Genomic DNA, 128,026 nt, shown 5'->3' on the forward strand with positions numbered 1-128,026 from the left:
GAGGGTGCAACCGGCCTCGAGGGGCCTTTTTTTCCCCTTCTTCACCATTTCTGGTGGCTTTTGTGATGGGCAGCCCTGTGGGTGGTCTGGGCCCCTGCTGCACAGCCCGCGGAGGGATTTCACGCTGCAAGACATGCCCGCTGAAAATGGCAAGCGGAGCCCAAACAGGAACAGTGGGTGCTTCAAAGGAACAGCGGGTGCTTCAGAATCCCCTTCTCCCAGACGGCAGGTTTCCGTCCGCCGCCGAGAACGCCATCGGCCCCGTGGCGACGACGGGGACACAGGGGTGTGGAGGGGGGGTCCCGGGAGGGATGGCTCGGCCGCCCTGCGGTGGCTTGGCCCTTCCCGGCTGCCCCTTCCCCGTTTGAGGGGATTTCTGCGCTTCCCATCGCAGGGGCAGCTCCGCAGCGACCGGCCGGCGCGCCGTGCCCAGCAGATGGAGCAGGGACCCCGCGCAGCGCCCCGCCGCCTCCCGCCCCGCCTGCGGGGGGCCGGGCTGGGGAGGGGAGGGGGTGCCGGGGCTGGGGAGGGGGTGCCGGGCTGGGGAAGGGGTGCAGGGGCTGGAGAAGGGGTGCAGGGGCTGGAGAAGGGGGTGCCGGGCTGGGAAAGGGATGCCGGGCTGGGAAAGGGGGTGCAGGGGCTGGGGAAGGGGGTGCAGGACTGCGAAAAGGGGTGCGGGGGCTGGGGAAGGGGTGCTGGGGCTGGGGAAGGGGGTGCCGGGCTGGGAAAGGGGTGCCGGGCTGGGAAAGGGGGTGCAAGGGCTGGGAAAGGGGGTGCGGGGGCTGGGAAAGGGGTGCAGGGGCTGGGAAAGGGGTGCCGGGCTGGAGAAGGGGTGCCGGGGCTGGGGAAGGGGTGCAGGGCCTGGGGAAGGGGGTGCCGGGGCTGGGAAAGGGGGTGCAGGGACTGGAGAAGGGGTGCCGGGCTGGAGAAGGGGTGCCGGGGCTGGAGAAGGGGTGCAGGGGCTGGGGAAGGGGGTGCAGGACTGGAGAAGGGGTGCAGGGGCTGGGGAAGGGGGTGCCGGGGCTGGGGAAGGGGGTGCAGGACTGGGGAAGGGGATGCAGGGACTGGAGAAGGGGTGCAGGGACTGGAGAAGGGGTGCAGGACTGGGGAAGGGGGTGCAGGACTGGAGAAGGGGTGCAGGGGCTGGGGAAGGGGGTGCCGGGGCTGGGGAAGGGGGTGCAGGACTGGAGAAGGGGTGCAGGGGCTGGGGAAGGGGTGCAGGGACTGGGGAAGGGGGTGCCGGGGCTGGGGAAGGGGGTGCAGGACTGGAGAAGGGGTGCAGGGGCTGGAGAAGGGGTGCAGGGACTGGGGAAGGGGGTGCAGGACTGGGGAAGGGGGTGCCGGGGCTGGGGAAGGGGGTGCAGGACTGAAGAAGGGGTGCAGGGACTGGAGAAGGAGTGCAGGACTGGAGAAGGGGTGCGGGGGCTGGAGAAGGGGTGCCCCGGCCGGGGGCGCGCCGGGGGGTGCTGGCGGCGGGTCGGAGCGCTGGGGGGGTCCCCAGGGGATGCGGCAGCCGGGACGCCCGCAGCACCCCCCTGGAAAAGGCCGGCGCCGGGGCGGGGGTCCCGCAGCCTGGGGCGGGGAGCGGGGGGGGGCCGGGGCGGGGGGGGCCCGGCTCCCCGGGGCGGGGAAGCGCCGGGGGCGGGGGGGGGGGGGCGAGCGGCGCGTCCCGCTCCACGGGGGAGCGTGGCCGCGCGTGGGGCGGGGGCGGCGCGGGGGGAGCGCTCGCCCGCGGCCGGGGCGGGGAGAGGCGGCTGCCGGCGCCCGGGAGAGCCCTTCCTCGGCGGACGAGAGCCGCGCCGCCGCCGGACCATGCCGGGGGCGCGGTGCCGCCTCCCGCTGCTGCTGCTGCCGCCGCTGCTGCTGCTGCTGCTCCCGGCGGCGCCGGCGCCCCAGGTGAGCGGGGCCGGGGGGGCCCCCCGGGAAGGGCTTTCGGGGGAGCGCTCCCCTGTCCTCCCCTCCCCTCCCCTGCCCTGCCCTGTCCTCCCCTCCCCTCCCCTCCCCTCCCCTCCCTGCCCCGCGCCCGCCGCTGCAGCCCGCGTCCCGCCCCGGCCCCCCCGCAGGTGGGAGCGCGGAGGGGGCTGAAGGCGGGCCCGGTCCCTTCGGGGCTCCCGTCTCCCTCCCCACCCCGCACCCGAAGTCACCCCCGGGGCGAAGAACGCTCCCGCTTTCAGGGAGAGCGGGGGTTCGCCCCGGCTCAGCATCCCGCGGGGAGCGCAGGCTGGCTCCCGGAGCAAAGCCAGCCCTAACAAAGAGCTGTTTATTCCAGCCCGCTACGGGCCGGGCACCTCTCTGCCTTTGCCTCCCTCCCTCTCGGCGCGGGGCACCCCCGAGCCGCAGGCACAGAGCGGCTCACCCCACCGGCAGCCCACGGCCCCCCAAAACTGCGCCAAGGGACGCGGAGGACAGCGTGCCACTTGGGCTGGCTCCTGTTCCTTCTTCGGATCCCCCCGGTAGCTGTTTGGAAAGGAGAGTAGCTTCACCCCTGCACAGGCTGGCTGGGGGGGAGAAATCCCCTGGGCCGGGTGGGCCGGTGCCCAGCGGCTCCGCTCGCCTTCCCGGAGCTCCTTTGCCCCCAGCCCCAGGCCACCCAGCCCAGCCCCTGCGTGCTCTCTGCCCCCCGCGCTCTGCGGACCTCGCAGCTCTAAAACCACCTTGGCTTTGCTCGGCTCTTGCCCTCTTTCTTCAGTTTCAAGTCGATTCCGCAGGAAACCTATAATAAGGATGCCCGTCTCCTGCGTGAGTCAGTCCCGCGGTAGCGATGGGTTCGCGGGCAGGAGTCCCACCAGAGCTCCTGGCCGCGGCAGAACTCACAAGACAGCTGTTTTCCTCTTATTTTGTAACGTGGAAGTGGGACAGGGCTCGAGCTCCAGCAGGATGAAACATGAGTTATGGCATCTCTCCCCGGGCTAACAAAGTGATTACAGCCCTGCCTGTAGCGTTACCCATCCAGAGGTAGGAGAGCGTGCCTGAGCTAAGGACTTCTTGCACACGCTAAAAAAGCTCCTGCACCTGAGTAAATGGGGGGAAAAAACAGAAAATCGGGTACCTCAGGGGACCTTGGATGCTGCGGAGCCCCTGTCCGAGCATCCCCCCGCAGCCGGGGCAGGCTGCCTGCAGCAGGTTGGGTCCCGGCCGGGGCAGCAGCAGGGGGGCCGGAGCGATGTCCCCCAGCTGAGCGGCCGCCCCGTCCCCGCAGAGCTGCCTCAGCAGGCAGCAGCTCCTGGCCGCCATCCGGCAGATGCAGCAGCTGCTGAAGGGGCAGGAGACGCGCTTCGCCGAGGGCCTCCGGGTGATGAGGAGCCGGCTGAGCACCCTGCACGCCTCCCTGGCCAAAGCCGCCCCCGAGCCGCCGGCCGGTGAGTCCTCCCTGGGTCCCACCGGTTGCTTTTATGGCCTCGGAGGATACTGGGGTGGGCAGGTCAGGATGCTCAGGGCTGTGATGGGCGGAGGTTTGGGCATCTCCACGGATGGAGATGCCTGTTACCGTGTTGGTAACCCATGCTTGTGAATTTGAGCGCTTCTCCAGCCTGGTAAGACGTGGGGAGGCTCAAAAGCCCTTAGCTGCAAAGCAGAGAGCTGCTGGCAAAGCGCTGGAGGCGAGCGGGCTGGAAAAACCGCCTCTCCGGCAAAAGAGACGCAGTCCTGTGTTGGGAGCACGAGAGGGGTGGCAAGAACACCACCAAACCCCTTGCCGGCGATGCTCAGCCCCAGCACCCCTGCTGAGCTTTCACTGTGGGGCTGGGTGTTCCTGGTTAACCTCAGCAGGCCAGTACTTGAGGAAAATAGCAGTTAGAGAGGAGATCTTGGAGGAACTGGGAGAACCGTGGCCCAGGTGGAGTTGGGGACAGGAAAAATAAGTCAATGCTCCCCCAAAGCACCCGCCTGAACGCTGACCCCCTCCCTGCGGCGCTCTTGCAGCCTCCTGCCCTGCCCTGCAAGCCCCCGTGGATGGGAGGAAGTTTGGCACCAAGTATTTGGTGGAGCACGAGGTTCACTTCGCCTGCGACCCGGGCTTCCAGCTCCTGGGCTCCAGCACGCGGACGTGCCAGGCCAACGGCAGCTGGACCGGGCAGGAGCCCCGCTGCGCAGGTACTGCTCCGGGCTGCCTACGGCAGGGCTGCCGGGCAGGCGGCTGCGCTCGTAGGGCGGCTTCGTGCCCCTGTCTGCCCATGGACCTCATTCGCTAGAGCGGGATGCAGTTTGGGTCTGTTTGAACACGGAGGGTTACTGGGGTCCACCGAAGAGGGAGGTATCACAGCTGCCCCCGAGTCCCAGCTAGCCAACATCCCACGGATGCTGCAGCTCCCGCGGCCGGCGAGCTGGGGCTTCTCATCCTCAAGGAAAGCTGGAAATTACAGCTGGAGCCTCACCTGGAGCTCAGCCGCAGAGATGAGGGGAAGAGGCACCAGTGCTACGATGGCTCCCTGCGTTGCAGCAAACCCTTGCACCGGGGCAGCGCGGCAGCATCGGAAACAGCCGGTGTCCGAGTTCGGCAAAACACGTGGTTGTGATGCGCGTGGGGTACCAAAGCGGCCCGACGCGTGTGGCGCTCCCGTGGCTTGCTTCCCAAAGTGAAATAAAATGAAATGCGGCTGCTTTCTTTGCAGAGATCAGCGAGTGCTCGAGCAGCCCCTGCCAGAACGGCGGGACGTGCCTGGAGGGGCTGAACCAGTACAAGTGCCTCTGCCCCCAGCAGTGGACCGGGGCCGCCTGCCAGTACCAGGCGCAGATGGGTGGGTGACCCCCCGCCGGGGTGGGTGACCGCCACCCTCCAGGCATATTTCGGCACCCCACCTCATTTCAAACCCCATCCCGGGGTCTCCCCCCAGCTCCCCCCGCCTGGAGCGTCACGGACGACCCGGCATTCAGCCGCCAGCCCCGCTGCGCCCAGATCGACCGGACCCAGCACTGCAGCTGCGAGCCCGGCTTCCACATGAGCGGCACGGCCGCCAACGGCCTCTGCCAGGGTGAGCCGTGCCCGGGGGGACGGCGGCGGCGGGGTGGGCTGCGGGGTCTCGGCCGTGCACCCGCTCCCCTCATCTCTCCGCAGACCTCAACGAGTGCGAGGTGTACAAGCGGGAGGGGGGTCCCCGGCTCTGCGCCCACGCCTGCGTCAACCTCCCCGGCTCCTACCGCTGCGCCTGCCCCGGCGGGTACGTCCTCCTGGGCGACGGCAAGAGCTGCGAAGGTGAGGGGGGGCTGGAAACCTGCGGGTTTACCACTTTCCCCAGCTTGCGTGACTGCTTTTTTATTTTCTTCCCTTTTTTCTCCTTGTTCGCGCGCGTCTCTGCGCGCAGACACCTCGGCGGGTTTGCGTAGAGGGCTGGTTCCCATGGTGGGTGCAGAGGGGAGGAAAACGATGGAGGTTCAGGCGCTGGCAAACACGTGCGATGCTTTGGGGCTCCGGGAGCCCCGTTGCGGTGGTGGAGCTGTCCCCTGTGAACGGGATGTCCGCGAGAAGAAACACAAAGAGCGTTAAAAAGCAAGAATTAGACGGCGAGGGGTCGGCTCGGAGGCCGGCAGCTCTTCCTAAAACAGGGGACTTGAGGTGCAGGTTGAGAGCAAAGCAAAGCGGCAGCGGGTGGGGATGGTGGGTGGCCAGAACTGCTCGTACGACAGTCTCCTCCTGAACAACGGGGATTTTTTTGCGCTATAAAGTGTTGATTATCGCAGTTCATGGTGACAAAACTCATACTTTCTCCTTTTCTCCCTGATTTCTGCATGTTTCATAGCATCTTGCTAAGGCTCCCAGCAAATGTCTGTGTTCAAAGCTCCTGATTTTATTGCCAGGTGTCTTAGTGGTTACATAGGTGTTTAGTAAATAAAAAGAGATGGTGTTTTCAAACTTAGCAGAAAGTTAGGAAAATAAGCTGCTCTCCTGCTGTGAGAGTGCTGCCGTTAACCCTTGCTAGCCCAGGGCAGAGCTCGGGGAGAGGAGAGCAGGCGCAGAATGGGATTTTAGGCGATTTAGGTGTTTTCAGCCATGCTGTCATCCTTGTTTCATCACCATTTCGAGGTGCTTTTGCCTATTGTCCGCCAAAAGGAACCCCTCGCGGGGGTCGGTTTGAGGTCTCCGGAGAGCTTGACCCGCTGCCCGCCCCTGTTTCACAGACATCGACGAGTGCGCCCTGTCCCAGGACAACTGCACGAGGGGGACCACCTGCATCAACACGGGGGGCGGCTTCCAGTGCGTCAGCCCCCAGTGCCCCGAGCCCGCTGGCAACGTCACCTACGTCAAAACATCACCCTTGTAAGTGCGGCGGGGTGCAAAACCTGTCCCTGCTTCGGCTTTTTGGGTGCTGGGTCCCAAAACCACATGCACAGCATCCACGTGGATCCGATGCCACCGAGGCCGGGGACACGGACCCCCCATCCCTGGGGTTCCCTAAAAACCTCCCCCGGCTTTTGCCTTTGCAGCCAGTGCGAGCGCAACCCCTGCCCGATGGAGAGCCGGTCGTGCCACCAAGCACCCAAAACCATCTCCTTCCACTACCTTCCCCTGCCCTCCAACCTGCTGACGCCCACCCCGCTCTTCCGCATGGCCACGGCAGCAGCGCCCGGCCGGCCGGGACCCGACAGCCTGCGCTTCGGCATCGTGGGGGGCAACAACCGCGGCCACTTCGTGATGCAGCGCTCGGACCGGCAGACCGGGGAGCTCATCCTGGTGCAGAGCCTCAAGGGTCCCCAGACCATCCAGGTGGACGTGGACATGTCCGAGTACCTGGACCGTGTCTTCCAAGCCAAGCACGTGTCCAAAATCACCATCTTCGTCTCTGCATATGAGTTTTAGGGGAGGCGGCAGCTGGGGCGGCTTCCCTGACGGCGACGGTCCCCGCTCAGCATCCTCCACCCGAAAGCCCCCGGAGGCAGGCGTGTAATGGGCGCTCCGGGTGACGTCCCACGCCGAAGCCTCTCTGCAGCCAACCATCCTCCCTCTGCGTTAAGGTTATTCTGCCCAGGCGGCTTTTACACCCACCTATGTGGGGGAAAAAAAAGCAAACGAGGTGCAAAGAAATGGGGTGCAGGGGTTACCTGCTCGCCGGGGCACAGGAGCAGAGCATCCTCCTCACCCAAGGCTCCAGGAGGACGATGTCCGGCAGCCTCGGCGCCTACACAGCGCAGAAAACAGCGGATGGAAACCACGGCCCTTATTTCCTTTTTAATTCCTTTTTTTTTCTTTAGGAAAGAAGTTAAGCTGGTGCATGCAGGAGGAGGGAGGCTTATAGCGGCTACCGCTCTCCTGCCCGCTGGCCCGGGCTTGCTTGCACTGATCCCATCCCTGCACAAGCGTGCCTCCGCTCCCTGCGGGATGCCGAGAAAACCCACGGCAGCCCACGGGGAGGGGGCTGGTCCAGCCTCTCAATCCCCCAGGATTGACTGGGACCGGAAAAAATCCCCGAACGTCCATCGCCGCAAGACCTAGCTGGCTGCCGGGGCCCTCCTGGGCAAGCGGGACGTGGCTGCTGGGTGACGGAGACCCAGGCTCCGCAGATGAGCAGTGGCCATGGGCCGGGGCCGTCCCGTGCTTCAGCCCGCGGGCAGCAGCTCCTTCAACCTCCCGAACTCGGTCGCGCGTGTGCATCCCCCTCGCCTCGCCGTGACCTCGGGGGGGGGCTTTGGCTGCGCTTGGTGCTCACGTCGAGGGAGCTCGAGGTGTGAATATTTCATTTTTCAGTCAGCCGCAGCTTCCACCCCGCTGAGTGTAAGCAGCTCCGGGAATAGCTGGGGTTCAGCTGTAACACGTGCCGGGGGGACACACCTCCCCGGTCTCGCACCCTTCCCCTCAGTGCCTGTTCCTCGGTGCAGCGCTTGTACATGTTAACCACAAAACCTCGACGTTATGCATGTTTCTTCATTATGCTGGTTTTAGTACCATTAAACGACGATATAGCCTCTGAGCAGGTACAGAGCAAAGTACCCGATGCGTGTGCAGCTGGGGGGGTGATGCTCACCCGGAGCCGTCCGGGGGGGTGTCAGGGTCTGTGGGGCGAGAACCCGCCTCCCTTATTTTTATTTTTCTGCCTTACGTTGCTTGGAAGCGGCTGGCTGCTGGCAGGGTGGTGCATCCCCAAGCATCCTTCTCCCCGAGCATCCTCCGGAGGCCGCAAGGAAGAGGAGCCTGCTGCTGTCCCCCCAAAAAAGGCAGGGGGGCAGAGTCCCCTTGGGGGGCACGGTGTGTGCGCTGAGCTGCACCCATTCTAATCCTTCCCACTCCTTGCCCCATGGGAAGAGACTTCCCGATGAGACCGATCTGTGCTGCATCCTTTGGGGGATGGAGCTCACGGATTTTTGGGGGGCTACGGCTTTTCCGTGGGAGCTCGGAAGGGGGGCAGGACCTCTCCCCACCGAACAAGGAGGGACATTCAGTGCCTGCTCCTCCCCGCTGTCGGCACGGGGCTGCCGGAGCCCGGGCATGCGGATGGAGGATGTTTGGGTTGGCGGGAGCTCCGGCTGGACGGTGGAGCCAGGCAGGGAAATGCATCCCAGGGTTGTGCTGGGGGAGGGAAATTAAAGCCCAACAGGCTCACTTCTCCACCCCAGTGCTTAAAAAAAAAAGAGCTTTTCTGGAAGTGTAGCTGCTTGCAAAAGCGGGTGGTGGTGGAGAGGGGTGGCCCGGCTCCAGCGGGAGCGCAGGTGCCCGCAGAGCAGCAGACAGAGCTGGGGGTGCCCACCTTTAGATGGGGGTGGTGGATATCCGCAGGGAAAGACCCCCAGCTGCAGGAGGACAAAGCCCAGGAGGACCGTCGGGAGAGGCGAAAGGAGCGGCTGGTGGGGCGGCTCTGTGCTGGCTCCCTCAAAGGCGGCTGAGATGTCCTCTCCCACGGCAGGAGGACCTCCCCGTCCCGCTGAGGACACCCCGTTAATCCTGGGGGGGCATGGGAGGGTGTCACCGTGCAGCTGGCCTCAGCACGGGGAAGGAGAAGGCTTTTTGGACATGGCTGGGGAAGGTCCCACGGGAGGTCATGCTGCAGGAGAAATCGGGTTGCGATACGGATGGCAGGGGACATGCCCGGTTTTATTTCCTCGGCGTGCGCGGGGACGGATGAAGCCTGCCAGAGGGAAACTTCCTCTAAAGCCCCGTGGTGTAAGAGCGGTGGTAGAGGCAGGTGCACCCGCAGGCGTACGGGACTCGGCCAAAGGCCACCCAAAGGGTCCCAGGGTATGGGGAGGTGGGGGAAAAAACACACGGAGAAAATACGGTCCGTAGGGGTACGTCTGGGGAAAACCACCCTTACATTCCCCTACTGGGATGCTGGGGGTGAAATCCTGCACGGCCAGCTCAGTGCGCGGCCAGGGCTGCGATGGGAGGATGATGCCCGGCATTGTCAGAGGAGGGACAAGGAACGGGCAGGACATGCCGCTGGACCGCTCCGCTGTGCACCCATATCCCGGGATGCCCCTGAGCAGCAGGCGACGAGGTTTTCCTCGGAGCTACCCGGACCCCAGCCAAGTCGCCTTTAGTCCAGGAAAGGGAGCAGTTATCCCCGTGCACCCAGCCCGGCGCGTGTTTTAAATTAGTGCCTTAGATAAGAGAGCAGCGCTGTGGAAGCGGCCGGCTGTGTCCTCGTACGCCACCGAAAATCGCTGCTGGAAGACAAAAGCCGTAACAGGAACGGAGCTGAGCTGAAATGAGAAGGAATATTTTATTTTATTTATTTTTTTTAGGAAAAGCTGGAGATGGACAGACAGCTTTGGGGAAAGAAAACAAAGTTTTGAGGAAGAAGACTACAGAGCAGGCAGCCCAGAGCCTGTGGTTTGCCGGAGCAGGGTCCAGCCTGGTTGGACATGCTTCTGCAACGGGCCATTACAGCGTTTTAGGGATGATAAAGAAATCCCTGCGTGTGGGGATGTGCTCCTCCACGAGATGCAGAAGAGGAGGCCGGGGACGTGCCAGGAGCAGCTCTGCCTTACCTCTGCCGTCACCATCACCCGTTCCTCACTGCGGTACCTCTGACGGGGTGAATGATGTTTCACCACCCTGGCACCACCCTGGCACTGCCTGCACTTCCCACCCCCCCAAGCCTTGCTGGCCTCTGGGAGCCAAAAAACAGGAGTCCGTAAGAAGATAAGTTCCTGACGGGGCAGAATGGTTTCCGTTTGATGCTTTAACTGGCTAACGAGGCTGGAGACGGGTGTTTGGAGCTTTGCACTGGAGGCTTTTCCTTGCAGCACAACCCCGAACTGACAACATTTTCCTAATTCCCGAGGCCAGGGTGAACTGGTTTCCCCTCTCCGGGTTGGGCTGGCACGCCGCCGGGGCTTGCGAAGCCGTGCCCGTCCTCCCAGCTGCTTCTCGCTCGCCTCGAGGGCCAGGACTGGAGCCGGGAAGCTCAGCTGTCTCTCCCAACGTTAGCTGGCTGCAGATCTCCCTTCCAGTCCCAGAAACGTTTAAGGTCGGCTCTCCAGTGTCTGGACTGGGCTGCAAACCTCTGGCCAGCATTTGAGCTGACTAAAGGAGATTTTATTTCCCCTCCCAGAGCAGCCGCTCCGGCATCTTGCAGACTTCCCGAGCCTGGAATGTGCAGAGAGAGGCTCTTCTGGCCCTGGTAAATACAACTTCTCTTTGGGATAATAACATTTTGGAGCCCAAGAAATAGCCAGTTTGCCTCTGCGCCCCTTCCACGGGCTGAAGGCAGGTGGTCCCCGGCACAGCTGACTCCAGATGCGCTCCGTGTGCCCCGCGAGGGGTTGGCCACCCTGCCCGAGCCCCAAAGCTGCAGCTGCTCACCCCAGATGGCTGGGGGGTGAGGATGCGAAGGCGGAAGACCCCGCGCGGAGGCGGCCTTGGAGGGAGGCTACGCAGCACCCACCAAGGTGCCAGGAGAGAAATACGGCGCCTTTGAACTTCTGGGATCTGTGTGGGAAAGTGCTCCCTCTCCTCTTCACCCGGTGCGGGGAGACAAGCCCCAGCCTCAGGGCAAGGGCGAGAGGAGGTGACCACAGCTTCTTGCCCCATTTTCTCCTTCTACTCATCATCCTCCTTCCAAAATGCATTTCTGATGGGCCCTTCCCTGCCGAGCATCTGCAGTCCAGAGCATCCCTGCGCTCCTCCTCGCCTTCAGTCTAAGATTCATCCCTGCAAACAGAAGAATGATAATTACCTCTTTAACATACAAGAGAACATCAGGTTATTTTCAAACACAGGTTAAAATCTGAACTTTATTACCTAGCTAGCGCCCCTGAGAAGTCCACGCCCGGTGCACATCCATCAGTGCTGCCGTGTCTCCTCCCACCCCACGGATTCGTATTGCGGTTCGAATCCTTGCTGAAGCGAAAGCACGAGCACACACGCCAAAACACTTATTAATCCTGTTACGGGCTTTAATGAAGAGCTGAACCATGACATTTTTATTTGTTATGGTTGCTAGGTATGTTGCTACACTCTCTACACCATGCCCCAGATCCCAGTATATTTGTGATACCCGAGAGCGCCTACTGGGGAGTTTGTTTAGCCGCTATTGCCAAATCTAGTTATACTTTAAAAAAAAAGAGCCATTCAGGAGCTTCTCAGAAGCGTACCTGTTTCCCTGACAACGCAAACACACGTGGGGATATTTAAACAGGCAGCTGTACACTGCTCCTGCCGACACAATTTTGTTGAAAAGGGATTTCTGCACCTGCGCACGGGTGCTACAAGAAAAGCAGGAGCCCAGCTTTTATTCTGGATTTGAAATTCCTTTTTTATTTTTTCGCCCATTGCCTGGGGAGACGGTGCTGAGCTCTGTGGACACTGGCCCCTGGGCTGCACACCAGACTGAGGTGACTAATTAGCCTTAATTAGCCCTAATGGCCCTCACCAGCCCCACCTGAGGCCACCACCCACACCCCTCCCATGCTCCCTGGAACCCTATTTCAGTCCCGGAGCTGCAAGAATGCTGGTCTCCAGTTCAGGTTGGTTTCCTGGCTTGACTTTGGATTTGTGTGATCATCTGGACCTTGGTTGAGCTTGGCCGTGATCTCCTGCCCTGCTCGTCTTGCTCAGGTACTAGCCTGGTGTGTGAGACTGTGGAGAGGTGGCTCTTCCTTTGTGGATGTGAAGCTGTGCTTTGCCTCTGCATAAGGAGAAAATGTCCCTCCCAAATGGGAACTGATGTGGGTGGGTTTTTTTTTTAATTTTATATTTTGCTAGGATTGCTGGTACTGGAAAAAGAGAGTCATATGTCCTGAAAAGCCCTGAAAGCCAGGGAGACTAGCCTGTAAAGGAAAATAAGTTGATGTAACTGACTTGGGATTTTTCCAGAAAGTTTTGACAAAGTCCCTCAAAAGACAATGTTAAAAAAAAACCCCATTAAAATGGTCAGAGAACAACAAACAAGCTTCTCCTGGGGACTGTGAACTGCTGAGAGTCAGCAGAACTGGGGTAGGGAAGAAAGGCCAGCTCTCAGCGTGCGGAGGTCTAGCAGGTGGGATATCTCCATCCTGGTGGCAGCGTTGCTGTAAACAGACCCATAAAGTTTATGGAAGCAACGATGAGCAATGAGGTGACATTTGCAGCTGATGCTATTTATTTGAGTTGGACAAGACCGTCCTGAGGTGAAGGTACTGAACGTGGAGGCGCGCGGAGGAGGATGAAATTCACCGAAAGCGCGGAAGAAGGTGCGCGCCGAGAGCTGCCGCCCGGGATACTGTGTTACGGAGCAGCGAGACCGCGGGGAGCCCGCGTCGGGCTGTGATCCTGCAAGAGCTGCCGCAGGCGCAGGTCAGGCCTGCCCCAGCCACGGCACCAAGTTGAAATTCCTGTAATGTCATTATTAACACAAACATTACAAGTTTGGTGGGTTTTTTCCACTGTTGGCTTCAATAATGCTCTTGGGCGCTCTGTTGTGTAGCTCTATTAAGGTGTTCTTAATGAGATTTTCAGTTCCTCCTTTTTAATATAATTATTGAAGTGATGCTAACGCTGTATCTTCCTGTGATCTCTTAGACTTTTGTATAGGTGAGGTTACTGTCTCTCAGCCTCTTTAGTACTGGTTTTTATTGGGCAATAACCCCTTCTCCAGGCAACCAGTTTACTACCCGTGCAGGCTAACGTGCGGATTTCTCTGGGCCCCTCGTTCAACCCCTTCACGGGGGGGGAGGACGTGTCTGAGGGCCGCCCTGGGGAGGGAAACACTCGTTGTAATGAGGAATGTCCCGCTCGGCCTAATGAACCGCCGGGGGCCCGGCCCGGCGCTGGGCGGGGGGTGGCCCGGCCCCCGCCGGGGGGGCGCTCAGGGAAGGGGGGGCCGCGGGTTACCGCTGAGGCGGGGGTCGGGCTCTCGCGAGGCGGCGCGGGGCGGAAGCCGCCCCTGAGGAGCGCGGGGGAGGGAGCGGCCCGGAAGCGCCATAACGGGCGAGGTCCGCCATTAGCGGCCGCCATAACGGCCGGCGGGGCGCGCACGTGACGCCAGCCCGCACGCGGCGAGGCGGAGCCCCGCCCCCTCCCCGCCTTTCGTTCCCCCCGCCCCAGTCGCTGGCGCGCGCGCGCACACGTCGCCGGCGCGGGGCGGCGGGGGAGGGCGTGGCCCGCCGCGCTCGCGCGACGTCACGGCGGCGTGACGGGCGGCGCGCCGCTGCCAATGGGCGGCCTGGCCGGCGCCGTGACGCGGGACGCCGCCAGCCAACGGCGGCGCGCGGGGGGCGGGGCGGCGGCGGCGGCGGAGGAGGAGCGTGTTCGCGGGCGGCGGCGGCGGCGGCCAGCGCGAGGCGACGCCATCGCGGCCCCGACGGGCGCGGAAGACGCAGTGGTGGCGGCGGCGCGTGCGGGCCGCGGCCGCTGAGCGAGCTGGGGGCAAGCGCCGGGGGTCGCTGCCGCCGCTGCCGCCGTTCTCCTCCGCCGCCGCTGCCGCCGCCGCCGCCGCTGCCGCCATTTTGTGAGAGTGCCTCGAGCGGGCGCCATGTTTGTAAGGAAGAATTAGGGCAGCCATCTCCGGCCACCAGCACCTCCCTTCCCCCGTGTGTGTGTCCTCTCGTTCTCCTGTGCCCCGGGCCTGCTCCTCCGAGCCGCCGCCGCTGCTGCCTCCTCCTCCTCCTGCCCGCGCGGGGCGGCCGGGCTCAGCCTGTGCAGCCTCGCCCTGCACTGAGTGCCCGTTAGTGTCTCACTAAGTAACCGTGAGTGAAACCTTCATCATCTCTCCTCACTGAGGGACCCGACCCTCCTCCTCACCGAGCCGCCCCCAGAGCGGCTGTGCGCGCCGCCGCCGCCGCCACCTCCTCCTCCTCCCTCCGCACCACGGGCAGCGGCAGTGTCCTGCCTTCCTCCACCTCCCTCCTCCTCACCACACCACAGCCAGCACAATGGCCTTTGAAAGCCTGTTCTCCAAACCCCCAAACCCAGTTCTTGACCCAAACATGCCCGACTCTGACAGGCAACATGCAGGGGACGAAAGGTCGAGTAACATTCTTCTCTCTCTCCGCTTCTCATAATGGTGATACTAGTGGGGTGATGATGATGCTGATAATGATGATGATGATGATGCTGTCTGTTAATGTGCCTAGGGGGTTAACGATGTTTTTGTGGGGGCAGGTCACCTTCAGGCTGGAAGACCGGGGCGAGGACTGGGGTGGTGGGGGGGAAATGCAGGGAGGGGAGGGGGGGTGTCACTGAATTAGAAGTGCATTATTAGCAGGGGTTTATTTTCTGGAATGCATGCGTTTTACATCTTCATTTATTTATTCTGGCTGGGAAGGGGGACTGTTTTCCATTTCTTTCCATAAATTGCACTTTCCAGCGGGTGTCTGTTGAATGTCACCATTGTTCTTTTTCTCCCTTGCCCTGGCGCTGCTAGTCAGGTAGGAAAGGGTGCTTTGAGGCTTTTTTTTGGTTTTGGTTTTGTTCATACAAGAATCTCTCACTAGGTCCATATTTAACGTCATTTTCTTGCCAGATTACACCTTACACATTTAACTGGATCTTTTTTTATGCAGATTAAGGTCTGACTGACGTTATCTTTGCCACCTCTCAGTCCCCATGCGCAGAAAACCAGAGTCCTGTTCCTGGTGAAAGGACCTCTGTTCCTCCCTCCCTTTCTCTCCTGCAGCTGCTGGAAATTCAAATCCTTTCTCCAGGCAGCCCTGGCCTTGCTAACTAGTTCCAAAAATACTGTGCCGGGGTGACAGCTACCAGTCCTTCAGTCTACATCTACTCAGAGCATTCGTGACACAACTGCAGGAGTTAAAAATGCTGGTTTTCGACAGCTGGGCTTCAGTCTGTCCTCCCCACACAGCTCCGCAACCGTGCTTGGTACTTGCTTCAGAGGACTGAAAAACACTGGAGGGGGGGGGGAAAAAAAAAAAAAAGGACTTGTGAGCGAACGTAACCGTTCCCTCACTGGAGAAAGAGTCACTAATTCTGTGTTACAAATTGGGAAGTGGAGGGCCGCAGGAGCTGACTGACTGGTCCAGAAATCGTACTATTGACTTAGTAACAGGTTCAGGGCAGACCCCCAGAGCTGCTGATTCTTGTTTTCGCCTTCCTGCTTTAATTGTGAAATACTGTAAGTTGTGTCATGCTGTATGTTCCAAAAAGAGTGCTGTGTAAAAAGCGAACTGGTAATCCACTGGGATTGCTGAGGATAGGGTGTAACTACTTACTAAAACTGTGCAGCAGTAGCAGGCGAAGTGTTACAGAGTTCCTGGAGTTAGTAAGTCTGTGACTTTTTACTGTTTCAGGGGTTGAAAATACTTTTGTGTTTTAAAGTCCTCCTTGAGGACAAGCCCAAGTTACTCACTGTTCTGCTGGAAGCATAGTTTTTCTAACTTGGAGTTACTCATGCGATGTTGACAAGTAGAGTTCCTCTAACCAGCTGTTCTCACCACTACGTCTGTTGTTACGCTGGTAAATTATGAAATAGAGTAAATAAGTACTACCTAATAGTCTAATGTACCTTTAATACAAGTTAAATGTAAACATTGCTTTATAACGTTTTAATTTCAGAAGAGCAGAAGACTTAACAATAAACACATTTACCTGTTAAATAATACTTTTCGTAAACAAGATTTTTATAAAACTTATGCTCCCCTCTGATCCGAGACGTGTATAGTAAAGTGTATTCTTAATACACCTAGAGCATTGTTAAAAGAAAAAAAAAGCGCCCCAAATATAAGTCTTTATTAGGTGTGCAAATGTAATTCTGTCAAAATGTAATATTTTAACTTTCTGAAGTTTATAAAGATTTCCCTACCAGCTGGTGACTGGGAAGGCCTAAAGAGAGACAGGGTCCTTCCTGTCCACAGAAAACATGGTTGACTCGCCAAGGGGAGGGGCAGCACAGCTTTAACGATGAATGATTTTTAGTACTGAATTGGTTTTGTCCAGTCTCCATTGTGGTCTGTTGAAAAGCCAGTTGTAAGTTCTATAGGAAAAAGGCAAGTACCTGATACACTCGTGTGCTGAGTTACCTTGAATTGGAGTCTCACTGGAGTACTAGTTTGGTATTTTAACATTAACACGTCTAGTTTCAATACGTTTTATCTTGCAATCAGTTTTTTACTAGGACTAGTTTACCATAGGTACAGCCCATAATAGGAAGCTGCTGAAATAATTTAACAGATTAGATCAATTCATGCAGCATAAATTAATAGCGTTTCTGTTAACACTTAGTTAGCTTGGTTTTGAAAGGATCCGTAGAATTATACGGAAGTTGGTTAGTGTTTCTGAGCAGTAGAAAATAGTAAAAAACATCTGTCCACACTTTGAATATTCTAGGTTGGAACATTGTTTTAATCCAAAGTCTTTGTTTTCTTGGTTTATAGATAGGGCACCTGATTAACTGAGGAAGGTTTCTCATTCTTTAAATATTTTTAGTTAACTCATTGTGGAGACGTTCTCTTTGAAGTATTTGAGACTTTCTGTAGACACAGATAACAGGTGTCTTTTTAAAGTTTTTCCTGTAAGGTTAGGTTTTATTAAGGATTGCTTGTTACGTAGGTAATCTTTGATAGGCTAAGAAAGGAAGTCCAAGGCAGGGTGCAGGCAAGCTCAGTTACAGCAATTAAATACGCAATTGTGTGTAAATGTGCAAATTATTGCTCTTTTTCGGAGGTCAGCAAGGTCTGATTACTTGCGACAGTTTGTGGTTGCTGTTATAATCATCTGCAGGACTGGGTGCTTCATGTTTCTCTTAAACTCCATTCTGTAGTCATTGTCCCACCTAGACATCGTGCTGTAGATGAATCTACGTGCCTAAGAGAAGAACTAAACACCTGTCACAAATACAAAAGAATTCAGTCCTCATGCAGACTTCCATAGACTTTGATTTTCTGACTAATAGTGAGCTTGTGCAGGCAAGAGAAGGACTTGTTTGCTACAGTTGGTTCTGCATTTGGAATCGGTGCCAGATTGACAATTGCCAGGAACTTTAGAAAATAACTTGGAGTTCATTTGTTTTTAAAATCCAAAAGATTAGGTTGGTACTGATACTTTCCGTTGGCTATCTCTGCTTTACTGTCCTTTAATCTCCAGACTTGGAGATTTCTTATACCATTATCTGCTGTAAAAATAGCAGTGACCTAATGATAGGTCTGAACATTGAGATGCTAACTCACAGATCACAGAGGTGCAAGTAATGCTTCTGTAGCCAGCATGGTCTTAGGAGTTGCGTTGCAAGTGTAAGTATCAGGCCCCTTCTTACGTGCTCATGGTGCAATAAAGGAAATTCTGCACTAGAGACAGCTCTCTGAGAGACTCCTGAGTGGCCTGTGCAAAGTTTATGTAGAAAATTGTCCGGATTTTTGCAGAGGATGTTTGGAAATGCCACTTCAAAGCTGGGCTTGTCTGTTGCATTTCAGGTTCCTTTTCCCAAGAACCATGCTAACCCTCATTGTACAGTTTTTCATTATGTATTTGATGCAATTTTTACAGTTTAAAAGGAAGTTGGTACAGTCACTTTCTTATTCAAGATAAACTGATTTGAGTTTTACGAAGCATAGCTGAAGTGTTTGATTATGTGAGTCTGCCCACGTCTAGCTGTGGTGCTGCTCTTCCAAAGGCTCTCTGTCGCCAGCCGTGTGTGCCGGGTGTATGTCCAGATGAGCCAGGCGAATAGCGACTCCACCCCGCCACCCCTTTGTTTTAATTTTATTTTCCCAGTTTCCTCTTCCAGCTGTCTTGGGAATTGCCTGCTCCCTTTCAGTGTACCAGTTTTGCACTCCTGTCCTCGGCGAGCGTGATTTACACTCTGCTGCTCTAACAGGTCTGTCTGGTTCACCGTAATGGAGACCTGCTCTGCTGAATTACAGCCGGTGGCAAGTAAAGGGAAAAATGCAAGTGGGGGGTTGTAACCAAGACGAGTAACAGCAAATTGGAATCTGTATTATATACCTTAGTTGTACGTTTTCTCTGTCACTGCTTAGCCAACATTATATTGCAAGCGGCTTTGCTTGCATCTTGTCTCGATCCTCATGGCTCCTCAGCTCCGTGACGCACCATGGCATTACAGATCAGGGAAGCATTTGTGGAGCAGAAGGACTGAAGGACTCTTCTAATCCGCAGCTGCTATTGTCCAGCCTGACAGCTCTCCCAGTCTCCCTTGCCATAAGGCTTCCATCTATCTTTGGTTAAACTTGACGACTTAAATGTGTCTCTTTTATTCTGCCTGGTGCTTTAATGCCCTCTGTCCACATGTGCATAGTTTGGTTTGAAAATGTTTACTGATAGCTTGTTTTAGAGATTTTTTTTTTTTTTTCAGTAATAGTTAACGACCGGAGAGTGTGTTCATGTTAAGTTGAAGTTGTTTGTGATCACTGAATGCAGCTCTGTAGTGATTTATTGTTTTCGATCATGATTTCAAAACTTGCTTTGACATTAGGAAACTAGGAAGTGAAGAGATAATCCCTCCCAAATATGCCCTGTGGGCAAACAAGGCCTGCTTGCCATCCAGCAAACATTGCAGGAGTGGCAAAACCGCAGCTGGCTGACGTAGCTGTTACTCCTCATCCTCCTGGGGAGGAGGAGCTGGCCTGTGTGAATTTCTGTAATTTCTTCTACAGTAATAAACCTTAGAGACTGGAGATGGTTAGGCGGCAGGGTGAGAAGGTGGGCTTTCCAAAAGTTGCTCGTTGGCCTCCAGTACCACCACGGGAAGCTATTTTTTGGGGTGCCTCACTGCTGTCTTTCTCACTTCCTTCCCCTGTTATATAGGAACACAGTATCTGTTAAAGCCAGCCCTTGGGATGAAAGCAAAATAGAGGTTAAAAACCCCCAAACAATCTGGTCTAACTTTTCATGATGCAATTTCACTGCCTGGCTGTAGACGAACTTCACGTTTGCAGAGTGGTCAAAACTATTGGGCAGATGAAAAATGCTGTTAAGAGACCTGCATAATGTCGAAGAAGCCGGTGCTGATTCTCGGTGGACATTGGCTTGTTGTGCTAACTGCAACAGCACCTTCTAGTTTTGTACTTCTTTTCCCTATGCATTAATAAATTCTGTAGTGTAGAACCGTGCTAGGACAAATTCATTTTGTGAATTTTAGCCCTCTAAGATCTTACTTTCGACATGTCATTTTCATGTCATCGAGTTGCATCAGAGTTATTGTGCTCTTCATAACTTCATAAAACCAAAATCTTCCCTGTTGCGAGTATTGCGGTTTCATTGGATGCTGGTGAACGGGACAGAAAGTAAGTGTGTAATGATGAGAAGCGATAGCTGTGTGCGTCTGTGCAGTCACGAGTGCTGCATAGCACTGTGTTTTTCTACATGCATTAGGCGTGGAAAATATGTGCAAGGAGGGTTATTTGAAGCAGGAGGAGTGTATGAGGAGCTAGAATAGAGGGGCCGAAGGAGAAATCTAGTTTGGGATACTAAGGAAAACATGCCCAAAGGAAATGAAGGAGAAGAAATACCTGGGAGGGGTGTAAGGCTTTTTTACTAAAGGAGTCTTGACCCGTGTCAAAACCACTCAGGTAGTTTCCCATCAGTTTAAGCTCTCTCCCCTGCATTATATGTCCTTATCACAGGTATTGAGCTCAGCAGAACAGCTGTATGGTGCTGTTACCAGCCCCTGTAAATTAAGGGCTGTTAACATACTGTTTCTACGTGAGAAGATGAGTTTTTGGACATCCTGCATATTTTCTGATAACTTACCTCTTCTAGAACTAATCACAGAACAAAGAGGTTAAGGTTTAACAATGCACTCACTTTAGGACGAAATAGATTTGATTTTATTTTTGGACAGTAATATTCAGTTATCAGAAATTAGTAGCTTCTTAAAAGTAATTATTTGATGGGTTAGAGTGCTGCTCAAGTATAAAGTTTGCATCCTTGTTACTGTGTCCCTTCTCTACAGCAAATCTCTGTGCACAAGAAGTAAAAGGGAGACGTTTACAGCCTTTAATTTTTATCTACTATACACTTTTTCTAGTCTTGGTAATGCTTTCAGAAGCTCTTGGCCATTTATATTCTCTTTAAGGCTTATTCTAATACATAAAGTCAAAACCATCATATTGTAAAGCCAAATGTAATTATTTTTACAGGAGACCTTTCCTCAGCTGTGAATAAAACTTACCAAAATGAACTTAACAGAAAATAATGTTTGATGATAGAGATTCACATTTTGGTTGTATGATTTCGTTCATGTAAGTTCTTAGAACATACAGAAGTATGATTCTCATGTAGCACCTGCTGTATCTGCAAGTATGCTAAGTACTTCTGTTGGGAAGATTGGAAAAACAGTCCCACAGGGAAAAGCCTGTTAGTTTTCTTAAAATATTTCAGAGCTACAATCTTCAGTGTACTGAGAAAAATGCATCTCGGTTTTGTATCTTGGAGTTAAGAAGGGTAAGTTAAAGCTGAGTTTGAATGTTAGAAATTAAACTGTAAATGCTGGAGTAATGGTGAGTTACTTTATGTGTGAATTTCTATTTTCCCTAACCAAATACTTCCATAACTGCTCTTTCAGTGATTCTCCCTGAAAAATAATTTGGCTTCTGTGCCTTTCTAATCCATTTTGGAGAGACACTTGGGACAGTGGAAACGCTTTACGGCTTTGTTTTCGCGTATCCATCAAGCTCTGAGTATCTGGAGATTGTGGACAAGGGGGCGATCCATCTGCGATTTTAGTTCTTTCTCTCGGATTTGGAGATGAACCAAATTTTTTGTGTGTACCTAGTCCTTGTTCAGGGGCTGATAGGCGAGATCATGGCCAGTTACGCTGCCTTTTGTTTAGTTAGGATTTGTTTATGTCATGGAGTCTAGGTGATGTTACTTAATTTTGCATCTCCTGTGTTCTGGACTGCAAGATGGCATTTGCTGTACCATGGGTTTTGAGGAAATAGTACCGTATGGCAACTTGTTTTAATCATTCGAGTCATCCAGTAGGTCAGGCAGCGGTCGCCAAACACCTCTAAGCAACCTAAAGTGGGGATTTAGTGAAGACGCTTTTGTTTCTCTTCCAAAAGGACTTTAAATGTGCTAGGATGGGAAGGGCTTGGTAATACTAGCTGAGATCTCTGGTTAGAGGTGAGGAACCTCTTCTGCTGTTTTCTGTGCCAGAATTCTATACTGCAGGTCTGCGCTGTAATAGGTCAGGGATTAACTTCTGTTAATCTGAAGGCGCATCACATTTAGTTCAGCCTTTGCAAATACAAGTATAGAATCCAGGAAGATAACACATGGCAGAAGTTAAAAATTGCCAGTGCTTGTTCCCTCAGCCGCAGAGGCTGTCTTTTTGACTCCTGAGGTATGCGTTGTGTAGGCATCGTAAACTGTTCCCCCCACAGCTTGTTGGCGTTATTTCAGTGGAGGTTGTTTTTGTGGAGTATTGTTTCATGCGGTAGGGTAGTTGAAAGTGAATTGAATCTTGAAAAACAACACAATTATACTTCCTTGCTTTTCTAGATCAAGAAAATGTTGATTTTTGTGTGTCAGGCATTTCCAGCAATAATAGAAGCATACTAAGATGTTCTGTAAGCAAGAAGCTGTACTTTGCAAAACAGAAGTTCATACTGTCTCTTGTTGGATCAGTGTTGTGATTTGTTTGTTGTAGATATCTGCCAAAGGGAAAGCAACCTAAGACTCGGACCCATTTCCTAGAAAATCATCTGCTAACTGTGTTTTTTCCAGACCACATCTGTTTGTTGACTTCTATTACTCATAGTGGAAAAGGAGGTAGTCTTGGTTCACATTGCCGAAAGCCCTTCCCAAAGCTGCTTGCTATAGCCAAGTCTGTGGAATAAATTTAGGAAGTGAACTTCTAAAAGGGGGTAGGTTCTCCACTCACTTTCTAGTGTACAGCTCCAGTTTGGATTTTAAATGGGGAAAAAAAGCCTACAAAACAGAAGGTAATTTCTGCCCTATCACTTCCTTTAAACTTGCTTTGAAGTATAATTAAATTATTTCCAAGAAATTATACATTTTTGACCACTATATTTTGAAATCATATTTATCGCAGCTTTTTTTTTTTTCCCTTACATTCTTGAAGCTCGATGCTTGGAAAATTCTAGGATGTTGTGGAAAGAATTTAGGCATTTGGGGATTAAGAGGACTTTTGTAATCTTACCCTTGAAATGCAATCCAGAGGATAGTATTACTGAGATTCTGCCTGCTTGTTTTACCTAGAAAGTTATTTGAGTCCTGGGTGCATTGCAGAGTGTAAATATATGACAGCAGTTCTCAAAGGAACTGGTAACTGGTAAATACCTTATTTCCCAAAGAGCATTTTCAGCAGCTATTTTACTTAAGAGGATATTTTAATTGAGTAGACATCCTTGAGAGAGTGAGTTTAGCTCACGTTGTCAAAATATGAAAGATTGTTTTTTCTAATAGCTGCAGGTGTTTCATAAATATTTGTGTTCCTGTTTCACTAGGCACACTTTATTAATCAAGTATCTCCTGGAAGGACGTGACAAATGCTTTCTTGGGATATTATGTGATGTACTTCAGAATTTGTCAGGGAATGCTGGAGATAATGGGCACTGTGGTGTCTGAAGGCAGGATTTATTTTATGCTTGGGATACATATTCTGAAGATCCCTTATCTCTTCTTGCATCTGGGAGTATCTTGGTGTTAACGTTCTCCTTGGCGAGGCAGCGTAAGGATTGCGTATGAGCAGATCTCCGTGAGCGCCTTATAAGAATCACATAAAAATGGGTTCTGAAGTAGCCTCTCTACTTCACGTTTGGTGCCCGCTTAGTAGTGGGCATACCTTTATTATTATTAATTTCCATTACTTGTTCAAAAGCTAACTTTGACTTCATAGCTTCCTATTGTTTTATATTTGCACTAAAAAATAATGTCCTTTTCAAAACGTGTCCAAGTAAATGTTTAAGGTCGCAAGCAAAGCCAGTGACTGCTGCATTTGCAGCGTAGCTAAACTTAAGACATAGCAGTTGAGTAGTTTTTCTTACCTTCTTTCTAAGTTCCCTTTTGTTTTCCTAGCATCCACGGTTGTATTCAGTGTGTTGGAGGGAAGAGCCATGCCTTTAACGGGCTTGTTTTCCGTGAATTTATCCAGTCCCTTTCTGTGACTGCTGCTGGCTGCTTCAGCACTAAGTCCTAAAAGTTCACTCACTGCCTGCTGTGAACTTTCTTTTACTGCCCATCAATATGAATGATGGTCTTTAAATGACACCTTCCAGAGCAGAATCTTTTATTCAGCTTAAATCTATCTTCCCATGCCCACTTTTTAATATTTCAACATTTGAAAGCTTCTAAACTCTCCTTCTTTCCAGTCCTCTTACTTCATGCTACTTAGCAAAAGAAAACTGTCTTCAGTACTTGTCTAGACGACTATTTTCTCCCATACTCGAGGAGTATTTTTTTCAATCTCTAGATAGGCTAGCTGCCCTTATGCATTGCTTAGACATGTTCTTCGAGTCCCCTTTTCCATCATGTAACACGGCGAAGCATCTTCATGAGGCTTGGACGCATATAACTTGTCTTTACGTGATTGCAGTGGGCTGCCAGGAGGTGATAGGAAAATGTCGCAGTTGCTGTAGATACGCTGTAGGATCCCACCAATAGTTGAGAATTAAAGGTGAAGAGGTGGTACCTTGAAATTGATGGATTGCCTTCGTTTTTGTCTAAAGCCTTTATGTGAGTCAGTAATTTGAATGTGGGCATTTTTTTCCTCCCATTTTTTGGCTGGTTAGTTGACCCATAATCATATCTTGGTGTTGGGCTTTTTGTCTGGGTTTTTGTTGCTGTTGGTTTTGTTGGGATTTTTTGTGTGTGGTTTGGGGTTTTTTTTGTTTTGGTGGTGGGGGTTTTTTGGCACTGTGGTTGCTGAGAGCATTTAGTTCGAAGGAGTTGCAGGACATATGAGGTGACAATACAACAGTCATGTCTTTTCCTCCTTCTCCCTGGCATATCCATTTACTCCTCTTACAAAAAGTCAGAGCTTTGGGTTGCTTCGAACTTCTTAACCACTGTTTTTTTACTGTGGAGACTCGTGTCTTTTGCTTCTGGGCGAGTTCTTCCCCCTTCCTGCTATCTGCAGTTCCTTGAAGTAGGCGGAGTTGATCATCAGGTTAGTTGTGAATACAGGACTGAGGTGGGCAAATTGAAAGGCAATTTAATATAGCCTAATTACTACTTCTGTCCTAACACCTTCTACCACCCCCAGCACTAGTTTGGTCTTGGTTTAGGTGTTGGTTTTTTTTTTTTAATACAGTTTTCTATTATCTACAGGCTTCTCCCTTTGCTGCCCCCAGCATCTGCTCAATCTGGTGACATTCACAGGGTGAGGGTTTCAGACACCGTAGGACTGATGGCATTTTCAAGCCATCTCCATGTAGAAATTCAGGACTGAGTTTCTGTAAGGTTCCACAATGCCTGCAAAGGCTGATTCCTGAAGCAGTGGCAGTAACGTAGAAATAATTATATAGAGCCAATTATAAACGTTTACAAGCAGTAAATTCTTCCACAACCAAACCCCAGCAAATACCAAACAGTAGAAGGGGAGTTGAGATTGCTTCAGCAGTACATCTGAAATAGGGATGAGCAATAGGTTAGCTGGTGTTTTGTTGAAATGTGTCTATCGTGGCAAAATATTTTCAGGGTTGTTATTGTTTGGGTCAGTAGACAAAACTTTAAATAAAGTCTTACCTAATCATAGAAACATTTTTCCCCCTACTGATGGAGATAAGCACAAGCCTTTGTGTTGTTTAGTCTACAAGCACTTAAAGTGTTACATTTTGTGTTACTATTTTTTATTAATGATCCTTTGGCGTTATTCCGGTTTGAAGACTTTTGAGATATTTGTGTTCATATGCAGAAGTTATGTTTACATGCGTATTGTTCCATTTACAGTATTTATTGATGTATGAAACAACCCCCTACAAATGTCAATGTTACAAATTTTAAAAAGAAAAAAACTACCCTGGGTGGCTTAGAGAAATAGGATCATCAGATGTCTGTTTTCTGTCAGTTTTTACATTCTAGCAAATTAAATTAAAACGTTAACTACTCCTTGTCAACTACTACTACTGATCTCTTTTGAAGAATCCACTTAACTGCTAAATTAATTCCTCTTTTTCGAATTGTTCATGACTCTGGCCATTACACCGTAGATACTACAGACCCATCTTTTGTTCCAGGAGCTGGTGTGTTGAAGGAAATGTGTTTGTATTACTATGCATTGTTTTTCCTGGAGTGCCCAACTACTTGTTTTCATTATTGCTACTCTTTAACTATATGGTTTTCAGACAGTTTTAATTGCCTTTAATTTTGATCACATCCGTTCTGCATATACAGCACCATAAAGGCATGTAATAGCATTGTAGTAAAAGTATTTCTAGAAATGGTTAAACTACCTCTTCAGTTTGAAATGTGTTTAAGGGCAACAGAGTGCTATATCTTGAAGCAGGTAAAACTATGTAAGAAGAGAAGACCTTTGTTCTGAGAAGGGAAAAAAAAAATGCATAGTTTTTAAACTTTTTAATTTTGCAGTACAATGCAAGGCCATTAAATGGTTTGCTTTCCATTTTTCTTTAAAAGAAAATTCTAAAATCCTAGTAGTTCTTGGGGTGTTACGTGTATTAAAAAGTATATGCACATGTATAAAAATGTAACTGGTGGAAAGAAATACTGGGTGTCTTTGCTTTTACTGTGCTGTTGGATGATGAGATGGATGATAACATTTAATTTTATTCATATTTTTGCTCCTACAGAGAAGACGGAGAGCTAGAAGATGGTGAAATAGATGATGCAGCATATGAAGATGTGAAAGAACATGGTACAAAAGGTGATGATAAACAGAAAAATGAAAAAGGACATAGAAAATCACGGAAGAAACGCAAAAAAGAAAAAGAAAAGAAAAAATCAAAAAGGAGAAGACGGGATAAGCATAAGGTTAGGAAATGCAAACCAAAGTACTGGAGGTGCTTATTTTAATTCCAGGCTTAGACAAGAATCCAGGGAATTAGTGAAGAAAACTAAAATGGTTTTATTGCTATTTAGGCAATCTTCGGTCTCTGAGGGCAACTTTTGGGATTCCTATAATACCAATGCGCTTCAATATTAAAAAAAATGTTTAAATAGACTTTCAACACATGGAAGTGCGTATTCACACATTTCAGTGACAGTTCATGTGGGGTAAGAGACAACATATCATTAAATAATCCAGCCATAGCACATTTCAAAAATAGTTTGGAAGCTTGCTTGTTAGCATTGCCTAAATGCGTTTTCATAAACTTGGTTTTCACCTGTTTATATTTAAAAGAAATACAAAATCAGACTGTGGGTGTAACTGTGTTATTTGTGATATACATCTTAATTGGATGAGGATTTATTTCAATATTTCTTTTTAATAGCAGTTAACAAAATACTGACATTTATGAGCGTTTTACTTTCTGCTGTTGTCAGTGGTTGTGGTAGTTCTGACATGAAAGGCCAAAGTGTTAAACCACTTCTTAAATTGTTTAAATCTTAAGCAGCGGTGTAAGTTAAGCACTGGCCACTGACAATGATAACAGTAGCTGAACCGTAGCACGTGAGAGTTTTTTAGGATAATAGGCAAAATCTGTATTTATCAATTTCAGTTTTTGTCCTAAGTGTCATATTTATGGAAAGAAAATATTTCAGGCTAGTTAAGTGAATTCTTCAGCAAGGTTCATTAAGATAATGTTTCTAATATATATTTTAGTCAGCTTAAATAAATGCAAGCCATTCACGAAATTTTAACCTAGAAAATTAAACTTGATGGTCCTTTTCTAAAAATCACAGAAATATAGTATTCTTGTATGGTTTCCCCTCTGAATTTTCTGCAAAACAATACATCTAAATAAAACACTTGTAATATAGTAACGCTGAGTTTTCTCCCTGCAGAAAATGGCAGGATGCTAATAATTTCTATGGCCATATACAAGTTTCTAGCCTTCTCCCAGATTTGTTAGCTTTCCAGTAGCATCCCTGCTATGTCGCAAAGAAGCAAGGCTCAGAGAGACCTGTAGGAAGCTGATATAACCCAGAGAAACCACATAGCCCTCAATGTTTACGTTCGGAAGCCTCATCGGATCAGATCTCTTTCTCTGATAAGGAGGGTGGGTCATCAAAGTGTGCGCTTTCTTTAGCTTCCCCCAGAAGCAGAGGTTTGTGAGAGTTAAGAAAATATTTTCATTTATTAGGCTAATGCTTCTTTTAATTCATACACAGCAGACCAGTAACACAGAGAATTACATAACAATGTTTGAGAGAGCTATTGTCGTCTTTTTTTTCAGCATAACTCCCCTTCCAGTGATGACAGTTCAGACTACAGCCATGACTCTGATATTGAGCGTACAGAAAGACCACATAAAAAGAGTAGCAGCTCTTCATACAGAGATTATGATTCTTCATTCAGTCAGGTAGTATTTTTTTAAACTGATTACTCATGTCTTTATTTAGGTGTAATGTAAAAAATGCGAATGTAAATGATGCGGTTTTTGAAGGCTGACTTGATCACAGGGCCCATTCTCACAGATTTCAGGAAATGCATCTAGTTCTCATCTCCTTGGGTAGATTTCCAAATTTAAAGCATTATCTGTGGCATGAATGTAGGTGGTGTAAACAAGCCTGGTACTATTTTTTTCCTCCATCAGGCAACAATTAAGATAACTTTATTATTGCCTACATAGGATTTAGATGGTACTAAGAGGAAACAGCTCTTGAAAAGCCACCTTTAAATATCTAGAGTTGATACAGCTTTCTTTTCAATTTGTCCTGGCTTTTCTCAGTCTGTGCAGCTCGATAGCCCTCCTGAGACCACTGGGTGAAATAGAATGCCATTCTCTAAAGCTGAGATAGAGCGGGAGAGGCTCGATGAAACTCTGGTACTTCAGAGGAGAGGAGATTTTCCTTTCAGCCTGAAACCATTCCAGAAACCTTGAAGCCAGCCTAATTTACTAACAAACTGAAGATCTGGTCTGCAGAAACTGGAAAAGGGACAGTGCTGGCTTAGGAGTGGCCATAAGCAGTATTTCATCCTGACTGACAGAGACAGGACAGATTGCATCATCTGTGTCTGAGATCATCAGGATTGGAGATCATGAAGGGAAAATAATTATTTTAATCATAGTTCATCTAAGTAGCACTTAGAACTGCATACGTTAAAATGCGTTGTCAACCTCACTGAAAACTTTTCTGGACTATAGATGCTGATGCTGTTCTTTTTTATCTTTTTCCCAATTTTGATGCATTCAGAATCAAAAGTAGTGGTTTTTACTGAATAACTGATTTTCACTGTGTATTACTGATGCTTGTTCATGCAAATCTGGTAGGCAGCATGACAGTAAAACAGTGTAAAAACAGTTGGCTTTGTAGAGCAGTTTGGAGGGGTGTGTTTTTAAATATTGAGTTGCTTCTGAACAATGCAATCCCTTTCATACAGCATGGACACGTGTCAGGAAATTACATGAGTTCACAGAAAATGCAACATAAAAAAAATGTAAAAAGTAAGGAGTATGACGACTATAGTCATTACAGTGATGAAAACTTTGGTAATTATAACGAGGAAGAAAAGGATGAAGATTTTGCTGATCAGCTTAAACAATACAGGCAAGCTAAAGAGACCTCCAGTGCTGATTTAGGACCTCCATTCCCGAAAGAACCAGTGAAAAAACAGGGGATGAAAGGGATCCAGAAAGGTAAGATAATTTGAATCGTTAGCTGTAGTAATGGATGGTGGCAGCAGTTGTATCATGCGTCATTTCAGGATTTGTTTGTCTTGAGAGCTGAATGAAGAAAGCTGCCAGTGGTGCCTTTCCTATGAGCTTGCAGTCTCCTGTCAGTAAGTGATAACACAGTTCATTGTGAAGGAATAATATAATATGGTCGCACTGATGCATATATTGAAGAAAAAAATCAAGTGTTGGGTAATGTGTACGTAGTAAATAAAGAAATAAAACCCTATTAAAAAGCCAAGATCTTTGTTGTGTAACTGATTGATTAAGAAATCATAGGGCTGTAAAGTGACTTCCTGGTGGTAGTTGATGGAAGTCTGAAATGGGACTTGGTTGGTGGGAGGAATGTAAATATGTCAATTCCAAAATCTAACTTAGCCCCCCTCCCCGCCCCAAAAATCAAGTACCTAGAAATTTTGATAGGTGCCTGAATCCTTTTATTAGTATGCCTCACAAGTATGCTAGCATCCTTTTGTTTTTCTTTTCACAACTTTTCTTGCATTCAGAGCTGGGCCGATACAAATGCTGGTGAAAAAGTATTCCTCTTAAGCAACGTATTCCTGAAAGAGTCCTGCTGCCCTTATTTCATGCCTTACTTATGTAAGCCTAGTTATGCAAGCATTCTTGTTTGCACCTTCGTTTGGTGTCTCATCATTTCCTTACCATTGTAATGCAGTTCATTGAGCCAGCTTACATCTCTGGCCTCCGTATTATGAAGGAACTTCTGACTCCCCAGTCGTCTTGTATTACTGCATTGCTGCTGTGGGGTGTGGAAGGTTAGACAACGGAGACGGCATATACCATTGACAGAGAGACCCTGATCTACCATCTAGAAATGTTTAACTTGTTCTCAGCCCTTTTTCTCTGAGATCGAGTTCTCATTTCAGAAACTATCGATTCAGTTTGCAAAATTTTCTCCCTTTAATCATGGCTAAAGGTTTGTCTCCCAGGCAAAATTTGAGCAGGGTTTTGTATGACAGTATGAATACCTTACTAGTTCTTGGGAGTATACTGTGTGTTATACAACGGTAGTAAGCCGTCTTCCATTTACTACAGTGAAGGTTTATTGTATTCTGTTTCGGTTCACAATAAAATAAATTGGCAGAAGATTGGTAGAATCGTTTTAGCTGAGACAAAAATGGCTTTTCATGTGCTGCTTGGCAATACTGCTTCAAAATCTCTGTCTGCAAGTCATCTGAGATGAAGTCAAGGCATTTTCACTGGAATCAGCCTTGCTCTCGGGGGGTGGCTGCTACCTGAAGTGGGTGTGATGTCTGCAGAACTTTCTAACTGGTTTTCTTTGGTTTTAAATTGATGAGAAAGCAGATACTCTGTCTCGGTGGTTTTAGTTGAGACCATGACTCCTGGCATGCTGCTGGCTGGATAATTACCCTCTTGAGTCTTCCAAACAGTTACCATTAAACATTTTTATATTCAAAGCTGCTCTGTCGTATTTCTTAGGTTCCGATCTCAGGTTTCTTGCATGTTGTGACAATGAAACATAGACACACACCTGGGTGCCAGTTGTACTGGTTAATTCTGTGTTCAGAAAGTGACCAAACGGCACGAAATATTTCAAGTGTTTGGGCTGGTTAGAAATAACATGTCTGCACTTCTAATTGTGAGAAGCTGCTTTGAACGAGATTAATTTTATATTCAGTTTGTCAGTCTGCTGTTGATTTGAAGAGCTTTTCAAAGAGCAGGCAGTTGCACAGAATTACAATTGGCTGGTATAGTTATACTTGCCAACTCGTGGTTCAAGATAGTATTTAGGAATTCAGACTGCAAAAAGGTAGATATTTAGTTTGTTAGATTTGTCTGTATTCGATGTCACTAGATAACCATTTTTCTTTACTTTCTGAGGTCAATTAAAGAGGTCATTGCTGTTTTTCAGGTATTTCTCAAAGAGGTAATAATTACAATGTTGGTCGAGGGCGTGGAATGCAAAAGAAATTGAAGCGTAAAGATCGTGGAAGGGGAAGAGGGGGCAGTAAGGGATCTGATGGCTTTCATGAGGTACGTGGAATTAAAGTTTAATTCCTAATGTAGTTGTTTCAGGTGACTGGATGCTTTGCTTTAACGGGGGAGTATTTAACAATACATATCTTTAAACTTTTTTCTCTTCTCTAGAAAATTACTAGAATTTTCCAACACTTGATGTACAAAGTGTAATTGATAACTTAAGCTAATATATAATTTTTTTGTTTTTCTTGGAAATACGAAAAACTAGCAGAAGGTGGTTTATGAGCTTTGGTTTCGAATGGTATATGAACTTCCATGTTAACTGTATCTGAAATAAGATGTTTTGCTGCTACCAGTTCACCTCAGATTTTTGAGCAAAGAAAATGGATGCCTTCACAGCTTTTTCCAGTTTCCATCTGAATCATGAAGAATTCTTTCTTTTTCCATAGCTGTGACTGTGAAAACGGAAATACACGTGACCTTGGTTTTCATTTAGTAATGTGCACGGGAATTAGAGAAAACATAGTGTTCAGTATTGCCATGCTATTTGTAAATTTCTCACTCCAATCTTCATTTAAATGAAAACCAATACAAAATTGAGGATTAATGGATCAAATCCATCCATGGCTGAAAAACATTATTTAAGCCAAATCATATTTAAGTCTGCATACTGCAACTAAAATGTTTGTGGTTCTCCTCCCTCCTGCACTCAAGAATGCACATGGCTGGCTTCTCGCTAATGCAGTGATGTGTAATTCAGCCATGTTAATTTTTCCCCGTGTTCTCCAGCTGGCCTAACTCTCTGGGGCTCCTGGGTGGTCCCGATCAGATTTTCCTTTCCCTGCCCTGCATGTGGTAGGGAAAAGGGCAGCCGTTTGATCTGTTAGGACGATGCCTCGTTTATAGGACTCCTCCTTCGTGTTGCTGTAGAGCGTGCCCTGTCCTCCAGCGCCGTCTCCCAAGCCGTGGGGAAGGGTGGAGACGAGGAGGCAGCTGTAGGCAGGTCCCAGCAGGGCTGGGAGGCAGAAAACAAAAAAGCTGGGCTCCTGGCTACAGTGAAATAACGAATCCTGTGACGCAGATGCTGGGCTGTGCGGTATGGTAGGGTAGCTGCCGGGACTTCTGAGCCACACAGCATCGTCCCTGGATTCTCAGGGACGTGGTGGGAGTGTTTCAACCTTCCTTGGGCTGTTGTTTCAAGTGCTTTGCAGTGTGGGACGGTTGCTTGTTTGCAGTGCTCCCAGAGAGACTTCGAGTATCATGTTTATGTGATATTTGCATTGACCTTGAAGAGGATCAAGTATTAGATTCAAAGCTGCTTTGTCTGAAGCAGCCGAGATTTCTCTGGATTTAATGTATTCAGAGTAGAAAATGGATCTTGACTGATCCAGGAGTGGCATTTCTAGCTCGAAGATTTCTGCTTCTCATTGTCAACAAAATTTGCTAATCTTTCTTAGTGTTTAATGTTTTGTGACATTGCTTAATTTGCCAAGCGAAATGAGACCAGGCACTTGATGTGCTGATGATCCTGTGCGCTTATGATTCAGTGTGGTGACTGCGGAGAACTGCATGTGTTCTGTTTCAGAAGTTCCTACTCAGCAGTCAGATCCCTGCTCATTTTTGTGAAAATGGGAAATCAGAAAAGCCTATTTCCCTCTATCATCAGATCAGCAGGCAACCACCTAGCACTGCAAAGACGACATTTTCTGCTACTCTCTGTTGCAGTGTCATAGGCAGCAGTTCGTTAAAGGCCATCTACTTCCATGACTTCACTAGCTCTGCCAGGCCCCCTCAGCATCTGTCCCAGACTCTCTAGTTAGATGAGTTTACCATGATTTCTTTAGTTTGTCTCAAGTGCAGATGCCACATGGAAATCAAATCATAAGAGGGAACAATTATTTGCCTCACCAGGTCCATAATAATTCTTACATGTTAGGTCATGATTGAATTGTGCTTCCTCTCTGCTTTGCCTCATGGTATAAGCAAACAGGTTATTTTTCTTCTAATCGGAGAAAAAAGGGAGAAGAAAGAAGTTAGATAATCCAGAGATAACAATCGCCTGAGAAGCACGTAGAGGGGAAGGATTGGCAAAGTATAGCCTTGCGGCCAAGATGGTGGTCTGGAAGCCTGGATGATTACTCAACTCCTGGCTGTCTGCAGAGGTGCCCTTAATCAGGGTGTGGTTGGCACTGACTTAGTGGGTACCCAGGAGCCAGCCCTGCTTTCCAGCATTGTCAAATGAAGTGTGAGATACTCTGTCCATTCAGTGAAATTACTTGTGTCTCTTGTATTGTAGGAAGTTTCTGATTTGGTTGCATTTATAAAAAACTCTCTGTATTAAAGCAGCTAAGAAAAAGTATGCATATTTACCTTTACTTTGAGCTGTGGGTATAATAATTTTAAAAACTTAAATCATGGTGTAGTTAATCACATTTTGGGGTAACTAGTGCACCAAGTATGCTCTAACGTTTTTGCAACTGTGCTTAATAAGTAAGCATCAGTAGGATGTTAATTTTTCTTACAGGACGGCAAACCAGTGAAGAAGTGGGTTAATATGAGTCAGGAGTTCATAAATCAGCATACGGTGGAACACAAAGGCAAACAAATTTGTAAATATTTCCTCGAAGGGAGATGTATTAAGGTAATCATGCACTCTGTCTGTTGGTTGTCATCTTTGGTGTGAGGAAGGGGAGAAGATGCTTGGTTCTTCTTTACTTCAGCTGATGCAAAGGAAACTTGTATGTTGAAACTCAGTGTTTTGATTTCTTATGTTTTGTGTATTTATAGATAAATGCCGGCAGAAGTACTTGTGGAAAAATATCCCCTTCTGTTACGCATTTTTAATTATAACAACTTCTAGTAAAATGATCATGTTTGCTTATTAGTATATACAGTAAAAACATCTGTGATAGTATCATAACTTACACTGACAATGTATGATATGTAAATATACAAATCTTACAAGTATGGAATCTGTAAAAAGGCAATGATTTCTGAATGTATTAGATTATTGCTCTTCTGTGTGCTACTGCTAATTTTGAAACATTGAAGGAATTGCTTAATTATGATAAATTATTTCTCTCTCTAAAGTAAAAAGTGGGGTTGTAGTAATAGTTCCCCTACCAAAGAATCATCTTCCTTCAGCCAGCAAGTGGAAGGCAGCAGAAAGAAGAGAATGCTATTCAGAGCAGTCAGCTGTCAAGCAAAAGCCCTAGCAAGACAGTCTCTTATTACATAAAAAAAATGTCTTTGCTTCATTTTGAAGCTTATGCTGCTGTGGAGTTGAATCCTCTGATGTGAGACTAGTTCAGTCAGTTATAAAACACACTTAAGAAAAACTGCATGCTTCTCGAATAAGTGAGTGCGTCATTTATGTTTGGTTCCTCTGTGTATTTAGAGATAGAACATTTTCTGTTTCTTTTTGAAATGGTCAAAGTAAAGGTGAAAATTAGTATGCTTTTTCCCCAAACCAGCCAGGAATTGAAAGCAATGTATTTGTTGCTGCCTTTATGTATTTAAGATGCGTATTTGCTGCCACCTTCAGTTTTAAAACAAGTGGCGGAAAGAGCACTTAAGTGTATTTTTCATGAAAATAAATACAAAAAATATGCAAAAAAAACTTGTCCAGCAAAGTAATGCTAATGTATAACATGATATGGTTGATAGAAACTTGATATTATTTGGACTCAATTTTTCCGACATGGAAGAGTCTTAATACTTTGCTTGTTGGACTTTTTTAAGTTCTCCCCCACACCCGTAAAACAGAATCAGGTTTTCTGATCAAGTGCATAATTGTTTATATGGAAAAGAATTTCAGTAAAGTATTTGTTTAAATGCCTTTTTAATGCAAATTGCTAGGGGGAGACAGAGAAGAGAACTGGTACTGTAAGACCAGCTTATTTTCTGTGACCACTGCATATATTCCCGATTGAACCCTGATTCAAGAATTGTTTCTCTATGCCAGGCCCCCCTATTCACAGTTTTTAGGGACATGCTTATAATGCAGTTCTGTGTTAGTAAAGATAAAAAGTTTAAATTCAGCTGGGGGGGGGGGGGGGCGGGGGGATGTTTTTCTTTAAGTATGAAATGGAATTCCTCAACATTTCAGATTGATGATGTTTTTTGTTGGTTTTTATTTATAGGGAGAGCAGTGTAAATTTGATCATGATGCAGAGATTGAAAAGAAAAAGGAAATCTGCAAGTTTTACATACAGGGTTACTGCACCAAAGGAGAGAACTGCATTTATTTGCACAATATCCTTTTAAAAATAATATTTGTATTCAACTGAAAGTTTATATTTACTCTTAATTGATGTAAGTGATTTTTAAGGGTAGCTATTTGTTTTCCTAAGAGACTATACCAAAGACTATGTAGATTTACTACAAGAAGATTATTTTTCTGCTCCAATACTTGGAGGAGGACATATCTATATAATTACTGGTTTGTTTTTGGTTTTAAGGAATTTAATGTTTTAAAAGATAAAACCCCTTGAAGTTAGATGCATTTGTCCACGTACTTTTAAAACCCTGATCTGTTCTTGTTTGTTGTAGAGGACTTGTGTTTTATTCTGGAATTGAGACCTTCATCTTTTCAATCACAATTTCAGAATCAAGTCAAAAATAATGTTAAGGCCACAGTAATGTAATTAGTAGTAGAATGTTAAATGGAACTAGGAGGTAAGTTGGTTATTAGCTTTGAAAATTCTTAACGTATTGCTTTGGAAAGATTAAGTACTGGTGAAGAATTGAAGGATAGTTGACAGCTGAATTTCATAAACTTGCCGAACAGTGCAAACTAGAAATCAGCCTTTGTTAGGAATCCTTAATACATTGCTTACATGAATTCCCTTGCAAGTTCTACCATACAGGAGCAAAATGCTATCAAGGAGATAAGTGCAAGTTTTCTCATGCTCCCCTGACTGCAGAAACAAAAGAGCTGTTGGATAAGGTGAGCAGTTTGTAGTCTGTAAACACAAGGTTTGTTGCTAGAAAGATTAGGGGAGACATTGCTAGAAATTTCCGTGGGATTCTCGGGGAGTGTGGTGCTAAACAGTAATGATGTTAAGCTTCCCTGTTGCTCTTTAGCACACGAAGTCTGTGACCAGGTTCAATACCAAGAATTCCCCTTGCCATCAGTTATTCAGTTATTTTTCAGCCATATCAGACTCGGTTTATTTTCACAACTCAAGTTTCTGCCCGTGAACTTCCTTTTGCGTCCTTTTCTGTGGAAATCTTCATGTACTCTCTAACAAGAAGTGTGGCTTTTATGTTGTCTACCTTTAGCTGCCTAGAAGTTAGATACCATCTGACTTACTTCTGCAGTCAGGGTGGAGAAAGGAATGAGGTGCCTCCTCTGAATGATTCATGCAATCTTGACCTTTATATTAAGTAGGATATTTGTGTCTCTCTCCAGTTCCTATATAACAGGTCTTAAAAGAAAAGTGGCCTGAATTTAACACTAGAAACATTATGAATCTTAGAATAAGTCCTTCAAATTCTGTCACTTAAAATTACTGTTTGAAGGAAATGGACTTGTGTGAAATTGTCCTTCCCTGACTACAGAAATAGTTTTCTTCCTGGCTGTGAATCGGTGTCCTGCGGAACAAGTAATAATAGATTTATAATTTGTCTGAGTTTGATGTCAGTATAGTATTGTAGCAGGTACTTATGTTTAAATGGAAAGTGCAAAACTAAACTGAATGGCATATACTGCAAAACTAATGAAGTGTTTGCTATATTGCTTTGTTCCAGGTTTTGAATACTGAGGAGGAACCACAAAATGAAGATGAGAAAGAGCTGGAGGAACTCAGAAAGCGTGGCATAGTTCCTCTCCCTAAGCCACCACCAGGTGTTGGACTTCTGCCAACCCCGCCAGAGCAATATCCGTTTTCTGAGTCTGACATAGAAAATTATCAAGATCCTTCAGGAGACTATAAGAAAATCCCATCTCTTTTTGAAATAGTTGTGAAGCCTACTGTGGATTTAGCACACAAAATTGGAAAAAAGTAGGTTTTAGAATTTTGTGTAGAACTCTCCTTAAAACATGGCTGCATAAATACTTAAACAATTCTCTTTGTTGCTGTCTGAAGTACATACTTCTGAGTATATTGCTAAGTTAATGATCCGTCAAATATTGGCTATTGTAATTATTTACTTATTTAATGCTTTCTATAGAAGGGAACTTACTGAGCCTTGACCTTCCAGAAAGTCACTCCATTGGCTCTTGTTTTGGCTCTGTGCCTGCCTTGCCTGTATCCATTTGCAGGTTGAGCAAAGTTCATTCTCTTCTTAACTCTTTTTATAGGTAGTTTTTTTCTTGACTGAAGCCCATCGACGCTTCTGATGGAGACTGTTGGCCTTGGGATGTTTAAAACTCTTAGTTGCAGCAAATGTCTAGTTCTGCATGTGCTAATACTGAAAAAATGTTCTACTTCCAGACAAGCGCGGTCATGTGTAATGTATATAGTTACTCTTTCTGAAAATTATTTTGCTTCTTTCAGATTTTCATCCAACTTCAGATCAAATAAGTATGAACAGACATCTGTAAGAGTGAGGAGGGGGAGGAGATCGCTAATAGGTTGTTGATCTTTGTAGGTGCAAAATCTGATTTGCTAATCTTCTTTTGCCTACAGGCCACCGACCTTCTATAACAGCGCATCACCACCAAGACCACCGTTTCAGGGAAATGACCCACATTCTCAGCATATGTATAATCCAGGTTCAAGTCCAGGGCCGGGACCTGGCATGTCACAGGGACATAATGGGCCACCAATGCACCCAGGTTCTCCTGGACATCATCCGTGCGCAGGGCCTCAAGGCCCGGGAATGCCACAGAGTCCTCCTATGCAGGGTGTTCCACCAGGCTTTCTCGGTCCGCAGAACCAGACTGGTATGCCTATGCAAGGACAGCAAGGTGGTCCACCTCTCACACCACCGGGTCTCGGTGGATCTTACAATGCCCCAGGAGTTCAAGGACATATGGTGAATATGCCGAGAGAGAATCACTGTCCTCCGGGGCCACAATACCAGCAGATTCCTGGTGAACGGCAGCCAAATATGAATTACGAGCCTATCCAGAACCCAGCTGATTTCTATGACAATTACTATTCTCATCAAGCCGTACATAACTTCCAGCCAGCTAATAACTCTGGTGGTAAGGACATTTAAAAATTGTTGTTCCTTGATACGGCGCTTTGCAGTTGTGCAGTGTTAAAACATGATGGCTCCAAAGCTGAGCAGCTGAAAGAATTTTGGATAGAAAGCCAAACCTCCTGGAATGTCTTTGGTGTATAGGCTTTTTCAGCTGATGCTTTCTAGTCATGTAATATAAGTCACATTAGTTTTGCTTGATTGTGTTTTATGTTTTATCTCCTCTGCTGTAAAAGCCTGTATAGGTTAGCTGCTAACTGGGTTTTTTGTACTGCAGATGGAACGTGGCATGGAGAATATACAGATCATCAGGCTCACCTCATGGCTCAAGAGTCGCATCAAGGTGCAAGCGAGTCAGACTGCATGAGTAGCCATATGGGCCATAAACCAGCCATTAATGTACCAGATTTTCTTCCAGCAATGCAGAAGGCCCTGTATGTAAGACTTAGTCAAAAGCATCAAAGAGATGGAGACTCTGTCAGCAGCCAGGGTCAGAGGGCAATGAGCAAAGACGAAGGTAAAGATAATTTTGTTAGAGTTCTAAACATGCTTATTGACCGTGTATTAGCCTGGAACAAATCTGTTGACTTGGATTTTCATCACGTTACCATTCACAATTACTGTGAATGTGCAAGTACCAACTCAAATAATACTTCCAGCTGAATATACTTGCTTTCCTTCCCAGCTTGTTCCAGGATTTTAGTATACGCTTAGTTGGTGCATTCCAGTTCCAAGTAGAAAGATCTGTGGATAATTTTTTGGATATAGTTTGTTCTGTTGTTGATAACTCAGTTACTTCTTAAAATCCCTGATTGAAACAGAAAGGTTATTATGTCTAACTGCCAGTACTGCAAGCGCATCTTAGATCCTGTTTATTCAGTTGTGCCTCTTGATCTTTTCTGCATATTTCATTTCTCTAGAGGAGTATTTTTTCCTCTGTGATATCTGAAATTTGCAGTGTTTAATCTGAGTGCCTCTTCTGTAACCTGGACAATGGAGAGCAGTAAGCCTGCGGGTCAGATTCAGTCGCACAGAGTACGTTTGTCCCTTGGCCTGCTCCCTGCTGCACCCTCTTCTGAGGCTGCTAGGTTATGTGACCAGAAATGCATCTTCTGTCTGACCAAAAGGCAGTTGCTGTCACAAATGATTTCGAGGATATTGCCAATATAATTTTGATCAATGAGAGAGATCTGGAAATGCAGCCCTTCAGGCTACGCACAAAACCAGGGCGACCTAGAGTAATGTACTGAAGACTTCTCGCTAGTGCTTTAGAGTGACTGGTCGTCCCGTCTAGAGGGCTTTCAGAAAGCAGCGTAATGGAAAAACGTTCCTATTAGCTGCCTCCAACAGCATGTTACTCCCTGTTGTTGAATACTTGTGTGGTACAAGAAGTGCTGAGGAAACATGCGTTACTGTGCATTAGATAGTGGTGATGGTGGTGGGTTTTGCCTTTATTCCTCATTTTATTGAGCCAGAACAGACCACTGGTTGCCTTCAGTGAGAAGGCAAGTTCAGGATGCGGACCTGGGCACACGGCTGTGTTGATAAGGCTTTCCAGTAAATTGCAGAAGGTAGTTGAGAATTTATCCTTTAAAATTAAATATTCTTACTTCTTCCCTTCCTGAATCTTGACCTCTCCCCAAAACCTTGTGATTTGGATTGTAATAAGGCAGCAAATTCCACATTTGTAATTTATCTGGTTTTAAGACTACTGTAAGGTCCCATTTTACTTTTCATTCTACCATCCCATGGTGAAGGTAATTTTCATCAAGACTCAGATTTTAATTTTTTTTTTACTAGTACTGGTAGAAATAATTGTTTGAAAGCAGGTTATTTTCCCAGATTAATATTGACACAGAGATATGTAGACAGAATGCAGCAGAGTTTGGGAGTATCTCAGCTAGCTACAGTTTTTTTGTTACATCAGTTCTTGATTGACGTTGATTTTTGTCATTTTAGATTACGGTTGTTATAATACATGGAGTGATGACTTAATATCCGGTCTTTATAGTTCGATTTTACTGAAAAGTTACCCTTTATATGAGTGAGTGTGTTGTATTCCCTGGTAATCATTTGCTTGAATGATCTTTTTTTTTTTTTTTAAGATGACAACGTCAACTGGTATTCCAGTAGTGAAGAGGAAGAGGGAAGCAGTGTTAAATCAATACTAAAAACCTTAAAGAAACAAAGCGAAAATTTTAGGAATCGGCAGCAACATTCCACAGAGCAGCACATGCTTGGTATTCCTACTGATCCGAGGCTGGCAAAAGAAAAAGGCGCAGGGCCTCAGGCTGCTGACCCGAGACTTCGGGCCTCTCCAAGGTCCAACCCCAGAAAGCCTTCAGAATCCGCATCCTTGGACCCACGGCTTGTACGAGATCCCAGGATGCACAAGGTCAGCGAGGGTGGTCACGCCAGCTCGTCCCTTGGGGGAGCAAAGCTAGATTTACACCACGCGCATGCCGGAGTTAAAGTCAAGCAAAAAGGGATGGATGATGATGAAGAGGACTCAGAAAGAGAACTGAGAGAACGAGCTTTTCTGATACCGTTGGAACCTTTGCCTGGTGTCACATTAAGGGATCCCCGATCTCAGCTTAGGCAGTTCAGCCACATTAAAATGGACGTTACCCTGATGAAACCAAACTTTGCTAAGCATATTGTATGGGCACCCGAAGACTTGCTCCCAATACCTTTGCCTAAGCCTGACCCCGTCTCTTCAATCAATTTACCTCTTCCTCCACTCATTGCTGACCAGAGACTTAATAAACTGCGGAATTTGAAAAACGATCCCCATCCAAATGCAATGCCAGCCGACCCGCGACTAGCTGCGAAGGCAAAAAACAACTTAACGGGCAGGAGCGGCTATTTGGATCCATCTGCAGATTCGCATGCCAGTAGCTCAAGCAAATTAGGAGATCCTCGCTTACAAAAAAACGTCGATCCCAGACTCCACAGACTGTCGAGTGCAGATACACATCATGGAGTTGTAAAGGATTCACACCCTCCGAAGTTTGACCCCCGCCTCGCCAGGTCTACTGCTGGCTCATCGCAGCCCTCGGAAGCTGCGACAGCTAAACCGGACCCAGATGCTCTGCCTCCGTATGCGCCCAAATTATCATCGAGTGGTGTTAGGCTGGGAACTCCAGGCTCGATACTGAGCGGTATTAGTTTGTATGATCCGAGAGATCACAGCTCATCATTGGACACAGCTCCAGCTAGTTCAGGAGAGAACGGAGAGAACCAGAAGAAAAGTATTTTGAAAAATTCTGGTAAAAATGAACCCAGTCTCTCAGAAGATACATCGCTGCAGAAGGCTGCCTCGAACGTGGAAAAAAATACAGAAGGATCAGCAGAAGCTACTTCAGATAAAGCAAATAGCACCAGTAAATCTCAGGCTAAACACTCCAGCGCTGCACCTGCGGTACATAATCTTCCTATCCAAGCTTTATCGGGATTAATCAGACCGCAGTACAGCGACCCAAGGCAGGTTAGACAGCCTGGACAGGTCACTCAAACACAGGATAGTGATCCGAATGGGGAATCAGATGATAAGTCATTAAAAGATGTTTTCAAGACTTTCGATCCAACTGCTTCACCGTTTTGTTAGCAATTGATTTTAAGTCTTTTTACTGTTGTGAATATTGCAGTTTTCTGCTGTTTTGTAACTGGTTTACCTCTTTGCTTTATTTATTTTTAAATTATAATTATCAACACTTTTCAGCTGCTAATCTCAGAACCACATGCAGTTATACAGTATGCTATAGTGTTTGCAAAGCTGTGGTATTTTCTATATAATACTTTTCCAATTTCAGGGAGACTAATAATTGACATGTAGAAAAAACCCCATGTATTGTGTTAGAGCTGATAAAAGCACTTTCATTGTAAATAAGTCATTAAGGAAGTCCGACGACCTGTATATGTGTGAGCTGTCTCTTTCATAAACAACATTTAGATATGATTGCCACATTTGTATGATTGTATAGATACAAGCAATATTATGTACATTACTGTGAGAGACGCTGTTTGACAAGGATTGTCTGACGCATCAAGCCAAACCTACTAACTGATTTAAAACCTACACGAATGATTTAAAAGGAAAATGTTGATCCTCCTTTTCAGATCAGTTGATGTAAGACATTGACAGTTTTTATTCATGCAGTCAATATTCTTAGTGTAAAAGAGACCTATATCGCATATTGAGGATTAAAAATGTCATATCTTTTAAAAGTATTTTATTCTATGCTGTATATAGAAGAAATTGTGAAGTACATAACTAGAAGAAAGTTACTGTTAAAAGTGGAGAATACCTAAGTTGTCTAATACAAAAAAGGTTTTTATTTAATTTTTTCACGCATACACAATTCTGATTAGTGCTATAAGTTACATTGTGGTGTTCATGTATTTCAATGTATTTTTGTATTCAGCTGCTTAATTTGTATTGCTTTTTTGTATTGATGTAACTGCAGTACTTGTATTCATGGTGTCTTTATGACATTTTTAACAAAAAAATTAAAAAGGGTACAGATAAAGTCTGGTAACGACTGTGATGTTGACATGCTGGCAGCTAGTTCAGCGTTGGGGAAAGAGCAGTGGGGGTGTCTGCAGGATGAAGGTGACTAAAACTGGTTTTAGTACGGTTGCTACGCCACGTTACAGTCAGATGGTAGTGGGTTTTTAAACTAACCTTGCGCTGAATCCAAATGGAGTTAGCTTGCTGCGTGGTTCCAAGATCAGACTGCTGATTTGGAGAGAGTCGTCATTCTTCTCTTACTACAGTTATCAGCATCGCTATGAGAAATGTCACGCATGTTCTTTAATTTCTGAAGATGTTGCATGCCAAGAGCACAACTGTCCTCAAAGCCTCTCTTGTTTTGCCTTTTGGGTTGCTCTTTATATAGAGGAAATGTAGTCATACCTAGCTAGCTACGTTTACAATAAAAACTTGCCGTCTGCTCAACTGCCATCTGGTTCCCGCCCACTTGGAATGTTTCTTTGCATTAAGTCTCTTCCTTGGTGAACCTTTTCCTCTTTGTTTCTGTTTCTTGGCCCAAGTAATGCTTGTGAGTGGGATGGTATAGCACTTATCACAAATTCTGTGGTTTTGGTTTCCTGTGCCTGTGAGACAAACAGTAATCCAGGCAAGAATTGCAAGGGTCTTGCATTGATGAGCAGAGCTTGGATGAACGGAGGGAAGCTGCTGATTTCTACGTGTGCAAAACGTGGCGGGGGAGACGTTGCTGAAGGCAGTAATGGTTTCAATTTGCCTTCCTGATTGCCCAGAGTATAAATTGTATTAATTTTATAATATTTTGAATCGCGTTCACTCAAAATAATTGAAAACTAGAAAACGGACATGAAACTTGGGTGTTATTTTGGAGTAATCTACTGGTCCCATGTATTTACTTCTTCTTCATCGGGTGACAAGTTTGGCTGTTCCAGAATTTCGTCAAAAAAACAAGCCAGCAGAATGGGACAGCAGGGAAAAATAGAAATAGTTTGGAAATAGCATGTGGATTGATAAGGGAACAAAGAGAAAAAGTGACAGTATTGAAGCCGGATGCGTGGTTTCACATTTAGTTATGGGAAGTATTTGTAGGATGTGCAACTCTTAACCTGAAGTTGTGACTTCTTGTAGGGTGGTGATGGTGTCATCACTGAATTGGATTCTCTGTGGTTTTTTGAAAGCACTGGAAAAATAAGAGTCAAAGGAAAAGCTTTGATACCAAAAGCAAAATAACATGCTTTACAGTTGAGGTAATCGAAGGATCTCGGGTGGTTTGCCATCGGTCTGGTTATGGACCCATTTTGGAGTTGCAGATCAAAATTGGGTGTGTTGTGGTAGGGGGACGTGGAGTGCTGGCTTCTGACCCTGGAGATCCACTGCCATCTCAGTATCTTTAATACCACACAGGTCTTTTATTTTGGAGAAGAAGGGGTACAAAGTAAGGAGGAAACGTAACTTGGAAGGGGCCAGCTAGTCCTTGCAGCCTGTTGTCTATGCATGTAACCGCCTCCTTCCTTCCTTCTTCCCAGGTCCAGAGGTGCCCACCCAGCAGGTCCCCGTGAGCCTCCCCAGCTGCGGCAGGAGGGTCTGCGGGCTGCTGCTCGCCTCCTCCCTCCGCCTGTGCTCGCTGCTTTATTCGTTGCAGATTTCTTCCCCGAGTCTACGCTTTTTCTGGTGTGCCCGCTGCTGCTGTGCTCTCTCGAAATGTGGAGGAGATTCATTGCTACAGTGCAAGTACTAAACTACCTGATACGGGGAAGGCGCTGGGGGTGTCGGAGGGGGCAGGTGGGGACAGTCCTGTCACGCTGAGGTGGGCTGGAATGGGCTGCAGTCACCAAGCAAGTCAAGTCTGATCTGCTGTGCGGATTGATTGTCTTTTACAGGGGAGGCTTGTTTCCATCTCTTCCACACCTGCAGTAAGCTGGCACGGAGCAGCGGTTCCCTTGGACGCTTGCAACTCATGCCCCTGAGACGGTGAAGCACGATGTGGAGAGCTGTAACAGGAGCAGCTGGTATTGTTGGTCCTGGATGCTCTGGAAGCCTGTAGCTACAAGGTGGGTGATTGCCAGCATGGAATGTTTTGCTGTGGGTAAAAGAAAGTCCTGGAGCTGAGAGGGATTTTGGGAGAAAAGTCTCATTTCTCTTCAGCTTCTGCTGAGTCAGGGGCAGCAGGTGAGACAAAATGCTTCGCGCTCCTGCCAGCCCTGGAGATGTGAAATAGTAAAACGTTTTTCTCTGATCTTTTCTGCCTTCTGCGCTTCAAGAAGAGAGCATTGATAGATCATCACCTGGTGTTTGCTGCCCCATGATAAAAATACTTGTAGGGAGATTTCTACTCTCCCTAAGTAGCCTATTAATATTTTTCTACTGCGATGAAAAGACTAAGATGAATTGTTCATATTGCAAAGTAAATCAATTTATTCTTGCAAAGTAGAGAATACTTAATTGCACTCCTGGTTTGCATTTCAAAAGTCAGTGATCCTATCCCTTAGTCTTCTTTCTCATTCAGTTCTTCTTTCCTCTAGCTTTTGTAGTGCCTTTTTCGTGTTACCCTCTGAGTTCATATTTTGCCTATGAACTCCACCCTGTGCACTGGCTCTTCCGCAGGGTTATGTATCTCTGGCTGCCCTTCCTGTGCAGCATTTACGATTGCTACCCCTAGAAGAAAAGGGGATGGTTGCTAAAAAGGGGATGGTTGCAAAAATTTTGATTGTGTGCTAAAGATCAGGGCCTGAGAAAGACCTCCCAGCTTTGAGGCTTTCTTGTGATGAGCAACACACGTCATTTACAGAACCCCCTGATCCTTCCCCCCAGCCAGATTTGCTGGTGCTGCTACAAGTGCGTTCCTACATCCCTCTGTTTGCATCTTGGGCGCTGAATAACACAGAAGAACTGGCAGTTATTGAAAGTAATATAATGAAGGTACCTCATCAAATGCTGTCTTCCCTGTATCAATGTGTGCTAAAGAAAAAAAAAAAGCCTGCCTGACTACGTAAGAGCTAGAGCTGGCTCACAGCTGGAAGGGGGCATGTGTTATAGGAATATAAAGGGTTGTAGCCCCACTTGGTGGCCATTGATTCAAGAGTAATGGTTTCAGAGTGACTCCTGTGCCAGGTAACAAAGATCACTGAATGATGTTTTACTGAACAGGAAACATTCTGTTTTCCCTTTGACTGAGTCTTAAAGCTCTTTCCCAACGCCTGTGTCCTCTGTGGCTCGGTATAGCATCTTACTACTCAACTTCAAACGCCATCTGGATGAGAGGCCTCTTAGGAAATACACTAGCGCATGGCATCGTTTTATTCTTCTCTTTGTTCAGTGGCCAAAAGGAAGCAGTGCCTCTGCAGGGTGGAATTTGCCACAGGAGGAGCGGCCAGCACACAAAAGCCTTTCCAGGCCTTGCACTCTCAGTCCTCCTGCAAGAGCAGCTCTAGCAGAAGAGATGTGAGCCAGGAGGAGTGCAGCATGGGTCGCGTTCTTTCTGCTGAGGCCAGTTAGCCGTGCAGTTCCCCTCCAGCAGAAGTCCCTTCCTGTTTTTACAGGTGGCTGTCCATAATTTTGTGTCCTTTAATAGGTTTTGGATGCCTGGGGGTATTCCTGGTCTGAGGTGATTGTTCTTGCACCATAGCCATCAGGCTGGGTTCAGCCCTTGCCTGAGTCTTGCGGAGCCCTAATTCATCCCTGTCTGAGTTTAAAGACTCCTTGGCTCTATGCTGCAACAAGTTTTTTCTCCACTGCATGCAAAGAGCAGCTACTTCTTCTTCTTCTTCAGAGTCAGGCGGGGGCTGTCGCAAACCCTATTAGGAGGAGACAAAACATTTGCATGCTTTAATATATTGTTGTACATGAACTAGTTTTAAATATCTTAAATGATATGAAAGTCTGAATATATCAATGTCTGTGTGACCAATATGGCATCTCTACCAGTTAGTGCTTAAAAAATGTTTAAAATGCTTAATGCTTGAAAGTGCTTAAAAACCTCCTTACAGAGAGACAAAAGGAATACAGTATAGTTCTTTTAATGATAAGCAGGGAAATTTCGAAAGGGAGAAAGCCAGGTCATAAAGGACTTTAATCTAGGCCATCAGGATAAAAGAATGGCTAGTTACTTCAGGCTGACATCAGCAAAGTGAAAAGTGGACATATATAGTATGTATGGGCAATTAACTGCAGGAGGAGCTTTTCCTCCCTTGCGGCTGATTCTCCATCAAATAAAATTCTAATCAAAACTGTGACTCTTTCAAAAAGATGTGCTGGAGCTCAGCAAAAGTTGTAGGATTATGTAGGAGACTAAGGCACAGAATGAACAACTGCATCAGTGGAGAATCTGGCTGTATTTGTACTTGTTTTCTGAGTGCTTTCAGATAAAGTCTGCTCTCACAAACTCTTTACAGTTGGATCAATCAGCTGTCATTGGCAGCTGTAAGGGAAGGTCTTGGGAGTTTTGATCAAAGCTCATCTTGAGACCAACATAAAAGCTAAGACTGACATGGACTATTTCCAAATAAAGGCCTCCAACGAGATGCTGCTGCTCTCCTATCCAAAAATGAAATGGGAAACGGATCAGCTAAAGATGACTTCAGAATTGGTAGCAGTGACAGAGCAGATTCAATGCCTGGAAAGATGCGTAGTGGGCTTTAGAAACAAGACAGGCATAAAATAAAAACATCACCGTAAGAATCTTTACTCCCAGCTGGAGTTGACAGAGGTCCCACAGCAGCAGCCTGCTGTAACCAGACTTGGCTGTAGGAGCTCCCCACAACGTGGACTTGCCTTGCAAAGCCTATTTGATGTCATCAGCGTTAACTTACTTTGATACAGGCTGCCTCAGCTGCCTTCAGAACATGCCAAACTGCTTGAATTAGGTTCTGCGCGTTGCTCACGAGCAGCTCAGAAGAGGACTTGCTCTCTGCAGTGACTGCTTTTACCCTTAAAAGACATTTTAAAGATTTTACTGGAAGAGCATCAGACAGCCTGCTTCCCCTGTGTGGCCAGAGCTCTGGCCAGACACTCTTCAAAACCAGAAGAGTGTCCCTGCACTATGAGAGCAGGTTTCCACAGAGGCAGGCAAACCAGGGGAGAAAAGGGCTGTTTACAGTGACAGGAAGAGGAGACGGAGCCCCCTGAATGGTAGCTGAACTCCCTGATCCAACAAGGACCTCTGGAGACCACCATGTATATCTCTTTGTGAAGGGGGCCACCGACCTTCGGAGAGATGGTCCTTGACCCCAGCGACTCACCTGGCCACAATGCTGAGCTGGCTGCTGATGGTGTGGGTCTGCTCTGCGGCGCACAGCAGCTCTGCGGAGCATCTCCTGTCGAGGCAGTGCTTCGCAACGATGCGGCCAAATTTAACGAACGCCTGCCCGTCAGAAGCAATTTGCCTTGCGCAGGCGACAAGCTGGTCCTTGCTCTAAAAAAAATAGAAATAAATGTGTTTGGGGAGAGAAGGAGAAAAAAGAGGACTTCTCCTGCAAGACAGGGGAGCGTCCCGGAAGCCCAGATGTATTCTGAAACAAGGAAAGGACTGGATGCCAGGTTCACATCTAATCAGGAGGAAGTAATCTCTAGTGCTTTGCATAAATGCAGCCGGTACCACTCTTACAAGAGCGGGGTAATTGCAGGGGTTTCAGCGGCCCTGTCACTGGCTTTGACTGCGCTCTTGAGGAAAAAATACTTCCTTTATCCCTATTAAAGTGCTGGGGTGGAGGGGATGAAACACTCCATACCGCAATAGGGCCCTTCTTCCTCAGGAACTGAGTCATGTGTAGCATCCTTGTTGCCATGTCCTTGGTGACCTGGGACATCTTGCTGGGGCCGCCCTGCCATGTGTCACTTTTTTCTCTCTCATGCTTCGCAGGGCTGCTGGCAAGGGAGATGCTGCGAGGACCATTCTGGTGCTGTTGAGACAATAACTGAACAGATTTGAAGTCTGGAGCGTGCAGAGGCATCGATGATGAGAAGTCTCCGCCTGTGTGTTTCTGAAGGAGTTTTTGGTGAGTAAAGGAGACAGGAGAGCTGCCCGTGACCTCACTGGGTCTGCTCTGCCTTCCCAACCAGCCCTTCTTTCCCCTGCATTCACCCACACTGGGACTATCAAATCCCAGTGCCCCGTGCCATCGTCTCCTGAAGCTATCTCCAAATGGGTGGTAGCTGTCAAGTGAGCTGACAGCGCCCGTGGTTGAGAAGTACGATTAAGTGCTGTTAAATCACTCTGCTGAGCGATCTGAATCGTGTACTGAAGCCTTTGCCAGCTCCTGACAACCAACAGTAGTTGTTGTGGGAGTGGAGTTGCTGGTACTCTCCAAGGGTGCTTGTGGGGAGGTGAGCTGAGCAGAGACAGGTAGTGTTTCAGGGGAGGGAGAGCGGTACAGCCCTCTGCTCCTCAGAAACAGCGTTTTGGAGATGGCTTTATTTATGTAAGAGTGTCTGTCAGATCAGATATCCAGAACTCAGCTGAACAGGGCAGCCAGCAACCTGATCTAACTTTGAAGGTGGCCAGGGGGTTGGACGACTGACCTCCAGAGGTCCCTGCCAACATTGCTTACCTTAATGCTCTGAGGTGTGACTAACAGGACTGACTGACAGCCCTGACCATCACCCTGCAGTATGAGTTGACGGGGCAAAAAGCTACTGTACCATTTCACGTGCCTCTCCGGCAGCTCCACTTCCTCGTCTGCTGCTGCTCGGGCAAGTTTCTGCTGACATGGTGTGGCTCAGAGCATCAAGCTCTTGGGCTGGGAAGAGCTTGGCTGTGCTGTTGCGTTGTCTTGGAGAGCACTGGTCCCCCGTGTTCCGCAAGCGTTGTCTGATGAGCTGCAGAACATGTCCACTGATGCCCTGGACAGCCCGCAGCTGTGTGACGAGGTAGTGTGCCTTTGCTGACCAGTACCAGACAATACTGTCCAGGTGGAGATGCCCTTTGTCCTGGTGGCTCTGGAAGAGCTGGCTGGCACTGCCCACTGCGTCAGACGTGAGGACCAGGAGGTGGTCTGCGACGGAGAGCAGGTTCGCCTGTGACTGCAGTTGAGCGCTGGCCTCCACAATGTCTTGGAGCGTGGTTTTGACCCACTGAACATTGGCCATCAGCCGACTTGCCTTCTCTTCAAAGACCTGTTTGCTTCTCTCCTTCTCCTCCTGAGAGAGGGGGGACAGGGCTGGTCCAATGACATCTCGGATGACCCGCAGGTGTTCGGTATTGACCTTCTCCAGGTGAAGCAATAATGCCTTGGCCCTAAGGGCCAAGTCTCTCTGCAGGAGCTCAAAGCGAATGTACAAGCTGGCAGTAGACAGTGGGGAGACCAAGAGGGTATTTGAGGCATCCAGCAGTGCTTCCATTAGCACCTTTATCTCCTCCCTGAGCGCTAGGATTTCACTGCGACCATGGTCTTCAGGGCAGGACAAGTAAGACAGCCGGGCGGCCTCCTGCAGCCTCAGGGAGTTCTCGGACACAGCAGCTAAGAGGCTTTGCGAGCAAAGCTTGTTCTTCACGGCGCTCCTCAGCTCCCTCAGGAACAGGACGTCCCTGCCTATGAACCGATCCACAGCGCTCAGCAGGACGTGCATGCTGACAGCCCACTGGACACAGTGCAGCTCCAGGCTGGCCTTTCCCACCCTGCAGGAGCCCTCGAAGGACGCTGCTTTCTCAAGTAACACTTTGGTGTTCATCTGAGCACGTGAAAACTTGGCTTGGACCTGTAGAAAGCTCTCCCAGACATCGGGGGAAATGGGATTTGCCTTACTACAGGCTACGCTTGCAATCTCTCCTGCTAACTGAACTGCTCCTGCTAAACCCATCATGGTCTCATCCAAAGCCTGTTTGCCTCTCAGAAAGTCATCCGACAAGATAAAGCCAAATACTTGCTGAGACAGGCTATACCAAGAGCCTGCCACAGCTGCCAGGCACTCTTCGGTCTCACAGATCCTTTCTGAGAGTGTGAGTGCCATTTGGAGAAGTCTGCCTGGATGACAAAGCTGCCTTGGGGCTGTTTCCCTGGCCAGGCAAATAACACGTGGTGTCAGTAACACAATCTTCTGGTAGTGCCCCAGCGTCTCCATCTGGGGAGACTCAGCAATGGGCAGCGCTTCCTTTGCCGCATCGATACAGCCGTTGGAGAGTTCAAGCAAGGCGGAGCAAGCAGCGTTGACAGCTGCTGTATCATGGGCTCTTGTTGCTGCTAGGAGAGCCGTAATGACAGGGTGCGTATCTCCTTTCCCTGGAACAACATCCGCCTGTAAGTTTCCTGGTCGTGGAGGTGGGCGAATTAAGATGTCTTCTTGCAATGCAGCCTCATCCGTAATGGTTTTTAGCCCAGTGTGCGACAGGCTGAGTTCAAGCGCCTTTGCAACATCAGTGCTTCGCACTTGTTCTCGGAGAGGGCTGAGGATATCTGGGTGATTGGACCCGTCCAGCCCGTCTTGGACACGGCGAGCGGTATCCATCAGGCAGCTCGCTGCCTTTGAAAAGACATCCCTAGTTTGGAGGCAGGAGAGTCTCTCTGGACAAAGGGCTGTGACCGCTTTCAGGTCAAGGATGGCGTTGGCCAGTTGCTTAACCCAAACCAGCAAGCCGTTCCTGAAAATGGGGTCTGTGGCTCTGTCCACATACCTGGTGGTAGCTTCAACCACCCACCGAGCCCAGCTGGTGAGGTGAGTTACATGCCAAGAGAGCCTCTCAGGGTCCTGATTTTCCAGGGCCTTTTCACACCATTCCCTGTGCTTGGCCATGTCCTGGACGGACAGCTTAAGGAATTCACGCATGCTGACCGTCTCCTCAAAACACCGCAAGAGGCTTTCTGTTGTCCCAGCCCACGTGTGGTACAAGGACTGCAGTCGCTCAGCAGCACTCATCTGGGCTGTATTTCTGCTCATTTCTGTGAGCAGTGGAGGGAGACTGGCAAGGAGTCTCTTCAAATACTCTACCCACTCTCCGATTTCTCTAGCAGTTTGGGTTTTGGTGCACCTGGCCAGAACAAAGTCCACCGCTCTGAGCATCTGCTGGGCCTGTGTGAAGAAGGTGGCAGTGAGGGGCTGAAGCTTCTTTAAAAATCCTCCTTGTCCTGCTGGAAAACACCCTGTACCAGCAAGGCTAAGGGCATCTTCAACTAACTGCCTCAGGGGCTCCTTACCCTCAAAGACGGTGTCAAGGATTTGGCACAGAGTAGCTGTGAGCACTGCCTGGTCGAGAGTCTCCACCTCCTCTCTCATGGTGTGACATTCCTCCTCCAGGCTGCTTTCTCCCCAGCTTTGCCCTGGCCATCCCTCCTGCTGGCTCACATGGCTGCAGATGCTTTTCCTCAGCCTTAGCAGAAGCCAGCAATGTTTTACCAGGTCCAGCTTCAGATCTGGCCTGGACGAGTCTGCTAGAAGCATGCAGTAGAAAATGACTGCTTCCACGTGAGCACTGAACTCGCTGTTGGAGAGGCGCACGGGGTCTGGGCGAGAGAGGAGAGCCAGCAGCCTGCTCACGTGCTGGGAGAAGGTCCCATTTCTGTTCCGTCGCTCCTTGCTGCCCGTATTGTCGATGAGCAGGGAAGTGAGCTCTTTGATGGTCTTCTCCGTCAGCTGGAAAGCGTAGTCTTTGGAGAGGCTGACTTGCTGATCCCAGGAGTGTTTAAGATCGCTGTGCTTGGCTGCATGGAGCAAAGGAATGCACTTCTGAAGGAGCTGCAAAGTTTGGGCCAAACTCTTCTGTCGAGGACAATCTCCGAGTTCCTCGAGGCGCTTTGCTGTCAGATTGCTCAGCAGAAGCAAGGCCTCAGAAAAGGCCCGGAAAGCAGCCAGCAGTCCTGGCATGTCCCCTGCATCCCGCAGCACGCTCAGGCACTCCAAAAGCCAGCTGGCAGCCTGAATTATCCTCCTCTCCCCGGCAGCATCTTCGATCTGAAGGATCTAACCAGAAAAAAACAGCAGAAAAACTGGTCAGAGTGGCTAAGGCTCAAGAATCCCTGTTCACTATTTCATCCCTTGTGCAGCCAAGATGACAGCTCAGCCCTTGCAGGGAAGAGAAGAGGTGCGTTTTGCTCAGCAGGCCTGCCCTAGAGAGCACACGGGGAAGAAACAACCATTGCTCCAGCTAGAGCCTCCCCCAAGCCCCAGCCCCTGTCCTGGCGGAGGACAGCTCTTGTCCCTCCTGCAGCTGCACCCTTACCCACCGCTGCGTCCCAGCCCGACCTCCTCCCCTGCTTGCGCCGGCACTGTCCCCCTCTGCCGTTACCTTCACTGTCTCTGTTAAGACCCTCTTTGCCGATGCAGCCAGCTCCTCCCTGTGGCTAGGGCTCTCCGGCTGTACCTGGAGCTTGTGGGCTGCCAGCAGCACGCACCTCCCTGCCAGGACGAGGGACTCGGCCGCAGGACGCGTCTCCTCCTTGAACACCTCGTCGCTGGACTCCTCAGCCAACCTGGAACAGAAGCAGCTGAGCTCAGCTCTTCGCCATCTCGTGAGTACCAGCCTTGGTGGGTAGTAGCAGCGAGGATGCTGCACCGGTCTTGGGCTTTATCACAACAATTAGCCGCGCCAGACCTTAACTGGGCTCGGATTGATTTTACCTGTATTTGCAAACTGTTTCAGAACCTTTTGCAGTGGGTGCAATTCACTTTAAGATAGGGTGTCTGCCGTCTACCAGGCCCTAGCTGTAACAGCAGAATAACCCAGTGGCCAGTGCCTGATCTGTTGTTTTGGGCTCCAGTTTTCGGAAGCATTCAGTAAATTCACTGAAGCATTCGGTCAATTGCCCAGTTATCATTTTAAGATGTGTTTAGTTTAAACATTGCTTGTTGAGGTTTTGCTTACTTTGCCACATCCCTTCCAAGCACATATCCCTGCTTTGTCCCATCTCTCCTTTTCCCTTCCTAATCCTATTCCCCCGCTTCACGTTCCCCATCCCTCCCTCCCTCCCGTTCCCACCTCTCCAGCGGGGTGCAGGCAGGGAGCACCAGGCAGGAGAGGCGGGCTCCCTGCCAGTTTCTTTGCCATTCCTTCCTCCTCTTTCCCAGCCCCCAATTCTGCCCAGGAGACACCCAGCAAACTTACCTTCCTGCAACAGAAGCGAGTTCTTCTGTGGCTTTGGCTAATATTTCTGCATTCTCCCCTAAATTGGGAAAGGCCTGACAAATCCCATCTTCCCATTCCAGGGCGAGGATTAGATGGCAGAGCTGCGCAGCCATGGGGCAGAGAATCCTTTGAATAGCTTTGTTTTCTGTTAGGAGCCCAAGGTCATAGAGATAAAAAGGCTCCATTGCATCCAGCCTGGAAAAGGGAAACAAAACCTGGGATTATTTGGGATGCTTTGCAATCTGTAACCTTACCAGTTTTACTAGTGACCTTGGATTTGGAGGGCAGCTTCTGGCTTTGGAAATGCTACTGGGTTTAGTTTCTCCCAGCCCTGTGACGAGGTCAGCGACCTGCTTTTGCCGCAGCTTTCCCGGTGTGGACCCCCGGCTCTGCCGTCTGGCTTTGCTCAGCGCCGAGACACGGCCGTGCCTCAGGGATGCCCAGACCCATCCCACAGACCCATCCCGAGTTTACATGCACGCGGCTCCCTCCCTTACGTGAGCCCAGGTATTTCCTTACCGGGGCGCGGGCGGTGCTGGGGACGGGGTAGCGGGCTGTTCCCACCAGCGGGACCCCGTGACGGTGACGTTACCTCCTAGCACCCGGCTGTCGGCGGGGGGACACGGGGGTGCCCATGCCACCACGGGCCTGTGCACACGCAAACGGCTCCTGGGCAGGGGTATGAGCCCATGGCGAGCCGAGGCGGGGGATTAATTACACCTCCATTACCATAACTCGTTTCCTGTTGTGGACAGGGTGAAAGGCAAAGGGGGAAGGCAAGCGGCTGCCGCCGGCGTGCGTGGGGCGGAGGGGCTCGGGGGTGCTTGGGGGGCATAGTGGGGGGCTGGCGGCTGGCACCCCCGCGGGCCTCTCTCCTGCTCCCCCCCGCTCTTTCGAGGCCAGGGAGGGTTCCGGCGCCGGGGGGTGCCTCCCCGCTGGGGGTGCTCCCCCCGGGGATTGCTGGAGGGCCCTGGACGGGGGGGATGTCTGTGTGAGGGGCCGCGGGGGGCCCCGCCGCCGGGATGCGCCAGCGTCGCCATGGAGACGTGCCCGCCGGTCGCAGGGCGGTGACGACATGGCGGCGCGCCCGGCCGCGGGGCACGCCGGGAGTTGTAGTCCGGCGGTGGGTGCGGGAGGGCCGGGGGGTGCAGGCCGCTGCCTCCGCCCGCCCTCAGCGGCAGCCTCAGGCCTGAACGCCCCGGCCCTGGGCCGCTAATCTGCCTAATCCAGGGGCCAGCCGTCTGCACGGCTTTGTGCTGCGCCTTCCAGCCCCTTAATCCTCACGCTGTGCGAGCGGATGTGCTCCCTGCCTCCTGCTGCCATCCTGCCTGGGTTGATAGGGGCTGAGGGGGGTGTGGGGGCACACGCCACTATTGCCTTAAAAACCTGAGGAAATAAGCGGCTGTGTGAGGAGCGAAGGCCCCCAGAGGGGTCCCTCCTCACGCCAGGCCTGCCCGAGACCCAGGCTCCCGCTTCGGCCCGTGCTAGCGAGCATCCCTCAGCCGCCCGGCCTTTGGGTAGGGAGTGGGGCTGGTGCAGCTTTGCCCCGTAAAAAAGGAGTGACTTCTGCCTTCTCCTGTCCTCCTGCGAACTCGGTCTGTGTGACGTTTGTAAGGCCTCTGCTGAACTGCTCTGCCAAATGAGGGACTCATCTGCGCACTCGGGTAATTGGGGGGGTAGGACACAAATGCAAGCGAGAGAGAAAACAGGCACGTTTTCTGCCTATTCTGACTTTTTCTGTGTCCTTTCACTTAATGCAGAATATCCACAGGAAACAACGACCCTTCTCCCGGGAGCGTAAGCTTCAGCGCTATCTCCTGTGTTGAAGTAATTCCGTAGGAACTCAGAGAGTAACGTAAGTAAAAGCAGAATCAGAGCTGCAAAAAAAAAAAAAAAAAAAAACCTTCAGGTTGGGATAAATTCATTTTTCCTTCTTTCTGGCATAGTCTTATGTGCAGCTAGTGTGGCTGCGGAGTGGTAAGGATTGATCCTGACTGAGATCTGACCCTTCGCAATGTGCGCTGCTCGCAGACATCTGTCTCATACAGTGCTGGAGCTGGATCCTGCTCCGATTTCCTCCTATTTTAAGCACCCCCGTCCCAGGGGCGGCTGATTTCCTGAGGGGTACGGACATTTTCAGGAAGGTCCTGAACAAATCTACCTTTAGAAATTACTTTTGTAATTCTGAGGGTTACGGGTGCCTCTGGGGCAGTGCAGCTGTACAAGTTTCACCCTCTTGCAGGGTCCCCCTTGTCGCGGAGGTGCAAAAGCCGACAGACTCCAGCTGTACGCGCGGGTGTCGGGGCGCTTTTATTCCGAAGAAGCCGCAAAAGGGTCGTTGGAGCTTCTAGACCGTCGCTCGTGAATCGGGGATCCCGCGTCGCCGCTTCCGAAGGGCCGGTGAGCTGAGGGGGGGCCCGGCCAGGCGCCCCTGCCTTCCTCCGCGCTGGGGTGGGCGTCGTGTGCGGCTGGGGATGCTGCGGGGGGGCGTGCAGGGTGCATCCCGCATCGTGCATCCCGCAGCGCCCACCGCGCCCCACGCCTGACGCACGCGCCCCGCCCTCCGTGCGCGCGCCCGCCGGTGCAGCGCCGGAGGAGGAGGAGGAGGAGGAGGAGGAGGAGGAGGAGGAAGGAGAGCCGCCGCGATGGACAGCACGGGCAAGGAGCGGGAGGCCGTGCAGCTGATGGCGGAGGCCGAGAAGCGGGTGAAGGGCTCCCACTCCTTCCTGCGGGGGCTCTTCGGGTGAGCGGGGCGGAATGAATGGCAAAGGGGGGCGTGCCCGGATTGTAAAGGGGGGGCGACTTGCAAGAGGGGGGTGCGCGAAGGGAGGGGTTGCAAAAGGGGGGAGCACGGTGCGCAAAATGGGGGACTTGCAAGGTGTGCGAGGGGAGGGGCTGCAAAAGGGGGGGTGCGGGTGTGCGAGGAGAGGGGCTGCAAAAAGGGGGGTGCGGGTGTGCGAGGAGAGGGGCTGCAAAAGGGGGGGTGCGGGTGTGGGAAGGGAGGGGCTGCAAAAGGGGGGGTGCAGGTGTTCGAAGGGAGCTGGGCCCTGTGCGTGGGTTTCTGCAGGGGGGTGGCCCCAGCTCCTGCCCCTCCACCTGGGTGCTGTGCCCCCCCCCCCCCCCCCCCCCAGCGTGGGTGAGGGTCTCCCTTAGCCTCTGCAGTGGGTGGGCTGTGTTAGGGTGGGGAGGGAAACACGGGCCCCCCACCTTAGCATAGCAGGGGTAAGCCCGGCCAGCGGTGCTCCAGCAGCCCCCCTTCCAGTGTTGTGCCCCCCCCCCCCCCCCCCCCCCCCCCGGGTGCTGCCTCTCCTGCGGCTGTCCATGGGCACAGCAGTGTGACGAGCCTGCTCGGCCTCTGCAGCTTAGGGTGCCTCTGCCTGTGCCCCCCCCACCGTGTTCAGCCCGCCGTGGGGGGTGTCCCCGGGTCCACAGCAGCTGCACTCGCTCATCCCAGCTTTATCCCGGTAGGGAGTCGCCGCTGGTAATCCTCTCGCGGCTGCGGCGTCACCGGGGTTCGCCCTGGCAAGGGCTGGCCTCTCCCCTTATCCTGGGGCGCATCCTCACCCCGCAGGGCAGCAGCACCCCAAGGGCTCTGCTCGGGCTGCTGCGAGCGGTGCCAGGGCGAGGCTCGAAGCCCCCCATCCTCCTGGAGGCCTCCTGCAGCTCCGGGGGGGGTTCGGACCAGGCTCGGGCTTTTGCAGATGATTTCTGCCCAGCGGAGCCGTGGTCCCCTCACAGCTCCGAGCCCTTGGCTCGCGGCACAGAGACCCTCCGAAGGGACGGGGTTGCCAGGGGGAGCGATACCCCCAGAAAATGGTAAAGCTTCCTGTTTACTGGGTCTTTTTGTGCAAACGTAGATGTTCCTGGGGGTGCTACGGCTGTGCCCAGCGGGGTTCTGAAAAACCAGCAGTTTTGGCCACCTCAATTTTGGCTTTTTTTTTTTTATTATTTTTATTTTTAAGAAAAGAGCATTTATGGAGTGATGCTCCCATGGAGGCCTTGGTGTTTCTAAACAACAGCCTGGAAAAATCTAGTGCCCGCAGCCCTAAAAGCAGAAGTTTTATAAATAAATTCCTCTCCGTCCTCTGGCAGATTAATCGGGCAGGGCGTGCTCCAGGGGCGTAATCCGGGCAGCAAATTGCTGAAAATCCTGGGAGTGAACCGGCAGAGATTTTGAGAGGCAAATTTCTCATTTTCTTGGGCTAAAAATAGATGCAAGAAAAATTGCTTTTAAAATGGAAGAAAAGGTGGTGGGTAACTTTGCTCTCGGCATCCTCCTGGTGAAAGGGGGTGCCCAGGCCACTGACTGCCCGCCAAAAGCATTATTGACGGCTGTGTTTTTCCTGAAGAGCTCCATTAGCTTGCACAAGCACTTTTCTTTTTTATTTTTTTGAGACTAAAAGGCTGAAAACGGCCCTGGTTTGGATGCTTTGCAGGGTGTAGCATTACCTCGTGCCGCCTCCTTTGGCTTTAGTTCACGCAAAAGGCGGCTTTCAAGAGCAAGAGAGAGCAGTCCAGAAAAACCGCCTGTACTTAGAAATGAAATGTGGTCGGCTGCCAGAAGAAGTAAGGGGAAAAAATAAAAGGCAATAATAAATGTTGTCACCTCCTGCGCTCCAGTCCTTTCTGGGCTCAGCAGGCCCGTGTGCTACAGAGGGCAGTAACGAGCTTGCAGGAGCAAGTCCATGAAGAAATCTGCATTTAATTAACAAAAATATTTAACTTCTCTCTCAGGATAAAGTAATCATTAATCATCCGGTTTGGGGAGCCGAGTTATGCTGCCAAACCCCATCGGTTAGATTTGTGTTGATTTGTTTTCTCGCTCGCTTTCCCTACCAGAAGATGGAGAGGTGAAAACCCAGCGGCGTGTCGGGGCTTGGGCTGATGAGGTTTATTTGTTGGGACCCGGAGAGCGTGCGCCTGTGTTTGTTATGCAAGCAGCAAGTTGTCTAGCATCTCTTAATTTTTGATTTGCTTTATGTTCTCTGAATGATGTGGTGGTTTGTTGCGTACCGGAGCTTGCTTTTTGCAGGTGTTTTTGCTGAGTGTCTTGTGAGACTCTTACGAGAGCCAGCTGCTCCTGCCCAAAAAAGGAGGGACCCAAATCAGGGAGCAGATGGGGGCTTGCTCCAGACTCCAAACTCTTTAGGCATGTGCCAAAACCCTAAGTTGCCATTTCAGGAGTGAGTTTGCCTCAGTTTTCCTGTCCCTGCTTTATGCAATGAAAAACTCCACTTCCCCGTTCTAGCAAGGGCTTAGTTATTCGGTGCCTGCCAACTCCGCCTGCTCCCTGTTCACAGCGGCGCTTGGGGGACCCCCTTAGACGCTAACCGAATTTCTCCCTATCTCCACTGTGTCTTGGTAGTGAGCTGGCACCCCCTGGGAGAGGGTCCGGTGAGGGCGGGGGTCTGCTGGTCCCCTAAATCCAGCTTTCCCCTCTCCAAGCAGCGTGATGCTCACCCAGCATTTTAAAATCAGGGTGATCAGCCTTGTCAAGCCCGAGGGGCCATGTCACCCGAGCACGCGGGGCTGCAACATCCCAAACCCTATTTCAGCTCTCGGCTCCGGTTTCGGGGGCGGTGTTCCATTCCGGCACGGCATCAGGGGCTCTCTCGCTGTGTTTCAGGGGCAACACCAGGGTGGAGGAAGCCTGCGAAATGTACACCAGGGCTGCCAACATGTTCAAGATCGCCAAAAACTGGAGCGGTGAGTACAGCCCCCGCAACTGCGGGGCCTGTGTTAGAGGGTGGCTGATGCCGGGGTGACCCGCGAGCGCCCGAGCATCTTCCTGCGAATTACGGGAGCGGAGTTTTGCATCCCAGGCTGTTTCCATGGGGATGGTCCCTGTAGCAATGTAGTTCCTTTGCTCTGCCCAGCCCTGTGATGATTTAAATATTGGGAGGGTGGGCCAAGGCGGGGTGACCTGAATGTTCCTGATGTTAAATAGCTGGGGTGCGGTGTACCATTTTAAAATGAAAGCTCCTAAGTCTGCAGGGAAGCCTGCGAAAGGGGTGCTGCCCTGGGTTTGCTCTTCAGCAAGAAAATACCTTGGGGTGGGATGTCAAATCCAATGAGTTTTGAGATCCAGGGGATCCCCCTTGCTGATCCATGGGCGCAGCCAGTAGCGAGGGTGAACACACACTGCCAAGGATGAGCGTGCGTGTGGGGTGCCCCCACTGCGCCCCATGGGGATGGGCTCAACCCCTGGCAGATGAGCAGCTCCTGGCCACAAACAATTTGGGGTTGTTGCATGTCTCAGCCTCTCTGGGTCCTGGGAAGTGACGTGTGCTTTGCCTTTTTTCGGCGATCCTGCTCGTTGCCGGGTTGGAGGGGTACATGGGGTCGGTGTGCGCTTCTCTCCCAGCCGCAGGAAATGCGTTTTGTCAGGCGGCCAAGCTGCACATGCAGCTGCAGAGCAAACACGACTCGGCCACCAGCTTCGTGGACGCCGGGAACGCCTACAAAAAAGCAGACCCGCAAGGTGAGGGGAGCGATATCCGGGATTGTTTCTTGCAGGGCTGTGTAGTGGCAGAGGAGGTGGTGCGCCGAGGCTTTCGGTAGTGGCCGGGACTGCGGATCCTCACTGCAGGCTACTCGAAAGCCATAATACCTCCTGCACTTCTGCTTCTCCAAAGCAGTTTTTCAGATGATGCGAGCTAGTCAGCATCGTCTTGGTCTGCCGCGTGGACCGGCACGCGTGGGGGTGTCATCTCGAGGTGATCTCTGGCGCTTTGGCTGTACCAAAGCCTTTGCTGAGCTTTGGTACGCTGCAGCGTGTTGGTTGTGAAGCGCTGCCGTCGGTAGCTTCCCTCCTGGTTTAGCTTGACTTTGGAGACGTGCTCACTTCTTTAAGGAATACTTCAGGCAGGTCTCAGGTCTGGATCCCAGGGGGGTCCCTGCCCTTAGCCCCAGCCCCGTTCCCAGGGGAGGAAGATGGATCGACCTTTGATGGGATGAGGATTCTTGAAATCTGGTCATAAAGAGCAGGGTTGTGGTTTTCTGGAAGACCTCCGATTCCCTTACCCTGGCTGAGTGTTTGGAAACAAACCAACCAATCCACCAGTATTACCCATGGTTTCCTGTGCCAGGGGGCTGAAGAAACTAACTCAGGGCTGGTATTCCTGTTTTACGATTGTAAAAGCCCCGAATTTCCTAGAAAATGGCAGCCCCTGCCTGTTTATGAGATTGGCATTTTGAATTCTGCTCTGTTTGAGGAAGCAGCCTGATGTTTGTATTTTGCCCATCCTAGTTTTTGACTGTTACCTTTCAGCGTCAGGGTTTTTGCCCAGGCGAACAGGCAGGCCATCGGTGGGATGGGGGTGTTCGGGCTGGGTGAATCGGGATTAGATCTGCAGGTGCAAAAATATGAGGGACGTTACATCTGTAGGTCTTAGGGGTTGAAAATGCTATGTCTGTCCTTCCAGACATACGTACATACATGTGTGAGTAGATACTTATTGAAGAAGCTGGTGCGTGGTCTGATGAAGAGAAACGTTACCGAGATCTGATTTTTGGAGGGGGGGGAGGTCTTGGGCTGGAAGTCTGACGTGCTGGCTGACTTTGTTGTTTTTCCTGAACACTCATGCTGCAGAGGCCATCAACTGCTTAAATGCAGCTATCGATATCTACACCGACATGGTAAGAAGCTGCACTGGCAGCTCGTGGACCGATGTGCGTGTAAGAGAAGCAGCTTGGTAAATGCTGTGTGTGCTGGGCAGAGGGGGAGCCCCCGTCTCACGTGCAACCTCTGCCTTCTCTAGGGGCGATTCACTATCGCTGCCAAGCACCACATCACCATTGCGGAGATCTACGAGGCCGAGCTGGTAGACATCGAAAAGGTAAAGGATGCCGGGCGCTGCTGGCACTGCTCTGCAGGTGCTGCGGCAGCAGCTGCATTTCCTTCCCTGGCCAGAGCAGCGCCGAGCTCAGCGCGGCTGATAAAACCCCTCTCCCATCCAGCACCGGGCTTCTTCATGTAGGTGCAAGTCACCCGTAACTTGAAGTTAGCGTTAACAGCATGAGTGATGGATTTTCCCAGCCCCGGTATCTCGCAGGGCAATCCTGACTCTTTCGTGTGCCCCTCTGCTGAGCAACAGCACAGCAGGGCTGGCAGAAATGCCCAGGCGAGAAACCTCCTTGACTGAAGTGGTGTTTCACGTCTGAAAAGCACTTTGGGAAAGTTGTGGGGCACTTTTATAGCTGTTTTCTGATGCGCCCAAAGGAAGCTGCTGTTACTTTTAGTTCACAGTTCAGCACCAACCCTCTCTCCTTCCCGTAACCGAGGTCCCTGAGCAGGAATCCTGCTGCAAATCTTCTGCTTGAGGTTTGCAGAACAAAAATTCACGGTTTCTAGATACTACTTTCTAGACAATCATTTGCTTCCTCAGCTCCACTTCATTGGATCCCGTCTCTCTCCATTAATGGCTTCAGTGTTGCCTCTCTGCGTGCAGCCCCACTTAAATCAAGCCCTGCTATGTCAGGGCTGTTCTGTTAAGCGGTTTATTATACCGCAGCAAACCTGGCAGAAGCCTTGTCGCCCTGTGATCGTAAGCGTTTGTAGTCATTACCTCAAGCGTAGTGTCACCTGTATTAAACCTGCACCGGAGCTCAGGACTCTTAACAAGGTCACGGTCAAATTTCCAAGGGCAGCCTCGTGTTTTGAGCGTGCAGGGGATGCGTGGCAGCGCCTCGCTCCACCAGAAAGCCCGCAGTGTGCCGTGCCGCTGCTCCCTTTGCACGCGGAATGGAAAAGCTTTTGTGAACGTGGTCGTTGTACACTGGTCTGACCAAAAACGGTACGTCAGGAGTGGCGTTCAAGCGCGATGTTTCTGTCCCCAGGCGATTGCACACTACGAGCAGGCTGCAGACTACTACAAAGGAGAGGAGTCTAACAGGCAAGTGGTCTTTGTAGAAGAGTCACAACAGGGAAGGGCTGGAGATGGGGATCTGTCCCGGACGGCCCACGCGCTCGCACGCCTGGCCTGCCGGCCTCTTCCAAAATGTCCTTTGGTGGGATGCCCGAGTCCTACTTAGATTTCTGTTTAAGGTTTTCATCCTGCATGCAGCCTTGCCTGGTTTGGGGTGCCTGTTTTGGGCACAGAGGGATTGAGCAGTGTCTGACACCAGCTCTGTGCTGAGCTGAAGGTCCTCGTGCCTTTCCCTGTGTTTTAATTTTGGCTGTTAAAAAGAAAATTCCTAACTTGCTAGCTTTTGGGTCCTGCTTTTATATACACTAAGTAGTACAGGTAGTGCTTGGAGGTATCAGGGTATGGATTTTTCTTTCCCCCAGGACACAATTACTTACTTTAATGCTATAACTGATTGTAGCTCAGCCAACAAGTGTCTGCTGAAGGTGGCTGCCTATGCCGCGCAGCTGGAGCAGTACCAGAAGGCGATAGAAATCTATGAGCAGGTGAGGTTGTGCGCTTCGTCCAACGGGGCAAAAATTTCTCGAAAATGAAAAGTGGGTCAGTGTGTCGGTGTCACAAAATTGCCGTCGCCCAGAAGCTCCTAATCTTGCTTTTTTTGGGGCTTAATGACACCTTTACGAGATGTGGTTTGCTCCTTTGCTTCTAAGAGTCGCTTTAACTTACCAAAGGCATTTTCTTTCCCTGAATTCTGTTGTTTCTAGAGAAACTGGGGGAAGCAGGGAGAAGGAAATCTATAATTACACTTTTGGTCGTATTTACAAATACGTTTGGCAGAAGATTTCCCCCCAGATTTGTAAACTTGATTGCTCTGCCTTTGTACCAGGTATTTACCTGGGAGTACTTGCCGTGCTGTTTTTGTGCTTCTGGAGTGTTAATATTGGAGCAGGCTTTCACCGAGCGACTCGCTTTCCCCTTTCTGCGTCAGACGGGACATGCTGAGGTACCGGCGTGGTACCCCTGGCCTGGTGCAGTGGCTCCCTGGGAGGACGGGCTGTGGGGGTGCGCTCTCTCAGCTGCCTGCGGGTTTCTGACCTCGCTTGGGATTAGTTACAAATCTGTCTGGCTTCCCAATAGCTTTTTGTACGGACACTGGCATTTTTTCTGTGGTCTTTATTTGCATTCTGGCAGTGTGTAATTATAATCAGCTGTCCTGTTTTTAATTCAGTCCTTAATGATGTGGGTTCCTTTCCCAACTCTAATGATACCTTTTTGTGCCTAGGTCGGAACAAACACGATGGATAATCCTTTGCTCAAGTACAGCGCGAAAGAGTATTTCTTCAAAGCCGCTCTGTGCCACTTCATCGTGGATGAGCTGAACGCCAAGGTTGGTGGGCTCAGGGCGGTTATCCCAAACTTTCTGCATCCCTCTTAATCGACCTTTGCCGGGTGAGATGCGTTCTTGCATGCCCGGGGAATTGCATGGACTGAAGCGTGAAGTGCCGTAGTGTCGAGCTGGATTTACCGCAAATGCTTTCCCAAGCTCTCTATGCGGTTTTAGGACTGGAAGGCAAAAATGGAAATAAAAAGCAAGTAGTTTTGTGTGAAACGAGCCTAAGCATTGTCTTCTCTCTTTCAGCTTGCACTTGAGAAATACGAAGAAATGTTCCCTGCGTTCACAGATTCACGGGAGTGCAAGCTATTGAAAGTGAGTAAAGCCGGTTTTAAAATAGTCACGCTTGAAAACGCGTACTGCCCTTTACTTTGTGCTTTTTCACCTTGCCATCAATTGGGTCACTTATTGGAACATTTTGGAGGACATCAGACTCACTTGGCACTGGGTTTATCCCAGACTTGTGGAAGTAGCTGCAGCAGAAGGATGATTATTCTAGCTAACTTAAAAAAAACCCCAAAACCTTTTTTGTGTTCGCGGCGGGTGGTTTGAATGGGTTGCCCAGCTGCCGCTGCTGGACACGTGGGTGCCTCGCAGCGCGGGGGCAGAGGTCCCCTCGCTCCTGGGGACGCGATGCCCGCACACCGCCCCTGCGGGAACACGCAGTAACAGCCTATTTCCTGATTTTCAACGGTGTTCTCCTAGAAACTGCTGGAAGCCCACGAGGAGCAAAACTGCGAGGCATACACCGAGGCGGTAAGTAGTCACGAATTCACTGAGGTGCGCTCATGGATGGCGGGTTGTTCCCTTTTTATCTTTTTTTGGGGCATCTGTCCCGTTAAATGTTGGGTAACTGGTTGCCTGAGCTCCGAGTGCTGTGACCGAGTCTGGTGGGGCAAAACACTGGGCATGTCACTGCTGAGCCACCCCGCCCCAAAACAGCCCGCAGGAGAGATCGACGTTAGCGGAGCCGCTTCCAGCCTGCGCTCTAGCGAGTCCCAGATGTCATGCTTTAAAATTGCTGGTTTATCACTGACAGTTCAGTAAAGATCCTGCCTGCTTTTGCTCCAGCTCCTTTCGTTGTTTTACTGTGGCTTAAAGTGCTCTGTGTGTTTTTGGATAGATCGGTAGATACCCTTTTTTAATTTAATTTTATTTTTTTCCCTGAGAAGAGTAAAAGTTTCACAAGACCATACTTCAAGAGCTGCAGAATGCTTCTTTTGCAGCAGTCTTGTTTGCTTTCTAATATCTTAATTTAAACCTTTTTTTTTTTCTAATAGGTTAAAGAATTCGATTCAATATCACGGTTGGATCAGTGGCTCACAACCATGTTGCTTCGCATCAAAAAGTCAATCCAAGGAGAAGGGGATGGGGACCTGAAGTGAATCGTGCGTGGTATCTGTGGCATGCAGCCTAAGTAATCTGTTCTTGTGTTACAGCCAAGGACCACGATGGGATACGTGGTAAAATACCTAGCTTTATTTTGTTGCTTACAAATCCAATGACTTGTGTGTTTCCTTAGTATCCTGCTCTTTGTCGTGACAACATGGGTAGAGGGGAAGCGATGCTCTGGGTGTCACTGGCAGACCTTTCTGAGGTGAAAGCAGCAGTGCTGGCAGAAAGCCTTTCCTCGTTTTGCTGAACCCAAAGTCTGCACTTGCAACTACTATTTTGTCCCGCTGTTCTGTCTTAAGGCTCAGTACCATTGATTCCGGCATGTAAATAGTTCTTTGCCCGTGCCCGAACAGTACAAATAATTGCTTCTGGTCTGTTGCTGTGGTGTTACTGTTTTCTGTTCCGGGATGGACCTCTGCCAGAGACACTTGGACCTTTGGGTTTGGTCTTTTTTTTTTTTTTTTAATGATTGAGGTTTTTTAAATGGTGCTAGTGAAAGGCTTTGTGACTCATACGTACAGTATGCATGTGTGTGTATATATCCTATACAGATACATGTGTGCACGTATAAATACAGCATACTAATGACCCAGTGTGGGCAGCATTACACGCTGGGGGACAGGACTGCTTAGAGTGGTGTCAGCCCTCCGCACAGGCGTCGCCGAGTAGACCTAGTTAATGGTGTATTTTGTATTTCAGATCTAAATATAAAATGTAAGGGTCTTCTATATTTTCTTGGATCTATTTTTCCACTTACTTTATTTTGTGCTGCATCCCATCCCTCCTACCCCGAGTAATAATCTATTTTTCTAACTTTTCGTTTACGTGAACTCCTGCTGCCGTCTCTGCGACAGGTCTGTGCGCGCCGGGCAGGACCCGTTAGGGTCTGAGCTCTCTGCGGCTGGCGAAGCTGCCTGCTTCTTGTGCGCACAAAGGTGTTGACCGAGACTCAATGCGATGCAGAAACCTTGTCTTAGTTGTGCCAGATGAATTGAGCTTGCTTTGGAAAGGTGTAGCCGTGTTTAAAAATTCCTGCAGTAATTTTAGAAATGTGTTTTAAAGTGTCTGCAGCCAAGGCTCTTTGTGCAATGCTGTTTAACTAGAGATGATTCAGCTACCCCTTATTTCGTGTGTGTACGTTAAGGAGGAGTCGGGAGCCTGTGCAGTTCATCAGCGGGAGCTGTCACTCAGTATTTCTCTGTAATGAAGTGATTTTCTCAGCTGCACTACTGGCATGTAAAGAATGAAAAAGTAATGAATTAATTGCTTTATTTGGCACAAGTGCTGTTTAAGTGGGCCCTCTTCTACAGCCGGAGCGGGAATAGCATAGTGACCCCCAGCAGGCAGCTTCGGCGGGCGCTGTTGCCCGGTGTGGACTTGGCCCCTTGGTTCTCCTGATGAAGCGATCATCTCTGGCAGCCCGAATGCCGGCTTCCCGCTTCCCTTCGGTTTGTCTGTAATCTAGGCGTTTATCTGAGCCGAACACGGCTTGGCTTGTTGGTCTAAGAGGTTCAGTTCTATTCAAGGGGTACTTTGTCTCTACCACTGGCTTACAAAAAAGAAAACCAAAAAATGCTCCTGGAACATGCCAAATTATTATTTTTTTTGTTTTCCTGACTCACCTCGCTGGTCGCTTATTTTCTGTAGACTGTTCTGTGTACCTGAACTTGATAGAAAAGACCCCTGAGCCGTGCAGAACTGGCAAGGTGAGTGCATTGAAAATGCCTGGAGGGACGATGCTCGTTCTTCCAGGCAACTTCAGTTCTTTCACTCCTCAGATGTGTTTTTAAGGCTCACAATCAACCTCTGTCCACCACAAAACCATCACTTTAACTTAGACCACCACACGTCACGTATGTCTGTCCACAAACTCGGCCAAGAAGTACTTTAAATTTTGTTCAGCGTGTGGTCCTGCTCCACCCGAGATGCTCGCACACCTCAGCGCATCAGAACCGAGGATTGACTGACATGTTCCGTGGGCGTCCCGCTCCTGTGCCAGAGACCTCCGCGTGCTTGTGCCACCTCCGCCGGGCAGAGAGAACGCGGGCCTTGGGAGGCAGCTAGCATGGGAGGTGGGTGATCTAATCGCGAAAGCTGCATTAGCTGCAGATTTGCTCTTTTTGGACAAGAGGGCCCAAAGACATAACCGCTGCTGGACTTACCCATGGTAAAAGGGTGGGCTTGGAACCATTTTTGTTTAATAATGGACCTGTTTCCTTAGCGAGCAAAGAAAGACCCATCGTATTGACAGGTTTGTCTTGTGTCCAGCACCTTGGTGAGGGGAAGCACGGGCTGAGGTTTACTTTTCCTAGCGTCACAGAGAACCGAGGCACGTATTTCACGCCTTTTTTTGTTCACTTTTCCAGGTGTCAGTGCTATGCACAGTTGGGGTAAGATGCACCTGGGGGTGTGTGGGCTGTTACTGTGCTCTGGAGTAATACCCTTAAAATACAAATGTTAGTTCTGTGTACGTAGGCTACAGCGTGTCCTCCAGTGTGTCAGTGGTAAATTGTGACAGTTTGAAAATGACAATCTGCCACTCTGCTGTATTCCCCCCCAGTACACAACTCTGTACTATGAACACTTACTCATGAAACGGCCTTAGTAAGAATATCATGTTTTGTGTGAATCTGTACATGAATAAAGTGAAAATCATGAATGTAAGTAGTGACAAACGTTCCTTCCTGGAAAAGGCAGAAGGCAGGCTGAAGCTAGAGCCCGATGGAAAGCCGGGGGGGTGTGATGGTAGAAGCCAGTGGGCACAGTGCTTCCTTTCGGCTGCTTTGGTGACCTGTTAAGGTACATCCCATGGGTGCACACTCGTCTAGGAAAGCACCAGCTGGGCATTTTACAGTGACTGTCACACCACTTAATTGCTTGTTGTACAGCATGTCATCTGCAGGAAACCGGAATGCCCCAGAGTATCACGTGCCCCATTTTTTCCGGAGCGTTTCTCAAGGCCTAGCTGAAGGTAAGCTCCCAGAAACCGATCCCGACTTGTGGAAGGGGTAAGGTCTGGCCCAGGCCTCCAGCGGGAGGTATTGCCGCTCCCTGGCAGGGCCTGGGGAGGAAGAAGAGCAGCGCCCGACAGCAGAGCCGAGTCAGGGCTTAGCCCAGTCAGTGCATTCGCAGCGGCGGGGGGCTATGCGTTATGGGGAGGGTATAGAAACAGTCGAGACAGTCATCGAGTCACTGGAAGGGTCAGGCTTAAGATTTCAAATATTTTAATAAGAACAGTTCATAGGAGGAACTCACTTCCATACATTCATGGAGTACAAAAGATTCCCTGGCTACAGGTACTAATGCTCAGACTTTAAATATATCTACAAACTCTTTACAATGGTCACTGGGAATACTGAGCTTCAACAGGAACGTCATGCTTGAATAAATATTTCAAATATAACCTCTTGGAAATGTTCTCTTTTAAAAAAACGCCCTTTCTATAGATTAAGTTATGATTCCATGGTAACAATCAGACATCCCTTTAAGGTTCAAAAATAGCTCTGTGCCACCAGTTTGGGTATCTCTATTGCTTTGCCAACCCCTAAGCCATAGAACAGGCCCTTGCAAGGCTTGATTGTGCTTACCTTTAGACTAATGCCATCTTTCAGAAAGTGGGGTTTTTTTCTCCTCTGGAGACCCGTGCACTGGTGGAATTAGCTGTGGGAACTCGACAGCAAAACAGTAATTAGCTTTTCCCACAGGAGTATTACTGAATTTAAAAGTAAGTCTGCAGTTCAGAGCAACAGCAAGGTTTAAGCGACACTGAAGAGAAGAGCATTGCTGGCAGATCTGGACCAGCAGAAAACAGCTTAGGTACAAGCTAACAGGAACATGGCAGGAAGCTGCTTTTCCAGCACAGCTGAAGTGCTGCTGTTCACAGACATTTGTACGAGCGACGTTTCCATCTCTTAATTGCCAAGTTGTACGTAAGCTGGAGCAGCTAGAAGATGAAGGCTGAACACAACTGTCAAACTGCACCAGGTTTCACTGAAAGGTACAAAACAAGCCCACCGCCTGCACGGACTCAGCACGTGGCTCCCACTGGCCCATTTTGCAACTAGAGAATCAAAACTCCCGGAGTGAAACTCTACACCTTTCTGAAGCTCGCTCCCATTCGCGGTCCCAAGGAGCGAGCTGCCTCACTGCTTGGATCTTTGGCAAAAGCAGAGATAAACCAACATTTCCTGAAAAGTAATTTAATAAAATTTATTTTCTGCATGAATTTCCACTAGGGAAAACACAATTAATTTCGCTAAGCTACTAGGCTGAGAAACACAACATCGTTTCTCTTGATTGTACATGTGTCATCAAATCAACCGCAAATCAAGCTCCCACCTGCTTTATAACCTCTCTGAACATAGGTCCTTACTTTCACTGCAGGCCAGCTAGAACGAACAAGCTGAAACCACACCCTTTTATTGGTAGGGAATAAACTTCCTGGGACTTCTGGCTGCCTCTACCAGCACCCTGGTGCGGTGTGACCCTGCCCTACCTTCAGGAGATGGAGCTGTACACTTTGGAGGTGGGTAATGACTTTTTTTGAGGAAATTCTGGAAATCCAGTGCATGTCTTTCACATCTAGCCCTGCTTCCTTGCAATAGCTTCCCCTGGTTCCCTCCGAAGGTTATTGGCAAAGTCAAAGGACTATACAAAGGGTGCAGCTTCAACTGGGTTTGCAAATGCCTCATCATTCCATATTCACCAGAGCATGAAGCTGCGGCTGAATAGCGTCTGTCTGCGCGTGCAGCACTGTCAGCTCACTTAACGTGGTAGCCATAAGGGCTTCCTGGGGTCCCGGGGTCCCATCCGACTTACAGTCTGTTCCCGCGGCAGAACCGTTGTCGTGCAGCGCAGTGACACCCCCCGGGACAGCAGCCAAGTTTTGATAGTGGCCGTTTTCAGAGAAAGACAGCAGCTTCTCTGGTATTTTAGGTGACACATCGTATTCTTCGTCGGGAAGCTCTGTTTTGTGACCTTCGTCATTCTTAGATGCTCCTTCAACAATGACAAGGAAGGACTTCCAGGGTGTGTTTTTATCGTGTATCTGAAAAAAAATAACCAAAAAAACAGAAGGTTGAACACATGATGACTGTCCAGGACGCAAAAGCTTGGATCCAGCTCATACCTGACACTGGTAGAAAAGGTCTCTCTTTTCATTCCACATAACCGCCCCAAAACTAGGTCAGTATACGTCCAGGCACTAATCTGTCTCCCTGGTGAGCTTCACATTTGCATGAAGCACTTAAGCGGTCCAGCAGAGAGCCTGGCCCAGAAAGGGAATTCTCTCACTTGCCTGTTGCACGGGGAACACGCTCGGAGGTCACAGAACAAACCTGTAACTGCACAGTCCTCAGGCGTGACCTACACAGGCTATGCCTCAACAGATTAAGAATGGCTTCACTGCAGGCTCGGGACTGAACACAAACCATTTGAGTATTGCAACGCTACGTCGGAGAGAGGACCATGCGCTAAACCCAACAAAAACTGGACAGAAGTCCCCTCCAGGCCTGACAAAGTTGACAGGTCGGTATGTGGCCACAGAAGAAGGCTCTAGGGCTACAAGGCAGGGGGGTGACAGGTTCTTACCGAAGTGTGCCGGCGGAGGGTGGACTTGTCGGTGAAAGTGCGCCCACAGGCATTGCACATGAATGGCTTCTCTCCAGTGTGTATTCGATGGTGCCGCTGCAGCGCGTTCAGTTGTGTGAACTGCTTACCACACTGGTCACAGCAGTAGGGTCGTTCGCCTGAAAGCGGAACACGACATGAAAGCGATGATGTTGGGGTAGTGCGAGGGCTGCTCACTGGGGAACCTCACATAACTCTGGTACTTCATGAAACAATTAAGGCACACACAAGCGTCTTCAGAAAAAAACCAAGATGTTTTCAGAATTCCCACAGTTGGGCAAATTTTGACACATCTGAAGTAAGCAGATCCTTGACAGAATTAAGGACTAGACCAACATCCTGCATAAACCTGTGCAACCACTGAAGCCTCCACATTTTTTACATGTATTTTCCATTAGCAACTAAAGCCCTGCCCAGAATACAAGTTACTCCTTCCTTGGCTGAGGTAGAAAAAGGGATACCAAAAAACTTTCTAACAAATGCAAGCAGTGTCACAGAAAGAGATGACATTCCAGACCAGGAAAGAAACATTATCAGCACTGCTGCGCCGATGTCCCCTGCTCCCCCCACAGTAATGCTGCACTAGACACAAAAACGTAGGAAGCCAAACAAGAATTTCATTAACACAGAGAACATTGGCAAGGACACTTCCTACAGGGTGGCGCTGGATAAGCAAGCGTGGTATTTATTACGCAATGAAAGTGACACGAGTATTTGCAACCTGCTGTATTGCTGAATAACATGGACTTCGAGAGAGCTGAAAAGAAAACTGAAGAGAGAAAGCGTGTCTAAGATTCCATAGGAGGGATGAAATCTAGAGCTAGCACTGGGAAGAAACCAGAGAGTGCTGTCCCCCTGAAGAGGCAGGGTAAGAGGACGTAAAATGGAGAGAAAGGTTGCAAAGAGTGAAAGTGACTGTTCCTGTGTCCTTCCACACTGACACAAAACCTAGGTGACACAGACAGCACCATTTGAAAGTCAGTGTTATTGCACCTATGGTCACTGCTTTCTACTCAAAAAAACAGAGGAGCAGGTGGGAATAAAACAGACACTGAAGAGAAAATCCACGCAGGAGAGAATGCCAACATGAAAGGTGGTCAAGCGGACAAGAACGCGATCAGTGCTCTGCAGTGCTTTGCTCAGAGCTAAACCAGACACAGTTCTTTGGACACTAATAATCCAGGCACATCGTTAACAGTACCTGCATAGCTCTTGGAAGTATTTTGGAGAATCTCTGTAACAGTAAGAAGCAGAGGGAGTGCTAGGAGAAGGGAAGTGGATGAAAGAACACACTGCATCAACCATTAAAATGTGCATGCAAGGTAGGAATTAAAGTAATGGGAAATCCTAGTTGAGAAATTCCTTCTCTGCCTGAATTACACAACTGTGAGGTTTACAGCTTTAAATGGTGGTGGTTCGTTTCAAACAAAAAGAGCACCTCCTACCTGTGTGAACTTTTATATGCTGGTAGAGTGAGTTCCTCTGTGCAAATGTTCTGAAGCAAACTTCACATTTGAATGGTTTGGATCCAGTATGGATTCTGTTATGGTGTTTCAAGTACTCCTTAGAGGCAAAGCTCTTCCCGCACGTTTCACACATAAAAGGCCTTTCCCCTACAGCAAGGGTGAAAAGGAGAATTAAACCAATGTAGCATTTGAGAACGCTAGTAAACACCGCACGCAAAAACTGAAAGGCACGTGCCAGCCTCACAAAAGGATCCAAACGAGTGACAGCAGTGATCTCTGCGTAAGGCACAGAGCTTTCCTGCGAGAAATCTGCACAAACCCCTCCAAGTGCAAGGGCAACCACACCGATCCAACAGTACACCAACAGCTCTACACAGCGTACGGAAAGCCCAGGGAGATCTGCAGCTAGCAGTCTTCTCCCCATCTCTGGGGCATTCTGGCTTCTCTCATCATAAACACAACGCTGCAGGCCTCTGACGAAAGGCCTCCACCTGTACGCACCCAATTTTACCTACATGCGTCTTGAAAAGCGTTCTTAGAATTATACTATATTTCATTGTAATTTAATGTTTTCTGCCACCACACGTAATTACAAATTACTGACAGAAGGCAGACCCTGTTTTAAGGCAGGTCAATTAAGAGATGCACACAACTACCGCACACAACTTGTGGGCAGTACAAAGGGTCAATTCAAAACACCAATTTACACCATGAAGGATACTTGGGAGAAAGATACGTGCTTTTTAAAAGATCAGGATAAGCCAAGACAGCTCTCTTATATTCCTTGAGCTAACCGTTCCAGACTTGTAGAGAAATCATTTTCCTCTTAAGAATTAAACTTTCAACATTTATTGATGGCAGATCTTTGGATATTGAAGACAATCCAAAGCAGCCTCAGTCCACACTTCAGACGTTGGACCCCAGCCAGACGGGAACTCCTCTTCTCTTTAATCAGCTCCTTTTACTCTCTCCACTGTCTGCCTACCCACCTATAGGAACCTTTCTCAGTAAAATCGTGTCTAGGGATGAGAATATCTGATTTTGTACAGAAAACAACAACAAAAAAGCATTTTTTGAATGAAAATAAGATCTCCTGGTTTCACAGCAGGCCTCCTCTTATATGTAGTAAACTGCAAAAGAAAGCCTTACCTGTGTGACATCGTTTGTGATATATAAGCATGTGATTCTGAGTGAACCTGGCACCACATTCATCACAGACAAAAGGTTTTTCACCAGTATGGATTCTGAAATGAGAAAGCAACGTTAAAGCACCGAGGTACATCTCTTTCCTTTGCAGCACAACGCAAGCTGTCTTTGCTTTGTGGCTGCTCTCTGAAGAGCGACTGTATGCTCACGCAAGATTTTCCTGTCTTTTAGAAACCCCTTCAGCTGGGCCAAATTCTGCATTGTGGCTTCTCCAGTGCTACTTTTATTGCTCGATCATGCATGTGCTGCATGAACAAGGCCCAGATCCAGAAATTTCTTTAGGGTAGAAACAAATTTGTAAAGGTAAAAATTGAGTAAAGTTTAGAAAACTTGTATCCAGATAGCCAGACTGAAAGAAAAAATCTAACCACCTTTTGGGATCTGAAGTAAAGCAGGTATCCTTACATGGCTGACACTATTAATAAAATATTCCACACAGAACGTGAGTGACGTGTTCCCTGGCACGCTGCTCTCGCAGGGCCATCAAGTAGAGTCACTGGCTACTCTGGAACAAGTGGCACCCAAGGAGCGGAATAAAAAGATGCCACTTTTATACAGTCAGTTTTCTTGCTGTCACCCCAAGCTTGTGGTATCATCTCCCGAGGAAGGCTGTGTGTACAGGAAGGGCAGTTTACAGAATTGCTGCCTATGCCAGTTTACTCTAGCTTAAATTTGTGAGCCCTTGCATGCTTCAGGACTCTCCTGAACAATGCTGCAGGAGCACAGCCAACAGAGGCCAGTTTTCATGGTGATATACATCAACAGGAAGAGCACAGATGTAAAAATACATACAAAAAGATGAGAAATTCTCACCACAGACTGTCACGATACACAAGTTAGGACAGCGTTGAGTTTCCAGCATTCAACAAGCTTACTGAATAGTCATGGTGGGACGCAATGGAGGAGAAACTCCACTTATGCCCAAACCTGATTTTTTTATGCAGCACAAAGCAGTCAGTTGCAGTTAGGAAAGGACACATGATGAAAGAGAGATGCCACACAGCTGCATCAGCAATAACATCGTAGGAGCACTCTAGCAACAGTTACGCTTCTGGATGTGCTTTCTACCACAGGGAGTAAACCCACTGACTTCAAAAGTGACAGTGAAACAAAGCCGTGGTTAATGAACCCTTCTACCTTGCAGGAAATGCCACCCTGGAATATGCTGACACTACTGCATTCTCTTTTTGGATCCGAGTAGTAGTACTTCGGGATATTTCATCTATACCTCCCTCTCCATGCTTACTCCCTGGCTATAATCTGAACTTTGGTTGCAGATGACGGCTTTGGTAGACTGATAAGAGCAGGCTAAAGCCCTTAATAGCTAGAATTATTGCCCTGATACAAACGTCTCTCCCATGAACTTTCAAGACCATGCATTAGCACCTCCACCTTTGAGTCTTACTGCAATGTAAGCGCTACAGCTGACTTCATCAGCTCCGTGTGGGTGCCTGTGGCGCTTCACTCGCCTCCAGACGGTGATGTGTCAGCCTGTTTCTAGTCACATATCAGTTGTTTTCTATGCTTAGCACCCAAATCTGGTGTTCTTGAATTTAATGCAGAGCCAAATCTTTTTAGAATATTTTCATTCTTATTACATAACATCTTTCTATTGAATATAAAGAGGCATCAAATTAGCTGAAATAATTATAGCCCTAATCCTACGAATAATTTGGCGTGGGGGTTGTTTTTCTCTCGTGAAACACCCCATTGACTCTTAATAGGTCTACTCCCATGTGAAAAGTTAACTGTGCACTTCAGCAGCAGTGGGCCTCGGCCCATGCACCTCTACTTTGGCTTAAAGAAAATTACAGCAACTCCCTTAACCTGAAAAGCGGGGCGGGGAAGCTATGAAAAAAGGAAATACGGGAACTTTCCAGTCAGTCACGTTTTACATCCCCACTTCACTTGAAGGCTCAAGGTGTGTTCCAGGGGATTCTGCTTCTCCCCCCAGAATCTAACAAGGCCAGTGAAGTCTGTTCATACCTCATGTGTGTTTTAAGTGCAGAAGGCTGAGAAAATTTAGCCTCACACTCTGTGCACCCATAAGGCTTGTCGCCTGTATGCGTCCTTTCATGGAGCCTCAAGGCAGTTTTGGAGCTCAACCCCTTTCCACACTGTTGGCACTGATGACGCTCCCCACCACCCTCATGAACCTGGAGAATGTGCCTCTTGACGTCCTTCTTCCTCTTGAACTTCTTACCGCAGAGCTCACAAGGGAAGTGGCGCTCGCTGCTGTGGACATGGCGCTGATGGCTTTTTAGGTTGCACCGGTTGGCAAAGGTCTGACTGCAGGTTTCACACCGATAAATTATTTCGGCAGCAATGCCGTGGCTGTGCTTTATGTGCTTTAGAAAACTCTTCTCATACAGGAATTCCTTCTCGCATGTGCTGCACTTGAAGTTACTGCCTCGTTTCTTTTTATCCTCTTCAGATTTTTTCAAGTTTTCTTCCGATTCAAAGTTGCCATCGCATTCTTCACTTTCAGGTTTGATGTTGTTCTCCGCTTGCTCCTCCTCTCTCTCCGTATCACACATATCCTGGTCTTGAGGATATTTGTCTTCTTCAACAGCAACCTCTGCATTCTTCTGCTGCTCTCTCAGCCGCCTTGTGTATTTCTTCTTGGGGATTTCCACAAATACTTTCCTCCCAGCCAGTCTCCCACTTGCTCTTCTGATTTTGGCATAAGGAGGCTTCATCATCTCCTTCTTTTTGTCCATTTTCTCTTTTGATTTGGTAGCCGGCATCTCAGGAGACATTCCATTGCTGGGCCTGCCTACTGGGGAATCTGGAGGATCCAGAGGACAGTCTGCCTGGTCAGCTTCTGCCACAGCAGCTGCTTTGGACTCGAGCAAAATGCTTGGCTGGGTAGCGCTCTCTTCCTCAGAGTTCTGCGATTCTGAGAAGTTTTGCAACTCCAACAGCACCGATTCAAGCATCTGCTTCTTTAATTGAAAGCAGGTTTCCGAGAGATCCAAGCACTTCAGCTTTTCAGCGATTTCTAGCATACGCTGCACTCTGTCTTCTTCCACTTCTACCTTAGCAGTGTAGACAAACTCAAGAAATGAAGCAAAATCAGCAACCTGGACCTCGTTCAAGAACACGTTGGTCCTTGGGCCGTCCATGCCCTTCTCATTAAGGAACACCTCCTTGAAAAATTTGCTTGTTGCTGCCAGTACAGCCTTGTGAGCAACAAACTCTGCCCTGACACCTTGATACTCCACGCTGACAGTCACGTCGCAGAGGTGGCCCAGGAGACGCAGCTGATGCATTTCATTCAGAAGGTTGATAGGCGAGGACTTGGATTCCAGTAAAACTGCATTACTTTCCATCTTTCTTCTCTCTGCAAAAAGCTGTTAACAACATTGCACGTTAGCTATTTGCACGCAAGCTAACGAAACTCAAAGATTTCAGTGGCCAAAAGTCACACCCAGACTTTCGAGAGTGCTTCACTTCAAATTTAAGCACGTAAGGCGCTTGAGCTCAAGAGACCAGACTTTCAAAGGAGCATTGTGAAAAGTCTGGCTAGAAGAGCAGATTTCAAGAAGTGTCACCCTAAGCAGTCATATCTAAAACCATGCCGCCAGTCATACACAGAGATTTCTCTGAAGTTAATTTGAGTTTAAATCTCAACCGTAATTTTACATGAAACACTAGAGACTATTAGAACCTGTAATAGGGACAAAGCAAACAGAAGATCATCAAAGGAAATGTTCTCATTAAGGCATACAGAATTAAGAAATTATTCTCCCCCCTAATCAGGCAATAAGAGAAAGGTAAGATTAAGTAAAAGTTAACTGCAATCCTAAATAAACACTTCCTTAAACAGGCTTTGAGATAAGACTTTTAAACAAAACTTGGATAAAATTCCAAATGCTTAACCAACCAAAGCATAGGAGACTGCATAATCATATTCTCAAACTATAAAGCTAAGAAATCGTAAAACTTCCTCCATGTGTTTTCTTTTTTAAAGAATTCATCACTCAAAATGGACTTACAGTCTCTAAATTTTGAATGCCCATTTGTAGCCTTACAAGGGCTTCACCATTTCCACTACCGTTCCAGTTATGTTGCGTTTCCAAGTAATGATTTAAGCTGCTCCAAAATTCTCAAAAGAACGGAGGTTTTTTTAAAAAAAGGTTTGATCCCAGAACAAACAATATTTCTGTGAACTTTGAAGATGCTCTGAACAACACCCCCTGCAATCTATTGAGTTTCACTGTGTTCCTAACAACTACATATGCATGCATTTTGAATGTGAAGAATTTCTTTCCACTTCCTAAAAGTTAACTAAGGTTCCTTTTCTCTATACGTGCTCAGCTGCAGTAGACTTGCACACAGGACACTAGAAATCTTGCTCAGAAAAACAAATCAAAAATAGTGTACAAATGGAACAAAATTTGTATTAATATAACAGTAACGAAGCCCTATTAAGCGTAAGAGAGACACGAGAGTAATATCCATAGCATCAGAAAGAGATGCTCCTTCTCTTCCCATCGAGCTATAAACTCGAATTTTAGTCTGTACTCATTTCAACAAACCAAAAGTTAGACTCACATCCCAATACAACTTTCTGTTAAAGCAGTTTTAATAAAACATTTTCAAGAAACTGTAAAATTGAGAGCTACAAAATACACAGATTCATGGAGATCAGTAGTAGCCATGTAAAATCAATGCTCCATGGACTTGATACTACAGACAGTAAAAAGCCCCAGGGAGCCCCTGCCCTAAGGAGTTTACAAATAAGGCAGACAAGACCTGAGGGAAGAAGAATCATTTCCCCAACCTCACACAACAAGCAAGTGGGAGAACAGGGCACCCAAACCCCTACCTTAAATTCTACAGAAAAAAATTATCCTCAGAACCAAACCTTTCCTGTTTCCTAGCCTTTGAGTCTCCAGCTCAGTAAGCTTACTATTAAGATTTAAATAGTTCCATTAACGTTATTCTAACAAATACCTAAACCCCACTGTTTGCTAGTTACTACACCTAAAACAGAAGACCCAGGAAGGGGATAAAGAACCACCTGTGCCAGCTCAGAGCTCAACAAGCATCTCAAAACACTGTCCACTTATACAAGCAAATGCTACACTTCAGTTTTGATAGAAATTTTGTAAGAACGAGAATGACATGATTTGACTCCTGACAGAAAGGCTGACTCTTATAAATAAGCATAAAAAACGATATTTAAACTTTGCTCCCCTTTCTCCAGTCACACTGAGATTTTTTTTCCTCCCAGTTGTACAACACACTAGCACTCCACATATTGAGGATGAATTAAGCAAAGACTCACTGAATGCTTTATCTGAAATAATCAATGATATAAAAACGTAACATTTTTTCCCCAATGCAATTATTTTCGAACTACTTATGTTATTTCACAGCTACCCATCTAATTTCCATTTGAGCACACAGCAAAAGCTGTGGTCACATGTAGACAACAGCGATCCCCAGCAGGAAACAAGAACCCAAACCACAAACTTCTCCCACTGGCGTGAACGAGCTCGTAACTGTACTCAGCGAGCTGCTCGTTTCAGGAGCTGACCACAGACACTTTGTGCCGATTCCTTTTTTTCTTAAGGCTGCAAAGCAGAAATCTCCTGTTCTTCCCACCGTAGTACTTGCAGAATCAAAAGCTGCCATGAGAACACATCGCTCGCTCTCATCACTAGCCTTCCACTGGTAGGGAATTTGTTCAGAGGAGGAGCAGTAATCCAACACGCACAGTACGATACGTTGCGCTGTGAAGGCTTTTCACTGGCTCTCCTGTGGCGAGGATACTGAGCTACTGAGGACTGGGCTGGCGCAACATCTTCAACTATTACATATTCATCCTAAAAATGACAAGGCCTGAAAATCCGCAAATCGAGCCTGCTTACTAGGACTAGCCTGTAGAACAGATTCAAATAAAAGCAACTCTTGCATACAGTCAGCCATCACACGCCATGAATGTGTCCCCTTCCAGAGGCAAAACAAGCTGAAAAGAGATAAACAGAAAAGCCAGCTAGATGTAGCAGATTGTGAACCCACGAGCTTGTCTGCTCTTCTGCACCAACAATTCCACCCAGTTTAACAAGAGACATTACTGCTACGCACCAACCTGCCTCATTAGGATTGCTCCAACTACTGAAGCTACAATAATGGCCCTGCAACAACAGGCACGGTCCGCAGGGCTGAAGCAGAAGTTAAACCTATGAAGCAAAGGACAGCACGCTGCAGCAAACACCCAGGCCGAGTTTTAGATGACAGGCTAGAGCATCCCGCAAGGACCGGGCAGCCCCTGTGAGAGTGCAGGGGCACTCGGAGTCGTGCACTGACCCCAGACCAGGCCAGGAGACTCCTGCATGGAAAGAGCATGGGGCATCCTCGGTGTCCCCTGCTTGCCACCGCAGCCCGAAGAAGACGGGCCTGGGGACGGGCTGCAGCCCGCACACACGTCTCTCCCCAGCCGGAAGAGCAGGCAGCTGCCGCCGAAGGGACAGGACGCCCAGCTGGCTGCCCGCACCTAGCGCGGGCGATGAGGCTACCTGACCTCCCTGCTGAGGGGAGATCCCCCTCCCGCCCTCCGCTTCCTCCCCCCACCCTGCGGGAACGGCCGTGGATCACACGGGAACGCTGGGAGCACGTCCCGCTACCTCCCCACGGCGGGGGCAGGGCGGAGAGCAGCCCCCGGCGCAACGGCCGCCGCGCCGAGGGCAGCGGGCCCCAGCAGCCAGCGGCTGACGGAGGCGGCAAGGCCGCCGGGGGGGGGGGTCGGGGACAGACCCACCATCGCTACCCGCCTACGGCAGCCCGCGAAGGGCCCTTCCTGCCCCCGCACTCACCGGGCCGCCCCGCAGCCGGAGCGGGCCGGGCCGCGCCGCTCCTCACCGCGCAGCCTGCGGGCGGCGGCCGGAAGCGCTGCCGCGCGATAGCCCCGCCCCCCGCCATGACAACGGCCGTTGGCAGGGGACGGCGCAGGCGCGGCCGTGACGCGCAGGAAGTGGCGTCAGGCTGTGCGACGGGCGTTGCTAGGCAACGCGGCCCGGGAGGGGGGAACATCCAGCAGAGAACCCAGCCCTGGTTTTACTCTTACCAAATTAACACGTTTTCTGCAGTCAAACCTATGCAAATGAATCGGTTACGGGATGGGTGGCCACCTAGGGGTCATGAGCGCATCTTTATTAAACCAAAAAGCAGTAATTTACAGCGACAGCACGGTACCGCGTCCGCATACGCACACCGACCGGCACAGGCTTTCCCAGAGAGAGACCCCAGGACGCATCCACGGCTTTGTAAAAAATAAAACTCTGTACGGATCTCACATCTAACCGGCATAAACACTTTTAAGCCTTCTCTGCCTGCACCGTCTGCAGCTCCAGCCCACCCGCACCAAGACGACACCACCCCGCAGAGCTTAACCAGGCAGCCGCAACGAACGTGTGCGGTAACTTGGCCTCCTATGACCCGGAGAGACTGCACGGCTTTCTGGCAATAACTGACCTTATAAGTATAAAAGGGAGCGATCCGTGTCTTCCGCATTGCTGACACTAGATGGCACATGTTCTATTTTTTTAAGAACAACACTTTCTGGTTTATAAAGTTTACCTTGGTCAACTGACCAAATTTCCGGCCCAGAGTCTTCGCCCACACAGGCTTCCGAAAATGTTTCTATTTTGGACCAGTTATGGTCTTTTTTGGTTGTAAGATCTATTACGAAACTTCTCCATTGAGCATTCCGGTCATGAACCTAGGAAAAAAAAAGGGGGGGGGGGGGGGGAACCAATTACATCTGATTTTTTCCTAACAACAACTTTAATAACTGAAAATTTAATCCAGTGCAAAATCAAATAGTGTCGGGGTTAACTCAACTGTGCTCAAATGCAAAAGCTGAACTCCGAAACACAAGAACAAGTCTGTTTTGCCAACTCTGCACTGATTTTCTGGCCCTGCTGTCAGGGAACGCTTCCAAAAGAAGCTAGATTTTTAGCATACAGGCAAATATTAACTTAAAAACTTGTAATTGGAAAAAAACCTTATGTTCTGTCTTAGCAGTCACTTCAAGGGCCCAAAGGTCTTTGAAAACAGCTTAGCAATCCATTTTTTACCATATTGCTGTGCTGGAAACACGTAAAATCATATTCATCAAAACGAAGACATTATAAACCATCACGTTATGACCTCTGTGTAAGAGATTTAACAGACTGCAGAGACTGCAGTAACACAAAATGCGGTACCATTCCTTTTTTGAGAAAAGGATTCAATCAGTAATAAGCATTTTAAATAACCACTAAGATCAGATTTTCCTTTTGAAGACAATGCAAGTACTTGGATGATGACTGGTTTGACAGCCAGTAGTGGGAGCTGCTGCGCTGCTGGAGGAAAATTCTGCACGCCAGAAATGTTTTTAAAAGCTGTCTGTAGATGGTAGAGCAATCTCCTAACCCTAACACTCATTCTTCCGCTATTTTTAAAAAATAAAGATCAGAACTTAAGCACCAACGTGAACCCTCATTAAGCCAAGAAACGTCTCTCAGTAGTTAAATGTCACCACTGCAGTTTGCCTGCCACGAAGACACCCGAGGGGCAACGTACCAACACGTGTCTGCGCAAGGTGGACATGTCTGTGAAGGTTCTCTCACAAGCTCTGCACTTGTACGGCTTTTCCCCAGTGTGAATGCGCTGGTGGCGCCGGAGAGCGCCCTGTTGGGTGAACGCTTTCCCACACTGTTCGCAGAAATACGGACGGGTCTCTAAAAACAAGAAAAAACACCCCAGGAAGCACAGAGTTAGAAGGCAGGTTCTTTTGGCCTTGATTTCAGCAGACAAAAAGTGTAAAGAATTTTTAAAAGATCAATATTGATAAAGTGGTGTACATAGGAGATATGCACTTCAGGCCCCGGTTTTTAAGGTTATGTGATAAATGTTTCTTGGCTACGAGGGAAAGCCTGAGAACAGCTCCCTGCTCTTGCAAGGGGAATAGCAGCAACTAGAGCCCCTCTCTGCTCCAACGTCCTTCAGCAGCACAAAACAGGCCTCCGTCTTCTGGGCAACCATCATGCCCTGTTTAACAAGTCAGGATTGATATGAGCCCTGCTTCTCCTCATCACCTAATTCAAGGAGCTTATAAAAGCGGTTCTGGAATAAAATGTCACCACCCAAACTAGAAAGTACTTCAGACCCAACCTTCCAGTGCCGTTTATTTCCCCAGCCCCGATTAGTTTGTTTCATTACCTGCATGGACGTTACTGTGCTGGGCTAGCGAGGCTCTCAGTCCAAACGTCTTCCCACAAATCTCACACTTGTAGGGCTTAGCACCCATGTGGCATCGTTTATGGCATTTTAAATATTCGTTGGTGGCAAAATGTTTTCCACACACATCGCATTTAAAAAGGCGCTCTCCTGAGTAAAGAGAAAAAGACATTCTGAATTCTTTCAGCAGAATTTTTTACTTAAAAGTTGGTTTTCAGATGTCTTTCTATCCCTAGCAGTTCCTTCCCCATACTTGAACTCTCTTCTGTAAGTTACAAAAAAAAGCACGCATCTTTTTCAAATCCCGGCCAGCAATTTCTAGCAGTGTAAAGGGAGGCGATGGGAGGAACAGACGTATTTAATGCCTACCTGTGTGGGTCCTTTTGTGGCCAGTGAGTTTGCCTTTATCAGCAAAGCAAGCCCCACAGTCCTCACAAATATATGGCTTTTCCCCTGTATGGGACCTAAACGGAGTGAAACACAAATGACTATTAATAAATCAGCTCTTGTAGTACATTCTTAAAATAATGTATTTGAAATTACATTCTACACACTACAGGCAGCATCCTTCATTTTTTAAACGAAGTGGAAAAAAAATACATTCTGCTCAGTCAGGAAATAAAGCGTTTGCCAGCAGAGGTGCTACACTAAAGCACTAGAATTCCCATTTAAGGTTTACCTTTTCCTTGCTCTCAGGCCCTACAAAATCCACCTTTCTTTCACAAAATACAGCTCATAGTATAAGCATCGGAAGGGAGAAAGCAGGGAAGATGACAAGCTGCTGCTGCTGCGCTGGAGACTGAAAGTGCATCCAGACTGTCCCCGGCACAACGCCAGCACCAGATCTCTTGGGACACTGTGGGACACATTCTTGGCTTCAGCAATCCCTCAGCCTCATGTCCTCTGGCCTGCAAACTTTAATTGTCAGGATATTCCCACTTTTAAGATAAAAGGCACTAAGTGAAGTCAGGCAAGCAGTATTTCTGAACACATGCTGGACATCTGATTTTAAACTAGCTCAAATCAGAGAAAGTCTGAGCCTAATGTTTGGTCTTAACATTGTGGTGACTTCCCTTGTTCCAACTCAAAGAGTACGACGTGCAAAAACATGGATAATTTTGAGTTGTCAGGCAAAATGCTGCAAATATGAAACAGCCAGTTACCCAACACAAACCCCATGAGTCACTGTTTTGTTGCAGTCATACCGCATCTCACACACAGGGCAGCTCTGCTGCATTTCTGCTGACACAGATTATCTTGATATTTCAGATGTTTTGCTGATCCTGAATCAGTACGCCTCACAATTTTAAAAATCATTGTAAGAACACTTAGGAGACTGAAGAAAGCTACTGTCCCCACTGTATGGGTCCACAGTCTCTAGTAATGGGGTTTCTCTCACCTTGTTTAGCCCTCCGACAGTTAACCTCCTCTTGTAAGCTATCTGCTATGCTCCCTGTTTGGAGAAAGATGGGAAATTCCATGGGATGATTCACCCTTCTCCTGGGAGAGGACACATTTAACACAGACACCACTGGAGAGCAAAATTCATCCAGTCTAGCTCCAGTGACTACAGAGGGAGCCCAGATGAGAAGTCCGGCTTTTGTACTGCATACAAGAAATGAAATCCCACACTAAATGACTTGCTAAGGGCGATAAAGAGCGGAGCAGGGCTCAGCGTCTGCATCTCTAAGGTCCTTGACTAATTCTTCAGCCTACGCTACTTTTCATCAGTGAAGGCCATCACCTTATTTTGAAGACTGTTTCAAATGACTGGCTTTTACTTACAAGTTCAGATAGAGCACCTGTTTCAAAATCCCTACCAAAACTGATGCAATGACCAGATGCAGACAAAGCCTTTACGTAAAAGAATTAATCACAAATACTACAGAACAAATGATATCCCAGTGTTCCTGTTTTAAGCACACGCAAGGAGAATGACTCAGAACTGAGAAGTCAGAAGAGGAAAAAGAAGTGCTGAAGTACACTGGGCATGCAGCGAGCGGTAACAGGAGAAGCAGTACTGTAGGCTGACCTGGTATGGATCTTAAGTTGTGATGGCTGAGCAAATTTTGAATGACAAATGCCACATTCATAAGGTTTCTCTCCTGTATGCGTCCGCATATGAAACACTAGTGCTGTTCGGGAGCTGAGGATCTTCCCGCAGACAGAGCAGAGGGGGCGTTTGACTCTGCCTTCGTGCTTCCGCACATAATGTGCCCTCACATCTCTCTTTCTTTTAAAAGTAGCACTGCAAAGGGTGCAGGCAAACTGCCTTTCTTCAGTGTGGACACACGCTCGATGCTCCTTCCAGCTGTTGTAACTAGCAAACGACTTGCTGCAGATGTCACACTGATAGACTTTACCAGGCAAGCACTGATGGACATCTCTGCAGTGATCCACATACTTTTTCCGGGAAACAAACTGCTCATTACACTTATCGCATGTTATTACATAGGCAGGTTTGTTATTCACCCCACTTCTATTTACCTTCTTTATTTTAAACTCTTCATCTGATTCTCGTTCTCCACCATCCTTCTCATTAGAGTATTCATCATCCTCATCGTCCTCCTCAATACAGACCTCCTCATTATCTCTACTATCTTCAACTTCTGAATACCCCGCTTCGTAATCTACCTCCTCCTCGCCCTTCACACTCATTTCACCTTCCTCTTCATCCCCTTCTACATTCATTTTTTCACTTCTTGCTTCAGCTTCCTTACATATCCGCTTCTGTACTTCTTGCTCATTGCTACAGTCTGCTTTGGTAACAGATGAACCCCCGGGTTCTTCTTCACGACTTGTGGCCTCTTCGTGCCTCGCACGCTTTCGTAGTTCAGCCTCCGATGTCCCATCCCACATCTCTCTGTCAGGATCTTTGTCACAGCTTGTTGCGTTTGGTCTATGTGCAGGCGGAACTACCATCCAATAGACAGGCATAAGTTTCTTCTCTTGCCCAGACTCATGGATTTTTCTGTTAAAACAAACAAACAACAGAGCACAACTTCAATCGGTTTAATTGTTTCAATTCAGACACGTTTGCCTCAGAGGAGGAGTCATTTCCTTCTAATTGTTCTTCACACCATTTAAGAAATTAACAGCATGTTTGGAGAGCCGCGAACAGGGAAATCTTGTGTAGAGTTAGACAGTTAATTAAAGCAAATTAAAAGGTCTCAGTTCATCAAGGATGGTGCCTCTCAGGTACGCATATTCGTCATCTGACTAGTGACATAGGATGGACTGTAAATTTTCCTCCAAGGCCATGGTGGACAGGGTAAGAAATTATGGACTTAAAACAAGGGAAATATAGATTAAATGCCCATATGGAAAAACAAAACAGATCTCCTTGTAAGCTATCAAGTGCAGCAGTTAAGTCTACTTATCACTATCAGTGCGAAGAACAAGCTATGTCATTGCACTCATGATACATCTGGAATGTTTTTTCTGCTACTAGACTGAACTACAAACAAATTTTGACATTTTTTACAAGGGAAGCTGGGATCCAGTAGAAAACCACCTATCTCCTGCAACTCACAGGCAGGGTACGGAGATGTTTGACATGTACTGCTGCTGCAGTTCTGGAAACTACCGTGCAATTTCAACATCATCTTCTCAGTCAGGCAGCACTTAATAAGCCTATCTGGAAGCCACGCTACCCAGCAGAACAGCACGCAGGACATCTGGCCCATGAAAAACATACTAAAAAGCACCACACTGCCCTGATGTTTATGAAATGGGCATTCTCCTGTGCATTTTAAACAGATGCCGATTCTTTTCAGGCCCCTACTTAAAAACTCAAATCTGAGGCTTCCAAAATCACCTAAGGGATCTGGCTGCACAAGTCCCCTTTGATTCAATGGGAAATGTTTCGCTAAATTCCCAGTCTGGGAGGCCTCAATCCAGTAATCCGGACTGAGAGCTCGATGAGGTCAATGGAAAAAAACTGCGCCGATTTCAACACACTTCTGATCAGATCCAAGGAATTCTGCAACTAAAACAGAGAGGACTCCAGGAACGCTTTTAACCTGGCACCCAGAGAGAAAACGCATTTTCCTGCGCATGCACGGACACACAGACACACAAAGAATACTGTACCTTACATGAGTATTGTAAGCAGACCTCTGAGCAAAGCTGTCAGGGCAGCGTTCACATTTATAAGGTTTCTCCCCTGTGTGGGTTCGTATGTGGACCGTCAGGCCACACTTGGAACTGATGATCTTGTCGCAGTACGGACAGGCCTGGGGATCCTGCTTCTTCTCATGCACCCTGCGGATATGGTCGTTTATGTCCTTCTGGCGCTTAAACCTCTTGTCGCAAAACACGCAGGAGAAGCCCTGCTCATCACTGTGAACGGTGAGGCAGTGCTGCTGGAGGTTCTGGTGAGTGGAGAAGAGCTGCTCACACGTGTTACAGCTGTACTTGACAGCCAGATTAACGCCACGCTTGAGCTCCATGTGCGACTGGTACTGCTTGATAACACGGAACGATTCGTTGCACTTCTCGGATGCAATCTGCGGCAAGACTTTTGCCATGTGCCGCGGTGATTTCCTACGTTCAGTTTTACTGGCAAATTTGGAAATTAAACTGTTTTCGTCTTCCCACTGCTCAGGCAGCGCGTTCCCAATTACCACACAGGCTTCCTTTGACTCAGCCTGACTTAGGAGAGAATGACTATTCTCATTTTCCAGACTAACCATATCCATGCTGAGTCTGTTTCTGGTATCTGTCTTGTTGCATTTTGGTAGCTTTGCTGTCCTGGATTTTGGCTCTGGAACAGCAGTGTCCTCTTGCTCCAGGCTTGCCGGCTGGCCTTCAATGAGCTCGTAGCCAGCCAGCAACTTTTTATGTTTTTGCCTATCCCAAAGTTTCCTCTGCATGGGTACTGCCACAACTTGGGAAGAGTTACTCAGTTTGAGGTCCTCCTCTTGCTGGATGCGAGTCCACCGTGGCCCACCATTTTCACACAGCTGACCTTTCAGATGGAGGCTCAAATCTAAACCCTTCCTGCCCTCTGCTTTCACTTCTTCACAAATGTCAAGCAAATCCTTGCATTCAAGTCTTTCGGCTATTTCTTTCATCCGTTGCAGTTTTTCTGCTTCAATCTCCACTTCTGCAGTGTACACAAACTCCAGGAAGGAGGTGAACTCTTCTGTGTAAATGTCTTGCAGAGTCACTGTGCAATTCTTAGTGTCCAGCATCTCATTGTGCAGGAAAAGCCCCTTGAAATAGTTGCTGGAAGCTGCCAAGACAGCTTTGTGAACCAGAAACTTCTCCTGAATTCCTAGATGTTGTGTGTGAACTGTCACGTCACAGAGGTGACCGAACTGGTACAGAGAATGCAGTGCTCTTAGGAGGTTAGGAGCAGCAACCTTGGATTTCATTAGAATTTTCTTTTTCTCCATCCTGCCAGAAAAACAGACAAATGTTTGAATGCTTGCTCTCCCTCTTCCATGAGCTATCTTTTCACTCGTATATGACATCAATCAGCTATAAAAAAAAAAAACCTCAGTGGAGAGGCGTGTCCTAATTCCCAATTTACAAGATGTGGCAAAGACCTCAAGGTTACTTCTGTCAATGCAACCGTCATCAGCAAACACATTTGGTTTATCACACTCGCAGATTTAGATTTACACTCTAGGATAACCCTTCAGAGCGAATATTCTGTAGCACAGATGGTAACAGTAATGAAATACGAGTAACATGATTAGCCCAGCTTAATAATAAAACATTCTTCACACAAGCACTTTTCAACAGTAGAGGTCACAACAATTTGCAGTGGAAACAAGCATCTTTCCCCACTCTTGTACCAAGGGGGAACTGAAGCATAGCAAGTCACTTCACTTCCGATTGTTTCCAGGCTGGTGTTGAAACAGAGCCTGTGTTTTCAGTCACACCAGGCACCACTCACTGCGCCAGGCAGCCCCTTGTGCCAAAGAAGGGGAATAAATCTTTGGATCTGGCTCAGTTTTGTTTCTGTTTTTTTTTCCCCATGTGAACAATCAGACCTAGGGGTTAATAACAAAAGTTAGTAAGCTTCTATTGTATTTGGCTACTTAAATAATACACAGGGACAAACCACATATCTAGAAATAGGTACAAATTTTTTGAGGAGGTAATAGTGTTTTATTTGAAAAATATTTCAAACCCGCTCCTTCTCAATCAACAAGCAGAGGGGTCAGAAGTTTTTTGACATTTTCAGAAAGAACGTTTTCCATTTCCCCACCAGCTCTAGAGACAGACACTAGCTATTATTACAGTAAATCCCATGCCTGAGAATTCTGCGGCTTTCCTGTCTCAACCTGCATATGACACCTACACCGCTGGAACAAGAAGTCTCATTTACCCTTGCCCAGAAAGCACAACAACAATGCTGTCAACCTTACTGAGGCCTTTAGATGCTCTGATCTGATCTTCTAAGCTGATATTCCCGATCTAGCATAGTTTTTAAATGTCTGTTATTTAGCACGTGCTTACAACGGCTTTGTAACCAAGGGAAGAACATTAGGCCAAAATAAACAGATGAATCAGCTTGTTATTGCTTAAAGGCTCTGTTTAATCTTGGCTTGCTGTGCTTCCCTCTCACAGTAATAATGGTTGGCAGAAAACGACGCTGAACCGCACTTTCACTTCTCATCTAAATTATGTTTGACGTTATATTAAATACATTCCTGGCAGATATAAACTGTCTGATTAAGAAGACAAATGCATCTTCAACGTAAAGTACCAGGAAGTTGAATACAATTCATAGCCTAGAGTGAATAGGTTTGAATAGCAAGTTTAAGAGATAGCTTTGAGAATGCTCTTCCTATTACAAGCTACCGCAGCAAGCACCAGAGAGGATAACCATCTTCTAATCTGCAAGGCATAAGTCATTCAATACTTGTAACACCGCAAATAACGTTTTAAAAACTGCATTTAAAGGTTTAAACTGATTTTCTAATGACCCCATTAAATGCCACTGGAACATGTACAGCTACATTCATAGGAAACGGACAAGATTTCTAGTAGATATAAAATGTCTGTAAATTTGAGCTATGCAGAACCTCAAATATTTGTACTTAATTGGGGGGATTGATCCTGAGTACTCAATGAGCTCCTGCGAGAAGTCCAACCCCAATCAACGGGACTGCTTGGGATCTCAGCCTTCTCTCCTAGCTGGTGCAGAACCTCCTCACTCCCAACTTCTCACTGCTAGCAAGTTCAAAGACATTCACTCAGGCAAAAGAAAACAAAATTATTATTACAGGAAAAACACTTAGGAAAAGTAACTAGAAGGAAAAGACAAACAAAGCATGTGTTGAAACATCCCACAGAAGCTAGAAATTGGGGGGGGGGGGGGGGGTGCTAAACAGCATTGTCTAAATTCTATCAGAAAAGGACTGCTCGCATCCAGACTCCTACAAATGTTCAATAATTATCGCAACCTCTGCCTTATGAGTTCTGGCCAGTAGGCATCCTTCAAACGCTCCAAACTCAACATCTGCCAACTATTCCCTACCAACAATCACCAGCCACGTGGAGATGTAACCCTAACAGCTCCTACGGCACACTTGCAGGCTGCAGGAAGAAGCGCAGATCTGGAGGTTAATACCTATATTCAGTCCACAAATTCATAAAAGCTTCCACTTAAATTGTCCCCTGGCTTGCCCTTCTTAGTGTTTTCCAACAGGATATCCTTCTCCATTTCGGTGCAGAACTGACCCCAGTGTTGCGAAGCACACCGATCAGTAGTGCTTAAAGAAATCAATGAGCAGAGCATGTGCTAATTTCCTCCTTCTCCTTTTTAAGATCCCCATCTGTGATAAATTCTCGATATGCGCTCCCATGTGAGCTCTACTAACACCGGTATCTGACACTAAGCCAAATGGAGAGGTATGTTCCAACATCATCTCTTCAGTTCAGCTTGTTCTAGATTAAATCAGCCCAGAAATAGTTTACTGAAACGTCTTTCCAATGAAAAATGTCACCAATTAATCAATTATCACAATTTTTTTTACTTCAGGAAAAATGAGACTGTACTTTTTGTTACCATTTAGAGAGGAAATTGATCTTTAGTTTTCTGAAGTGGTGTTGAATATAGTTTGTTTTCTTATGTTTTACAGTTTCATGAGGTTGAGAGTAGAATACAGTGTTTCAGGGGTATAAAACAGTATGTAAGATTATTCCCCCCCCCCCCAAAAAAAATTTCAAGCAATAGAAGATTTCCAAGCATTTTGCTTTCACTGTGGGGGTAAGGAAGCAGCTTCTTATCCCCAATGGATTAGGAAAGCTATTTTCTCCTTACTCTTTACACTTCGTTAACACTTAATGACAAGAGAAGATTCTTGAGGAATTCCCATCCACAGCAGGAGGAATGAGGATGACAAACGTTGCAGTAAATCATCCACTTATTGAATCAGAGAGAAGGATGTATTTTGTTCTAATTGCTGGTTAATGCTGGCTTGAAATAAGCAGCAGTAATTAAATAGCAAAAATAATGGTAACATCATTAATAGGTTTAATTCTATCCCTCTATTTATGAGCACAAGGCACCCTGGTCTTCGTAATCCTAACTTTCACTCGCAACTGCATCCGTAAACCAAGCATTCCCAGAGCTGCACCCCATCTCTTTTGCCTTCCAGCGCTCTAGCCAGCCCAAATCTCAAAAGGATCGGCACTTCTCTCTCTCCTGCTCTGCTGCAAACACGCCACCCTAACCCAGCAGAACAAGCTCCCGAGCGGCGACACAGGACGGTCAGGAAGGCGGAAAAAGTGCGTGCAGCAGGAGGAGTGTGCCGCACCGCTCCGCAACCCCTCCACTATTTTCTCACCCCCTAAGAAACCCTCCTGGAGCTCGGGAGGCAGCAGGGTTCACAGCCCACTGGGAGAAGGATACCACGGATCACTGCGGGTCATCATGAACCCGTTGCCACTTAGGAAACCAGCACGCACAAGGGAGCTGGTTAGAGGTTAACAGCCCTAATAAACATCATTCTGCTATACCCTGAAGCTACTTCTGAAAGCAGCAAGCTGCTAGTGTCCGAGACACTGACCTCAATGCAAAGATTTAAATGAAAACCGCGTTTTTTTCCACATACAGCATTCTAAGGGTTTTGTTTGTAACTTCTTTCAGCTTTTTGCCCAGTAATAAGGGAATAAATACTTCAAAGAAATGGCACTTACGCAAGATTTACAGAAAACATAATTAATCTAACAGAACCACGGCAAAAGCCAAAATGTATTTCAACTCAATCACAGTTCCTGATAAGGCCACTAGAATAAGTACAACTGTTTTCAAAAATAAAGCCTAACAGTGGCTTCCGATCTCCAAGAAGAGATTTCTATCTGCTCTGTACTACAGTGCTTTTTTTTTTTAATGATGCAACAACATAGCCAATAGCAGCCCTCTAACTCTGGATAATTAACACAGTAAATGAAGACATTTGTAGGAAGGACAGTAAGTGTTTCTAAAACATTGTTGTTTCTTGGACTTTCACTGTTCACGTCTACTTTGCAATTTCTATGGGCCAGAGCCTTAACTGGTGTAACACAGTATAGCCCTTTTGAAGCGAAGACAGTGAAGATACACTGATTTACACACCCAAGTATCCGGAGGGAAAAACCCAATAGGTCAAAGAAATTGAATCACATTACTTCTCAAAAATTCTGTTACTTCATGTAAACATGCCCTGCTTTTTGCAAAGTATACATAATCTCTGGTTGCTTGATTTTCCCCAAGCCTTTTCAATTAGATCTTGAGTTTCTCTTCAGAGAAGTTAGGAGGAAATCCTTCCTTATTTTCCCAGGAAGAGTTCCTTTAAACTCTCGATAGCTACATATACACGTACAACAAAGGGCCGTGACAGTCATCAAAATGAGAACCCTTGAAATATCAATGGTGTTAGGGAAAAACCCAAAAGTTCTGGTATGCTCTTATTTGATCATGTTTATTCTCTGCAGAAACTGCCCAAGTATCTCTTTGAAGTGCTGGTATGGTGTAAGAGCATGTAATTGCTCCTCTTAATACCTGGGCTATGACTTGGCAAAATAAGACCAACATAGATTGTAACAGCAGTGCAGCACCCCAGATCCTGACCAATAAAACGGACTGCTCGAGAGATCAGATTAAACAACCAGAGCTGCAGTACAACAGGCAGAATATTTAAGAGCATGCAAACCGCCCTAAGTGAAGGGCAATAAGATACCTACGATTTTTTTTCTGATTTTTTCTTTGTTTTTTCCCTGTAAAATCAGGTAATGTTTACTCATCTTAAAGATAGATTGCGATGATAAAAACACATTAATAGCAGTGAGATAATAAGCTAACAGGGGTGAAAAAGAGCATTACAAGGCTGTAAGTAACAGCTGGAGTTACTCAAGTGTATTAATCATTTGGAAAATTAAGCTTATTCACATAAATTCCCACACGATACAGATACATAAAGTTAGGTACGTCAGGACACCGAATGAATAGTAACAACAACTGCACCTCTCCTGCCACTTTCTGGCCTGTTTATGCACTGGTGGGTAAGTTGAGGAATTGCCATCCAGAGCACTCCAATTTATCCTCCAGCGGACCACTGGATGAGTTCCTCCAAGAGCCATTTAAATGTTTATTTAAGCGTACGGAACTTTGGATTCTGCCTTGCTAAAAAACAAGTATGTTACCTTAGAAGCACAACTAGAAATGCTCTTCACATGACAAAAATCGAGGCTGACCACGCTTCCCAGGTGGAACAGCACTAACACTCACACTCCTACCCGAAACCGCACCGTTTTATTCCTCGCACCCACTGACAAAGCACACTTGCGATCGCCTTCTGGTTTTTACCGTTTGCTTTGTGCGGCCAACAGATTTCTACGCGAGTCACGGCCTGCGGCACCCACGGGTGCCCCCTGAGCCCCGCAAGGAAATCGGACACCAAAGACGTTTTTCCCTGTGCTTGACAACAGTGCGAGTCTCCTCAGGCCGTAGCAGGCGGCCGCAGCTCCGAGCACCTGCGTGGAGCAGGCCGGCTGCCGCGCCCAGGGAGGCGGCAAGGCCGCCCCCTGCCCCCCTCCCGCGCGAGGCCTCGCCGCCGCCATGCCTGCTCCCGAGGCGTCGAGGCCCGGCCTGCGCCCCCGGGGCGGTGCTCACCCTCCCGCCGGGCAGGACGGCGGCGGCAGCCGGGCTTCCCCCGCGCCGGCCCCGGCGGTGCCTCCCCGCTGCCCGGCCCCGCCCGCCCTTACCCTGCCAGGCGGGGCGCCCCGCTCCCGCCTCAGCCGCGCTCCTCCCGCCCGGGCGCCGCCCCCGGGCGCAACCACCGCTTCTCTCCCCCCCCCCCCCCCCCCCCCAGCGGAATGGTACGGCCCAGGGAAAGCCCGCCTAGCAGGGCCCTGCTGCCTGAAAGCAACATGGCCGCCCCCACTTCACCACATCAGCCGCCTGTCTTTCGCGGCCATCTTCAGTGAGGGAGGCGGCGGGCCAGCGGCGGGCAGCCATCTTGGGCGCGAGCAGGGGTCCCGCCGCGCTCCTTGAGGAGAGGCGCTGCTGGGCACGCTCTCCTGAGCAAACCCGCAAACTTCCTCAAAATTGCAGGCAGGGCTCAGTTTTACCCCCTTACTTGCAGATCCTCCCCCAAGGCTATTATTTTCTCTCAAGTAACTGCACCGTCGCCCCCTGCAAGCAGAGGCCCACGGTCAGGAATAGCGCAGGGTGCCAGGCCTTGCTTGTGCCTGTCCACAGATTTATTTTGTGGAGGGTACCCACCTCAGGCCGAAGAATAATCAGACCTCTGTGCAAGGTGCGGGACAAGGGCTTTTCCCGTGAGGAGGCGAGCCAGCTTCGCTCCAGTCTCACAGCAGATCCGGCCCCAGGCTTGAAAACCAGTTCAGGCTGGCTGCCCGGGCCGGGACCACCCCTCTACCCCTCCAGGCCTGACTACAGTAAAATCAGCAAGTTCTGTGGGGACTTTGTTTTTCCAACGAGCCATCCATCCTCACTAAAAAGAGTTGATTGAAAAAAATCCATCCATTTTCTTCGCTTCTGCGTAGCTGCCTCCACAAAACTGAAAGAAACTCCAATCAAGTCAAAACAATTGGTTTTCACATTTGCAAAGCACGGTGTTTCAGTATTTAATCAAGTTAAATTGCTCATGTTGCCAATGGCTTTCTACACTGGGTTTGTTCTTCAGGCGCATTAAAAGTCTTGACTTATCTTATAGCCCAGTTTGCTCTGCCAGCTAGATCCACCTCACCATCTCCCCATATGGATACTGGCCGATTATTGCCAGTGTTAAGAGAGAGGTTTATAGGAACTAACTTAAGGGCCTGAATTTTGGTGGGGTAAATCTGGGCTTAGGAGAAGCATAAATGGGGTCTCAGATTCCCAGAACCACTGTTCCTGTGGGACAAGCTGCTTTTTCTTCACCGGTGACCCTGTATTGCTGTCATTTATCATGTGAAATGATTTTAAACAGCTGACGGATGGGACAAGTCACTCTGTGGGCTGCCAAGTATTTAAGCACACAAATCTTGTTTCCGAGACAAATGACAGATAAGTAAAAAAATGCTTCCAAGGGGGAATTTAAGTGCAGGTTTTAATCTTCAAATTTTAACAGCTTGTAAATTATTGGATTATGATTGTAATTTCTTGAGGTAATGTAAAATAAATTCCTCCATTAAAAAAAAAAACAGGAAGAGGCAAACACCCCTGAAGGTTATTATGCTGTTTACCTTTCTTTTCTATACTTCTGTCACACAAATTTGACCCTAGATCCTACAATTATCAGGCTGCTGGCCAGATATTAGAAAATGTTCACACATTTATGTGAAATCAAGAATACCAGAGGAAAGACAGAATAAAAATATTTAGAATAAAAATGAGTGCAAATTCAACTTGCTTAGACTCATACAGGTCAAGAGGCAAATCTAGCCTGACAGATAACTCCCACCGAGGAGTGCATGCTTCCACCATGAATTTGGTTTTCAACCCTGATTATTTTGTTTGTATTCGGGGAATGTTTCTATTGTCAAGACACAGCTCTAGGAGTGGAGAGAATGAGCAGCAATATGAGTGATCCATGCTAAAATGTCAGGATAATATTCCTGTATCTTAGCACAAGGGAATGGTGTTTGCTTTTACTTTATCAGAAACCTGGTCTGCTCAGCAGTTCTTACCCAGAGGAGTTGGGTGAGAAGATGAAGTGCAGGCTCCTGTCCAATTTAGTCTTGCTTTCATAAGGCTTGAGTGAATTGCTGCAGAAGTTGGCAGGGCTGTGCGCTGGGTTGTATCAGCATGTCAATCTTTGCGGAGCTGCCCAGGAGGGATTCTCCCAATGCTCCTTCGGCACGCAGGTGGCTGCGTGACTCCAGAATGGATTTCACACTACCCTCTGCCACCAGTCTTATTTCTCAGGAGATGAACTTGATTCTCCAAATGCCCCGGGTGCTCAGATGCACTTCAGGGGTGAATGCTATCCCGTGGCTTCCTACAGCAGATGATTGAACCCTGTCTCCCTCATCCCTGATGAGTGTCCCGATTGCTGGGTGGGAAGAGGGGATGATTCTCTCTGAATCATTAGTTCTTTCCCGCAGTTTCAACAGGAGGGGTGAAACAGTTGGGAGGTGGCCCAGAGGTGTCTGAATCCTCTCAGGCTGAGGAAGATGCTGAACCCTTGTGCCCCACGTGTAAGGCAAGCACTCCAAGATGCAGGGCTGTTGTAATAAAACAGGACGCAACAACCCATTTTGCCCTTTAAGCCAAAACACAGCAAAGAACTGCAGTCTAGGAACCCAGATTTTATCAGAGTATTTCCTTCATCCGTGAGGGAAGGCTTTTATTGTGGTGACTGAGACCAGGAAAAGGGGAGAAGTTAGGGAGCATTTCTGCCAGCTAGGTCACTCCGCTGCAAATACAAGTTCTGCTCCTGCAGCAACAAACTGTCAGAAAGTTGCAGACGCTTGCCCAAGGTCAGCCAGGACATCTGCAGCAAAGCAAGGAATGGAAACATAGTCCTCAAATCCCAGGCTGATTGCTGGGCTGCCCCTTCCTCTCTGGAGCACAGCAGGTAGCTCCCCATACACAGCATCACCTGGTTGGCATTAGGGCATTTGAGATTTTGGCTCTGCCCAGTTACATTGCAGATGGGTGAAGTCGGGGTACATTTTTAGAGGCCGCAAACCTTTCTCTGGCAATGGAAGGCAAAACCTCATCGCGCCTATCCCCTGGACGGCCATCCTTTCCTTGCGGCTCCGCCAGAGGATGCTGCAGACTTTGGAAAGCGCAGCCCAGACTGCAACCCAGCTCATCCTTTCCAGCATCCAGAGATCTGTGTCCAGTTGCTCACTGACATAGCCTCGGCCTCCTCGCAATGCAAGATAAAACAATTTTAACGCGCTTGCAATCAGAGAAACTAACCCTACAGCTTTCCTCGGGATCACCACCAGCTCCCACTGACCTTTCCCCGCTGGCTGATGGGCTCCATCCTGCCAGCAGCACCCCGGTGCGCTGGTGGCATTGCCAGATTTGCAGGCAGGGAGTGCCTGCGAGACCTGTGAAGGGTATCTTTACATGACAGCCTTGCAGCAGGAGCCCAGTATGTGCCAGGCTGCCCCTTTGCCAGGGAGAAAGGGAAGAGACAGGTTAAATGGAGTGAAAATATTCTAGGAAGGATAGAAAGAGGCTGATTTGAATAGTTTCCCTTGGTGGACAAATTCATCCCCTGTGCTGTTCAGCTGACCATTACATCAGGAAGAATCTAAGCACATGTCTGCAAAGCCTTTGAGGAGCAGAGGGTTTCAAAACGTGTTTTTCCCAAGTTTGGAGCTGATGAAACTGAAGCTGTCCTGAACAGGAGCCAAGCCACGACTCAGCAAACGTTAGCGTTGTCCCCAAAACAGAGACAGAGCTTTCAGCATAGTCTAAAAATGCAGATTCCAGACAAAATCCTAATGAAAAACAAACAGCAGGCTCTTGGTCTATATGTCAATGGAGCATACCGGTTAGCCTCTAATGCTATTCTGCATAATACATTTTGGCATATGATTTTGCTACAAATCAAACGTACCATATATTCTCCCCCTTGTGCTGCTTATATGTCAAGTCTCAAGAAGCAGGAATTGTATATATTCTGGCAAAAAAATTCCAAGATCTTTGTGTCACTTGAAAAACACATAAATTGATAAAAGTTCTTATGCATTTTTTTGTCTTAAAAAGGAGATATTACAGTATTAAAGAGAAGTAAAATTTAATTGTCAACAGGGTGCAGTTTGTTTCACTGGAGAGAGAGACTGGCCACTGAAGCGAACCAAAAGGAAACAGTGGCTTCTTCATCGCCAGATGATTTCAAGCACCCTTCCAGAGGGAAAGCTTTAGATAGCCACAACTACACTCAGTAACTGGGTAACATTGTATGGTTGGTGGTAAATGAGATCAGACTAGATAGACTAACAGCCCCTCCTGGCTTTAAAAATATATGAATGTATAAATTACGTAGATTGTGTAAGATCTATGATGTTCTCCAAGCCTATGGTAGATGAGTCAGTTCAACTGGGTGGTTAAAATCGCGATCCCTTCCTACCTGAGGCTTGGCTCCACCACAAGAACTTGGGGCTCTACAAAGCCTGTGACCTTAACATCTGCCTTCGTCTGGTACCAAGATGATGAATAATAATTTGCTAAGTTGTCACTTGGAAAACATAACAGTGTTTGTCACTTTTCTGATATTGGACTACCAGGTAGTTTAGAGCATGTTCCTGCTATGGGGCTTGCTTTAACCAATGCAGTAACCAATTTTGGAGGGTGCTGCATAGGAAGGAAAAAAGCCTGCCAAACAATCCCTGTTTTTGTGCAGCGGTTGTGAAGAGAGCTCTGGTATGCTGGAGTGGTAGGAAAAGCTCTTTTCACCACTTCTTGTTCCCTTGTGCTATTGAGCCAACGGTTTTGACATTAACTTCACATTACTGATGTGGGGACACATCCAAAGCCTATAAAAGTCCCTGGAAGGGCTCCCACCAAGATCAGGGGCTCTGGGCAAGACCCTTGTTTGAGAAGGTCTCTCAGAAATTAACTTGGAGCCAGGTCAGCATCACCTGATTGGCATTAGGGCATCTGCTCTCACCTGTAAGTTATTGATGCAGAACAGCACTTTTCCCATCTAATTTTTCTTTATAGCTCATTCCTGCATTTAGGCATTTGCAATAGGATATATTCCCACAGCTTCGGGGGGGACTGCTTTTGAGGTAATTCACTCCAGTCCTGACACCAGACTCTTGACAAGTGGCCTGTTAGGTCAACGGAAAGCCTAATGTAAGAGGTGCATCAGCAGATGGTTTCCCTTTGTTACCAAATAAATCCCCCGCACAGCTTGTTCATTACATGCCCTTGTTTATTACACATATTTAAGCCCTTGGCACATTGTAAACTTCTGTTTCTCCCTGTACCTTCCAGAGAAGCAAAATATTTTAACCCATGCTAAACTATATGTATCAAAACCAGCAGTTGCCTTTGGAAGAGTATGATTTTCTGTAATGTTCCAGGAAATACTGAAGGTCTGATGCAGCTCTGGAGAGCTCAGGCAAGCTCTCCCTCTGCATGCAAACCTTTCTTTAACTCTGTAACTCTTCACATTTCCAGTCAAGCCCATATTCAAATAGTTTGCTGAGTCTGGGGCTTTGTGAAAGATTATAAAAATCTTGTTTCTCTGTCAAGAATCTAGAAAGCAGGTGGATGCTGTTCAGTCTCTGGCTAACAGACACTGCTGATATCTGTAGGATACTAGTGCTTTCTCCACTTGGAAACTGAATGCCTCCTGTTTAGTTACAGGCACTTAAAAAAAAAAGCGTGTTTTTTCCTCTCCTACCATAAGGCCAAATGGATTGCAGAGGATCACAGAGAATAAATTAGTATTAGCACCTTGCTTCCAGCCAAAAAAATAAAGCAAAAAACCCAAAGTTATTTTTAATGGCAAGAAAATAGCAATTGCTTGCCAGATTTACAGTCCCAGCCTTTGCTAATGTTATCATCTTTATTTTGACCAAGACTTCTATTAAAATAGCTGCTGATTTGATGAGGGTGATGCCAGACAAACTCCACCTGATACTAGCTGTCAACTGACGAGAATTTTAAAGAAGTCCAAATACACTGGTCTAGAGCTCTTTTGCAATGACTAGCTGTATCTTCCTTTGATCCCCAGAAAGTGGCCTTGCTTTGCAAGACCCCAAACTCACTGAAATCGGTGCAGAAACCCTCCTGTGAAGCCCAGTCAAGCAGCAAAGCATCCCTGGTGCCTGCAGACTACATCTGGCATCGAAATCCCCGCTGCACGCCAACGTGGATCCCTAAAAGCTTGGCTGCTGCCTGGGACCAGCCGATTGCAGGGCAAGCCAAGACCCAGGTGCATTCCTGCAGCTCTTCCTCAACCAAGATTTTTCTACTGCAAAAAAACCCCAACCCACAACTGTACTTCTTCCCTTGCCTCTGACCATAATTCAGTATTGTAGTGATAATGCAGACATTAATTTGGCCAAGGACTCGATTCATGTTCCCACACCCATCTCAGCCCTGGCATGAGCCAGCCCACAGTGCTTCATGTACAGCAGATGGGAACACATCCAAACGAACAGACTCACCCCCTGGGAAGGGCCTGCCCCCTCCATATCATCTTAGAGATGCCCCTTGACTTTTAGACACATGAATTAGCTTATACTTTTTTTTAAATATGTACACATCCCCTGTCTTCACAGTGATAATACATTTTTCCTCCACAGTGATTATTTTCCTTAGCGATGGGCTCTCATCATGATCTGAGAATCCAAATTATTTGGAAAAAGATGAGAACTTAGGTTTGCATCTGGTCGCCCTCTCTGGAGGGGTGGAACCGGTGTCCTGGACCTGATTGTCTTCAGGGAGCTATGATCTGGCTCTGAACTTTTTGCTGTGGGCGTATTCGTACCTCCAACTGCTATTGCTTGTTCCCTGCCTGCGATGAGAAAATGCCCTTTTTCTCACCAGATTGGGTGTGGCATCTTCGCCTGCGATGAGTAAACATGCAAAAGGCCTGGAGAAATAAACACCTGGCAAAATATTTCTGGAAATTTCAGGATTAGTCATTCTCTGTGTGTTTGTAAAGGTCGGACCCCAGCTGCGCAGCTTGGGGAGCATTCCTGGAGACTGCATCTGTAGTCAACAGGCTTTATACATTAACATAGCCTTGGTTTTCCAGCATGGATGCTGGTTTAAAGATATCCTTTTCCTACATCAGTTGGTAGTAGCTTTAGGGAGCAAACCTTCACAAGACAACCAGGGTGTCTTGGTTAGAGCTGATGGACTGACACTGTTGGTCAGAGCACATTTGCATTAATTTACATGCATGTAAATTGCTCAACTGTTGAATCTCTGCGAGGAGGTGAGGATGGATCGAAGGTAGAGCTACATGAAAATATATATATCCAAGTATATCTGCAAGGCATTTTTCAGTCCAAAAACAAAGCACGTGCTCAAGGACTTGCCAAGGTGCAGCAGGTACGATCTTTTAACTACTGAATGCATCTGAAATGTCATCATCCGAGGGTTGCTCTGGGTTTCGAGCAGCTCCCTCCAAAGCAGGTGGCAACCCTTCCGTGGTGGGTGTCCAAAATACTGTGTGGGAAGCGGTCATTACCATGCGAGTGGACAATCTCTGGTCATAACTACCAGGTCCTGCAGCACCACATTCTTCCTTTGGCCAGAAATCTGTGTTAAAGTCAGCACAAGTAGCCACATGCAGAGCTCTGGGATTTCATCCAAGAAACCAGATACTTCTACTTTGAAATACAAATAAACAAGTAAGCACACTGCAGGCGGGGAGAGAAGATACAGCACAGAGGAGACACACCAAGAAAAGGAGATGCTACAGCAGAGAAGGAGAAGTTGAGGGCAAGACATTTCAGCTGGTACACTGGAAGGAAAGCCACCCTGTCAAAACCTTCAGCAGTGATCCACATCTTCCCCCCCAGCTCTGGGAGCCCTGCTGCTGGCCACTGAGCTCCAGCCACTTCTACAGATCACCTCCAGGACAAAGTCTCTTTTTTTTTTAACCATGAGGATGGTCAACCGCTGGAGCAGGCTACCCAGAGAGGCTGTGCAGTCTCCATCCTTGGAGATATTCAAAAGCCATCTGGACATGGTGCTGTCACCCAGCTCTGGGTGACCCTGCTTGAGCAGGGGTTGGAGTTGGTTCAGGGAATGAACTCTGTATTCATATACCAGTATCACCTCTGCATTCGCTGTCTTCAGAAAACTGTACCAGGTGGATCTGGAGGGCTTCAGCCAGCAAGATGCAGCCTAAAGGCCCCAATTTTTGTTGATACAAGATATCTTTGAATCAGATAGATCTGTCATCTCACAGCTGAGCTGCAACTGGAGACAAGAAGAATTTGCTGTCAGGCTCTGAGAATGCTCTTCCTGCTCATAAACCTGCAGATAAACAGGTTCTCACATTGCTTCTTGCTTCAGAGAAACAATTTTGTGGCAAATTACAGCGGTGCCGCAAAGAAGGCAACAGGAACTCTTGGCAACAAATTGCTGTTTCATGCAGTGGCTGCTCATGAAGCATGTCATGTTTACCAGCGCTAAATTGGGAACGAAGCCTGCCTTTTAAATACGTGATTCACATAAACGCTGAACAGCAATACCTTTCTAGCCTCTGCCTTTGTTTTAAACAATTTATCAATTTACCTGTTGAGTCTAACTCCAGAGGTTCTGTAATTTGCAGTATCTCCTCTGATAGTACCAAAGCTCTCACTACAGCACTGGGCATAATTATCTACCAGGTATCAAACAGAAGAGAGACATGAAAACTTCTTTAGACTACTTGAATAACACTGGCTTTATGTTTCCTGTAGGGGTAATTAGAAAACAGACTAATATAAATGGAAGCGTACGACACGTTTGGTCTAGCTGCAATACTTCACTGGTGTGAAAACCTGACTCGGGTTTCTTTGTGTGCAGAATCAGCCCAATGCAGTTTTCTTATCTAGCCTTCATCTTTTATTCCATCTTTGTATGCTCCTTTCAGCTGTCCTGCGTGGAGAAGGGCCATGCCGAGATCTGTCCTTGTCACCGCTAACAAAAAATGCCGATGGAACATCGTGATCTGTGCACAGTCTGCACCGAGCTTCAGTTTCTGCGCAAGTGGAATGTTTAAGCTCATTAAAAACACAGTTAATCCCCTTTTAACCATCAATATTTGTTCCCAGCACGATCATTAAACACAGAAAAGGAGGGGGGAAGTTTTGCGCTGGAAGTTAACAAATTGGTTATTTTTGGACTCCTCCCAGAGAGTTTTGCTTTTCCCCTAAGCCCTCCTTGCCTTCTCCAGTCCCCAAGGCTCCACATTTGGATGGGAAATAATTCATTATTTTGCTCATAGAACAACAGCAAAGAGGAGTAAAGGAAATAAATGAGAACATTGTTCTGGTTGACGCGGCAGTGGGTCCGGCTCTCCTGGGATGGTAGGAAGAGGCAGACTCGGTCCTTTGCTGCAGGGACATCTCACTTCTGCAGGAGCTCGCAGTGTAGGTCGGACCGTTTGCTCTTGCAGATATTAATTATGATAAAAACTGGAGCAATACCGAGATTACCATCTTTCCTGAATTGCAAGAAAAGCTTAAAAACACAGCTGGGGAAGGGGGCTTGGGCATGCCAAAAGGCCCACCTGTGTGGGAGATGGGGAGTTTAGTGCCATGGGTGCAGGCTGCTCCCCACCTTGGTCCCAGGACAGGTCTTGAGCATGATTAAATTGCTTAGTACGGGCATAGCCTGAGAGGGGCTCTGACGGCACAAGTGGGAAGACTGCAACGGGCATTTCCTCAGCCTCTCGTGGGCAGGGTACCCAAATTTCACTCAGGGTTGTGCCAGCCTCAGGGTTAAAAGAGCAGGTTGGGGAGGGGACCTCTGGCCCTTTGCCTTTCCGAGCTCTGCTTTCGTTTTACCTCTTTTCCCATTGTTTTTACCCCTGCTCGCCATGCGTCCATGGGGTCACGCTGCCTGAGCATATGAATAATTAATAAAAAGGAGGATTGATCTGTCTAAGGAGATTAACAATGGGTCAGCAAAACGCAGCATAGTCTGTGCAGGAGTTAACGGACTGAACCAGCAGAACGACAGCTTGGACTGAAGACTGGTTTTTACATCTGTTTTTGTCAAGAGAGGGCTTGCTTTGTAAATGGTGAAAGTCAAAATTAATCCAGGCCAGGGGCTTTATTAACTTCAGCTGAAGGAGGAGGAGAAGGGTCACAGTTTTTCCACCAAGGTCACAATAATTTACTAACTTTGTGCTTATTTCAGATAGTTACATAGTACTAAGTCTCAGGGACCATTTTCATTGCTGGAAGCAGGACCAAGCATAAGCTTGGCTGAGACCTGCTGCTCTCCACTGCAGAACAATAGCCACCTTGCTCTTCAAACGTACAAAATAAATATACAGACATTCCAGACAAATAACTGATATTTTTTAAAAGAATGTTTCCCCAACTACCATTAAAAAAATTAATATTCCTAAATAGCGATAGGGCTAGTAAGAGGCTGTACACCCTTTGGTATAGCAGCGGCAACTTTTATTCAGGCCATGAGCTCTTATTTAAAAGCATCTGCTTTTACTTCAGGATATTTAATGATTGTAGAGCACCAGAAACACACAAATTCAAGAGCTGTAGAAATGCCAGGGTGGAGAAAGGAAAAAGATACTCCTTCGGGCAGAGTTCGCGTTTACAAAGTTTCATTTCACCTTAATTAAAATCCCAGAACATCATGCACTGATGGGCTTTTGCATTCTTATTTCATTACTCTTTATACGATTATAAACTAGTATTACAGAGAAATAAGAAAACAATGTTGTTGCAAACATGCTCTCACAGGAACTTTACTGCAAGCCTAAACCTTTTGTACTTGAAGGAGAAATTGTGCCATGCGTACGTGGCACGGCTCAGCTTCCCCTGGTTGCAAGTGGGACTGATCCTGTCTGTCCGAGGCCAGGCTTTGTCCACGGATGTGCCCTTCTGAAGCGGCTGCCTAAACAAGGCAGCACCCGAATATTCACAGATGCTTTGGGAAAGCCGCAGGGTTGAGCAGGAACTTAAGGCAGCTTGCATATGCTGAGCTTTGCAAGGGGAGCGTCTAACAGCAGGATGGAGACCAGCCTAGGTAGCTGGGCACGGGGCTGGAGAAGGCTCCGAGCGAAGCCGAGTTGACTGGGATAGGCACAGACAAAACAAACTGTAGGGCCTAAAGGTACAGATCTGGCCTCTCCTCCACTGAGGACCATCCTTCCATCTCCCTCACCCCAGATAAAATGCACTCGTAGGGAAAAAGCAATTTCTGAGCATGAACATAAGCAAAGCAACCCTGTTTTGTGCGCATAGACTTGCTGAGCAACTGGCAGCGACACTGCCGGTGTGGCTTGCTTTCTTAATCCACGTATCAATACAGAACAATGTAAATTCAGTCAGTCCCTAGATTGCGCTGGCTGGAGACTGTAAACAAACCGAGGGGAGACAATGTCAGACAAGGGTGCCAGTGATGTTGCAACACGCCAGAGACAGCATTGCAGGCGCAGAGTTTTGCAGGGAAAATGTTGAAATGCATACAGGAACAGCTTTACTTGAATTCTTCCATGACAAGGACCATTAGGTACAATCAGCTGGATGCTGCTGATGCAATTGGGAAGGGAAACCCAGTGAGAAATGGGGCTGAGCCCAGGCAGGCTGGGAAAGAAGGACCGCTGAGCAATTACAGAAATCACAGCCACGACCAGGCAGCTCCCTATCCATACCTAACACCCATTACTTTATTAGCCTGCTCTGCTTAATTGGAAAATGAATCATTACACACTGCATGGCTGGAGCGGTCTGGAGTATTATTACTGCTCTCTCCACCTTACACCAAAAAAAAACAGGGGCTGCACAAACCAGCAACACTTCCAAGTCACCACGCTGGCTTAAACACACCCCGGCCCTCCTGCAGTCACAGCTTGGAAACTCCTGCCTTTTCACAAGTTTGAAAAAAACAAACTGCAGATAAATCACAGCAACGAGCAATACTGGCTTATATCGGGCTGAGGTTTCTGTTCTGCTTTTATTTTGAGAATGTGCAGTGCACCTCAGAGCTGTGGTTTGCTTCATTTCTCTATTATTACTCTCAAAATAATCAAACTTAAACTCCTGGCCAGAAGCTCTGAAATAAAGCAAAGGCCAGGGCTCTCATTCATCATCCCGGGCCAGGTCGATCTCCCTCCTTCGGTCACCCTCCTCACTCAGCCAACACACTGTTTATATAAACTCATGCAGCAAAACAAACATAGTCAAGAGTTATAACGAGCTGCAGCCCCCCATGCCATGCCACCCAAGCCAGGCCCCCCAAATGCATCTAAAACCTCAGCTAGATTTGGTTTATTTCTAAGTGCCCTCAGAAATGGGGCAAATACAGGGGGTTTTGGTTAAGTACAACTAGGTGTGCATCATCTTTAGAACACCTCCTCTCCACCTTCACACTTGAGCCACGTCAGCAATAAAGCGTTCTGACATTAATAGTAGGCTCTAAGCAGTCATGTCACTTTATAAAAATGTATTTTTAATCACGGCACGGTCCCGGAGAGTACAATTATCTCATGGTTTGAAAGCTGTAAAAATTATGTTAAGAATCTGTATAAATCAGATTGAATTATAGTTCCTGTAGAAGCTGGACAATATAATGAAACCACTGGAGGGGAAAAGCATGTTTTGTACCGGCTTGCAGAACAACGCAGGCCTGACAAAGGACGTTATTTACATCAAAACTTTCTTTTTTTTTTAAAATGAATCACACTGGCAGAGGGGCCAGGTCCCCACCAGTCTGAAAGGTGACAAAAAAGGCAGGTGACACACTGTGTACCCATTTTCACAGCTCAGTAATTGTCAGAGCACTCAACTTCAGAGAAACACATGGGGTCATGAGGATTTCCAGCAGCTGGAGACCTGGCCCCACGTACCTGCAATCTCAGTAGCAGGTCAAGGTGGGAACAGGGACATGCCAGACACTGCCGTGGCCTCCACGAACAACAAACCTCTCTTGGAGCTGTGCTGCTCCTATCCCAGGAGGCTCTCCAAGCATGTTAAGCAGCATGTTTCTATATAGAGGAAGAAAATTTTTCACCTGTCACACTGAAATATAACGAAGATTAATTAGGTCATGGTTGCAAAGCACTCATCAGCACCAGGTGCCTACTGCTAGTGTAATTATATTTATTATGGATGTGCCAGAGCATCCCAACTGCTCTTACACAGGACCTGCCGACAGATTTACAGACCACTGTTGATGGCAGCAGAGCATCCCAAAAATCGCTCTTTCAGCCTGCAGAGGTTTTGCAAGGGGAGCTGCTCCTGGGTGAGCACCCCATCCCGAGCCACAGTGAGCACTGCCGACGCACAGCCGAGGGGGACAAGCCTCTCAAAGCCACGACGGGTGAGGAGGGAGCGGAGACTTAGTCATCTCCCCCCACCAGCAGCTGAGCTGCAAAAGCACGGCAGCATGGCAAGGGCTTTCCGCACCTCTGAATCAATTACAGGCTGTCACCACTCGCAATAACGCATTACAGAGTCGTATCGTTTCAAAGACAGATCCCAGATGACTTGCGTGCTACCAAAAGACAAGGGAGGTGACAGGAGTCCCGCGGGCGTGCTGCTCAGTTGCTTGGCTGTCTGCTCTCCACCCGCCCCGCGACTGACTAATGCTGGCGACCACGGAGACATTGCACTTGAAGATAAAATAATGATCACGAGGTTTCCAAACTCGCCATCGCTGTTGCTGTGGGGCGATTTTCAGCTCTGATGAAGGGGAGTGCCTTGGCCGAGCCCTTGTGTGGTCTCAGGCTGCTGCGGGCTTCCCAGGAGAAGCCGTGGGTTCCCACGGGTGGCAGCCTGGAAAGAGCGAACAGTCCCCACCACGGCCTCTCCCGACAGCTCGGGGAAGCCCTGCAAGCTGCAGCCCCGCTGCTCTATGCGGGCAGAGCCTCTTTTTTGGTATTTTACCATTCCTGGCCACTCTGCAGCAGATCGAGATCACTGCTGGTGGAAAGCAGAAGAAACAACTAGTGTTCTTTGTTGGAGCCGGCAATTCTGCTAAAGGCTTTCCCTTTCCGAAGCCCACCGCTGTTTTACCAGGGGGCTCAGCTCCGAGGTCAGCTGTCTGTCCCCAGTTTTGGGGGACCCTGGCGAGGAGGCAGCAGGGCGAGGGCATTGTGCAAGACAGCCGGGGCAGGAGGAAGGGCAGGGCGTGCTTGCCGTGCGTGCCAGCCTTCCTGCACCACCCCGGGCAGGTCTGGCTGCATCCCCACTCCTGCACAGGATGCTTTCCTCATCAAAGGTTGTCCTGAACATTCCGCATTTCCTCTCTCTCCTCGGGAGACATATCCAACCTGCTCCCCACCCCAGGCTTAGACTGCAAGCGAAGCACAGCTTGCTGCGCTGACCCCACAGCAACGCCGCTCCCTGCTTTTCTGATCACATTGGTGGGTAAATAAACATGTCTCCTCGGCATGCACGACTAGCCAAAATCTCTGCTGCTGCAGCCCTGTGTTCCCCGGGAGGTGTTTGTGAGCGCAGGGACGGTGCCAGTCTGGTCACGGTCATGGGGCTGCCGCAGAGCTGTGGGGCTGGAGGTGGGACTGCTTGGGGGGCATCTGAGCTGAGCCCAGGCTTGCTTTGGGTGGGTGAAGAACATCCCAAAATACAATGGGTCTGTATTTTTAAGCCCATGAAGACATGAAAAACTCATCTTTAAAAAAAAATAAAGAACAACAGGCTATATCCTTAAAGTGTCAGAAAAATCTGGCAGAAACCTAAATGCCTTAGCAAGGCTCAGAAGCCAAAAGGAAGTGAAAAAGATCCAAGACTACTTTTTAAGTGAATCTCATGAGTTATTGCAGCTCAGCCAGAGACCTCCGAGGGCACAGCTTGCCACAGCACGTTGAAAGGCCGAGAAGCAGAGGTCCTCCTCAGCACATGCTGGTGGCACAGTAAAGCAAAGGAAAATCAGAGACCACTGAAAGCCACCAGAAGTGACTGACCCCCCTGATTCTTTCTGCATTATTCACAGCCCTGGAGGGCTGACTATCTCTAGGCTTCAACCACGTACTGCCAGCAACGATTATACATCAGCTTCCTTATAGACCAAAATACTCTCCCTGAATCACCTGGTTTCTTGCTGGAAATTGTCACCGTGGTGGCACACACTGCCCAAACACACATGGGGTTGAGGTGCTGCATTTGGAGCATACCAGATACTTTTCCTACTTCGTTAGAGACTTTACAGTCTCAGGCAAATCACTTAAAGCTCTCTCAACATCAGCCTTTCGCTTTTAAGTCCATCTGGCCTGGATGGACTCCTTGGCTTCGGGGCCAAGGAGCAGACCGGCTGCCTCCGAACACAGCGGACCTTTCCTTGCCCCATGCTGCCAGGAGACGCAGCGGATGTGCAACATGACATTTAAAACTTCCCAAGGGAACCGCACGCTCACCAGCAGAGGTTACGGAAAAGTTTATGAGTGGATCCGTGTGAGTGTGACTCCGCAAATAGCACTTTCCTCTCCAGAGCAAGAGGTTGGGAGTTCAAGACACACACCTAGAACCGAGATATGAGCAAACAGCCATTTATAAGCCCAGAAATTTCACGTCGGTAAATGCCAAACATTGGGCTGTGCAAATATTTCCGGCCTTTCTCCAGTGCTAACCAGCCCGTGAGACCCGTCAGCAGCAGGATAAGGTGCACAAAGTCACACCATCCCGTCACTGCGGGTTGAGCCGTGAGGATCAGGGTGGGTATTTTGTTCCTCTGGAAAGTGTTAGTGTATGGGAAGGAACATCCCATCTTTGCTTCTGCACCGAACAAAGCAGTAACCTCACCCTTTTATTTAAAGGATAGGGTGCAGCACCTGCACCACGACATTAAGCAGCTGGGTCTCTAACTCGCTGGCAAGGACAAAGCAAAGGAAGATGGCTTGGCACGCTCCGCTCCCCTCCTCTGAGCTTTCTAAATGGGGCTGAAAAAGTCACTTGGGTTATTTTGCTGGGAAACGCAAACCGGAAAGATAAACTCAAGAGGCTGGAAGATCTCCACGCCTTGCTGCAAGCCTCCCTTACAGCACCCTTGGAAAGAGCCAAGTGACTGCTTGCCCCTGAAACACTTCTGGTGTGCATCAGGGATGCGCTTTCCTCAGCTGGTGCATCCCCCCAAAGCATCACGCTCATCAAGGGCTGCTGTTTCAGCCACAGCAGCTTGGGGGGGTCATGCAAGCAGGAGCCCCCTCCCAGAGGACCCTTCTTCCCTCTGGCAGCAGCACAAACATGCCGCTTCCAGAGACAAGCCTGGGAATTCCCTTTTCCTTGGCACCTTGGGGCAGCAGCCTGCAGCCCGCCTGTTTGTTCTGGCAGGGCTGTGCTAGCTGGGGTGGAGTTTCCACCTCTGAACCGCTGGTAAAGCAGTTGGGCCCCCGCTGCAACCCCAGGTGCATTGCAGGCACCTCGTGTCCCCAGGTGCTTCTGGGGCTGTGTTTTTAGGGGAACATTCTGCCTGCCCCAAAAACACAGCCAAGGTGCAGAGACACACGTGCCCAGGGACTAATGTGACATAGACATGAAATCTGCTCGCCTTCCAAACGGGCTGCCCACCCAGAGCCCGACAGCTACGCACAACAGTTCTGCTTATCTAGGTTTTGTACAAATACAGAAAGATCATCTCAGCTGGACGGTCGTGGGCTGGCGGGCTTTATGCTTGGAAATAGCTGATGCATTGGCTGTGCTGAGACACCCACCCTCCCACCGGAGCAGCTCTGGCAGACAAGAGATACCGTCCCGGGGGTTCCCATCCATGACACACGGGGACTTACACACCACAAATGCTATGCTTAACCCATTAGTAAGCTGAAAGTCAGCCAGGCTGGGATGACGAAGGCAGCACGCAAGCTGTGACGGAGCAAAGCAACCACGCTGCCTCAAAGGCCCTCATAGGGGACCCGTGTTTGCTGATTTTCTGTAATCCTTTCAAGCTGTCCCGAATTTAAAATGTTTGCAGGAGTTGGAGTTTGTATGTTCACACCATTTCCCTGAAGGAAAGAGCTGGCTCCCTCTAATCCCCTCCACGCTACTTGAAGATGGAAAAGCTTTCCCTGAAAAGCACCTCTGGCTGCTCCGAGCCTGCCCTGCCACCGCGGTGCCTCTGCAAACCCACCTGGCCGGAGCAGGCGGAAAGGGGGTGGCCAACAGATCCCACCCGTGTCCAGCATCGGAGGCTGGTGCAGCTCCTCTGACATTCCTCCCAGAGATGATTGGGATACTTGAAAGGAATACTGGAGCACACCCTCATCTCATGATTTTTCCATCCCCTTTGCCAGTTTTAAAGCCATTTTCGCAGATATCCAAAAATAACTTCATTTTTCTAGCGTGATGTTGGGACCTTGTGTCAGTGAAAGGGATAGCAAGAGCCATGAGAACAGCCCAAAACAGAGCAGGTCCCTCCTGTTGCTTGCTGCCTGCTGCTCCCTGTGTTTCTGGGGGGCTGCTGCAGGCGGCATAATCCATCTTTTCCTTAGATTGGGGCATAATCCATCTTTTCCTTAGATTGGGGCATAATCCATCTTTTCCTTAGATTGGGGCATAATCCATCTTTTCCTTAGATTGGGGCATAATCCATCTTTTCCTTAGATTGGGGCATAATCCATCTTTTCCTTAGATTGGGGCATAATCCATCTTTTCCTTAGATTGGGGCATAATCCATCTTTTCCTTAGATTGGGGCATAATCCATCTTTTCCTTAGATTGGGGCATAATCCATCTTTTCCTTAGATTGGGGCATAATCCATCTTTTCCTTAGATTGGGCTAATGAGGATAAGCAACGAGGAGAAAGAATGCAGTTGGCTTTCTAATAATAATATTTTACTTGCAGACATCAAGATGCTTCCAATTTCCTGCCTAGGTATTAATACCCCGAGCCGAATTTGGGGGTATTTTTTCACCTCTCTAAAGGCACAAGCATGCACCAGGAAGGGGTGCGTTGGCCTCTGGCTCCTTGCAAGGGTTTCTCTGCCGGTTCCCAGTGCAGCGCACACCCTGCACACTGGTCTGTGCCCATGTCCTTGGCCAGCGAGCCAAGGGAAGAAGCAGATGCTGACAGAGGGGTGGAGGCAGGGGAAAGGAGGATGAGGAGGTGCAGAGGGGTCCAGCCTGTGACAAGGCGCAGGAGAGGAGTCTTCCCATAAGAGGTGCAACAAGAGGCACCCCTCACCCTTGCTACCAGCCCTCAGCATCTGGGTTGTTACTGATTTATGCCTGAGGCACACTTTCCACCTGACATAAACACACATTTGGCCTTAAACACATAACAAGTCCCCTAAATGCTCGTCCCCTGTGTGCCATAAGGCACCCCACAGCAGTGACCCCCTGGTCCTGGGGTGTCTGTAGAGCCACCCCCATTGACTCATCCCGATGGGTTTCCCAGGTGGACAGCACAGCTGCCCAGGGACAGCCCTGGGAGGGTCTGAACAGCATGTCCCTTCCTCCCAGCTCATAATTTGGGCCCCTCCCTTCATCTTGAGCTGCTTTGTGCAGACCAGCTTTTATCACAGAGCCTGAGGTGGTACAGCTCCATTTGCCATCTCCTTAACCAAACCAGATCTGCCCCGGGTGGGTTTGGGGCTGAAGTTAGCACAGTATGAGAAGATGGGAGCTCCTTGGCAGGCAAACCACCCATGACCCCATCCGGCTCTGCTGATGTAAAGCAAGAGCTCATTGCCATGGCAACAGAGCAAGGACCACAACATGTATTTTTCCAGCACGATCTCAGCAGCTCCCGATTCATACCAGAGAGCCTGTTCCCACAGGGCTGCGGGACTGGGGGGGGTTTGCTCTCTCCCCTTTGGCACTGAGAGCCACGGGGGTTGCTCATGTGCAGCCAGTTCAGCCGTGGGGCACAAAGAGGGTTGCACAGGCCCCGAGAGTCCTGGATAAGCGAAGAATATCCCAGCCAGCCTACAAGGGAGGGGTAGCTCAACCCAGTGCAAGAATAGAGAAAAAAGCACCTTTCAGGGATGCTTTCCACCTAGTTTCCATGGAAAATACTCATGGGGTTGGGATCCCGCAGAGCCCTGAATGAAGCAGTGGGGTTAGGAGGATGGAGAAGCAATGGCAAAGGGATGGCACAGCAGCAGCATGGTCTTTCTGCTCGCTGAAGGGCTGAGCTTGCAGGCTGGCCACGCAACCAAAGCTGCACACAGCACGTGCATGAGATCGCCACGAACAACTTGCAACTTGAATTTGGAAATAGCAAAGCTTCAGGGTGTCTTCCTTCCAAGTTTGTGGCCGTAATAAACGTAGGGGATGATTTACACAAAGAAAGCAGCTGTATGCCCTGTCAGCAAAATAGGAGCTTGCTTCATGCCAGCAACACAAGGCTCAGGCAGGATTCAGGCCGTTGCATAGCACCGGCTATCCCCAAATATCTGTGGGGTGCAGCAAGCGGCTGCAGCTGGAACACCTGGAGACAGATGCTGGGGCTGATGCGCACAGATTGATCACACATAAATAAAACACTCATTCCTCTTTCCCCCCTTACTGGAGCCACGGCTGTTTCACCCCGAGACAGATTGTCTGGGGACGTGGTAGATTCTCCACCTTTACAGTATTTTAATCAAGACCAAATGCCTTTTTAAAGCTAGGTGAGAGTTCAAACACACATTATTCTCACTCAGCGCCAAAACTGCTGGGTGAAATTTATAGCCTGAGTTACACAGGAGGTCAGTCCTGAATGCTATGAACTTTGAGACACACGTACAAGCAAGATCATATCCGAGATTCAGTCTGCAGCGTTAACGATGCATCCAGCGATTTGTGGCTTTTGTACGTAAACGGGGGGGGGCTGCAGGAATCCGCTCTAACAAGCCAAGATGGGAATTTGCCGAGGATAAATAAAGGAGTACTGTGTTACATTAAAAACCTCTTTCTCAGAAGACATGCAGATTGTATCATGAAGGGGTTATAATTTCAGCAGGCGAAATTTATCATCGCCTAGAAGGGAATTTGTGGTTTGGATGGGGCTCTGTTACTGACTTCACTACTCAGGTAAAGTGGGATGTCACCAGGAGCAGTGTTACACCATCACCCCACGGCTTTGCTGTTCTTGATGCCATTCATTAATAGTAAAAACAATAAATAAAGCAAGCTTGAGAAAGAGGGCAGGGAAGAGCTCCAAAGGAAGAGGAGGAGGATGGCGCCAGCACTGCACATTCCTACAACCATGAGCTGAACCGCAGGATGCTGCCTTTCCACCCCTGCCCTTTAAAGAGTCAAGTAGATGTTGCCATTTTTAAATTCTGCCCATACAAAAATGCAATTAAAAGAAAAGCCTTGCCTAGCTGATAGTGACTCACCCACCCGCTATAACCACAGCGGTTCAGAGGGGCAGAGAGGGCGAGCTGCCAAGCTCCGCATTGGGCGCAGGGTCTGCTGCGCCAGCGGAAAGGGGAGCACCGACTCGCACCCACGCCCGGGTGCTGCAGTAACACCAGCAATATTATAACTCTCATTGCATCTATTTGGGAAAGTAACTTTGCCCCCATTTCTTTGCAAGATGGGAATCATAGTCTCTTTTTCCTGAACAGCCTAATTTACAACGCATGTGCGGCGCAACCTGCTTCCCCACTGGCACAAACCACCTCCCTAAGAATAATCTAGGAGTTATTATTTCTGCCGGCTGTAAGGAACCCCCAGCTCTGGCTGTCCTATCGGTGTGTTGCAATATCAATCGGCAGAGCTGCCTGACGAGGCTTTTCCAGCATTTCACGATAATGTTCTGAAAACCATGCCAAACCACCCAGAACGAGCTGTTTAAACAGGGAAATTCATCAGGAGGGGTTAAGGGGAAGCCCAGGCTGGGCACAGCACTTTCGCTTGGTCCCAAAGGGCAGCCTTAGGGGGAAAAAAGAGAATTAGAAGCTTTTACTTTGGGGAGGCTGACTCCCAGACCTCCTGTAGCTGAAGGTGTCCGGCTTGTCATGAAATCCCAAAAGGGCTCTGGGGACAGGCTGAGCTTTCAGGCACAGGTTCACCACATTTTGCCGCAGCTGAGGGCATGCATTTTTCCTTAAATCCTTCTGCATGTCCAGTCTCTCATTCCCCAATCCTTTCCTTCCTGCAAAAACAAGGGGGGAGGGAATACTTCCCCAGTGAGGTCAGTGGAAAGGCTGCACTTGCCTCCAGCTGGGTTTGGATCAGGCCAGGGCATGCAGGTGTCCGGGAGGGACGAGGCACGGCAGCATGGCTGGGATTTTTCCTTTCGCACCCCCGAGGGCTCACAGCGGTTTGCAAATACCCCTGCAACAGTCCCATCCTCTGCCAGCCAGCACTTGCCCCGGACCAGGACCATCCCTTGTTCCTTCTCACCTTTCTCCTCCCACTGCTCCTTTTTGGATAACAATTGCAGGATCCAGATGCTTATCTGCAGGGCTCTTCCCACCTCACCCTGCACTTCCAGCGGGATGCTCACCTGCCCTCGGCCACGCCATCCTTCACTGAAATCTATGTGGATGCTCAGAAAGCATCCACAGATAGCCTAGCTCCTGGGAAAGATAAAAACCTGGGAAATACTGCAGGCAAGGGAATGCCCAAGACATCTACAAGATTCCTTATTCATCTCAAACAAACTATAAACACAAGAATTAGGTGAAGGTGGCCATTATTTAAGCAGATGCCAATGAAATCCCATACCAGCTGCAGCAAGGCATGCACACACAGCTTTGACCTGTTGATTAATCACTGAAATATGGCTAACATTAAACTTTGGAAAGGGGGAGCATCCCGCCTCCACGCTGCAGGACCAGCTGCCTCCAGCATGGTGCTGGCAGCAGGATGCGGCCCCCAGAAGGTCTGGGTAAGGCCCTGATCCCTGCAGCTCCACTGGCAGCGGCCAGTGGGTTTCCCCTTCCCAAAGCTGAGACAGGACATCTCTCTGTCCCGTGAATATCCAAGTCCTCCCGAGCAGATTAGCAAGCGATTTGGAAGCGATAACGGCATCGCAGCGTCTCTGGAGATGGAGACAGGAGCCCAATACATCTTACTTCTTGCTGTTTACATTTTTTGCCTGGTGCCAGTGGTCTCAGGATATAGCTGCATCAAAGCCCCAAAATACCAGTGACCTCAGCCCCCGGCTCCGTTAATCAGCCGTCCCCGCGGTAAGCGAATCAAGCAGCGGATGCCTATAAGACACATGTTTATCATAGCGCAGGGGAGGAGCCTGCCTATGGGGACGCAAATAAATAGTGCTGTAAAAGAGATAAAGTGCCTTTGTTTTAGACCCCTGAGTAAGCGTTTTCTTCACTGCTTTTGGCAGTTCAGTACAAGGGGGTAAAAAAACCACCTGGAGCCTGGTCCAGAGTCAAGAGGAGGTTTTCCTCCAGCTGAGACACACCCCAGAGCCCCACGCTTCTCCCTCCCCAATGCAGAGCAGCACCGGAGAAGGGGCTATTCACTTTTTATTTACTTTTTGTTGCTAAAGAGGCCACGTTTCAGCTCAGGCACCTAAACACGGGCAGCCAGCACCATCCCCTGGCACCAGCGCCCAGCTCCTACCGCACAACGATAAGGAGGGAGAAACGCCAACGCTGGATGAAGGGTACGCATCCTCCGGCTGGAGAATGGTCCGGGGGGGGGCTTTGCGCAACCTTTCCAGCTCTTATCTTTTAGCCCACGTTACAAACAATTGCCACATCCCTATCTTTTATTTATGAAGTCCTTATCCCAGTTGTTAATAATTATAAACAATGCCTTCAGCATCTACGCATGGCGAGGCCACTGTTGGATACACCATGTACCTGCGCACTCCCATAGGATGTGGCCACGTCTGAGCTCAGGAGGGACATAAGAGTACCAACAGCAGCTCAATTCAAGCAAAAAAATCTATTCTTGCTTGATTATTTTTTTAAGTAGTTGCAATATGCATTGTTCTAATAATGGCAAAAAACTTGTAACACCCTTCCTCCTCCCCATCCTGATGGTGCCTGGGAGCCCGTGGGGTGCAGCCCCGGGGGTCCTGGCCCCAACCGTGTTTGGGGGCACGCAGTGACCAAGGAGGCAGGACGGCTCGGGGCCAGCCAGTGCCCGAGCGATGACTGCAGAAAACTGCTGATGTTTTCCTGTATTGCGGGGTCCCTCCCTGCAGGAAATAATGCATTGTACTGCGGAGCGCCTCGCTTTCCTGCAAAATCCCGGGGGGGGTCAGCCCTCACCTCTGCCCTCTGCCACCAGCACTGGGCTGGAGGAAAAAAGATTTCACCGTGTCCATGGAGGAGGGTGAAAAAAGGCAGCGTGACCCTTGCTTTCCAAAGCAGCACTGCCGAGGAAACCCTTGGAGGTGGTTTAAAGCAGAGCTTGGCAGCTCCAGTAAATTAAGTCAGACTTAAGGCCAGGGACCTGATCCCCAAACGCTGTCAACCCATGCCTCATTTTGGGGCACACAGGTTTTTTTTATTCATTTACCTATGTCTAGCTGCAGCAGTGCTCTTTACTCATTTAACCCTTATGCACTATGACAGCAGAGACAGCAGCTAATTACTAATGGCTTTACCAGACTAACTAATACTGCAGATGGGATCATTACCCACCTGCAAGCCACCATCGGATGGAGACGGACGCCATCGCACAGATCCGTCCCAGCTGCACATCTCACCTCCCACCACCTCCTGTGGGGCAAGGCACAGGGGAGAGGGAAGGGGCTCCCTGCACCATGGGTCACCGGTTATTAGTCTTGTATGGAAATGCACTCGTAGAGCAAGTTAATTATGGACCCAATCCAAAGGGAGCAGAAGTTTCTGCCCCAGCCGCAGTGACCTCTGGATAGGATCCATTCTGTTTCGCCTACTACTACAGGAAGATGTACTGACATTTTTCTATGCCACCTCCTGCATCTGGAGGTCTTCCTCCTCCCAGAGCCACGATGCTGTCCCTCTGAGCCCCATCCCCAGCGAGACGACTTGGGAGCAAATTTAAGCACACCCGCTTGCTAGCTCACCACTTCATGCCAGCCCAGCCTGTTTCAGCAACTCAGAGCACCCCAGGGTCAGGACCCGGGCGTTATTCACACACAAATCAACACCAATGGTGAGCAAAGGGAATCTTCTACCAGCATCCACCCAGGAAGACCCAAGATCCCAGCAGCGCTTGAAATGGGGTGGGATTTGCTTCTGCCCAGAGTAAAAGCAAGAAAATAAAACCTTGCTTGACCTTTTCCCACTGATTTTAGAGTTTTTTTTTTTCCTCCTCCTCCCCAAAACATACCAATTCCCTAGCTGTCATTTTGCCCTGGAGCAGAAGCTTTGCACGAGGTGCTCCAGCTTCAGGGATGCCCCTTTTTCTGAGCCCTACATCAGTTTTGCAGCCGAGGGTGGTGGCGATGGGGAGGCAGCTCAGCTTGGAAGCAACTAGTCCTCCATCCTATTTAAATGTAAGGAAGCACCTCAGGATCCCACCGCCAGCATCGCGAGCGGCACAATAATAAGACGGATGCGGAGGTCTGACCTTTCGGCAGACAGTGATGCCGCGCAGGGCTCAGCAGCTCCTGCCTTCCTGCCATTGAAATGCCGAGCAGCCCCATTTCCGTGGGTAAATACAAGATGTAAGTGGTAAAAAGAGTTAAATGCAAAAAAACACAAAGGAAAGAAAACTTGGACCAACTTGAGTACATGGAAAATGAAAACCATGTTGGAATTGCTCTGGGTATTCCACAAGGTCGCGGCAGCTCTCCCAGGCTGTACGCAGGAGTTCGTTTTCCATGCAAAAAGATTTTTTTTGTTGTTTTTTCCCCCCCTTCCAAACCATGTCATCATTGCTAAGGTAAACAACAGCTTGTAACAACACAAGTCTTCTGCTTCCCTCCTGTGTTACATGAGGGTTTTTAGTCCATCTGCTCTACCACAAGCTATGAAAACCGCTGTCAAAATATACCTCCCAGGAGCCCGAGGAGAGCCTGCACGCGGTCATCGCGCCAGCTTAGAGAAATTAAAAATAAATGTGGGCGAAAGGCAAATCTTTTTCCCCCAGAATGGAAACTCTCCAGGACTTCTGTAATTACACCAGCTCTCAATGACGCAGGCTACACGCTTCATGCTCGGATCCTGCCAAAGGGACCGTGCAGTCCCCACGGTCCCTCTCCCATTAGTGATCCCAGGCTCAACGAGCCTCGGTGGCCTCTGAAGCTCAGCCAGGAGAGGGCACGTCTGCCTTGGCCGCGGAACAGAGATCCCAACGCGCTCCAGACTCACAGCAACACCTCGTAAGGGGTCTGGCCGCACGTGGGTTTCGGTTAAAACCACCGAAGTGAGAAGTTTCCAGCCTGGCTGTTATTCCTAAAGAGGCAGCGGTGTGGGGAGATGCTCCCCCAGGTCGGGAAGGACAGGGGCCAGCCCCTGCCCCGGGTAGGCTGGGTTAGCATCCCCCGCTCCGTCAGGAGCTGTGTCAGTCACAGCCCAGCTTCTGCTCAAACTATGGCTTGGGATCATGCTGACAGCATTTTGTAATCTTTTTGCTTTTTTTTCCAGCTCCGTTTTACTTGCTTTGGGGGTTTCAAGTCCAAGGATGGGGTAGATTTCTGAGCATTTCTCCACAAAGGGGCTAGAAACGTGAGTGAATGCAGTCAGCAGGTAAATGACCGGTTTAGGGGTTTCTGTGCATTTGAGGAGTGGGTCAGCAGGACCTGGCTCTGCATACCACAGGGCAGGGAACAACCAGGAATTCCTCACACGGAAAGCTACAGCATCACACGTCCCGTGTGATAAAACAGACCCGGCAGCAGCTTTCACAGCCTCCAAGGCCCAAATCCCAGGGGATGCGAGCTAGAAACAGCGGGAGGAGCGAAGGGAACAATTATTCCAGTGCATTTGCTGAACTTGGGATCCAAACCTTTGGAGTTTAAACCCAGAGCCCTCCCGGCATCCAGGCTCTTGGGAATGAAGCGGCAGCCACTTCTTGCTACCTTAGGCATGACTTCCAGCTGAACTCTGTGCCTTAGAAAACAAAACCACCAGAAAACAGGGGCCAGCTCACATGGATGGGGCTTATCTTTGGCTTCCCCTTGACTTTCTGTTTATATATGGTTATATTATGAGGCTTATATTGAATAATGTTAGCTAAAGATAACTCGCTTGTTTATACTGGATTCAGCCAGCTTTGATGACACTAGAAATAAAGCTCCGGCAATGCTTACCAGCTGGCTCCTGACACATCCATAACTTCTGCTGAGCTCCTTGCAAAAAGCCAGTGCAGCTTCTTGCTAAGAGATGGCACACGTGAAGCTCGACCGAAACCGGGGGCATGCTCTGTGAAAGCACATGGCCCCAGAAAGGCATGGGCTGGGGCTCCCAAAAGCAACGCTCTCTCCCAGAGTGTAATTCTGGATTTGGAAGGAAATGGGAGGAAAAAAGAAAAGAGGAAAAAAGAAAGAAATAGGAATAAAAAGCCCACGCTATTCCCAGTTAGAGGTACTGTGGAAGAGATGCCCAGAGTCTGTCTCCACACTCACAGCGGGGAAGCAGAAAGCGAGTTGGACTAATCTTTCTTTCAGCTTCTCGTGCTGCACATCAGCTACAAATATCCGATTTCTTTTGCTTCTGAGTGACAAACTTCATTAGCGTAAAGGAAAACAGATTTTTCTTGGGGTTGCTCTCATGTCACTGGAAGGGCAAGTGCTGCTTTTGCCACACCCTCACTCCCAGGGCAAACTGAAGGCACCTGCCCCTCCCGGGCAATCTGTCCACCCTCATCTCCTCCTCTTCCAAAGAGGAGGATTTGCTGGGTATAACTGAAGAAATGCCTCAAAAAGAGCCCAGCTCTGGAAGACAGGAATTGCAAAGCTCTCAGCAAGAGCAGTCCATGCATTGCTCGAATCAACTCCTTCTGCATGGGGTCCCCAGAGGGATGACCTCAACGTTTTCATGTGCTGCAAGATACTTTTCTGCCAAGCTTCTAAAACAAAAAAAGAAAACCACGTTTGAGCTGTCAGCTCATCTTCCTTCTTAGTGCACCCCCTGATGGGACCTCTCCTTGGCCGCAGATGGGGAGAGGGGCTGGGGCGACCACATCCCATAGCAGGGGGCTGTCAGCATCCTTACACCGCTGGTAGCAGATCAGCAGCTCCCTACTCCCCAGTTAACGACAACATTCTGTAACTCCCCCTTTTTCTATGGGATCACTGGTCCCTCCACCCCAACAGTGCTGTCAGCACATTGCAGCCTCTTCAGTCAACAGCAAATTTGACTATTCTCATTGCACCTTGAATTTCCTCTAAAGCAATTGCGTAAGACAGTACAGAGGCAGTCGGACTTTGGGATGCTCTGACCCTTGTCCCTTCGTGCTTGCTTGCCTCTATGCTGCTCTTCTCAGGGCTCTCCTACCAGCTCAGCAGCCCGAAAAAGCAAACAAAAGCACTTCTTGGAGATGCGAAGACTCCGGAGCAGGTGGAAAAGGTGCACGGCCAGGGCACAGCAGAGCTGCAGCATCACGGAAGAGGCACCGCTGCCTGGCTGCTGCGGACCTTGAATTTGGGAGCAGTCTTCCAAAAACCATGCACGTTCATTAACCATCGCCACAGCGAGGCATCAAACCCAGCGCAGCCAGGACGCTGCCTCCACTGCTATGGCAGTGGCCAGAGTTGCTCAAACCCCAGAGAGTCCCCAAAGGGGCAGCGCACGCAAATGACCCAAGATCCAGTCTGTCACACTAGTTTTATCTTTCTGGGGATAGAAGATGCACAGGAGACTGATTTCTTGCAGAAATATTATTAGCAGAACGATGGCACCACTTTTGAAAGCAAAGAATTTATTATCCTTCTATCACTGCGGGCTGAATTTCATGACCTTGTCACACCACATCCCTTGATCAATCCCTGGTCATTCGGGCTATATTAATTTTTTAACCTGCTCTCCAGGCTGTAGAGGAGGGAGGAAGAAACAAACACATCCCATGCCACCCATCCAAGCCTTGACTGATGCTCCTGCGAGTCGGAGAGGGTCCAGAGGAGCCGCTCATCCCCTCAGAGGATTTCCACCCTTCCTTTCCTTCCAGCTATTGCTGCCCAGGCAGGGCAACACCCATCCCTCCTCAAGCCCCGGGTTTGTTTACAACCCTGCCTCTTCCTTCACATTTCCCTCAGGCAGGTTTCGGCTGCCTCCAAACCCCTCTCCTTCATGTGAGTGAATGCATCAGCAGGAGATAATGGGGGAGAGGAAAAGCAATTCAATGCAGCTGGGCTGGGACAGCAAAAAAAATAACTACAAAAATAAGAAACAACCCAGCTGGGTGTGTTGGAGATGGAGGCAGAGGGATGGTGCCACCAGCACCCGCCCCACTGAGTCACACCGGTCCCTCCTGGGCCCACGGGGTGTGGGAATTACAAGTAACTCATGCTTAGCTCAGCAGCAAGAAGTTGGTGTTTAGGTTGCAAAGCCAGAGCAAGCCAATACCCCGTTTAAGCCAGTTTGTGCCACCCAAATTCTTTCCCATCCACGCATTTCACACTCAGGGCTGCCAGGCAGCAAACCTCAGCCAGGAAATTTGGGGAAAGGCCACAAACGCAGAAAGTCTAACGGGAGGGTGAGGGAAAGCAGGCAGGAAATTGTGCATTACGAGTAAACAGGCTATAAAGGGAGGAAATTAATATTTAATAAAAAAAGCCCACCACTCCTGTGGCTCTGCTCCAGGAAGGAAGCCGCAGGCATTTGGAGACACCTTCATTTATGCACGTGCATGACTGTCCTAAGTGTCAACAAGAGCCCCCAAAACCTCCTCCCTGGACCCTGTCGCCCTTTCTGGACCTGACCACACACGGTGGAGGCTGGATCTGCGAGGGGTGATGGTGCTTCCTTTGGGATTCCCCCTCTGGCACCAAAAGGGGAGGACACAGAGTACAGGCAACCACCTTGGACCCCCCTGCTCCCCGTTTTAAGTGAAAACAGGGTGCTGTGCAACAGTCCTCGCCTGGCTGCAGCTCTGCGTGTCCCCGCGCTGGTGAGGCCAGCCAGCCCTGCAACGCGCTCCACTTTGTTCCTCTCAAGTCTTGTCTGCAGCCCTAACAGAGGCCAATTTCTTTCCCTTCCTATTGCAAGATTAAAACTAAAAGCTGAAGCTAACGGCATCTTCAAGACTACTCCGCACCGCCTGCCACCCAAGCTTGGCTCTAGGTCAAACACATCTCCCACAGCTTGATGTTCCTACATAAGGTTTCTTTCCCACGGAAAAAAGGTTGTCCTTATGAACCACAAAGGGAAAACAAGTCCTCACATATCACCTGAGAGAGAAATGGTGCAATGCTTTCTTTCCGCATTAATTCAATATTTAGACAGGCAGCAACTCGCTCACCCACCCAGGTCCACCCTCCCGCTCGGGCTGGTCTCCGAGGGCTCCCCGCGGCCATCGGCAAGCCCGGCTCTGGATGATCTGTGCTGGACATCCACCAGCACAGGAGAGGTGTCAAATCTGCACTGGAAAAAGCCATTTGCAATGAAATATGTCATTATAGCCTAGAAATAATGAGACCTGATGAGGCTAGTACTTGATCCACTGGGGTTTTAGGCAGGGTTATTAGAGAAGATGCTGGCCACGTCCACACACCACGCTCTCCACGGGAACACAGCCAGCATCGGCCACTGTAGCTCCTGGTCAACATGTATTATTCATCTTTATCACACTTCTGAGGCTGCAATGAATTCAGGTACCTGTGCTGCCCTTGCAGGCAGGAACAGGAGGTGCAGCCAAGCTGTGGGTGCACAGCAAGGTCCTTGTTAGACCTCAGTACCATTAGCAACTCAGGTACGCCCCTGCTTTTCTCTCCTCCTCCCCTACTCATACAGTATTTCCCTTGTGCAATATTTTCCTCAATATACAGAATAACTGCTTTCAAAGTGTCTTTATGAGTAAAACCACAGCTTTGAGCCTGTGGTCTGCAGTTTTGCTGAAGCTTTACAATTTCAAGGGAGGAAAAAAGAAAAAGAGAAGCAAAAACTTAGAAAAAAACCACTTTAGTGAAACCACTTCTCCTCACACCCAGCTCTGAGGCACTCAGACCAAAGCAAACGCAGCAGCCCCCAGCGTTTTTTAAGCAAAGCAATGCTCTGCCTCTTATTTTGAAATGCAACGTGACGCTGTTGAAGCATCATTGCTATCAAATACCACGACCTGCTGCCGCTGCGCGATGTGGGGAGCAGGAGCAGCAGGGTTGCGGTTTTTCACTCCAAGCAAGAGGAGCTGGATGGGGTAGAGCAGCTGCAGAGAGGGGAGAACGTTGGCCAAAACTGGGGGTAGCGAAGGCACCTCCGTGGAGGGAGCGGGGATGCTCAGCCCGTGGTCCTGCCCTTGGGCTCTGCGTTAGCCAGGAACCACAGCCCTGTCCTCACCTCAGCACGCTTATCTCGCTTCTGCTTAGGGTGCTTTGTGGGTTTAGGGTGGGCTGTTTAATTTTGCTGGGGTTTTGGGGTTTTTTTGTCAGGCCCAGTGTTACACAAGGGCTGCTGCAGGCTCTGAGGAGCAGGCACATTTCTGAATTTCCCATATCAGTACTTCACAGTCCTCACTATGAGTATTTAATAACCTTTACTCATTTGCACTGGGAAAAAAATGCAGTTACCAAACAGAATGAGCTAAAAATGGAAATCCCTTCCAGCATTTACTATTGACAGGGGAGAATCCCAAGCAATGCAAAAAAAGCACAGAGTATGCTAAAAATGTTTTCTCACCATATTTTGCCCTTGCAGCCAGCTCCCCACAAAGAACAGACACAAGTTTGAGAAAATGTGCAAAACTTCCCCATGCTTTTGCAATTAGCCATTATCTTTCACTGGTTTGTATTTCAGGGCCAGATGAAACATCCCCATTCTCCTTTTCTCAGGCAGCCCCTGGTTGGGAAGGCATATTGCAATTCCCCCGGCCACATGGCTCCAGGAACAGCCTCGAGGAGGCTGAGCACAACCCACCCCACATTGCCAAGCTAGCCAACAACTCGCCCAGCAAAGCAGATGACCAGGATATATTATGAGATTCAGGAAAAACAAGGTATTCAGCAGAGCTGAAGCATTTTTTGCAGCAGCAGCACCCTGGTGCAGGCTCCGACTCTGCTGCCACTGCAAAAAATGCTTCAGACTGCAGGTCATCAGCAGGCAAATTACCACTCCAACTTCTCCAAGCTCAACATCCCAGACCAAGCTTAACAGGGTGGGTTGGATCCTTTGGCCGTAGAAATCCCACAGTTTATTTTTGCGGCCAGAGGGTGTATGCATTAGCCAGGTGTCCTGGTGGGATTCCAACAGTAATATCCCTAAATCACCCTCTGAAATTAAAAGGAGGGGTTGTTGGGCTTTTTTAATATCTGTCCTCTTCTTCACCTTCCCCCCTACTACAACGTAACTCCCCCAGAAGTATTTGTTGTATATTATCACTTGCCCTACCAGCACATCAGTGGGAGGAGAGATCCCTCTGCATGCAAGCGCTAAGGGACAGCATCTAATTTAATTCTCTTGTTTTCTTAAATGCGCTCCATCTGCGAGGAAGACATGGCTAGAGGTTGTTACGACACCGCATTTTATACACCCCATCAATACGCAGCCCCAGACCACCCAATACAAACGAGTCAGCAGTTTCAGCACTTGCAAGGCACCACACTAAGCTTTTGGACACAAGGAAAAATAAAATAATTTTTAAAAAAGCACTCTAACAACAAGTTACAGCAACGAATTAAAGGCAAAACATCCCTTGGTGTGATTATTTCCTTGCAAGGAGCCTGGTGCTCCCACTGCTTCTGCTCCCAGGAGGCAAGTCCTCAGCCCTGGGAGGCTTCCCAGGCAGCCGAAAGCTCCCAGGACAAATGCCCGCTGATGTCCCATTCCCATAAGCATCTAGAGAGCCTTTCCTTTTGCACAGACTTGCGTGTAAACAAATCTGTGCCCATAAGGAGCTCTGCCAGCTCAGGCAGTTTTATTATGGCTTTTGGGGTAATGCTTTCTAGTTTTCTTGGTGCCCCTGCTGCTACCAGGTCATTTCCATGAGAGCCTAATATTCCAGCTCCAGTCCAGTCCTTCCACTTGCAGGAAAGACCCTGGGAAAAGCACCCTATATATAACCTAAAGCAATGAAAAACCCCTGCATGCTCAGAGTTACCCCCCCCCCCCCCAAGGCTTAACGTTTTGGGTCAACCCCCTGGTATTCAGCATGATTTCTCCTCCCTGGATGCTCAGCCAGCACCGCTCAAACACCTCTAGCAGACGGACAGACATGGCCAAAGCCTGCAGAGCGCAAAGCTCAGAGCCCGAGGGCCAGCAGCCCTGCGTGCATCCCCGCCGCCCGCCCCAGGGCTCAGCCTGCTCCCCTGGGGTGCCACTGGCCACCCCGGCCATCGCAGCAGGGCAGCCAGCAGCCCATCAGGGACAGCAGCCAGAGCCCTCTGTTTACTCAGCTCCTTCCTGAGTCTGCAGCACAAGTTGCTTTTGGAGACTGGGAACTCTTAACATTACCTTTTTTTTATAGCTATTGTTATCATTGTTGCACGACATGATTTATTAGTCAGCCAGAGATTATCAGTGCCCACATTAATTTGGAGAGGAAGAAAGAGACAATGTTTGAAATATCCGGGTTTAAACACACAGGGTCCGAGCGCAAGGGGCGAGGTGGGCTGGCACCGCTGGGGTCCGACCACCGCAGCTTTCTCCAGCTGGAGAAAGCACAGAGGGGTCAAAAAACAGACCGACATGGGACCACCGCAAGCTGGAGCTGTCCCGTGGGAGAGGATGGGCACCGCAGGCGAGCGTGTATCAGCCCACAAGCAGATGCATTTTGCAGGGCGGTTAGTCCCGCTGCCGAGCGCGCAGGGTTAGACAGCCGCTCCTTAAGGCACAGCACCAAAACTGCTCAGCAAGCCCAAGGAGCCCAGCACCAGTGTCGTAGCTCAGCCTTGCTCTGCGGGGCATATACTGTCCTCGAGCACCCCAGCTGGGGAGGATTTCAGCCCAAAGGCAGGGACACATGTCCTTATTTGACCTCCAGCAGCAGATGTTACCCATTATCATTAGAGCTGCTAATAACACACTGCATCAGCTCCCTCCCACCCCACACAGCCCCCACACAGTGCCTGCGAACATCTCACCCAAGCAGGCCAGCACAGGAGGGGCAGCCAAGGCACAGGGATCCCACCGGAGAAGCACACGGACAACAAGGAACCTCAGCCGGTGCCACCAGCAGCTCACAGCACCGAGCCGCTATCCCAGCACCGGTGGCTGTTGCTATTTTGCCCAGAGATGTCCTGCTAGCAGAGGTGCTGCAGACCCTTTTAGCTGCCACCATCTCCTGGTCTTCCCCTTGCACACTGCCAGCTCAGCACCTCTCGTGCTCCAGCCAAGCCTGGCAGCCCGCCCCCCACCGGATGATGCTCAAAGGATTTTGGGTGCAGAGGAGCAGGGCAGGGCCAGGAGGAGCACCCCCCCACACTGCCCAAGCAAGCAAAGGTCCACAAGATAAGGGCAAGAGCAGCTTGGGGTTTATTTGCAAGAGTTATGAAACAGCTTGATTTGTAATGAGGTTGTTTTGAACATTGGGTATCTACACAGCTGGGTGGCTCTGCTGGAGACTGCTCAGAAATAGGTGGAAAATCTGCTTTTGGCTGTTAATGCTGAAAAGCAGGAGGCATTCAAAGCCCACCTGGGTGGGAGCCCACACTGATCACCTCCACCAACCCCAGGAGGGCTGCAAACCATGCAGCCAGCCAGGGAACAGAGCATCATGTGGGGAACAACCCCCTGCATGGGCAAAGCCAGCAAGCAGGGTTGGGTACTGCCTCGAGATTAGCATCCTGATTGCATCTGCCATCAGGAAGGTTAAAAACCTCACCCAAACCCCACCCCAGCTTTAGCCTGGAAGTTGCTTCAATGTTGGAGAAATGTTGACAACAGCAAGAAACTGCAGAAGCTGATAAAGCTGCAGGGAGGGTCCTTAAACTGCACACTGCCAGGCCAAAAAAGCAGCCCATAAATTAAGACTGCCATGCAAATAGCAAATCTCTCCTCCCCCTCCAAAAAAAGGAAGGAATGAAGAGAGAGACACACTGTG

The 128,026-nt window shown here is 48.6% G+C and overlaps 5 protein-coding genes across 7 annotated transcripts; 3 read left to right on the plus strand and 2 right to left on the minus strand.

Annotated features, from left to right (window-relative positions):
- Nucleotides 1–1,812: 1,812 nt before the first annotated feature.
- Nucleotides 1,813–7,894, plus strand: FBLN7 (fibulin 7). Its single transcript, XM_059828453.1, is given in 8 exon segments — nt 1,813–1,896; nt 3,101–3,359; nt 3,922–4,092; nt 4,611–4,736; nt 4,833–4,970; nt 5,054–5,191; nt 6,115–6,253; nt 6,421–7,894. Coding segments are annotated over 8 exon segments (1,428 nt in total). The 3' UTR covers nt 6,794–7,894.
- Nucleotides 7,895–14,188: 6,294 nt separating this feature from the next.
- ZC3H6 (zinc finger CCCH-type containing 6) lies at nt 14,189–42,816 on the plus strand. The gene is made up of 12 exons (XM_059828512.1): nt 14,189–14,372; nt 26,092–26,272; nt 27,640–27,765; nt 28,788–29,043; nt 30,974–31,095; nt 33,566–33,682; nt 35,184–35,295; nt 35,880–35,989; nt 36,793–37,046; nt 37,674–38,194; nt 38,468–38,707; nt 40,296–42,816. The coding sequence occupies exons 1-12, from the start codon at nt 14,281–14,283 to the stop codon at nt 41,795–41,797; spliced, it is 3,633 nt and encodes a 1,210-aa protein (XP_059684495.1). The 5' UTR covers nt 14,189–14,280; the 3' UTR covers nt 41,798–42,816.
- Nucleotides 42,817–56,392: 13,576 nt separating this feature from the next.
- NAPB (NSF attachment protein beta) lies at nt 56,393–65,392 on the plus strand. Of its 3 annotated transcripts, XM_059828554.1 has the most exons (12): nt 56,393–56,490; nt 59,374–59,453; nt 59,866–59,877; nt 60,112–60,228; nt 61,339–61,385; nt 61,508–61,585; nt 62,586–62,641; nt 63,075–63,159; nt 63,897–64,001; nt 64,254–64,322; nt 64,713–64,763; nt 65,288–65,392. In XM_059828554.1, exons 1-12 carry the CDS (start codon nt 56,393–56,395, stop codon nt 65,390–65,392), a joined length of 903 nt encoding a protein of 300 aa, XP_059684537.1. The 3 variants fall into 3 exon arrangements, with proteins under 3 accessions (XP_059684537.1, XP_059684536.1, XP_059684539.1); XM_059828553.1 differs by lacking the exon at nt 59,866–59,877; XM_059828556.1 differs by lacking the exons at nt 59,866–59,877; nt 60,112–60,228.
- A 3,916-nt stretch (nt 65,393–69,308) lies between these two features.
- LOC104254576 (GDNF-inducible zinc finger protein 1) lies at nt 69,309–80,541 on the minus strand. Its single transcript, XM_059828547.1, has 6 exons — nt 80,527–80,541; nt 75,689–77,055; nt 73,646–73,740; nt 72,476–72,643; nt 70,992–71,149; nt 69,309–70,449 (listed from the first exon to the last, which is right to left on the minus strand). The coding sequence occupies exons 2-6, from the start codon at nt 77,032–77,034 to the stop codon at nt 70,093–70,095; spliced, it is 2,124 nt and encodes a 707-aa protein (XP_059684530.1). The 5' UTR covers nt 77,035–77,055; nt 80,527–80,541; the 3' UTR covers nt 69,309–70,092.
- Nucleotides 80,542–81,147: 606 nt separating this feature from the next.
- On the minus strand, nt 81,148–85,870 carry LOC104261264 (GDNF-inducible zinc finger protein 1-like). The gene is made up of 5 exons (XM_009817229.2): nt 84,966–85,870; nt 83,303–83,397; nt 82,916–83,083; nt 82,277–82,434; nt 81,148–81,431 (listed from the first exon to the last, which is right to left on the minus strand). Exons 1-5 carry the CDS (start codon nt 85,868–85,870, stop codon nt 81,186–81,188), a joined length of 1,572 nt encoding a protein of 523 aa, XP_009815531.2. The 3' UTR covers nt 81,148–81,185.
- Nucleotides 85,871–128,026: the final 42,156 nt, after the last annotated feature.

This window comes from Gavia stellata, chromosome 23, assembly GCF_030936135.1.
Source record: "Gavia stellata isolate bGavSte3 chromosome 23, bGavSte3.hap2, whole genome shotgun sequence".
In the NCBI taxonomy this organism is placed as follows: domain Eukaryota; kingdom Metazoa; phylum Chordata; class Aves; order Gaviiformes; family Gaviidae; genus Gavia; species Gavia stellata.

What these genes read in the sequence shown, in the direction of transcription:
- ZC3H6 (XM_059828512.1), top strand. Translation starts at nt 14,281, where the DNA reads ATGGCCTTTGAAAGCCTGTTCTCCAAACCCCCAAACCCAGTTCTTGAC. An exon ending in ATGATTCTTCATTCAGTCAG is followed by an intron (nt 27,766 to 28,787) that starts GTAGTATTTTTT and finishes CCTTTCATACAG; the next exon opens with CATGGACACGTGTCAGGAAA. An exon ending in GCCAGCTAATAACTCTGGTG is followed by an intron (nt 38,195 to 38,467) that starts GTAAGGACATTT and finishes TTTGTACTGCAG; the next exon opens with ATGGAACGTGGCATGGAGAA.
- NAPB (XM_059828554.1), top strand. Translation starts at nt 56,393, where the DNA reads ATGGACAGCACGGGCAAGGAGCGGGAGGCCGTGCAGCTGATGGCGGAG. An exon ending in CAAAAAAGCAGACCCGCAAG is followed by an intron (nt 60,229 to 61,338) that starts GTGAGGGGAGCG and finishes CTCATGCTGCAG; the next exon opens with AGGCCATCAACTGCTTAAAT. An exon ending in AAAGGAGAGGAGTCTAACAG is followed by an intron (nt 62,642 to 63,074) that starts GCAAGTGGTCTT and finishes AACTGATTGTAG; the next exon opens with CTCAGCCAACAAGTGTCTGC.
- LOC104254576 (XM_059828547.1), bottom strand. Translation starts at nt 77,034, where the DNA reads ATGGAAAGTAATGCAGTTTTACTGGAATCCAAGTCCTCGCCTATCAAC. An exon ending in TCACAAACGATGTCACACAG is followed by an intron (nt 72,644 to 73,645) that starts GTAAGGCTTTCT and finishes CCCTTGCTGTAG; the next exon opens with GGGAAAGGCCTTTTATGTGT. An exon ending in GCATATAAAAGTTCACACAG is followed by an intron (nt 71,150 to 72,475) that starts GTAGGAGGTGCT and finishes TTCCGCTTTCAG; the next exon opens with GCGAACGACCCTACTGCTGT.
- LOC104261264 (XM_009817229.2), bottom strand. Translation starts at nt 85,870, where the DNA reads ATGCCTGTCTATTGGATGGTAGTTCCGCCTGCACATAGACCAAACGCA. An exon ending in CCACAAAAGGACCCACACAG is followed by an intron (nt 83,084 to 83,302) that starts GTAGGCATTAAA and finishes CTCTTTACTCAG; the next exon opens with GAGAGCGCCTTTTTAAATGC. An exon ending in GCACAGTAACGTCCATGCAG is followed by an intron (nt 82,435 to 82,915) that starts GTAATGAAACAA and finishes TCTTGTTTTTAG; the next exon opens with AGACCCGTCCGTATTTCTGC.